Source organism: Phyllostomus discolor, chromosome 4, assembly GCF_004126475.2.
Source record: "Phyllostomus discolor isolate MPI-MPIP mPhyDis1 chromosome 4, mPhyDis1.pri.v3, whole genome shotgun sequence".
Classification (NCBI taxonomy): Eukaryota; Metazoa; Chordata; class Mammalia; order Chiroptera; family Phyllostomidae; genus Phyllostomus; species Phyllostomus discolor.
Genome location: NC_040906.2, coordinates 122,428,608 through 122,572,786, shown reverse-complemented (window position 1 = coordinate 122,572,786; position 144,179 = coordinate 122,428,608). Strand labels below are relative to the sequence as shown.

The 144,179-nt window shown below is 40.3% G+C and overlaps 2 protein-coding genes and 1 long non-coding RNA gene across 9 annotated transcripts; 1 reads left to right on the top strand and 2 right to left on the bottom strand.

Moving 5' to 3' along the window:
• Positions 1 to 8,690: 8,690 nt before the first annotated feature.
• On the bottom strand, positions 8,691 to 38,408 carry TFAP2B (transcription factor AP-2 beta). 6 transcript variants are annotated; one of them, XM_036024224.1, is made up of 10 exons: positions 37,811 to 38,408; positions 34,770 to 34,796; positions 32,991 to 33,449; positions 28,158 to 28,218; positions 20,199 to 20,418; positions 18,461 to 18,579; positions 16,157 to 16,298; positions 12,983 to 13,242; positions 11,870 to 11,930; positions 8,691 to 10,661 (listed from the first exon to the last, which is right to left on the bottom strand). In XM_036024224.1, coding segments are annotated over exons 1-10 (1,431 nt in total). In that variant the 5' UTR covers positions 37,892 to 38,408; the 3' UTR covers positions 8,691 to 10,660. The 6 variants fall into 6 exon arrangements, with proteins under 6 accessions (XP_035880117.1, XP_035880119.1, XP_035880120.1 ...); XM_036024226.1 differs by lacking the exon at positions 11,870 to 11,930 and having other exon boundaries at positions 8,691 to 10,659; positions 37,811 to 38,407; XM_036024227.1 differs by lacking the exon at positions 37,811 to 38,408 and adding an exon at positions 35,010 to 35,979 and having other exon boundaries at positions 8,691 to 11,930.
• A 32,587-nt stretch (positions 38,409 to 70,995) lies between these two features.
• On the top strand, positions 70,996 to 89,277 carry LOC118500209. The gene is made up of 3 exons (XR_004902765.1): positions 70,996 to 71,132; positions 81,822 to 81,826; positions 89,266 to 89,277. It is a non-coding gene; the product is annotated as an uncharacterized LOC118500209 (long non-coding RNA).
• On the bottom strand, positions 80,073 to 139,705 carry TFAP2D (transcription factor AP-2 delta). 2 transcript variants are annotated; one of them, XM_028510920.2, is made up of 8 exons: positions 139,460 to 139,705; positions 137,958 to 138,455; positions 134,449 to 134,509; positions 124,367 to 124,532; positions 124,071 to 124,189; positions 107,765 to 107,906; positions 101,707 to 101,820; positions 80,073 to 82,822 (listed from the first exon to the last, which is right to left on the bottom strand). In XM_028510920.2, exons 1-8 carry the CDS (start codon positions 139,496 to 139,498, stop codon positions 82,603 to 82,605), a joined length of 1,359 nt encoding a protein of 452 aa, XP_028366721.1. In that variant the 5' UTR covers positions 139,499 to 139,705; the 3' UTR covers positions 80,073 to 82,602. The 2 variants fall into 2 exon arrangements, with proteins under 2 accessions (XP_028366721.1, XP_035880116.1); XM_036024223.1 differs by lacking the exon at positions 139,460 to 139,705 and having other exon boundaries at positions 137,958 to 138,506.
• Positions 139,706 to 144,179: the final 4,474 nt, after the last annotated feature.

The window sequence follows — 144,179 nt, the reverse complement described above, 5'->3', positions numbered from 1 at the left end:
GAACAGAGAACTCAAAGAACTTATATGTACAATCCATGGATAGGAACCAAGAAGGGTGGATGCTGGAGGGTTGGGGGTGCAGGGTGGAGGGGGAATAAAGGGGGAAAAATTGGGAAAGCTGTAATAGCATAATCAATAAAATATACTTTAAAAAAGAAAATGATGGAGTTCTTTATTTTATTATCCTGGCCTTCCAATCACAGCTAAGTTGGAGAAATAATTGTCATCCTATTATAATTAATGCCAAAAGTACTTACTGTGCCCTAACTAGTGTGGCTCAGGTAGTTGGGCATTGTCCCACAAAGCAAAAGGTTAGATTCCCAGTGAGGGCACATGCCTAGGTTGTAGATTCAGTCCCCAGTAGGGACACCTACGAGAGGCAACCAATGGATGTTTCTCTCCCTCTCTTTCTCCCTCCCTCCCTCCCTCCTCTCTAAATTAATTAATTAATTAATTAATTATTTTTTTAGAAAGTATTCATTGTGATGGATCTCCTTTTAAAAATACTGTGCTTCAGTCCTATAGCATCAGGAGTTTTTAAGGCCTCCTCTGAAAACCATATAGAAAATATTTGACATTAATACCTAGAATAAAAACTTGAGCTCTTTTGTAAAGGCCTTTTTGAAAGGCCTCTTCTTAAAACTACTGAAAGCCATATAGAAAAATATTTGACACTAATACCTAGAATAAAAACCAAAGCACTAAGCTCTTTTGTAAAGGAAAGAGCACTCTGGAACTGAAGTTTTAATTGCACTTCTTCCAGGAGCTTCATGTGTAAGGTTGAATGAGCCATTCTCTAGCACCTACAAAATGAAGTAGGCAAATTGATGGTGTTAAAAGAGCATTTTCCATACTAACATTCTGTTCTATGTTAAATTCAACATATTGACAATTTCCAAATGCATTCAAGACAGACAAAAAATATCCTGAGGTAAGAATAAGCGAAGCCTCCCCCTAATGCTTTCAACCTTTTTTTACAGATTCCAATATTGAAACCCATTTGAAGTTTGATCTCACCACCACCACCTTCAGATAGGGCCTTTAATGTGTCGCTCTAAGTCTCTCTGCACCAAGGCAGTTCTATCCTGACCAAGTTCTGAAGAATCCTGGAAGATTTTTTACATATATAATACATACTTGCATTTGTAATATACATACTTACTACTTTTTACGAGCGTGGGAAGCCTGTATGGACTTTATTGGTTCCTAGAGACTTTTTCCTGCACAGCTATTGCTCATCTAAATGAAAGAACCATAGCTCAGTTCTCTGCATAAATAAGGCTGTGCAAGGGTAAAACGAAGGGGCTGCTAGGTGGAAGCAACATACAAAAGTGGCTATCGTTACTGTTTAAGTATGTCTCATCATACTTATTTGAGGAGTATAAATCAATGAATAAAAAGGACATATGGAGAGAATGAGAGGACCGGTCAGTCCTAAAGACAGTTATACCTTCAGGCCCATCATCAATGGATCCGACAAGTGTATTTAACTTGACTGTACACTTACAGACCTAACAAAGCCTGAAAAAATTCATGACCACACTTGCCTGTGTAAACTCAAAAAACTATGCTTCTGGGGTGGCATAAACTCCTCTCTATACCCCTGTATATTTCATGGGCCCTTCTCTCATATTAACAAGATTGTGGATATTACCTGCAGGATCCCTAAGCCCTTTTCTACATGCCCTTTGTGGTGAGGTGCTTAAGGATCCAAAAACTTGTCCAAAACCAGTTGGATAGAAAAGGAATTTAACATGCATTTGATCAGCACCACAAATTATATTATTAAACCAACCCAGGGTATGAATGATGGCAGGTCCAAAAGAGAATTAAAATCACCCAAATCTTCCTCATAGCTGAGAAGGACCACAAAGGACCTAACTGATTGTAAGATTAAAAATTACATTTTAAATTTCCCATCTGGAGGCATGTTTGTTTCTTGCTGTGTAAGTTTGCTCCTGAGTTCTTCAATGGTCTGTTTTGAAAGGATGAGACTGACTGAAACAAATGCCTCTATCTTAGGGCTTAAAAAAAATCACTGAAAACAATGTAGGATATAAATGTCTGTGCCCACAGCCAAGATAAAAAATGCAAAGTCTGGGCCACCTTGCCTTTAATTTTCTAACTGCTGTTTTGTAAGGCTGTGTCATGCTTCTCAGTTCAAACACGCTTTGGCTCTTTATTATTCATGGACCTTTTTCTCAGTCAGTGGTGTTGAATAATAAAACAGCCCAGGATCAAATGGGCCAATTCTCCACGCCTGACACCAACTGCTACTGTTCGCTGGGCTCTGCCAAGCGTTGCCTCTGATAATGAGTGGGATTTGGTTAAACAGTAAATTAATGAATAATGAAATATCCAGGTTGATCAGTTAGAGAGCACGCTTGCTTTGCCCTGGGCTAAACGCTCGGGGCAGACATTACTCTCAAACGGCACTTGCCTGGCTGCTGGTCTGGATAACTATTTTACAGCCTATTGCTTGACAGAATGCTGGGGAGGGGGGAATCAGTGGGGGAGAGAAAAAGAAGGACAGAGTTATTAACAGGAAAAAAAGAAAGAAAGAATAACCTAGTTATCACCTTGTAGGTTTCTAAACTGCATATGTAAGAACAAAGTCACAAATATGGTCTAGAGCAGTCCGGATTCCAAAATTTCTAACACATGTTCAACATCAAGGAGAAATGATGAATGAAAACAGTCTTCTGCTTGTGACTATGCACATATGTGATTAAATGTAGGACAATTCAACTGCAAACTCATGTTTCTACATAGATGTTAGAGCGATGACATGTAGGGAAGCCATCAGTCTCCAGCTGACAGGAAAACACTACTCTCAATTTCAAGTTTCATTCTCTGGTTCTTAGACACACGCCTTCTACAGATTCGAGATTAAAAATAGGTCGATTTTTCCAAATCATCATTGCAATTGAGATTCCAAGAGGTAGATATGTAGATACAGACATAGACATAGACATAGACATAGACACAGTTTCATTTGTTCAACTTTAACATCACTGAGAGTTTTAAATTGTCACGTAGTTTCATGCACACACAGTTTGGCTCGTTTAAGAGCAGATGTATATCCTCTACAAGAAGCAAACTTTAGATCATAAAAAAGCCACAGCGAAGTACCATGAGGACAACATATACTAACAAAATACATTATTTCACTCTTGACATTTATTTTGGAGACACATTTCTCTAAATGCTTATCTCTGGACTATCTTCTTTTTTCAGAACTTCAAATGACATCAAGATTGGTGGGTTTCACAGTTTTATACACTGAAACCTGAAATATTTTTCAATAAATTGATTAACGTGTAGTGAGTGTGTGTGTTTGGCAAGTTGTTTGGGTCTCCTTTGATTTTAGTTTGTTCTTAGGTGGAAGAGAGAGAAGAGCCTTCACAAAAGTGGGGGGAGAGTGAGAATGTATTAGGCACCAAATTTAACAGTCCTCACAGCTGGAAGTAAACGCAACAAGGCTGGAGTGAGGTAGACATTATCTTCTGTTCCTGGTATAGAGGTGGCAAATGATAGGAGTCTAAAAAAACTGTCCACAATCTAAAAAGGAAAGGATCAAGATGAAGGCTTCCATGCCCATGATTCCCATCAGGTATTCCCCAGGGACTGCAAAGCAGCAAGGTGGAGTGGCTGTTGTTCCCTCCGTTTCATTGTGCAGGACAGTACCATAGACAAAGTTTTTGCCTCTCCACATTGGTACCCAAATTGTTCTCCCGCAAGAAAAAATAAAACACTCTAATTGTCTTTATTACTTTCAGACATTGGCCACCAAACACAGATGTTCACTATTGAGGATTAAAGGAAGGGGAAAAGGTCACAGGGACCCAGATCAGCTTGATCCTTCTTTGGATTATTTGGCCCCTTTGTCTTGAATGGTCCTTATCTTTGAAGAAGAAAATAATATTTAGATTGAACAGAGAAGTGAATAAATCCCTGTGGGTCCATTTTTGGGGGTAGGGCTCCTGCCTGGGAAACCACCCATTAAAAAAGGGGAACTGTGCTCTGCCTCAAATCTTGGAGATTTCCTATCTTTAAAAATCTTTGGCCAAAATAATTCCATCTTGAAAGCAAGAGTGCTAATATCCAAGAAATGAAAAAATCTTTTCTTCCTTCCTTAACACATAGGACTTTCATGACAAGGAAAATTCAGGAGTAAATGTTATTTGGTTGTGGTGTATTGAGGCACTCCCATATTGTGAGTGTGTGTGTGTGTGTGTGTGTGTGTAAACAGCCCTAAATACAACCCCCACCAAAAAAGTTCTCTCAACTACTTTCCTGGCAGAATAATTTACCTAGAAGGGTAACATGTACACAAAATTCATCCTGGTCCAACGTTGAGACTGATACCAAAATCAGTGCTGGCACTTCTCAGAGTGGGGTACAGGATGAGGGGTGGCTGGCTAATAGGTCACTGAGCTTTGATTTGGTTTTATGCTTGTTTTGTTTGTACTGACTAGGATTTCCCCAACCATTTAGTACCACCCTTCCTGCCCCTTTCCAAGCCTAGAACTCTCAACAGTTCAGCAGAAAAATCCACCTCTGTGTATAAACTATCAAAAATCCAGTTTCCTTGGAATCTTGAATTACAGTCGCACTCACTTTGCCCACTTGAACAGCCACAAGTCTTTACTCTAATTGGGTGTTTCCCAGCTGCCTGCCTCTAATTGCACATCCTGATGCAGAGTTCTGGAGCTTAGAACTAACTGGGCTGACCTGACCCTCCACCTCAGTCTACATATGCGGGCCTGATTTGGGTCCTTTCCACCCCTGAAAGACTCAAGCCCAGTCTGTCAAGCTCCCCGTCCCACATTTCTGTATCCCACTACTCACGTGCCTCCTTTTCTCCGGCCATTTGATAAACGTGCAAGTCAGAACATTTGGCTGTTCCATAGGACAGACTCTGACCTCCCTAAAATATCCTACGCACATATGTCATGATCATGCCCCCCTCCCAGTTAAGTGCATTGGCTAATGACATCTGACAGCCACATCCTTGAAATGCTTGCTAATATCTCCGTGAGCAGGCACGTCCAGCACGTTAACTGGTGGTCGAGTCACAGATGACTGCCAGAGCTGCCCTGCGTGCTGCCTGGGCACGTCACGCTTTGCTAAGTCCACTGGCTATTATGCTGCTTTAATTTTTTTTTTTTTAAAGAACATTTTTATGCAGAGGCCTGTCCTGGCAGCAGGTGCGACCCCTTTTGGGGTTTGGACCCCTCTGGCCAGAGTTACCGCTCCAGAAGGCTGCAGCCTTTGGAAGAGAAGAAAAAGGTGGGGGGAACAAGTAGGGTGGGCAGGAACCAATAGATTTTGAACAAGGAGCAAAAAGTCGCGGCCTGACCTTGCTAGCTTCTGACCAGCGTGGAACGTGCTGAACTTGTGGGACAAAACTGCTCCCTCACTCTCAGCATAAACAGCTTGTCCACATGGCAGTAGTTTGCAACTCTGGGCCTTGACCCCAGAGCTCACAGCAAAAACCCTGTGGGGAGGGCAGGAGGAGCCCCGGGCCCTCTCAACAGCTAGAACGCCCTCCCCGCCCGCCGCCCGGCACCACGGCGCGTGCGCGCGCCCGCGCGCTTTAGGGCGCGAGCACTAGTTGAACCACGCCCTGCAACCGCCAGAACGCTCCGGCTCTCGGGCAGCGGCTTCGCGTAGGTGTGCTCCGCGCCGGCTAGGGCGGCGCACTCGTGGTACGTGCGCTCCCAGACACTGTGCCAGGGTGTGAGTGTCACCGTGCGCAGCCGTCAACGCACTGCGGTCTGTAGCTGCGTTTGGAAAACGTGGGGCAAATGCGATGGGACTGCGCTAACCTGTGACCTGGAGAAAGGGCAAGGAGGGTCTCGAGCGGAGAAAGTGGGCCCGGGGAGACGTTTAACTGACCCCATCCTAAGAAAGCCTTGAGGTTTATGAGGCCTGTTTTTAAAATAGTGGCTGCCAAGGAAATGAAAAAGTTCACCCCAAGGTATGAAGAAAGCATAGTTGCAAGAATGCTGTGTCTGACGAAACACAAATCAACGCGGAGATTGTGATGGGAAATACGGACAACGTGAGTTTGCGATAGAAACAAGGAAACAAAGTCAAGAAGGAAAAATGAGTTTTCCTCTTCGGACTTCGCCCCACCCCCTGGCCTCGCAATTCCTCCCTTCCCCAGGAGCCCACGATTTTCGCGGGGAAGCTGGGGAGGGGTGAGCACTCCCTGTCACTGGTCGGTCCGCCAGGGTCTTCCCTAAGTTAAATGAGACTCATTGGAGTGCGAAGGAATACATGTAAATAAACAACTTGGAAGATTTATTGGAAGGAGCTCAGTTTTATAGGACTGTATTTATAGAGCCAGGGCTGGCTCACTTATAAATAGATTAATGGGAAACTAAAATTAATGGACTTGTGAGCTGAACGTTTAATTTCTGAGGTTTCAACATGACAGACAACCGCCCTCAAAGTCCAAGCTTGGAAGGCAGATTCTGTCAGGGAGTCGAGAGGCCCCTCAAGAAGGTACAGGTCCCTTTGGGCCGGCATTTCTCTGGTGGCTCTAAGCTCAAGTTGCCCGGGGTCCCTAGGAAGAGACCCCACAGGGCTGTTATTTGCAAATGAAGAAAAAGAATGTGGTCTCATAAAGAAATAATAGGGTCTTCTTCCTAGCATTACTTTTAATCAGGGCCCTTAAGCCGCTAATGCTGGCGTGCGGGCTTCTGTACACCCGCTCACCGGAGCCAGGCAGCGGAGGCAGCAACACCTCCTCCAGGGTCACCTAGTGTCCTCGTGCTGGGCCCGTGGTCGGGGTCCATGGCCTAACTGTTCCAGCTGCGGCTCGCTCTTCACGCCCTCCCAGCCTAGTAAGACAGTAACAAAGAGGCCAAGGAGCTGGGACAGGCAGCCCAGGGCCATTTTGTCATCCAAGGCTGTCTCAGGCTTGGCTACCCCTTTCCCATTTTTTCCTTTCAGCCCTTTTCTCCAGTCCCCCCCCCACCCCCACTCCACATTCAGGCCCTTCAGGACCTTGAGTTTTACCTAGAAATGGTGATTGTCTCAGATCCTCTGCTTATCCAGTGGTGGTGGGAAGGGGGCAGTCTGTAAGTTACCTGTGGGATAATAGATGGCAGGTCTATTTCTCCAGAGATAAAACTAACCCTTCTGTACAAAAATTTGCCATAGGACATGGAAATTACTCACCACCGCTCTGTATAATCCCAGTGGTAACCAAACCCTCACTCTCCAAAGGGCAAATGAAAAGGATGCTCAATGTAATACAGTTGAACCAGAGACAAATACTTATGCCTATTTTCTTTTTAGATAAATGGATTGCATACCCTCTTTTTTTTTTTTAGGGGCGGGGGGAAACAAGAGGAAGGGGGAAGAAGGAGGTACACGCGCGACCCTTGAGACACGTGCCCCGCACCCGCGGCCTCCCCCTGGGTCAGGGGGCCGCGGGGCATACCCTCTTAATTACACTTCCCTTCGTTTTCTGTCCTTCTTTCTACTTGCTTTCCTTTTTGGGGAGGTGAGGGGAGTTTTCTTTGATTCAATCACTTGTAGTTCTAGCCATGATATGCGCCCCCTTTTTAATTAATAAGGAAGCCATGAAATGGGAAATCTCACTTAAAGCAAATTACATTGTCCTTTCTGTATTTCCCAACAGGGAAGTCCAATTGGGAATGATTACCTGAAAAACAGAAAATTGATATAGAAAGCATATTATTAAATAACTGTGCATCAACAATATGTTAAATACTCTCAATATGGGGTTATCAAGATTTAACTTTGCTGATTATCCTCAAATGAATATACATAATGCTGTTTCTGCTTTTTATAAACTAGCTAATGTTGATGTTGGAAAGGACCTAAGGAGGCCCACATTTTATAGATAATGACCTTGAGTTACAGAAGGAAAGAATGACTCGTCCAAACTGTGTACATCTGGACAACTTTATTTTCCTAGCCTCAGGGAAGACACCCAAGCCTTGGGATGAAATACAGATTGAGATGTTTGATCACTGCAGCCCATTAACCCAAATGAAAAAAGCTCTGGCTTCTCTAAGTAGCCTCTGAACCTAAGCTGAGAGCCAGCCTCCTAAGACAGCTATGCCTTTCCTCTTCCGGGTCAAGGGAGCTTTTCTTCATTTGTTTATAGAGAGCCTTGCACTGCTGGTGAGGTCAAGGTTGGGTTCAATCCTGAAGTGAGCCAGTTGACTCCTCCAGAATCCAAGGTGTGGAGTGCAGCATCTCTCCTGAACCATCTTCTTTAAGGAACCCTGCTCCAGAATACTGTGCTACTAGCAGCAGGGAGGAGAGCATCATCTCTGGCTTGCATCCAGAGCCCTTTAGTGACTGGGACATGTAACTAAATTTACTTACTGGGAAGTAAATTTGATGCCTCATTTCTCAAAAGGGCAAAATAAAGCGAGTGATAAACATGAGCTTTTATTTTGAATCTGGTGAGAAATAGGAGAGTTTGGAATTTAAAAAAAAATTTTAAAAGTACCTAGTGAAAACAAAAGTGTCCATTCTTCTGAGAAGCAAAATTTATTGTATTTATGATGTAACAAAAACATTGTCTATGTTTCGATGAGGGGGAACAAAAAGAAGAAACTTCTTGGCTATAGTTGTTTTTTCCTGTTTGTAGAATTAAACAATATCCATATATCAAAATTCAAGAAACTGAAGATGAAAACGCAAAAAAACACAATGATCTTTATTTATGTAAATCAGATCAACACTAGACAATAAACCAATTTCTACCCATTACCATAACAGTTTGTCTAAAAGAACAGAAAATTCAGATAGCATTCTATCTAGGGTCAAGCGTTTTTTTTTTTTTTACCACCCATTCACAGAGGTATAGATTCACAGATAAATAATCCCAAACTACTTGCTCGCCATATTTACACATTCCCATTAAATTAAGCATAAATAAATATATACAAACTTAACATGGATACCTTCCAGAGCTCTTCTCCTGAAGAGTCAATAGATTGATATTTCTTGATTGTGTGGCAAAACAATGTTAGTGAACTAGAGACCAACTCAACAGAGGAGTCAATTTTGGCATTTAAAGAATAGTTTTCAGTCTACTTTTAAAAGAAAACAAATTAATTTTTATATTTTTCTTCTGTCTTTTTCCCCCTGACAATTTAACAGGCATTGGCCCAGGAGGGAAAAACACCATTTGGGTTCTTGAGGCAACATTGGATGGTTTAGGTTATTTCCTTTCCATATAATGTACCGTGCATACAGCATATCAGATTTGATGACAAATGCTCTATAAACAGTCTCCATCAGAATGTGTTGCCCTTTTAAGTAAGGCTTTGTACTGCAGGAACAGTGTGTAGGTAACTTCAGGGTTTCAGGGTTTCCATTTGACCAAAATTTTCTTAGGATATGAAATAATTGCTTGAGAGAAAGTGTTTTCCTCAGCCAAAGAAAATAAGAGTCTGGTGTTTGAAAAGCCTCCTAGGTTCTTCATGTGGGGGGTGGAGAAAGCTAAGGATGTGGAACCTGACAGGAGGAGAGAAAATGCAAGATAATTGGGGCAAGGCAGGGGTGGGTACATCCCCAGTTTCCGGGAGAAGTTCAAGATTTCTTTGATATAGAATCCTCACCCAGCAGCATCTTTTTTTGCGGGGTAGAGGAGGGGGAGCTCCCGGTGAGACGCACAGTTCCTGTAGGAAGAGGCAGTGGTGCGCACAGAATGGTCAGAAGACCTGTAGAACCTCCAGAGGAACTTGCAAAGTGGAATGTGTGAGGGCAGCACTGCCACATCCTGACTCCTTTCTATCTTGAGCCATTTTGGTTTGAGACCAGGCATTTGGGAAGGGCATGGGGCTGTCTAAATTATCTAAAAAATGGAGGGTGGAGGGAGAGTGGCAGTTCACCTGCTTGGTTTGAAAACGAAGCTCAAAAAGGCTTGCTTTAAATGTTTCCCTTTATTTAAAAGGCCAACTCTTGAGTTAATCCTGTTTATTGATTTATGGGCCCAAGAAAACCAAATCTTTTAATAACTCAATTGTGAGATAAGCATAGAGGGCCTGGCTAACGAAAACAATGGGGGCAGAGGTGTTACATAAAAGAAGTGAGGGAAGGTGAGGAGCCAGTGGGCTGCCACCACTGGGGTCGTGGTGGGGCGGAGGAGACCGGCACTCAGCTCCACTTCGCTGGATGGGGTGGTGGGGCGCACGAATGAATGGCGAAGGGCCACGGAAGTCGTCGTAGCCAAGTTAAGACCATTTCTATCCCATCACCTGCCTTTAGGAGCCTGAGGATGGAGAGTTTTCGTCCTGGCAAAGCCCCGGGAAGCTTCTGGTTCTCTCGACATTTCTAGGGCACTCGCACTCCTGGAGCAGGCGCCCCGAGGTGGCCGCTGGTAGCAAAGGGCCTGGGCAGCGCTGAGACCCCTCTCTGCCTGCAGCCCTTGGGGCGCCGCCCCATTACCTACTGGAGAATGGGGCTATCTCGGTCGCCTTAGCCCTTAAGATCAGACCGAGAGCAGCAAAGGCCCACGCGGCCCGTGGCCCCTGCAGCGGCTGATTCTATGTCCTCAACACGACTGGGTGCGAGTGGCCCCCACGCTCTCAGGACCTGCACAGTAAGAGCAAGGCGCGTCCATCGCGTCCCTCGCACGTCACACGCGTGGGGCGCGTTGCCCTGCAAGGAAAGGAGATGATGGTTTTCAGTGTGGTTTCTCCTGGCCCTTCGCAATCAGAATACATCTAATGCAAACGGCCAGGCCCTCAGACTAAGGCGCAGGCTTCTGAGCTGGAGAGATGGAGTGTCTACATTCTCCATAACGTCTAGTTCCCGACCTTGGTACTGCAACTCTTCTAGGGCTGAGCCTCCAAAAGGAGCTGGCGGTAAATAGGCAGAAGTGAGACACTAACCTATGCTTTGGCCCTCCTGGTGACCTGAAACCAGCTCACTAACTCCCTCCCTTATAAAATGTCAGCGCAAAGATCTCAACACGTTCCTAAACCAAACCCTCCACACCACCCTCCCCTGCCCGCCCACCAAGCCCAAGACCCATCTGGGTGGCAGAACTGAAAGTCCCAGAGGGTCTTTCCTGTAAGCCTTGTGGAACAGATATCTGGGTCTTTATCTTCAAGGGATGTTGCAAAGGCCCTAACTTATACTTTGTATAAAGAGGTGCGGGTATGGATACTAAATTTAGAGACCTAGCTCACACCCCCCCCCCCCACACACACCTGGGGATTTCCCACTGCTTTTGGGAGGGCAGGGACAATGGGTTCAAGTTCTTATTTCATGATAAGGCTCAGGTGAAGCCCCAGAAAGGAGCAGGGCTGCCAGAAGTGAGAAATATTAAATGCATGAAACTTTACTTACTGGGAACAGTCCCAGTGTATCCAGACAGTAAATTCAAAGCTGAAATACATCTTCTTTCACTTTGCATTATTTTACCATTATATGCCAAAACAAGTGCACGCTGGGGGGTGGGGCGAAATGCCTCATTCATAGAGCATCTTGTAAGGAAGCAATTTTTGCCTAGACATGGAAGCTTGCACCACCCTTCTCCCCATGACCACTCCCAAAGCTGCTCATTTGCCCGCCAAAACAGCAATCGCCAAGGAGCCCGAGGAAATAGAATCCATTTTAATGACAAGGTAATATTGTTAAAATATTGAACTCAAGAACCCTTATTTTTTCTTCCCTAAAATTCATTTTGCAGCTCACCCTGTCCCCCAGAACTTTGTGTGAGGTATCTGTTAGCAAAACTAGACTCAAAGAGCGATCAACTGAGCCACTTTAAATATTATTGGAGCTCTTTAAAGAAGTGCACTGCAGACTGATGTAAACACAGGCTTGATCTTAAAAAGGGATCAGATTTTTTTTTTCTCTGTATTATAGTTTGTGTAGGAAGCCCCAGTCCTCTTTGAAGAAGCTCATAAACCATGCGGGCAAAGCTTTGGAAAACAGAAGAGAATTGAAATGGTACATACCCCTCCGAAGGAATTACATACTAATCAACGTATTCATTTTTTTTTTACTATTATACTCAAAATTGGTAGATGACACAAATATTATAACAAATGCGAGATTCTCTGTATGCTGATGCTGGCAAGGCTGGGAACTAGTAACATTTCTGAAAGGAACTGATGATGAGTCTGAATCAACTTATTGGTCCGGATTCTCCTCAGCTGCGGAAGCCTCTGCCTGGCGGCGCCACCAAAAGCTGCAGCCACCGCCTGCATCTCCGCGGGCCTCCTGCCGCGCCCGCCCTCGCCCTCCCTAAGTATGCGCACAGCCGGCGGGGGGGGGGGGGGGGTGGTAGGGGGAATGCTGGGCACCGGTGAGTTTAAAACGCGGGCGGGCGGGGCGGGACCGAGGCGACTGAAATACACTGCAAAAGGGCTAACCACACTCGCGTTCATCCCGGAAGATTCCCGTGACAGCTTGAGGAGGGGAAGGCAACGTAGAAAAGGGTACTTGGAAGAGGAGTGAGGTGAGGGGAAAGGGCGGGGACTGCGAGACAGTATCCTAAAAAAATATTAAAAATTAAAAAGTTCGTGCGTCTCAGTCAACCAGCTGTCAAAGCACTGACACCAACAGTTCTCCGATTTTCTTCCAATAAGTTAGCGTTTTCTCATGTTTAGTCTTACGTTTATTTTCCAAAGGGGAAAAAAATCATGGTTTTCTTTTATTATCAGTATTACTAAGCTCGAAAGAACCGAAGTGGACAATCCGGACGGTTGTCTCCAAGTGTATCTTGAAATAGACACTGAGAACCGATACTGTTGCTCCGTTGTGCGCCTCAGTTTTTAAGTTACTTAGCTTTTTTTTGTTTTAATTTTGATTGTATGTGTATTCTACCTAATATAATTCTTCCAAAGCCAATCCAATATTTTAAAGCTAAAATTATTTTTTTCTGTTTTCCTTTTGTATTTAAAACATTTTTTTTTCCTTTTAAACATTTTTCATTTCCTGTGTTTCTCCTCCTTGTCGCCAGTTTTACTACCTGGGCCTTCCCCAGACGTGTGCCTGTTAGTGGTGGTGTTGTTCAAGAACATCTTGTCCATGCCTTTGAGCGCCTCGGTGAGATAGTTCTGCAGGGCCGTGAGCGCGGCGCAAATGGCCGGGGCGCCGAAGCCGTGCGTGATGAGGCTGAAGTGCGTGAGGCAGCTCTGGATCCCGGGCTCCAGGATAGGGCTGGGCCTGCTGTTGCCTATGGGCGTCCGGTCCTGAGCCAGCAGATCTGTGAATTCTTTACAAAGTTGCCTGCAGAGGGGTGGGAGAGGAACAGGGGAAAAAAAAAATCACCCTTAGTGTCCTTGTCATTGGCATTAGAAAGGGGAAGCTCACACAAGCCCAGAGGCGCCCGCTCACCGTAGAGCCGAAGAGCGAGGCTAATGTGAGCGATTCCGCTCTGTTTCCTCTGCCAGCGCTCGCCCTTCTAGAGCAGCTGGGGCTGGAAGGAAAGCAAGCGGGGGTGGGGAGATTACGCACCCCTCTCATCCTAAAGTCTAGCAGCCCCTACCCTCCACCTTCCAGTCTTTTTTCCTTCATTCCAGGACCCTATAACCGTGCTTTGGGACATCCGCTAGGCTTTGGCAATTGATTTTGAATATTCAGTAATTTTTTAGCTCTAACCTGGCAATTCATTTAAAAACCCTTTCTCCTCCTCTCCCTTGCCTCTCTTAGTGATCAGGCTCAAAAAGCCTTGAAAGATTTAGGCCCCTCGGCCACAAGCCTGTCCCTAGCACAGAAGCAGATTGCTGGAGCCTTGCATGGCCCAGGGCAAGCAACTGTTTATTGCAGAAGAGAATGCTGATTCCATTCAAAGCAAAAATCTGTTTACCTGCAGTATTTGGGAAGGGAGGCATTCCCCTCCCCCCCTTTTTTCTTTCAAGTGTAGGTGACTGAAAATCTTTGTACAACAGAATTGTTGTCAATATAAAAGGATTCCTACATTGTTTAAATAAAACCTAAAGGTAGATGGTTAAGACACAGGGGAGGGTAGATTTTTATTTGTTTAAGTTTTTTTTTTTTTTCCTCAAGGCACCTACCATTTAGAGGAATCTCCCAGTCTTAGAAATCCTGTGGGCCTAACTATGGATTGGGCTTATTTGAGAAAGTTTTAATATAAGTGGTGGACAGGAGAATTTTAGCCCTGAAGGTACAATGGCTTCACTCTGCCGGCAGTCAGAGGCATGGCATCCCAAAAGCCACAGCCTTTTACCAACTGGCGGGCTCATCCCCTCAGCCTGCCTCCATCAGTGGTGGGTGGTGAGAAAAGAAAAACTACAGAAGTCCAGTCCCAGGCCCCCTTGGAATAACCTGACACCTGGTGACACCTGGCAACACCTGGCCTGGCCAACACGTAACAGGGGCAGGCACCTGGAGGCCAATATGAGTGACCTTCAGGCATCCTTTCCCAGGAGATTACCACCAGGAAGAGGAATGGCTAATTTAGAGAATACCTCCTCCCCCACCCCCAGGTGCAGCAGCTGAACGATTTTTGGTTTTAAGGCTGGTGGGTAAAGAACACGAACAAGCATCCTCTCTCTACCCTCTTTCCACTGGTGTCTCCATTCAAAATGCACACATACATCCTCACACCCAGGAAGAAACTGGTAACAGTTGTGACCTAAAGAGGGCGCTTCTTTAAATCAGAGGTACCTCAGAATCACCTGTGGGGTTCAAATGTACACATCCAGGCCTCCACCGCTACTGATTCCAATTCGGGAGGCTTGGGTCTAGGTTCACAAATAAATATCTTGAAAAAGCTCCCCAGATGATTCTGACACTCACCCCAGGTTAACGAGTGCTGGCCTAAGAGAGCCACAAGGTTTCAAAGGTGAAAGTTACAAGCATTCCTTAGGGAAATGTCATTTGTGGAATTCTGTCATCTAATTTATACAGTTTGGTTTTATCCCGCCCCCCCCCCAAAGTACCTTTACCATTTTATAAGGCACCAATTGGTCCCCCACCACCAGACACCAGGGTAGGGAGCAGGAAGGCAATTTACTGACAAAGATCTATTATATTTCAAGTGTTACATCAGAGGAAAACCTTGTAAAAACAGGATGGGTGCCAGGTTTTGATCGTTGGAAGAGATGGTTAAAGTCTTTCCTTAAGTTTGTACTCATTACCGAAGTGCCAAAAAGGAAATTCTGAACTGGGGAGAACAAATGCTTAGAGTCAAACATTTTAAATCTTCAAAGCCCAAACCAGGGTCTGTAAGCAATTAAAGTTCTGGGACATTAATATTTTTTGACCCTGCGGAAAGGGGCAATCAAATTCCAATCACGTCTCAAAAACATCTGGACAAATTTGAGCAAATGATTTTTCAGCCTTCCATATATTTCTTTAAATTACGCTGTCAACGGAACAAACCGCGTCCTCCAGCACTAAATAAATGAGCGCCGCTGTTTGGGCCGCGCCTGCAAGAGAAACGTGCGGGCGCACGCAGCGCCGCCCACTGCAGGCCTTCGCTGGCCATAAAACACCAACAATATGACACGGAAGCCAAAGACAGGAGTAAATCAAATAAATAGAAAACCCACTGTAAAAGTTCAAATGAGCTCTAGACCTAAATTTAGCCAGAGATTTACTATTTTCCCCTCTGGAGTTGTAGTAAATTTTATGTCTGTGGAAGATGCCAAACTGCAACGTTGGAAAGAGTAATTAGAGCTGCGGGTAGGGATGGGCACACGTGGGTGACATAAAGACACTCGAGCGAGCACACGTGGCTGTGTGGCGGTGACACAGAGAGGTGAAACCCAGGCAGAAATATGCATGTAGATATCCATGGAATAACTTGAATAAGACCCACCTGGAAAAGATCTGCCTGATATCCCCAGGGTTGGAGATGAGAAATCTAAAAAGCCTGAATTCAGTTCGTAAAGCTATCCTCCTCCAGAAACTTGGAAAAGAGGAGGCAGAGACAAACCCACAGCCCACAATCAACTGGCGGGGGGCAGAGGCCGGATGGAGGGAGCTGAGGGGAGGGACAGCGGGCTGAGAGGGAGGGCTTCCTAGCCAGCAATAGACAGGATGCCAACCAATGCTACTTCTACCGCTGATCCCTCTCTCTGCCCAAAAAAGGAGGTCGTCTGCACTGCCCTGCCCTCCACCTTCTCCCAAGCCAGGTGAGTCAGCAGGGTAGAAGTCTGGGATTTTCGACACTCACTTGGTGGCCAGCAGCATATTCTTTCGGGAGTGCAGGTCACTGGGGTCCGTGTGCTGCCGGTTCAAATACTCGGAAACAGCTTTGGCAGGAAACTCTGTTTCGCAGATGTATCCAAAATCCCGAGCTAAGTGAACAGCTTCTCCTGAAAAAATAAAATAAAATAAAAAGCAGCAGAGGTAATAATCAGCACTCAGTCCCTCATCCCTGGGCAGGAGAGCCTCCCTGGTCAATTATTATTTACAGAAGAAACCAACTATTGGGGGTGGGGGGAGCAAAGGTGTGACAAATGCCTGAAATAAAAATGATTCTCAGGCTGTAGTTGAAGTTGATAGAAGAAACTTTGCTCCTGCTTCTCTTTCCACACTCTCCCTGATCATCCTTTCAGCCAAGTCCTAGTCTGACATTTCCTGAGTAGCTTCAGGTCTCCCACACCCAATGCTTTGTCTTAAGGGTAACTGGATGGATATATCCAGGAGCCACCTTAGGAATGCACCTAGACACCAGGCTAGATATTCAAGCCAGATACCACTTTCTTGGTAGCATCTGTTATACCATTTTAAATAAATGTAAAAGTCTTCCTATCTTTTGTATCTTCCTGTAATTGTATTGGAGGAAAATATCTTATTAATAACTAATATATTCAAACATAAATTTGTATGTATAGATGTCTACATATATTAAAGATTATGTGTAAAATGTATATGGAGTGAGTAAATATCATCCCCAATCTCTTTTTAACCAGCAGTGAAATATTTATTTTTCCTTGCCTGTTACCAGCTAGTTAGTTTTCAGGTTTCTTTTCAGAGTTCTCTGTCATCATCCTCCTACTTAAGGACTTTCCTCTGTACAAAGGTGACATGGCAGCGATAGAAAACTTAGATATCTGAGAGATTCCTCAGCTTATGTGGAAGCCTCTCTCATATAAGGCATTATTACCCTTTAAAGCACAGCCTCGGGGATTCCAGGGAAGTTCCCACACATGAGAAAGAAATATGTTGAATTATCCCACAGCTACATTATTTTTAAGGACCATATCTCACTTTAAATCATCATTATGACAGTAACAACAGAAGACTTCAGACATGGTGCTTAGAATAATTCATAAAACTGAAAACTGGCAACAAAATATTGGAATTCCAATCTCCTCCCTTCTCCATCCAAATCTTTGTCTTGGGCTGAGATTACCTTGACTGCTTTTCAAAATGGGGATTGTGATATTACCAATTCCCTGAAGGGTGAAAAGTTAAACCCCCAGGCTGAGAGTCGACTACTAATAAGTGTGGTCTGGTTATTTAGTGACTGTAGCCCCTGGAGAGGAAGTTTGGGCCAGGCAACTTTGCCTCAGAGCTGGCAAAATGCAGTGCCTATACATGTGAAGACTTCATAGTTGCTGCTTAAATATTCTAACATCTCTTCCTCCAAAAACCAGGTCCCCAGAGGAGTGTCATTATATCTCACCCACGAAAACAGAAGGAAAAAACCTACCTGTTAGACTCTAGAGATAATTCTACAACTTCCTCCATTAAGGCTATCTGGCTGTATTTCCTATCTTTTCCCCATCCCACAAATTCAAAAGCAGATCCTCTTGGTCTCGACGGTGCAGGAGGACCTCTTTATTAGATACTATAAATATCATCCCCAATCTCAAAAGGATGAGCAAATCACACTGTTTGTTATAATTATGTCCCTTTAATTGACAACTGATGAATCTACACTGAAGATCATACATGACTCCCTCCATGTTTCTTCACCTCCCGCCCAATCTTCTAGGCATCATGGGCCTTACTAAATTGTATTTCAATAACAATAAGTCCCACTTAATCAATCAGCAAGATATAGGGCTCTGGTAGTGACAGGAGTTTTAAAATAGCCATTAGGGATTATGAACAGTTTCATAAATAGACAATGTGTTTTCCACTACTGATGCAGAGGTAAAATGTGGGGAGGAGAAGTGGTATACAATAGATTGCTGTTTACAGTTACTCTTGCAAGAGTTCAGAGGGTATTTCAGACACTCTGTCCTGTACCTGGCCACAGAAGTGACCCCTGCACTGGCTTGGATGCTGGACCTGAGTACTCTTCACAGCAAAGGGACCTTCACACACTCCTTTGGCCTCCCTACAATTGCTGGCTTCCTCTAAGTAAAAAGACCTTTGAACTTCCCTCACACAGTCACTTGACACCCACTCACAAGGGCACAACAATTGCAATGATTTCCAGTTAATCATGAAATGTGTAAAATGTCAGTCTTCAGCTGACAGTTAAGCTCAGCTGCTTCGTGAAATGGCCACACGTCTTGCTTACCTTCCACCAGGGAGGTGAGTAACGTGACATTTGCTGCTTTGCGCCTGCCCGCGGGTAAATTCAAACCGATTTTTTCTAGCCTTTCTCGCAAAGATCTCCCCCCATTTTTCGATTTGGCTCTGAAATTGCAAGAATTAACATTCTGATTAACCTCCGAGTGTTCCTGAAACAAAGTTTAGGCTTAGCAATCTAAAGCCCAGTGGAGCTTGAAGAGGTTTTAACTTGAGGTTAGCACATTTCCTCCACCCCCCCCCTTCCTTTTGGTTATTTGCTGATAGTTTGCTGAGGTTTGCTTAATTTCTGCAATACAGAGCATTTAAAAAAATGAGTGTTTTCTTTTTTTATCTCATGAGAAAAATGATAGCAGATGGGAATAATTACTGTGTAGGTTGTGGGTCTAGAGAAGGTAGAAGTTGCACGTGCACACACACCAGCTCTTTCCTTGTCACAGAGCCAGTTAGGTGAGCAGTAACTGGGCGAGCACAAACGTGCAGAAAAGAGGAAAGAACTGGGTGGTTCAGAGACTAGAAGGCACTAGCTGAAACAGGTGGGCTTTGCAAGGAAGAGGTCAAGAGTCGCTATAAAAGGGAGTCGGGTTAAAAGGGAAAGGAAGACTGAAACATGAAACTAATGGTGATGGTAATCATAACTGTAAAACTAACACTTTAGGGAGTTTAGTTATGTGATAAGCACTTTATATTATCTCACTTAATCTCATAGCAAGTTTTATGTACACACGCTCAAGGCCCGGGGGTGATTGAAAGAAACTTCCATACTCGGGGGCTCAAAGGACTCACTTGAAAACTGAACCCAAGTGGAGCACAGCTACAGGAAGCAAAGTGAGAAAAGCCTGTGGATCACACTCTTACTTCCTCCCAAGGCTCTCCCTTGGCAAAGGTGCTAAGGTAGGGCAAAAACACAAGAAAAGAACCAGTGACTGGGACCTCTCTTTCTGTACCGTTTCCAGAGCCACTTTTAGGATAGAAAGGGACTTTCAATACCTGAAATAGGCTACCTAGAAAAGTCCATCTCATACAATGTCACCTTCATATCAGGGGCACTAACAAAGAGTTCAGGAGTTGGCAGGGACTTTTGGGGAAGCTTTAAATTCTAAGATAAAAGCCATCGCCTCCTCCATTTTCCACAAGTAGTTTATGGACTGTCTTCCTCCAATATAGGGGAGCATCTTAATGGTCCCAAGGAATAACAATTAATACTTCTAAAGTGATATTGTTTTTATTGGCGACAGTATTGCTGAAGAAAGGAGGTCGCAAATCTGGAACAGTGTTTTCCAGACTGTGGAGTGCAGTGCATTGGTGGATTGTGACCAGCTTAGCCGCCAACTACAATTTAATAAAATAGATTAATCAGAGTACACTGCAAAGGGTTACTCCGTGAAACTTCGGTTCTAGATAAGTGTGTGTAGCTTCTCAGTCACTCAGGAGAGATTGCCCTGGAAGAGTCCTAAGGATAGGAGAGAGCTGCAGGCTGGACCCAGACACCGGAAAGGGGAAGGTTCCCACTGCTGCACACCGGAGGGTGAGGCAGAGAGCACGTGCGCGGCGCGGGCCTGCGGCCGGGTTTGCGCGCTGGGCCGGGAGCGCGCGGCAGCGGCGACTCCCCGTGCGCCCTGCGCCGGGGGCCGCCCAGTTGCTAGGCAACCGCGTCCCGCTTCCAGGCGGTTTCTGCGCCAGCCCTCTTCTACCACCCCGTAAAAACTAGTTTGGGGGAGCTTTACCTTCTGAGGACGCCGCCGAGGAGAGACGCATTGAGGCATTCAGGGGGCGAAAGCCGTCTTTGAACTTCCCCCACCGTTACTTTGTACTTTGAAGTTGAACTGAGCAGAGACAGACGGCCAGGGACTGAGCAAAACACCTCGCCGGTGTTGACGGACATGCCTCCCAGGAAGCCATCTTTATTCATCATCAGAGAAGTCACAGATTTGGGAGGAACTGGAACTAGAGAGAGAAAAAAAATGCCATAAAGGTGACCGGTTTCGACTCCGGTGACCGGCTGACAGAATGTGTCGGTGCGTGAGCAGGGACGAGGCCACAGGACCGGCGCTAAGTGGGACGCTGGAGGAGGAAGTGTTTGTTCCAGTGGTGCTGCGGTGCGTTCAGAGCACTGTGTGCAAATGGAAAAGCCGTTACTCTTCTGGAAATTTACCCCATGTGTGTGGAGACATCTGAGTGTCGCTTCCCACGCCCTGATCGAGACACAAATCAATAAAACATGCAACCAGAGTTTGGATTGTGCTCTGAAACCAGGCAAATCCTATTCCATAACATGCTGACTGTGTGACCTTAGACATCTCACCGAACCTCTCTGAATCTTGGTTTCCTCATCAGTCGCCTGAGGGTAACCACATATGGTGGTGAAACCTGAAGGTGATTATCACTATGAATGATAGAAAATGGTAATGCCAAGGATCTTTATGGGAGCCCCTCCCTCTTTTCCCGTTGGAGAGGATCATCGCTGGAGCGGATCAGGAGGGTAGGCCCATCGCATGCTGTGCCCAAGAACAGCCGAGTAATAATAGAGTAATAATACCGTTAGGAGGGAAGGCTGGCCCCAAAAGGGCTGCTCGTTCCTCTAAAGTGGATCTCAGTCTTGCCTACATCATAACAACAGATTCATTTAGAAATGAGCCCAAATGCTTCTCTCCAGTGAAAGCAATTCTGCAGTGACATGAATTTTGTTTACAAATTAACATAAAGCAAAGCACCGGCTGGTGATTGTTTGGAGCAGTTATGATTTACAACAGGTGCCCTGATCAATCAACCAATCACTCTAATTCATATGAGCTGCAGTCTTGCCTTGCCCCAGTTGTTTCATTTCGGCAAGTAATTGATAACAAACCGCACTCAAGGTATGTTTTATGCAGAAGTTAATAAGAGCTGACAGCTGGTTGCCACTGCTACCCAGGCACACTCAGTCTCTCCAGCCTGTATTTCTGTTTAATTGTTTCAGTGTCATCTGTACCTCAGGAAGAGGCGGGGCTCAGGAGAACCAGAAGACCGGGAATGAGGAACAGTGAATGGTCAATCTCCCAGTGCCCTGGCGACTCTCGCTCCCTTGGACTTCTACACTGCTATACCCCACTTTCTTTCTGCAGGCTCTACAAGCTACTGGGCAGTCAACTTTCCCTCCTGACTTGCCCTGCACTTTAGCTTCTTCCACTGGGTTATGAAGCCTCCAGATATTGAAACAGTCCAGGGGATTTAGTGAAACATGCATCTGGCATGAAAAAGGAGGCTTCCATCCCCCCTCTTTTTTTCTTTTTTTAAAAAAATATTTTATTTATTTATTTTTAGAGAGGGAAGGGAAGGAGATAGAGAGAGAGAAACATCAATGTGTGGTTGCTGGGAGTCATGGCCTGCAACCTAGGCATGTACCCTGACTGGGAATTGAACCTGTGACACTTTGGTTCGCAGCCCACACTCAATCCACTGAGCTATGCCAGCTAGGGCCCCACTCTTAATAAAGACTCCATCTCACCCTGTAATCCTGGTTGTGGAAAGAGATGCTCTTTTGGCCATCTGGAGCCTAGAACTCTATATGTCAAACAAGTTGTATAATTTCCCTTGTATAGAACAAACGAGCCAACACAATATTTTTGTAACAGCTTATTCTCTACCACAGATTCCAGACCTCCACGATTGTTTAGAGACTCCTAAAAGCCAGTTAGGCCCCAAATCTTTCAGATATTATTAACTGTACTGAGCATTTTACAAAGACGTGGAAAAGGGCTTTTCTAGGATGGTAGGTATGCAAACTGCAGCATTCCCTTTTGCTATTCCTTAGCAGATGTTTTCAGATTTCTGGCTCTGTCCTTGGAAACCAAGATCTTGTTCCAGGGCAGATGAATGACACTAGGTAACAGAGTGGATCTTGCCCACGACATGGTGGTGGTGGTGAAGTTACACAGGGGCTTCCTTCCTACCCCCTCCCCTTATCATATTCGCATCAGTGACGTTGCTTCTCATATGAGTGGACCAATGAAAAATTGAAGTGTGAGTGTTAATCAAATTTGAGCAAACTATGGAGTTAAAGTCACTTTATAGACAGTGTTTGGGGTGGGAACATCTATAATTTAATTCTTTTTAACAGCATCCACATCTGTTTTAATCTATCTCATTGCTCACAGCAGTTCTGATGTCCATATTTCAGATTCATATTTGAGCACTATAAACAATTTATGGTCATGGGAACTGACATTAGATAGCATTGGAACACTGTTCTCCAAAATATAGATGGCCCTTTGTATTTTCAACAAGGTATGAACTATAGGAATAAAGTATATAAAAATCTCATATTTGAACTCAGCAACATTTTTACATTCAAATACTAATATTTTAACAGAAAAAAACCCCACTAAGCTAAAAGCAGTAAATTTAGTTCCTAGTTCCCAGATAACTGAATACCTCCTGAGGATTGGAATTTTATCTGCTTCTCAAAGTCCCAGATGCCAAATCTCTTCAAAAAGCCAGGCCTTTAGAGACACTTTATAACCTGCCCTCTAATTTCACTATTGCTAATTTTCTGATTTATCTGGCAAGAGCTATTTCCTTTGGGGAATGTATATTGCTCCTTCCTGTGGGCTGTACCTTCCTTTCTGCATATACATCATCACCTAAATATCACCAATCCAGTTCGCTTCTGTCAACACACTGCTGTCTGGGGGGGGGGGGGGGGGCTGTTTTTTTTTTTTTTCATCCCCAGACAACTATTTGAACAGACATGCTTCAGATGTTTCCATTTTTTAATTTAAGCATCAATCATATTCCTATCCTCTATTTCCTCATCCTCAGGTTATAATCCTCTTTTCCACCCTGACCTTAGCACTGGTCACCTAGACTAGAGCCCAACACATTTCCTGTCCCAACTTTCCTTTAAGTCCATCGTGGCACTGTTATCATCTACCTTCCCCTCCACTCTCACATCTGTTTAGCTCAGCTGATTAACCCTATATTTTATTCTTGGTCTTTCCCCTTCTGCTTTCCTCCAGTTTATCAATAAACCCAGAAAGCAACAAGGCCTGGTTGATTTGTTAGTAATTATGAGCACACTGTTCCTGCTCACGGAACCCAGAGATGACTAAGATAGGTTTAAAGCGACAGCAGGAAATGGTAAGGAAATGGAGCATAGCAAAACTCAGCGTGAAGCTTTCAGTTCTTTACATGTTTACAATTTTCTGTGCATACATTAAAACTGTTTTTTTTTTTTTTACCCTCTTCAGTTCTCAGTTGGGTAGCAGAGCTAACTTCTGGATGGAACACCCTCAATACTTGCACTCCTCCTCCATTTTCCCTTGCATTTTGGGGGGGAGAGAAGAAAAAGGTTTAAAAACTAATCAAATATTTCATTACAGTGACTGGAGTTTTATTTAAGGAAGACAAGAAAAACTGCTTAGATAAAATATAATTTGTTAATGGAGTACATAGAGCCAAAGTGTTAATAGACTAGCTCTTAATCTGTATTCTTTAAACTTAAGTATGAAATTGTAGCTTTGAGATCTTTGTGTCTGCCTGGAAACATATCCTCTGTGAATCTGATCTGCTGGTGGGAGAAAAGAGGAGAAATAGATTCAAGGGTTAAGTCCTTCAGAAAAGTATATGGACTTAAGTATATAAACTATACCAGGAATCTTCCAGGAGGTTGAGTATTGCTTGAAATAATTACTTCTCACCAGCAAAGCACACCTTTCCCTATACTTGCATTGTGTCTCATCTACCTGAGGGTTAAATTATATATATATATATATATATATATATATATATATATATATATATATAAATAATCTCAAGTGTATAAATGTAAATTCTGAAATCCTGGAAAGAAAAATAAAAGGATTCCCACAAAGAAAGCTGGAACATAAAAAAGCTACAAACATCCACTGTTGGCAACCTTTAGGGGTCAAGTCTAAGAGGCTGGAAACTGAGTTTGGTCCCATCACTTACTTGACATGTGGGTCCTTGAGAAAGTCATTTTTCTGCTCTCTGTCTGGGTTTCCACACTGGGGGTAGTGCGGGAAGTGGGGGAGGGGTAAAGAAGAGTGTATAACCTTCCTAGCTTGGAAATTCTATGGACTCTGATTACTGCCTGGGTGACTGGAATGTACCTCAGAGTTCCTACTTGAATACTTAGTGGATCCAAGTCAGCTCTGGAAAGCCAAACCTCTTTCTCTGAGAGGAAAGTCATATCCTCTCAGAGGTGCTGACAGATTCTCAGTACTTTTTTACCTTTTAAGTCAGAAGGAAGAATTCCAAAAGAATCCACCGTAATTGAAATTGACAATTTTCTTATTCTCCCCCACCCCAGAGAAAGTCCACACCAATTAATGTGTGTGTGGGGGGGGGGCGGGGCCAGAACTAACAGGGAAAAAACTGGGAGACAGCGGAGGCTGAGCTGAGTCTAACCAAACAGGATATCCCTAAGACCAATGAAAATGCCCCACAGTCACAGCATTTGAACTTGGACTCCAGACACTCTGGCCTTTCCAAGAAATCCCAGGGTGTGTGTGTTTCTGCCTAAGGTGTCAAACCAATTGCATATTGGCCTCTTATTGCACTAAAAACTTTTTCATAAAGCCTAAGTGAGCCTTTTTTAAAAAGTTAGACTGTAGGATGTTGGCAGTGGTCATGGTATTAGCTGGGCACCATCCTGCCTGCCCCCTCCCTGAGACGGCCCAGATTCCTAATCTTAACGGAACTGAGAGTTAAGAATGATTTTTTAATGTCTCGTTGGATTTTTAGACTGCTAATGTACCGAATCCTTCTCATTATTACTTTATTGATTGCTCATTGACCAGCCCCCTTCAAATCGTATTAACCACCCTCTGCCGGTTTAGATTAGGAGAGTTTAAAAAGCACCTTTCATTATTCCCCCCAGTCCTGCCATGGAGTTGAGACTCTGAGATTTGGCAGCTTAATGGGATCTCTAATGGGGCAGCTAAGAGGAGAGGGGCCACGGTCCCTGCCGATTGCATTAATAGCTCAAAGGGGGCCAATACAGAAAATTAGCCGTAAACGAGCTCTGGAGATCCTCAAATGAAAGAGCCATTTATCACGCTGGCTACCTTCACTCTACTCGTTTGCTCTCTCTACTGGGAACAACTCATTTCCTCTTAACTAAATTACTTCAGAAATGTCAGCTAAGCCCAGATAGCAAACATAACAAGGGACCTACCCTACAATCCATGGTGTGATATCCACACAGGTGAAAAATTGTACTGGTTAAATTTTAGAAGGGGGTGCTTCCATAATAGAGAGAGAGAGAGAGAGAGAGAGAGAGAGAGACAGAGAGAAAGAGAAAGAGATGGATCCTTTATGCCTAAATTTCTAAATTGTCTGGCCTCATAAGTACAAACAGAGACACCAAAACCTGGGCCAGTGGGGAACTTTTATTAACATGTTAGAATTTTAAAAATCTCTTTAAAAGCCCATTGGAAAATAAATTAAGCAACTGAGTCCCCTGCCAGTTGTTGAAATGTAGAATATTTTGTTGAGAAAACTCTCTTACATTCTCTTTTATGACATTAAACTTTTGGAAACATCCCTCATAAACGTGGAGGGAGGAGCAAAGTTGGGAGACCAGAGAGCAGAGAAGGAGTTAATGAACCCATAACATTATTTTAAGTGGTTCACAGTGATTTAGAAAAATAAAACAACCACTTGTTCTTATTTAGCCCATGGCTCTCTAAAGATAAAAATAAGATATCAGGGTCTTTTCCTCATGTAATAAAGCAAATCCCTAAAATATTAAGTAATAGAGTTGACCTCACACTTCATATTCATGCCATCCCCCTTAAATCAATAAAATGACAGGAGTGCCACTTATATGTGTAAGTTGCACATTAAAAAAAAAGTCTGGGGGCCATACAAAGTAACACATTTCAAAACAAAACTAAATAACTTTAGTCAATATTCCCCTTTTCTTATTCCTGAGCATACCCTTATACATAAATAGTCACATTCTGCTGACAAACACACACAAGCCCTGAAAGGAAAGCATCACACATCCAGGATTATTTTCAGCTCCCTTTGGTTAGGCAGGCTAAATTCTGAATATTTTTATGGGCCTGGCTATTAATAACATTTCTGATTGGTCATCGGTTGGGCATGCCCACTGCTAGTCCAAATGTTACTTCTAGGATACAGACCCCTAAGCTAAGGAGTTCTAGCTTTTCATGAAAATGGAAGGGGAACTAAAACAAAAGAAGAAACAAAAATAGCCAATGGAGTATTGCATCCCAGCCCTACCCCACCATTCCCTCATCAACCAGCAATTAGCCAAAAGAGGAGACCCCAGAGAATATGGTGAAAGTGAGCTATCAGCACAGCTGTGAATCTAAGCGCGGAGACACCCAAGCAAACCCAAAAGCTGTCACTAAAGACTGAACCCATACTATCTAAAGAAGAGAGGGAGAGATGTTTGAAGCAACGCTTAAATACTTTTGCCCCAAACCTTACTATTCTTCAGATGTTATATTCCAAAGCCAAATGGTACCATTTTAAGTACAGCTTCTACCACCCACCTCCCACCTCTCAGAGCTACTTTCTCTGCCTTTGTAAAAGAAGAAAATTTAGAATGTCTCTCCCTTTCTGGAATCCTTACTTCACAACCCTCCTACTATACCAGCTTGACTCTAGATTATTTTCTAAAATATCTTTTCATTATTTTTGTGAAAGCCATGCGGCTCCAATGAATCATAAATGACTGAAGCTAGGGACCAAACATGAGGACAGGTCTTCTCCAGCATGGATAAGAAAGGGTTACCGTAGTTAAAACTGTATCTCCAAACACCAGTTCTTGTGATAATTAAAGATTGCTCTGTTTACAAATTCAAGCTCCTAAATTTGTGGCATGTGAGTGACATTCAGGCTTTTCGACAGCCACACTAATCGCCAGGCATTCTCTCAGTGACTGTCAGAGAAGAGGGGGGAAAAATTAAGCAGCTGCAATACGCCCGAAATGAGTTATTGTAATTACATTTAATTAGTTTAATTAGTTAATTATTTTGCTTACAGCTGTACAAGAGACTGCAAACATTTGTTAATATCACATGCCCTTTAACAGTATGGGGTGATTCCACAGTCACACTAAATCATGAACGCATATGTAGGAAGATTTAGAAATGTGCATAGGCTGTCTCAGCTTCTCAGGATGCGCATATTTAGCAACACATTTGGCACAATTAAAAAAATAAGAAACAAGTCATGAAACACAGAGTACTGGGAACAAAATTACCACCAAAAAATCAAGCACAAAAACAAGGAGAAAAGGAGTTATCTCAATGACATAAGGTTTAGTTCAGCCAACCCCAGTTATCAATGAAATAATTACAGTACATTTTGAAAGCAGTGTTTCCCAGCTAGTTCCATCCATGATGGTAGTTCAGTTACTTAAGGTAGTGTGTTGAATTGCTGCCAAATGTGCCATCAGAAAAAAAAAACCACAGCAGCAGTCTCTGTCCTTCTGTGTCTCTCACCCGGGTTTTCTACCTGTGCTCTTCCCTCCTCCCTCCCCACTTCCTTCTTCCCTACATGCCCTTTCACCTGGACAGCCGCTGTTCTGTAATTATGAACAAACATTTGTATCTTATAAAATAATAAAGTCCCCCCAAAGTGAAAACTCATCACAAGGACATGAATGCACAGGAGAACTTCATTTACTTTGGGGAGGGAATAATCCGTACCTTTTTTTATCACAGACTGGTCCAATAGATTCATGCCGCTGTTATTGGCATCTTCAACTGACTGCGAATATAAAAACATCACTATTCAAATTGACTGGATATTAAAGAATCACACACATAAATCATGTCATTCCAAACTGGAGTTTCTGTTATTTCCATTTATATTAATTCACAAAGGGAGGTTTTATTATTATCATTATTATCTCCAAATAGACACATAGATGAAATTCACCCAAATTATACATTCTTCCAATGGAAGAAGAGGAAAAAGGAAACTGTGAGAGACTTCTGGGATGTAATATTGGTTGAGTTATTATATTAAACTGATATTACATAGACATATAAACTTTTATATTATTTGCTTTTATGGATTATGAAAATTTGGCAACAGCTGAAAATATTTCACCCATATTAGTAAGGGCATTTTCAGTTTATTCTATCCCAGTGTATCTTAACTCTAGAGTCATTTTACCAATACATAATAGTTTACGTTATGGGATTTTAATTAAAGTCTGAGCAGCATCGGAATGAACTGCAAACAGCAGCACATAGGAAACAACGTTTGCAAGGCGCCAGGACACACACCCACTGAGTCCATACACATCCCTGTGCGCTATGAACTCTGTGCTGTAGACAGCCCCTAGGAGGAGCCTGCACAATCTGCTTCCCCTCCCAACCCTGCTGCGGCTGCTTCCCAGCAAGAAGCACACCTGTTTGGAAGGCAGTAACTAGAGACACAGACACATACAGAGGCCCCGATGCTCCCAGTCAGCAACTAGGTAATGGCAAGAGCATTCATCTTCTACACCAGTTTCATCCCTCCCAAGGAAAGTTTGCACCCTGGGTGTTGGCAGCACTTCTGAGGGAAGTAACTGTTGGAATGAGTCTCTTACTGTCTGGCTTGCATACCGCCCCCACCAAAGCAGTGGGTTCCCTTCCCTATCCTCCCCCCTCAATGAAAATAAACGATAGTTTCTTTTCTGAAAATGTACAGCTGCTTTCCTTGATCCCCAGAAATCTAAAGTTGGACCAATTTGTCACCCACTCTACAGAGAAGTAAAAAGCAAAGGGCTTGAGAACGAGGTGGTGTTTTCTCAGCACCTCCCATCTAGTCATGCTGTGCCCCCAGGCAAGGTGTGTGCTCCTCAAAAGGGAGAGACTGTCTCCCCCAAACAAGCAGCATATTAGAAACGAGATGATCTAATCACGGAGGGTGCATGCTCATTTGTTTCTCTTGGTTTTTAATGGTCATCTTCTTTTCTCAGAAAGGTGAAGAAAATTATTATTCTCAGTAAGGACCATTTTCCATTGTTGCGACATGCCATGCAAATCTTAATAGTGAAAAGCCTTTTAAAAATAACTTTATGTAACTTGTTTGAAACACCTCAGGAGTCCCCACCATGCCACGCGCGCGCGCACAAGATTCACAACTATCTATGCTCACGTGTCTGCACTGGCAACATTGTCCACGCAGGACAGAAACACTCGCCTGTGTCTGTGGGAGGGCAGACCCACGATCTCACAGGCCTGGATCACTGTGCCCCCACACCTCACCCTCACGTCCGTACGTAAATATGTATATACGCCTCATCAGCGACCGTGGGGTAGTTGTGGTAGTTAATGAGAAGGCTCTTGTCTGATTTTCTATCTAATTACGGCCGCCTGCTGGGTTTTTGTACAGGATATTCACGCAGCATGCTGGCGCTTAATCGTCACGGGGAGGATCGTAAAGATTTAATTAGGACTGCATGCGGAAGCGCAGAAAAACAACTCAGACTCGTAATTACTAGACTTCTTTAGTTAAAAGTGATACCGGGGGTTGCTTTAAGATACTAGGGTATGTTTGAGTGTGTGTGTGTGTGTGTGTGTGTGTGTGTGTGTGTGAGAGAGAGAGAGAGAGAGAGAGAGAGAGAGAGAGCGAGAGCGCGAGCGTTGGGAGGTTTGACTTAACATCCCTATGTTGTTTATACTCATGGGTGGTAGAGGTGATGAGAGGTTAGAGAGCAAAGATCGGAAGAAGAAAAGAGATGCTCCTGGTAGCTAAACAAACTCCAAACTAGGTGTCATCTCAGGCCCTCTTCCTTTCTCATGCTGTTTGCCTGAGTTTTCAACACTGTTCCTCCCCCACCCCCCTCACACACACACAACACACACACACACCACACACGCACACAATGGGTTGAAATGTAGCATACCCAGGAACACAAACAGTGATTGCTAGTTTAATAGCCCCTGTGAGTAAATTGAAATAGAAATTGACAGGGTTTTATAGTTTCACTTAAAAAATATTAGTAGCATTTGGCTAATTAGCTCTCCTTTCTCTCATGGTTGGCGCAGTGGCCATGCGTTTTGTGTGTGTGCGTCTGGGGTCATACAACAGCCCTGCCCCAAAGTGAGTACTCAAGGCTGCGAGGCCCACCGCTGGGCAGCACCTTTGGGATCAGTGTGATCGGTGGAGGCTGGGGTGGAGGTCTGGGACTCACACTAGGCCCTTGAGATGGAACAAGTGACTAAGGTCTAGGCTCAAGCACTCTCTGGTTCCTTCTAAAAAGCCCCTAGCTGCCAACCCATTCTGTAGCTGCAGGGAAGGATGAAACCGCCACCAGTGAGTGTAACTTTGGCCCCAGAGCTCCACACCCTGAAGTCCGAAGTGGAACCTCTGGATTCGGGGGTCTGGTCCTACATATATCTTCTCTCCCCTGTCTTCCTTTGTCACCTGCCCTGTGTTAAGTCAAGCACACTTCAGCAAGATCATCCATGTCTGGGAAAGGTGAGAGGTTGTCTACCCTTGACCCTTTGCATTGGAGGCCTCCCTACTTCACTGGATGACCGGCTGAGGTGCTTCTAGGGAATGAACGGGGCAGAAGTGTGGTGGGGAGGAGAACGTTCGTGGCCTGGGCCTGCAGCTACTCTCTGTTCAGCTCTCTCCACCTCTGCCGCAGGGTTTCAGGGCAGCAACACCTCAGCTCGGCATGGCACACCTCTTCCACAGGGGTGTTCTCCCAAATGCACAGACCTGGCCCTGCTTTTCTCTCACCCTTTCCATTTGGCCAAGCACTCAAAACTCTTCACAACTATGCAGTTAAAGATCCAAAATCAAATAAATTCATTTCCTTTTTGGAGGGAATTCCTATGCTGGGTCACCTGAGCCCCCGCCCCCACCCCTGGGCCAGAGGGTGGGGGTGACAGCCAGTGTTAGCACTGCCAACAGCAATAGTGATGGGCTGATCCACTTTCATTATCTAGCACTTTGAACCTTGCTCAGGAAGGTTAATTTAAAAACTACCCCGAGACACGCATTACTCCAATGCATTGAAAAATCCACAACTATTAAATATTTCCTTTCCCATATAATATTCTGAAAGGAGCAATATCTTTAGACAGGGACAGCCAAGCTTGGTTAAGTCAACAAAACTATCATTCTTATTACTTTAAGTAAATTCAGCCACAAATTGGGTGATACTGCCATTTTTGGAAATAATAAATAACTGGATTTCTTTTAAAACAATAAACCATGACAGGCTATGCATAGACAGCATTGGATCCTACCACCACATTTTACTGTTCAAAATACATTTTTCCATCAAAGTAGAGAAGAAGGACTTGCGCACCCTTCTCCCTTTTCCATTTTTGTTTTCCTTTGCTTCAGATGTATGTCTAAAATGATGCATAATGTATACAACTATGCCAATGAAACCAAAGTGTCAATTAAATACTTTCCAACCATATTTATCTTTCCTGGAGACTATTTAAACTAAGGAGCAAAAGGAGACCTGCTCAGAATCACCCAGACAGGTTTTAGAAATCATTTCTTTGATGTTTCTTTGTTTAGTTTAATCAAGTATTCTCAACCAAATCAGGCTCCATTGTGTAGGTTGCAGATGGGATAGTGTGTGGGTAGGGGGAGCATTTTGAGCCTTTTGTTTTAAGAAATAAACACGTGATGCCTTTCAATTGGGACGGCGGCATTGAGGAGAGGAGAGTATTAATGCAGGGAGGGTACTGAAGAGGGGTGTGGAGAATATTGTTCCATGGTTATTTAATGGACCAAAAGGTGAAAAAAATCTCTCAAATGGTAGTTATCCCCATAGACGCCCAAACAGAATTATGTCTTTGTGGGTCTCTCCCCACAAATATTCCATTTATCAGGTGATGACTCTGGAACTCAGTTATCTTGGAAAGGGGTTCTGCAGCTTATGGGGTTAGCTGCAGAAGTGGGTATTCGGAGTGATACATGACTTGGACAAATGTGGCACATGTGTGTATTCCAATGTGCACTGTCATGCTTAACAAAGTCTTTGCAAATCCAGGAGGAAGCTCCGGAGCCTGCAGGGGACCCTGTGCCTCCATGCAGCAGCCCCAGCCCTTAGGCAGCGGTCCTTCACTGTCCAAGTCGTCTGGCCAGGCCCACTCTGGGACGCGTTTGGGGGGAGGAGTGCGGTGCATTGGGGAGGGTGCCCAGCTTGCTCACACAAAGCGCAAGAGAATAGGAAGGAGCCAGTAGCTAAGGCAAGGCAAAAACATCTACCCTTAATTCTGATGATTCTAAATTATCAAACGACACACATATATTTTCTCCTTCATGATTTCATTTCTAATGGCTCTACCTTTCATAACTGGACCCCCAGAAATCGCCAGCATAGAGCCACCGCGTTCGTACTCACATAAACAGTTGTATATGCATGTCTAGAGGGTCCTGTTCTAAAGATGGAAACGACCTCCTGCAGAGCAGACAGAGCTGCCCCACCCCCGCTGCCCCTCCCTCCCGGAGCATTCGCTATTTATTTACTGTCTTTTCGTTTGTTTGTTTGTTTGTTTGGTGGTGGTGGTTACCTGTACGTCTTCCATTCCTGGATGCCCAAGACCGTGCAGCGAGAGGCTGTCACCCATGCCCGCGTCCAGGCCGTGGTGCGCAGAATGCAGCAGCACGTCCGGCCGGCGGACCGAGTGGTAGTCCCTTCGGGGGTCGAGGCCGGAGAGCTGGGGCAAGGCGGCCCGAGGCTGGGGCAGGAGAGAACCGGCTTCGGAACCCACTTCTTGCCTCTGCCGTTGTCCCCAGGGATGCTGCTGGGGCTGGTGCAGTGGGTTCAGGGAGTAGGGGTCGTTGACGTGGGAGTAGGGGTCCTGGCTCTGGTGGTAAGGGAGCGGCTGGTAGGGGGGCGGGAAGTAGGGCGGCTGGAAGTCTGACGACGGCGTGTGGGACAGCGGCGGGGCGCTCGAGTAAGGTCCTTGGGACACCGAGCCCAGCTGGGAGAGCCTCGAGCTGTGGCTCGGGACGCCATCGTGCCGGTCCTGGGAGCGGAGAGAAGGAGCGAGAGAGAAAGAGAGAGAGAGCGCGAAAGAGAGAGAGAGAGGGAGGGGGAGAGAGAGAGAGAGAGAGAGAGAGAGAGGAGAGAGAAGAGAGAGAGAGAGAGAGGAGAGAGAGAGAGAGAGAGAGAGGAGAGAGAGGGGAGAGAGAGAGAGAGAGAGAGGAGAGAGAGAGAGAGAGGAAAAAAAAAAACACAAGCGACAAATGGAGAAGCCTGGCTCCTGTACGTTCTTCCCGGGGACAGGGGAAGCGAGAATCTGAAACTTATACTGCCAAGTTGACTCAGAGGGCAAATGATTTTAGCAATTCCAAACGCAAGGCTTTGGGGAGGGAAATGGGGAGAATCACCCACATAACCGACATCTGAGCCTTCAGTTAAGAGTGCAAAGCCAGCAAAAAGGGTGAGGGGGAAATAACTGTATGGAGGGACATTCTCAATTCCTTAATTAAAAATGTAGTAATCTCACATATAGAACTTGCTCTTCTGAGGGTTTTAAACAATTTTTTATAACTCTGCCATCGTTCCAAAGTATAACACAGAAAACTTCACACTCTCTGCTGTGCTGCTCCCCCAGTTCAACGTCAACTTCTGCCCTCACCAGAAAGAAACCCAGTGGGCTGCCCAGGAGCTCCCTGCACAAGCCGGTAATTCCAGGAGCTCCCAGTCACCCCTCCCTCCCCAGGAGGAATTAATTTAAATAGTGTTTGATTGAAATGGATCTCATTTGAAATCATCTCCTAAACCCCCGTTAAGTCAAATTGTGGTTTTAAGGAGTTATTTCTAAGGTTGCTTTTCTATATCTAATGCGATTAACTCTCCAGGGTATGTTAATGAAGGACCCGAGGTTGCAAGGGGGTGAAAAAGCCCAGACAAGTTACTGCTGGTCCTGTCTGGAGTGGTAAACTGAGTGAAAAAATGAGGGGGATCCGAGTGTGTGTGTGTGAGAGAGAGAGGGGGGTGTTTAAGTTTCTCCCTCTTCTCTGTGGAAATGACAAGGTAAAGTCTTCATGGTTCTTTTTGGAGAAAGAGACACCTGAATTTCCAAACTGCAATAGCAAATAAAAAGTTTTCTGTTTGGCCTCCCCTCTCCCCAGCTGACTCAAGGAGCTCAGACGGAGAACACACAATGCAGAGAAAAGCAGCTGCAGCCTCGTCCAATTATGGTGCTAAATTACCAAGCCAAAGGCGCTCAGAGGAAGACAGAGACGGAGAGAGTGAGGCACGCACACAGAGACAGAGAGACAGAGAGAGACAGTGAGAGGAGGGAGCATGCAATTCTGGTACAACGTGAATCCAAACTCACCATGGATGAATAGGTGTGGACTAACATCTGGAAAAAAAAGCCTGGTTACTGCTCAAAATCAAACAATGATTAAAAAAAAAAATCAAGGAGTCCAGCAGAGAAACGAGCTGGACACAGAAGCAGAGCTTGAGGTGTTTCCAGGACAAGCCATCAAAAAAAAAAAAAAAAAAAATCCCCCCCACCCCCGAACAAGATTGGCGCTGCCTATCACACAGACGGAGCTGTTCATCGGTCCCTTACTGTCTTTTTGGCCTTTTTTTTCTTCTGCCGCTCTCCGGGGCTCCAGAAGCAGTCCTCTTCCACCCGAAGCTGGGCTCAGACTGCTCGGGCGCCCCTTCCTCCCTCCGCTTGCCTACACCGCCTCATAATAATTGATATTCATGACTATTAATATTACACGAGTACTTTAAAGGGAGAATGGAGGACAAATGGAGCGTGAAGCAGCAGCGAGCGCAGAGCTCCCCTACTATTGTAAATGACGTTCATTCAGTGGAGAATTACTAGATGTAATCAGACGAGGGGGCTGGCAAAGGCAGACTGGGGAAAAAGTTTAGCAGGAAAGAGGCAGAACTTCAATTAACTGAGCTGGGGACACGCGTAAAGCAGCCTCTGCTTCCTTGGACAGGGCAGTGAGGGAGAGCATCGCTGGGGGCTTGTATAAAACGTGTTCCCGGAGAGGGACTTTCCTAATGGGAAGAATTGATCGCCCTAGGTGCTTTGTGTGCAGATTACAAGAACAAAATAAAAAGGCGTTGCCTCATTTTTTGCAGGGGAGAGGAAAGTAAACCCGTGGCCCCCAACCCGTTGTTGTTTACAGTGGCTTTTGCAGACCTTCGCTGAGTGTTAGCGAATATGCTTATTTACGAAAGGACAGAGGCGAGGTTGAGGGTTTTCGCCCCTTGTACAGCCTTCCCCTCTTTCATGCTCACACAGTTTGTGATTTTTACCTCAATTTAAAATGTATGCAATCAATCTTCAGGTACACTAAACTTATCCTTTCCAGGCAAAGCCAGGGGCAACAGAAAACCTTTTCGGATATTTCAGGAACCCGTTCAACTGGCTTGACTGCCGTTTCTGTTAAAGTTCAACCTTCCTCCCGACTTAAATAGGCTCCTTCCACCAGGCTGCTGGTTTTCCTATATTTTTGAGCAGAAAATTGAGGCAGCTGGAAATAACTGCACCATTCTGTCTCTCTGTGTCTCTCTCCCCTCTCCCTCCCCCTTTATTCACTGCCCCTCTTCCACTCCACCCCTTCCTTTTCCTCTCACCCTCCCTTCTTTCTTCTCTCCCTCCTTTCTCACTTCGGCAGTTTACTTTTCATAATCAGCGAGCGAGTTACATCCTGCTTACTTTTCAGGACGCACTGATACCTCTCTATGTGCGCCCCAAGCTGTCTACACCGTCGCATCATCCCCGCCAGTGTCTTGCCCACTTCGGCCGCTCACATTTTTTTTTTTTTAACGCTATTTCTAGTGTCTTCGACTTTGCCATCATCCCGTCTGTTAGAGAAAGAAAAGGAGGCCGAACCGAAACAAACACGAGCCGGAGGCGCGGCTCCGCGTTACAGTCACTACATAACCACAAAGAGGAAAGAAAGAAAGGGAAACTCCAAGCATCAGTCGCAGAAAGACCCATCTCTCTCTGTCTCTGTCTCTCTGTCTCTGTCTCTCCCCTTCCCCCCTCCCTCCGGAAAATTGGGATTCAGGGCAGAGCTGGGGGGCCCTGGGCGCTGATGCTGCCTGTGGACGCAGCGAGCGAACCCCTCCATCCCCGCAGGAACCGGCCCGCGGCGTCGGTCGGAGCTCGAGACCGCTTCCGTGCGCGGCCTGTTCCCAGTGTCCGCAGGGCAGCTCGGGGCCGGGCTTTTGCGAGTTACCCCGGAGCGAAGGGGTCGCGTTTCCCCCACTGGTTAGGGGAGCCTCTGTGCGTCCCACCGCGACTGTTTCGTCCTACCAAGCACAGCCCTTGCCCGCCGTCCGGGAGGTTTGCTTCCCCTTCTCCCTTTTTCTCCAACGCTCCCTCTTTGCAGTCTCCATTGCCTGCTCTCCAGCTCCGACCTTCCCCTTCCCTAACTCCTCTTTGCCTTTCTCCAGGCTTTTTTTTTGCCCCCTCCCTCGACGTCTCCTCGGAGTGGTCGCTTACCCCTTTCCCCTTGCACCTAATTTGGGGCCTCCGAATCCATGCTGCTCCGGAGCGAGGCTCCGCGGGCCGCCGGCAGCCGTTCCTCCCCATCCTGCCGCGCGCCCCTCGCCCCGCGCCCCGCAACACTACCCGCCCGGCCTGGGAGCCGCCCCGCGGTGCCGGCGCTCGGCTGCCCGGACCGACGGGCTTCGCGGGCGCGGCCCGGTCCCTCCAGCTTTAGGCGCCTCGGGCTGCGGGCAATTTCTCCGGCGGAGGGAGAGTTTCTCCTGGAGAACCGTGTGCGCAGAACAAGGGCAGCACATTTCGCTAAAAGTGCCCAAACACGGGGTGGTTTGGACGCTCTGACCCTCAGAGAAGCAAAACCCAAGAAAAGAGAAAAAAATTGTGGCTGCTCCTTGGCTTGTGCTCTACCGACATCCCTCTATCTACCACCCTCTTTTTAATTTTCCGTCCTCTACTTGGATCCGTTCGTTATCGATTTCAGGAATTTTATTGAAAATAAAAATTAAAAGCCCGAGTCTGTTACCAATGAGGCTTGAAAACTTAATTTTCTCCCACACTCAAAACGAGGAGAGCCTCTGCCTTCAGCACTCTCTCTTTTCTCTGCCCACCTTCCTCACCGGAGTCCATGGGGGGGGAGGGTGCGAGGAAGAGAGAGGAAAAATTAAAGAAATAAAAGAGAAATCTTCTAAGTTAGAGTAGTCAGACTGCAACCTCAAAGTGCTTTTTCAGAATAGTAAAGTCTCCCCAAACCAGTTTTTCTAAAAGTTAGAGAAAGCTGAGAAAACCGACCGGAAATCTGCGAGTAAATAGCTTAAAAATATATATCAGTTGGGGTGTCAAGAAGCTCAAATTCTCTATCTGCAAAACTCTAAGATGCATCTGGGGTGTCGGCTCACCTCATAGATATCTTCGTACTTGACATTCTCCACGAGCTTCCAGAGCATGATGGCAGCCTGGTCTCTAGGAGGTGAGTGCATTCATGTGAGGAGCAGATGTCTGGCTTCTCAGGACTCTGCTGTCTGTAATGATCCATCTATAATTGGAAATGGGGGATACACACCAAATCCGACGCTCCTCTCCCATCGCAACTTATATCTGTTGTCTCAAACAATAGGCTGCAGAAGTAAGCCTCAGCAGAGAGAAAAACATTATTACACACACAGGAGTTAGATGCAACCCACAGACATATATATTATAAAAATCATAAACACGTATTTACACCCAGAGACCCACATTTAGTTATATAAGCACCCTTGGGTCACACAGTCTACAGACTCTGAACATGCATTTAAAGGAGGGATGGTTGTTCCATGTGATTGATACAAATATACACATTTAAAAACCTCTTTATTGAAAATGATGAATCATTGTAGCCATTAACTGGAGTCTTTAAAATTCACAATGAGAAATGAGGGGGCCAACAGTCTCCCATTTTCTATCTAGATTTTAAAAGGGAGACCAATTATTGAGATTTTAAAGCAGAGACTCCTGTTCTTGTGTGTTCAGCAGAAGGGTATTTTGAAAGCTGGATTTAGGGGTTTTAAGGGTGATCTCTCTGTGTTGATGGTTACACAACTTTTTTTTTTCAACTGCACCTCTGTCACTATAGAACAAAAAGCCAGTTCATTTCTAATATTGCTGGCCATTTGTCCAACATATGGGGTAACTTAAATGCTGTACGGACACCCCAGTCTGCACTGTTTGTCATTTTAGGGGTTGTTGGTATGTATTTTCAACAGATTCCACATGCTGTTTTTTCTTGGATGGAGTCTCCATTTTATGAAGACTTTTTCTCCTTTTTTTTCAGATGTTGGGAGAACATGGGCACACACACACACAGGTCTGCACAACGAGTGAGTTTGGAGCCTTCTTTGCAGAGACAGAGCACGTTTCATATTTACATCTGTTGTCTATAACTAACTTTTAAGTGGTTTTAATTATGGAGAGTCGAGAAATGGTCACCTAAACCTTTGGAAGGTTTGAGCAGAATGTTCTTTAAAAGCAGAGTGAAAAATATTTAGGGTTTTGTGGGGTTTTATTTGTTTGTTTTGAGTGTATTTTTTCATAGTGTGATTTATGTGTGTATACATATATATACACACATACACACACACTCACACAAATATATATACACACACATATATATGCACATGCACACACAGCGTAAACAACGACAAGGACAAAGTTAACCAAACCTTAAAAATGGGCTCCCTTTAAGGCACAATGTTTTTGGATTTCATCACTTGGTGAATATTCACCTCATTCCCCTTTTTCCCACCCCCTCTTTCTTTTTTTCTATTCCCTTTCAGGGCACTGAAGGATCTCCACAGCCAGAAGGGAAGTCCAGTGGAAGATCTCTGCCTCTAGGGCAGAAAATAAATGACAGGAGGGAATGAGGAGGGACGGAGCAATTTGGGGTGGAAGTTATTAAACCTGATAAGAGTGAATCTGCAAAGGATGATTGTCTGTAAATCCCAGGATTGCTGAGCGCTGCTGCGCACGCAGGGACTGACACTCTTTGGGGAGAGGACTCCGGACAACTGCGGTGGACACTGACTTGATAAAAGCTGACCAGACGCTTCAGATGCAGAATGAACAAGTCGTCAGATTTTTAACTTAATTTTTAAATGATAGGTGAAATCAAAGGAACACAAAGAAGGTGCTTCAAAAGGAACTTTAGACATAAATCCTACCTTAATTTCCAGTTTTAATTTTTATGCTTTGCCTTTCCTGTTCTCCTTCCTTTCTTTCTTTCCCTCATCCATCCTTCCTTCCTTCCTTCCTTCCTTCCTTCCTCCCTCTACTTTAAATATTAACACCTTAAATTATATAAGAACTATACAGATTTTTCCACTAGGAGCATGAGCAAAAATTTCTTCTTTGCTCTCAGAGCTGGTTTGGACATAGAAAGACATTTTTTCCTAATTTTATTGTGTGACGGAACTTGAAACAGTTCCCTTTCCACACTTTTCAGAACTAAAATAAGTCGTAGATCATTACTTTGCAAAATAAAGATTATAGACTTGGAAATTCAGATTCTCTAGACACAATTTTATTAATGGGAATAATTGTCTTCTCCCTTTCAAATCAATATCTCCATTATCTTTTTTAAATCTAAAGATCATTCTTACCCAAAATAAATTAAGATTTTACCAAATGCTTTTAACAGATTTTCCATTTATTTTTGGTGTATCATTGGGCTAAAATAGATAAATTCTAAAGCTTAAACCAAGAAACCCTGAGAGATATTAATACTTTATACATAAAACAACTTAAAATATATTGGTATAACTACTTTATAGTTTTATATGTGTATAATTTAAAATTTGCATATGAATTTTATCTCATGCCGATAGTGGGTATTTTTTAAAAAAGAAAGGTCTTGAAATACTTGGTTAAAATTTATAAAAATTCTTTACGAAAGCTGGAAACTAACCAATCTGGTTTTATTAAGAATAAAGCGTAAATTGAAAAATACATACATACATATAAAGAAACAGCCAAAGAAGTATATAACAATAATTAAAGCCGAATCAATTTTTCAACGTGGGCATTATTCAAAAAATCTTCGAAATTGCAAGGGAAATCTTTCCCAGGGACGTCTTCTCTGTCATTGAACGGGCAACAGCGCCCTCTGTCGGAATTCTGTGTAAGCAACTCCAGCACAGCCGCCAGACTTCTTTTTCAGCGATTTCTTCTGGTCCTTGAAAACCTGTTAATGCTAAGGGCATTTAAGTTGAATTCTTCATATTTATCACTTTTAGAAACAATTGTCTCAGCATCTAAAAAGTTCAAACAAGTTAAGAATTGTACAAATAAAAGTTCAATCTCTACTGAGAAAAATTTCCTAACTTGAGCCTAGTTTTCTTGCCCTTAATTATCTGCATTTCGCTTTAACCTCCAGTCAGGTAATGTAAGAAAAGATTCCCGTAGGGACTCACTAAAGCCAAAAGCATAGGCACAACAAACTCTGGTTTCAAAGGGAAGTTAAGCGACTAAAATATGCATTTTCATCACCATTTCGTTTTTTCGTGTTGTCTTGCCTTGTGCCAGTATGCCACCCGTTCCTCCTCCTCCACCAGGTCACGCACACGCTCACCCAGGTCGAAGCGTACTAGATAATTATATTCGTATTTTCCTTTTTCACTTATATTTACGCCCGTTTATAATAGTAGACCAGGCAGTTAATAATACCTTTCGTTTCTCTGCCTCAGATAGAGGAGATATTTTACGATAAATGTAGGAGCTACTGATGGAAAGCGAATGCACTTAGCATGGAGCCCTCTGCTGGCGGATTCTGGAGTAGGTTAATAACTTGAAAAAAAAGTTACCAAAAAATACAATATGATTACAGTCAATCAAGCTCAACTATTAGCACTGCCATGTCTTATTTCTTCTTCCTTCTAAAAATCTAATTTTGAATTATCTAAATTTCTCAGACTTCCTTTATGTATCCCCAACCCTGGTGTCTGTGATTTAAAGCTTCATAAACTATCTTTCTCTGTGGCTGCCTAATGCACTGCCTTTTATTTTACACGTTGAACAGTTCACCAGGGTTTCCCTTTTTATCTTCCCCAAATACAAAAATAATAGAATAGCAAAAGACAACACTTAGAATTATTGTGTCAAGGCCCTTGACCCTTCTCGTTCTCAGGGATGGGGCAGCTGCTTAACAGCACGAACTGCAGTGTACTGAGCTCGGGAATGGGAATGATTGTGAGAATTTGTTAAAACAACACTTGTGAGGAATATTTGATACTGTCACTTTGTACAACAATTTAATTTCTCAACATTAACTTAAAACACTGTAGATGGGTGTCAACAAAGTGAAGATTTCATCAGCCAGGGACTTGCTAAGCTCCTGGTTGGCAAGTGGAGATCAGAATCCTGATGGAGGTCTTCCTCCTCTGTCCTCAGAACTACCCCCACAGCTGTCTTCCTTCCTTCCCCATTCTGAAATTAAAAAGACAGTATTTCAGACTATTAAATTTTTCCAGAGTTTTTTTGTCTTGGATTTATAAATAAGCAAAGGTAGAGAGAAAGGCAGACTGACTTATTTTGATGTACCCAGATAGTAACCCCACCTCTTACCTATCAGGAACATTATTGTCCACTGAGTTGACTCGTCAGACATGACAAAGACAAATACCATATGATCTCACCTATAAGTGGAACCTAATCAACAAAATAAAAAAGCAAGCAAAACAGAACCAGAGACATTGAAATAAGGAACACATTGACAGGAACCAGAGGGGAGGGGAGAGGGATAATGGAGGAAAGAAGGGGAAGGGTTGTCAAGGAACACGTGTAAAGGCCCATGGGCAAAGCCAAAGGGGGATGGGATCAAGGGTCGGAGGTGGGGGTAGGTGGAAAGGGGGGCAGGGGAAAGTGGTGGCTAGAAAATGAAGACAACTGTACTTGAACAACAATAAAAAGGAAATAAAATTAAATTAAACTAAAAAAATGACAGCTTTCGTTGTGACAACCTGACTCTATTTTTCTCCCCTGTTTCTAGCTCAAGGTTTCTCATGATCCTGTTTTTGGGGGATCTTGATTATAGGTTTTATCATCAATTTGGAAAAAGTATTGTTGAATGTGTGAAACTACAACTTAAGTACCTGTTCTTGGATTTATAGGGCTACCACAGAGGTTTTAGTGATCTGGGTTTGAGGAAACAAAATAGCAGGGATTAATGTTTGCATTAACAGTGTTTAAAAAGTTAAACAAGGATGGAATTAGCTCTAGATTGACCCTTCATGATTATACAGATGGAGGCCAATATTACAAGGAAAATAACATTTCTTACTTTAATCAATGATTTTGTAAAGCTGAAATCAAGTGGAGGTCAGAATCCCAATTGCGAGAGTGAAAATCATTGGGATTGTGGAAATTCCTCCTTTCTCTTGGACTTTGGAGGAACAGGAGTAATTTTATTACATATTTCTGGTCTTCTGAAGTCCTTAGGCTTTTCTGTTTAATTGCGGAGTATAAAGTTACCAAGAGGACAGTTTTTAAATTCCTGTTTCCTGGAGAAAAAGCAGTAAGAAGTGGAAGATTGGGGGGTTGGAGTAAATGATGCAAATAGCCATAGCACAACTGTTTCCAACACCAGTGGGAATTTACCATACAGAATGTGAGAGGTGTACTTCTTTCCTGGCATGACTAATGCAGGTGGACAGGTATTTCCAGCATTGTGGACATTTCCCATGTTATTGCTTTAAGAAGGAGCAGTCTCAAAGGGTGAGAACACTAAAGACTCTGGCTTCAAAATGCAACCAATAGACCAATACATATCTGTGAGGAAAAATTTGCAAATAAAGATGTAGAGCAGAAATATAACCTTTAAAGCATGAATAAACACATACAATGTGCAACATCAGAGCTGAAGTATCTCTTAAGTACAAGGGACATTTAGAAGGAATTAGCATTACATTGGAACTACTTCCTAAAGCTCACATTTGTGAATTTTGATAAAAATATAGAATAGTATTCATTTTATGATCATTTTCATTTCTTTAATGTAAGACGATTCCTTCACTTGCCAGCTAAGTTATCTTGGGCAAGTCTTTTGGCCTTTCCAGGACTCCTTTTTTTTTTAATCTATAAAATGAGATTAATTTTATATCACTGGGTGATATCCAAGTATTTTTTCTTAGAAATGGACTTCATGAGATTTACGAAAGCATCAAAGAGAAATTAATGAAAAAATTTAAATGGAAGTATTCCTTTATAATCATGTTGTCACAAAAATCTCATCTTTGAAGGGGCAGTTTCAGAGAACTGACCTGATCTCTTGGTAAATGCTGATCACATGCATACACAAAAAGTTCTTAGGAACACCATCTTAGAAGAAAGCAAACAAAGAAAAGATATGAATACATCTTGGGGGAAGAGGATGTCACTGCGATAGAACCTAACAGACACTTTGAAAGAGATCAAGCATCTAAGTCTAGAAGAATGACATCCTCATGCAGTGAACGAGTTGCAGTTTGGATCTTGAAATTATGGTCAGTAACCTTTGATTAAGTATGTGAAAGGGAAGCAATGTCTACTAGCAGAGGCTGGAAAACATTTCATTTTCAGAAAAAGAGGGGAAATGGGAGTGGCTACAATGAGGAATCATGCTATTGTTTCTCCCGCAAAACAACAGTGTGAGTTGTAAATGTCCTGCACCCTGGAAGGGAAGGAGGTCCCTATGAACCAACATGATTCAGGAAGAACAGATTATTCCCTGTTCTCCTTTTCTTTTGGTATAGCTTTATGAGACAGGGGACAAATGTCCCTGCAGATCACAGAGACATTTCAGAAATTTCCCACTGGTTCCCCCATCTGAGTTGAGTGATGGTGTTTGGGGGCAGCCTGCCTTTTGCTAAGGACATGAGACTGGGGTGCAACAGATGTGTGTGAATTCCACATCTGCCACTTACTCCCCTGGATATTTGAAAATTATTGAACATCTCTGAGCCTCAATTTCCTTACATGAAGCATTTGAAACATATTTTCATACATGAGATTCATTCATTGTATGGAACATGTACATAGCAACAACCATGGCATGGGCATGGCCGTGCTGAGGAGATAATACGTATAAAATACTGTCATCACCTCCCGCAGAGGGAAACCTCTCCGTGAATTGAATCTACTGTTACCATCATAAATTTACAACTATTTGAATAATTCTCCCCCAAAAGTTGACTGATAAATAAAAACAATTTGAGGCAATAGCTTTAATAGGTAGTTTGCCATGGAACTTTGTTCTTAGCCTTATTCTTTCTAATATTTTAAAAGAACTGGTGACTTGGCAGAAGAATTAGAAGACATGTTCATTATTTTGTATGTGCTAAACATGGTAGGGGACAGTCAGTATACTGGATTACAGAATGAGGATTCAAACATATTTTGACAGGCTAATTCTCTGGAACAAATCCCCAAAGCTATAATTGAACAAGGATAAAAGCAACACAAACATAAGTGTAAAAGGGAGGATCGGAGACTGACAGAAAAAGACACTAAAATGTCTCCAGCTCGCCACTGCTCAGCGCTCTCACTGTTTCTGGGATACAGTATTCACAGCAGCATTGCACTGTGATAGACACAGATAGTGAGTGGAATCCCCGGTTGCATTAGCAAGGATTATATGTTCAAATTTAGAGAAGTTGCGCTCCCACCGTCCTGTCAGCTGGACAAACTGGATTTCTGACGTTGTGTTCAGTTGAGGTGGTCTGCTTTAGGACTGTCCCCAGCAAAACAAACATCTCTCAAAGGAAGCAACAGGGTTAAAGAAACTCTGTAAGCCATGTCAAGGGAGGAAAGGTTGAGGAAACTGGGATTGTCATTCTGCAACACAGAAAACTTGGGGATGTGAACTCTGTCTTGTAATATTTGGGTTGATTTGGGGGAAGAGAGAGTAGAGAAAAAAATAACATTTGTTTTATTCATTGCTATATTGTTAGCACAAAACAATGTGGCTGACCCAAATTTGCTGAAAGCACTTTAGGTGAAAAAAATTCTCTTTCCCTCTAAAGACATAGGATAAAGGTCAACAAAGATATTGCTAAGAGGCCAATTTAACTCAGTGTGAGGAAAAAATTCTAGAAATTTGAAGGACTGGATAGGGCAACTTTGATTGTAGTGAACTGTCAGTTCCTGCAAGACCCTAGCAGTGCTTGGACCACCTCTGTCGGGTGGAGGAACACTGCGCAGGAAGTCCTTCGCAGCACCAAGATACTGTGATTCCACATGACAGGCTCAGCACTGTGAGTTTAGCAGATTAATAATTGTAAAGGACTGGCATTGAGATGTATATATGCAAGATCCCATGATTTCCATGTGGGTATGAGGTATGTCCAGAAAATGTTCAGCCATTGTTAATATAACAAGAACCGTTTGCAGGACATTGATGTAATGATGTACCCTGGCAGACAAGGAGAGCGGACTGAATGCACAGGTGTGAACAATGATGACTTCACTGTACCAGTCAGTGGGGGCTGTAGACACCACTGAGTGAGCACATGTAATAATGTGTGACTGTCACATTCAAAATGACTGAGTGCATAGAGCAACAAATCTGCACCAAATATTGCATTAACCTTGAACATACCTTCATGGAAACTATTCAGATGATTCAGAAGGCTTTCAGGAACAGTGCAATGAGTGCAGCACAAATGCAAATGTGGCACAAATGCTTCAAAGATGGTTGAGAATCTGTTGAAAGTGATCCATGTTATGGAAGGCCTGCAATAAGCAGAACACCTGAGAATTTTGAACATGTACAGGCTGCAATCAACAAAGATCAGCGACTGACATTGTGAGAACTAGAAGTTGATCTGGGGATTCCAAAAACTACTGTGTCTGAGATTTGGACTTAGGATCTTAGCATGAAACATGTTATGGCAAAATTCATTCCATGGCTGCTGCTATCAGAGCAGAAAGAACATTGTGTTGAAGTTGCTAAAGACTTGATTTAAACAGCTACAAATGAACCAGATTTCCTCAAGAAAGTTATAACTGGAGATGAATGGTGGGTGTAAGACTATAATCTGGAAATGAAGGCCCAATTATCCTAATGGAAATTGCCTGGGTCACCATGCCCAAGGAAGGCGTGGCAAAGTCACAATGAGATCAAGACCACGTAATTATGTTGTTTTTTTTTTTTTTAATTGGGAAGGTGTTGTCCATCACGAGTATGCCCGGCCAGGCCTAACAATTAATAAGGAGCACTACTCAGTGTTCTTCCTCACTTGAGAGATGCAATACAATGAAAATAGCCACAGCTATAGACAACTGGTGATTGGCAGCTTCATCATGACAACACACCTGTATCACGTCTCACGCAGAGATTTTTGGCAAAACATCAAATCACCCAGGTGACTCAGCCCCCCTACAGCCCAGATTTGGTGACCTGCTACTTCTGGCTTTTCCCAAAACTAAAATCACCTTTGAAAAAGAAGAGATTTCAGACTGTTGATGAGATTCAGAAAAATACCACAGAGCAGCTGATGGTGACTGGGAAAACTGTGTGAGGTCCCAACATGCCTACTTGGAAGGGGCCAGAGGCGTCATTGTCCTATGTACAATGTTTCTTGTATCTTGTATCTTCAATAAATGTCTCTAGTTTTCATATTACATGGCTGGGTACTTTCTGGATGGTATTAGCTGATTGGGCAAATGTTCATTTACTGAGCCCATGTCTTTATGTACTGCATATGTTATCTGATTTCTATTAGTAGAAATAACATCAGACAGTAATTACATACTCAATAGCCTTATTGGTCTGTCAGTTTCTGATTGTTTTGCTTCTGTCATTATCACTTTTTCCCATATTTAATAGGATTTCTGTGGGTGGCTTTATAGAGTGAAAAAAGGACATTTATTTATTTAGGGTATGGATGAAGGGCCATTTAGGCTTTCATTTGCAATTATTTTTGAGGGACAGTTGTTTGATTCATAGAAGAAATAAATCCTTTGCTGAAGATTTATCCAATGATTGCAATGCAAGCCAGACTCCCTTTGAGCAAGTTTTAAAAATCTTTAAGCTATTAGTAAGAGCTTTGTCACTCTAAACAATGTACACTAACTTTTGTTTCTGGGTGTTTTATGTAAACAGTGTTTTTGCTCTGTATACTACAGTAATACTGTGTCACTGTGTCTCACCAAAAGGTATATGACATAATTTTAAAACAAAAACAACATAATCTTTGGGCAATTTAATAAGAACACAACTAGTGGAAGAGCAATTCTTTCTAAATCTTTTGTTAATTGCAGAGAAATATAAAGATTCTTTCGAAAACTTTCACTATTATTTATAAAGTATGAAGTATGTTCTTTTCTTGCTGTATTGTAAAATATTTTTATTAACTCTACTATCATGATCTAAACAAAGTGAAAAAAGATTTTCAGACCCAACTAAACATAGGCAGTCAGTTTTAATCGTCTTTCTCCTACCAGCTTCCTTCAAAAGTTTGGTCAATACATTAAATGTGGAGTTTTCAGCATGAAAACTATGGGAAAGTTCCAAGGAATTGAAATAAGAACTTGAGTCGGGTCATGTTTATAGCTTCTAAAGCCATCTGATGCTTTAGTGGGGCTCATTCTTTCAATAAACACTTATTAAGGGCCTATTTTTTGCAATGCATTATGTAGACATAAAGATATATCAGAGAAGTAGATTTCTTGGAAAGATTTTACTGTCTTAGTAAAGGAAATGAAATATTGTAGGATGAGAAGAGTTGGTGATCTTGACTGTGAAACTAGATTAAAGGGCATTTTAGTTTCTAAGTGAAAATGTTAAGGAACTTATCACATTCTGTCTAGTGTTTTGATATCCTAATACTAACAGATTTTACTTTTTTGCTTAAGCAACTTTGTTTTAGTTAAAGATCATGATTAGTGTTAGTGTATGAAACACATAGGTGTGTGGAGGGGGAAGGGCCTGTTTGTTCTCTATCAGGCTCTAAGATCCCAAACTTAAAAAAATTAAATTTATTGAGGTGATATTTGTTAATAACATTATACAAGTTTCAAGTGTACAATTCTAAAATGCGTAAGCCCTGACTTGTGTGGCTCAGTTGCTTGAGCATCCTTCTGCAAAGCCAGAGGCATTGTGTGCTTGCCACCTCAAGTCTAGTCTTCCTTTGTCACCATATATTTGGTGACATCTTTAGCATCTTTATCCTTCCCCCCTCCCCTTTCCTTCTGGTAGATATCATATTGTTGTCTGTTTCTGAGGCGCTTTTGTTTTGTTCACGTACTTCTTGCATTCAGTTTTACATCCCACATTTGACTGAAATCATATGGTTCTTAGCCTTTTCTGTCTGACTTATTTCACTTAGCTTATATTTTCAAGGTTAGTCCATTTTGTGGCAAATGGCAGTATTTCATCCTTTCTTATGGCTGAGTAGCATTCCATTGTATATATGTCCACATCTTCTTTATCCATGTTTTGGCCACTGTAAATAATGCTGCAAAGAACGTAGGGCTACATAGATCTTCAGTAATAAATGTTTTCAAATATTTTTGGTAGACACCCAGAAGAGGGATTGCTGGGTCATGTGGTAGCTCCATTCTTTTTCCTTTTTTTTCTTTTGAGGAACCTCCATACTGTTTTCCATAGTGGCTATACCAATATACATTCCCACATACAGAGCATGAGGGCTCTTTTTTTCTTTATATCCTCTCCAACACTTGTGATTTCTTCAGACTTTTCATTTCTTCCATGTTCTGCCAGTGGTGGCTTTGTGCCATAAAGGTCTCACCCTAAGCATTTCCAGGTCTTGATTTATTCAGTCATCAGTGAAAGCCTGTCTTCAAGACCATATCTCTTACCATCTTTGTAGCTCTTGGCCCTAGGATAACAAAGAGCATTCAGTTGTGAATTGATGAGGAGGTTTGTCTTGGCCTGGACACCAATGTCCTATCTGGCCTTGGTTGGTCTTTTACCTCCCTATGTCTCAAAATCCAGGATCAGGATTGTATGACTGAGTGTGCCCGTGTGTTGAATGACAACTCATGGGAAGAGCTGGATGAGGCAGCAAGTAGTCAGCTACTTAGGGATGCTAAAAAGGATCTGTTTCAGAGCCTATAGCTTTACCTAGCAGAAACTTTTCTGATTGTCACAACTCTGTAATGCAAGTCTGACCATGCTTCATTCTTAACCTGGTATCTTGGGGCCATGATGTTATTATTGATGTTATTTTTGCAAATATGTTTCATTTTAGTTCTAGTTATGGGGACAGCACAAAAAATGAGTGACACAATTTTAGACCATGGATGATGTTGGCTGCACAGGGACCTCTTGACTAAGTGACCCCAAAGGAACAAATGACATGGGCTGCAAGAGAGACCAGAGATCTAAGGCCTTCTAAGTCATATTAGGCGTGAAGGGAAGCAGGGTATCAGCTTTAGCCTTTTGAAATCAGGGTGTTTTAAAATTTTTCTCCAAACATTATTTGTTTCCACCTAACTTTTTTTTTTTTGTCTGCAAAAGAAGAAGGGAGCCATTACTTTTGGAATGATTCTTACACAGTGTGGGACAAAAGTGGGTTTACAGTTGTGAGCACACAAAACACAGAGTTTATTTTTGTGTTATTATTTATTAATTATTGTATTATTTTCCATATGAACAGCTGTAAACCTACTTTTGCCCCACCTTATATTAATATATGCCAGCATGACTGACTTATGTTTGAGAATAAACAAAGTTGTTCTCATGTGAAAGGTCATGTTACAGGAACTTTGACCAGATTAAGATGTTTGGACATAACTGGACAGAAAGACACAGAGGATAGCCACCATTAACTTTGCACTTTCTGTTACATTTATTTTCTTTAGATTAATTAGATTCTACCTGTTTTGATAACTAACAATAATAATGCTTTAATTTCTATTATGAGCTCTTCTTAAAATCTCTTCACTGTTATTAAAGCATAGCTTCCCTTTTTTAGTAACCTAGTGTTATTAAATAATAGTTGCCACCTATTGAAACCCTACCCTGTTCCATGCCCAAAGCTAAGCCTATTAAGCATTTTAGCTCACTTAATTTAATCTTCAAAAGGTTTATGCCCAGTGCCAAAAGACAAATACAATATGATCTCACCTATAAGTGGAACCTAATCAGCAAAACAAACAAGCAAGCAAAATATAACCAGAGACATAGAAAAAAAGAACAAACTGACAGTAACCAGAGGGAGGGGGGGGATACCAGGGAAAAGAAGGGAAGGGCCTTTAAGGAATGTGTATAAAGGACACATGGACAAAGAGGGGTAGGATCAAGGGTGGGAGGTGAGGATGGCTGGGGTGGGGGACTGATTGGAAGAAAATGGAGACAACTGTATTTGAACAACAATTTTAAAAATATGGGGAAAAAGGGTTTATGATAAAGGTATTATTCCTCCAGGTTTTTAGATGAGAAAACCACGGCCCAAAGAAATCAAGCAACTTTCCCAAATTGTCATGGACCAATAAATAACAGAAATAGAATCTGAGCCTGACTCTGATTTTAAAGTTATTCCCTTAGCTTTATAGCCATTTTATGAGTGTTCATCAAGGTCCAGAGTGAGCTCCCCACCACCGCCCCACCCCGTGGGCCAGGGGTTTGGACAATGACAAAACTAAATCACTTGTAGTACAGTCAGAAAAAAGAAATGAAGAAAAACAGGAAGATTAAAAAGAAATCAAATGGAGAAATGGAAAGAAAAATGAAGGAGAGAAAATGGGCACAAAGGGAAGAAAATAGATACGACATGTGGTAGGCTGTTGACTTTCTGTCTATGCAGTGGTCCTCAACCCAAGGATAATCTTGATCTGCAGAAGGCATTTAGAAATTTCTGGAGACATTTTTAAATGGTCACAATTTGCGGTGTGGGGGATGATACTGGCATCTAGTAGGTAGAAACCAGGAATGCTGCTAAACATTAAACAATGAATAGGTCAGCTCCTTCAATAAATGATTATCAAAATAGTAATGGTGCTGAGGTTGAGAAACCCCAGTCTAAGGTTTGATGGTTCAACTATTAAGATGGGACATTTGGAATCACTTTGTAATTTTCAAAGAGATTTTAAATCATAATCCTCAAAGAAGCCTAGGGTACACAAAACGGAGAAGTTTTAGTATTGTTAATTTTTTTCCTACAAGGTTTGAGAGGAAAAAAATAATTGTGTAATATAATTTTAGAATGATACATTTTATATTTTATATAAATTTAAAATATATATTATTCAATATAAACTGCAATTCAACTAAATTCAGTCAACTCTAAGAAAGCAGAATGGGTCGGACAATCACTTCTGATTGCTCTGTGTGAAGACTTTAGAAGGCCAGTGTTAGAACGGGGAGAACATAGGTCCTCTTCTGCCAAGCCCATCACTTTACAGAAGAGGGAGACAGGGTTCAGAAAGGTGAGGTGACTTGCCCAAATCATATGTGGGGCAGGACAAAACCGCAGTTCTTCTACCATCTAATTCTTAGATCTTTCCTCCCACCAAGTTTGCTTCTGCAACTCACTTCTACCTCTTACCATGGAAATACTTTAAGCATCTTTCTCTTTAATTCCTCAGGTCTGTTTGTTAAAAGCATCCAAGAACACAAGTATATTGTCTGACACACAAATATTAATACTTACAGACTCTCTTAAAAATTTTGTGATGACCCCTGGCCAGGTAGCTCACTTGGTTACAGCATCATCCTCATACACAAAGGTTGCTGCTTTGATCCCCAGTCAGGACACATATAAGAATCAACAAATAAATGCATAAATAAGTGGAATGACAAATCAATGTTCCTCTCCCTCCCTCCCTCTCTCTCCCTCTCTCTCCCTCTCTCTTTCTCTCTCTCTCTCTCCCTGCCTTCCTCTCTCTAAAATCAATCAGTAAAATAATTTTTGAAGTTCTGTGATGAGTGATAAAACATTTGCTCTTTCTTCCAGGAAGAGAAAAACAATAATAATTTGTCAATAATAATTTGTCTGTCAAAAGCAATACTGCATTTGACAGAACCAGATTGTACTTCTGCTATGACGGTAGTTTGTGAACTTTTATAACTTACAGTACCTAAGAAAAAACACAACTAATTCACCATTTCTCTTCCTTTGATGCAGTTTTCTTATCATTGTAACTTATCTGTGGGAGAATGAAGCTCAACAATTAGAATCAAATACATAAATAAAACACGCATTAATACACAAACATTTTTAAGAAGCCTGTTACTTGTTTTCAGCACCTTCAGAAATGATAGCAATGCTAACACTTAATAGCTGCTTCTCTGTGCTAGGCAAAGTTCTAAGCATATTTGTTGTATGTGTTATCTCGTGTACTGCACTAGTCCACTGTACAATCTGGAGATGAAAGGAATTGAGGTAGGATTCCTTTGACTTTTGGGAAAATGCATATGAGGCTAAACACATTTATATATGGAAATACCTGACCCAATCTCAAAGGAAAATGGATATGAGGGAAAGCCAGTACTAGTCAGAATATGATTTTATTCAGAGAGGGCTTCTGAAAGGTGGGTGTACAGCTAAAACTTAAGGGAAGCAGAGGAGAAAGAAAAATACAAAGAAAGACACAGAAGAATTGTGTTTCAAGCATTGTGAAAATATAATGAACCGCCCTCCCAATTGCAACTGGAAAATCATGTTAATGATATTAAAAGGTACATTTGACTGGTAGATATTTTCCCATGGTTATATTTGAAAATGGCATTCTAAAGCTAATAAAATAACTCAAGATAAACTGGATTCAACTTGACCTTCCTGAACTTGGTACATGAAGCTTTTGTGTGGTAGCCAGAGAGAAGCCTACCAGTGCTAGGAGGGGCTCTGAGCAGAGGGACTGGGGATTTTTCTTGATATTTAAATCAAAGAAATTTTCTTTCCAGGATGATAAGGAGTAAGTTCATACCTCCAAGTACATCTAAAAGTTTGTTTCTTCATCCAGCCAATAATCTCACTCAGGGGAGGAAAAGAAAAAAGAATTATTCAATTTCCTGGTGACAGAAATGTGCTAGAAATGTTGGGTAAATTGGCTCACTGATGTACTAAAAATATTTTTGTGCAAAGGTATAATTCACTCAAATATTATACAGAGTGAGTTGACTAAAAAAAGCAGCAAAAATACCATCTTTGTTTTACTAAGAGTATTTAATTACTTTAAAACAATGTTTTAGAGAAACTATAACAAAATACAAAAGCCTAGGTATGAAATTTCATTATGTGTTTCATTAAAAATATGTTAAGAAATACTCTACTAATTTACCACAATAATTTTGAGGGGTGCTACTTCTTGTTAAACAAATATAGAGAGGCCTGCTTATTATCTTTGTTATATAGGAAAATGGGTCAGAAAGAAGGTTAAGGGAGAACCCTGGGTCCATGCAGTGAGTGAGAGGCATCTCTTGTGTCACTAGGGAGTAGACTATTCTGTTCTGAAAGTAACTTCTGCTCTGTTTTTCACTTACTGATTTATGTTTGCTTTTATGTCTTTGATTTTTGCCAGTGGTTCTCATTTGCCCCTTTCCTTTTTTAAAGATTACATTAATTGATGTAATCTTCAAAAGGGAGATATATGTTGAAAACTTTTGACACTCCTTGTCCACAGGATTTGAATTTAGGAATAAATTATATTAAAATCATATTTAAAAAGTTCTGTATCAAGGGGATTTGGAATTAAAATCAGACATTCCAGACTAATCCCTGATACAAAGTGAAATAAATTAAAATGAGTGAACTATGGTAAAGGAAGATAAAAAACAAATGCTGATAAAGAAAACATGTTTCTTTTCATTGTTTTGTCGCTTGGATTTCATGAGGAATGAAACCTCATATGGCTCTGAGAATTTACATTTTGGCATTGGCTGCTGTTAGACACTGGAAAAAATACAGCTTTCATTCTCTACACAAATAATTGCAATATTATACTTTGGACAGTCATGGGAAAGGAGAAAGAAAATTCATTTTAATACATACATATTTTTTATTTGAGTGAAGAAGCCTAAATCACGGTATTCATTTGGTATTGACTCAAAAAAACATAAAGAGAAATATTGTTCTCTCTTCAAATTGTGTGACATTAAATAGGGACTAAATTTTTCCCTTAACTTTGCAGATTCTGGGTCTACATATTTATATAAAAAAGAATAAGGAATAGTGACATAATTATGTATCTAACATAATTGGTTAGTTCCAAAGGGTAGAGGAAGTTATAGAAGCTTAGAGATCCAGATGTGATCATGAGCAAAAAAAAAATAATATCCTTCATATTCTCTTTTGAGCACTCACCTTTCTTTCGTAAACTATCTAGATTTTAAACAAATAAGGTGGATGACCTCAGTACTTGTAACATAAATGTACATGGTTAATCTTGCAATAAAAACAGATAGATGAGGAAACATGGAAGTCATTTTTAATGGTTTTATCATATTACAAGTAATAAAATAACTAAATTAGACTCAGGTTAGGCATTTTTGGTGGGAATAGCATAGAGATTGTACATTCTCCCATTCTCATGTCAGAAGGCAATCAATGCCAATCTTTGTAAAATTGTTCTTTTTGAAAAATAATATTTATTTTATTTTTATTTATCTTATTTTTATTTATTTTTGGAGCCAGGGGAAAGGAAGGAGAAGGGGGAGGGGGTATCAATGTGTGGTTGTCTCTCACAAGCCCCCTATGGGGATGTAGCCTGCAACCCAGGCATGTGCCCTAACTAGGAAGTGAACCAGTAACCCTTTGGTTCACAGTCCATGCTCAATCCACTGAACTACACCAGCCAGGCTAAAACTGTTCTATATTAAAGTAGATTAAAGAGATATACCAACTGAATGCAATGAATAATCTGATATTTTCTTTTATTATAAAAGAGGTCATTGGTATAATTGGCAAAACCTTAATGTATAAGGTTATACATTATAAATACTGTTCTCTTGGGACTTCCAGCCAAGATGGAGGCATAGGTGGATGCACCGTACCTCCACGCACAACCGAGATTGCCACACCAACAATTTAAAGGCAGAATAACACCCAGAACTGACAGAATTTATCTGAGTAGAAGTCAGATAGCCAAGAAGGTGAAGTAAACCTGTTCTTCCAGACCAGTAGAAGGGGTGGAGATGAGCAGCCAGGCGCGCTCCAGGGTGGAGAGCAGAGAGAGTTGGGCAGACAAGGCAACCGGGGGCGTAATAGGCATCTGGGGCGTGCAAGATCGCAGCGGGTGGACCCTGAGTATGCAAACAGCAGCTGGCAGACCCAGTGAGGTGGCGATTGTGGTGCAGGGCAGAGCATGCAACCCAGGATCTCCATGAGGTCCCATGGAGAACAGAGCTACCACTATTGTTCCCTCCCAACCCCGCCCCCACATACAATGTCACAATCTAGCGACTGGGGTGCCCAGTCCTGGTGAACACCTAAGGCTCTGCCCCTCACTGTAACAGGCACAACCAGACCAAAAAAAAAAAAAAAAAAAAAAGAAAAAGAAAAAGAAAGAGAGAGAGAGAGAGGGCTCAAACAGAAGAACAAATCAATGCCCCAGGACTCATCTTTTTGAGCGACTGAGAGATAGCCAATCTATCAGATGCATAGTTCAAAACACTGGTGATCAGAAAGCTCACAGAATTGGTTGATTTTGGGCACAGATTAGATGAACAAATGCAGGTTACCATAAAAGAAATTAAGGAAAATGCACAGGGAAGCAATAGTGATGGGAAGGAAACTGGGACTCAAAACAATAGAGTGGACCAGAAGGAAGAAAGAAACAACCAAACAGGAAAGAATGGAGAAATAAAAATTTTAAAAATGAGGAGAAGCTTAGGAACCTCCAGGACATCTTTAAACGTTCCAACATCCGAATTATAGGGGTACCAGAAGGGGAAGAGGAAGAGCAACAGATTGAAAATGTATTTGAACAAATAATAAAGGAGAACTTCCCCATTCTGGCAAAGGAAATAGACTTCCAGGAAGTCCAGGAAGCTCAGAGAGTCCCAAAGAAGTTGGACCCAAGAAGAAACACACCAAGGCACATCATAATTACATTAGCCAAGGTAAAAATGAAGGAGAGAATCCTAGAAGCAGCAAGAGATAAGGGGACAGTAACCTACAAAGGAGTTCCCATCAGACTGTCAGCTGATTTCTCAAAAGAGACCTTACAGGCAAGAAGGGGCTGGAAAGAAGTATTCCAAGTCATGAAAGGCAAGGACCTATATCCCAGATTACTCTATCCAGCAAAGCTTTCATTTGGAATGGAAGGGCAGATAAAGTGCTTCTCAGATAAGGTCAAGTTAAGGAGTTCATCATCACCAAGCCCTTATTTTATGAAATGTTAAAGGGACTTATCTAAGAAAAGAAGATAAAGAAAAAACATGTATAGTAAAAGGACAGCAAACTCTCAATTATTAACAACCACACCTAAAACAAAACCAAAAGAAACTAAGCAAACAACTAGAACAGGAACAGAACCACAGAAAGGGAGATCACATGGAGGGTTAGCAACAGGGGAGTGGGAGGAGGAGAGAGGGGGAAAGGTACAAAGAATAAGTAGCATAGATGGTAGGTTGAAAATAGATAGGGGGAGGGTAAGAATAGTATGAGAAATGTAGAAGCTAAAGAACTTATAAGTATGACACATAAACATGAACTAAAGGGGGGGATATGGGTGCAAGAGGGTGTACAGGGTGGAGGGGAGTGAAGGGGGGAAATGGGACAACTACAACAGCATAATCAATAAAATATATAAAAGGAAAAAAAATAGTGTTCTCTTAATACCAAGTATTCCTGGTTTTGAAAACTGCATTGTGGTTATATAGGAGAACAGCTTTGCATTTAGGAAACACAGACTGATGTGTTTCAGATAAAGCAGCACTATGTCTGCAATTTATTCTCAAATGGACGTATATAAAGCAAGTGAGGTAGAATGTTAATACGTGGAGTATTTGAGTGAGTCTATCTCCATTAACACACACTGCGGCAATCTCTAAAGCTGGAGAAAAGGCTCAGTTTTGGCAGCAGGTTTGTGTTGTAATTTCTTGTGTAATCCTGGGAAATATGCTTTGACATCTTGTTCTTTTCTTTTTCTTTTTTTAAAATTGACATCTTGTTCTTTACCTACTTCAACTATTGCTTTCAATATTTTTCACTTTGTTCTGTTTCTATTTGTAAAGACTTTATATTCAGACTTTCAAATGCAGTTGCTTTGTAGCCTTAGTGAGCTCAGTTTTATAGATCTTGCTGGAAGCCTGTCTTTCTCAGGCGCTGCTGGTCATATAGGCCATGTGGCCAGTGAACCCTAAGTGCAGTGTAGTGTGCAACTTCAGGAAGGGTGCTCAAAGAGAGCAGATGCAGCTGGGAAGGGTGCATTTAGAGATTTTTAAAGTCTGTTCTCTGTTCCTCTTGCCTGCATTGAAGGTATGATGGCATCATCTTGGACCACGGATTGAGTCTTAAAGGGGAAAGCAGGGCTTGGATGGAAAGAGCCTGAGCCATTGATCACTGGAGTCATTACATCAGCGCTAGGCTGCCTACCTCTGGATTTCTTTTATATATGAGAGAAATAAACTTTTATCTCACTTAAGCCATGTATACTTTGGATTTTCAGTTAAACCTTTTCCTAACCAAGTCACAACATTACTTTTAGATGCTCAACAACACAGTTTCTTCAGATAGTTACTATATTAAAGAATCCAACCTACATTAAGTAGATTTGCCACCAATCTTTCCAATTTGGCATGACTTATGGCTATATGACTAAAGACTAAGATATTCTTTTTTAGCTTGATAGAGGAAGGTTGAGTCAAAACTTTTACTTCACCCTTTGGATCTTCCCAAATAGGTACAGGTGGAAGACCAGAGGTGCAGTGATGATGGTTTTCTTCTGGGACACAGGAGTACGTGGGTTTTTTTCCCTTCTCTCAAGACTTCAGAATATTACTGGGTCTGGGAAGGGAAGGCGTCTGATCATTGGGAGAGGCTGAAAATGTCAGGACATGTTTATTCTTCAGAGAAACTTACCATGGAATCAGCATCCAGCACGGCCCCTCCTACAACCGCGCTGTCAGCATCTGTGCTTCACGCTCAAGGATTTGACTGGCTCCCTGCTGCTTCGAATCCTCTTCTGGACTTTAAGACCTCTCAACCTTTATTTGGTTGATTGTTTTTCTTGATCTTATCAGGCCATTCTCATCATTGTACATCAGTCTCATTATTCCAATTCCCGTCTCTTGACTTTTCTTACTTTCTAATTTTAATATTACCTAAGATTCAGTCCAAGTTCCACCTTCTCCTGGCGTCATGCTCCAGTTAGTTGATCTCATCAATTTCTCCACTTGCAGTTAGAGTCATCAACATACGTTTAGGAATTAGTCATCATTCTTTCTTTCTTGACATAGCCATCTCCTTGGGCAAGAGGAACACTTCCTTGAGGGTAGACAACCTGGCTTATCCCTCAGTAGATCCCGTAGGTGGCTCTTACATTCTTTTGTGTACATAGCTTTTTGTATCCATGCTATCTTATTAATCTCAAAACATCTTAATGAAGTGGGTAAATAGTCTTTTAAAAACAATAAAATAAGAGGAAGGACAGCTGTAAGTCTAGGAAAAGTAAAATGTTTAACAGAGAATAAATTGGAGAATAAGGATTAGAGTCCAAGTCTTTTATTTCCTACCTCATTCTCTTCCATTACATAACACAAGTTAGAATGTAGGCACTATGAGGGCAGGGACATTAGTTTTTGTTTTTGTTTTTGTTTTTTTTTTAATTTGTGAATGCATCCTCAGTGTCTAGAAGAATGCCTGGAGCATAGTAGGTCCTCAGTAAACATTTACTGATGAACTGAATGGTAACTTTTGAGCCTAGACTATAATTTGCCTCTTTATTAACAAGGACCATAGACATATAGCTGAGAAGTTTAGTGTATTTGACTGTGGGGAGCAAATAAAATTATAAGGCATATTTATAACAAAGCAAAATAGGCCCAAAATAAAGATATGTGAGACACCTATTTCTTTCACGTTCTTACTTAACTAATAAAACAAGCCTTCAGAAATAGGTTACTAAAATTGCTCTTTCTTGTGTTTGTGAAAAAAAGCCTATGCTTTTAAAATATTTAAATTTGAAGCGATTATTTATAAAAAAGAGAATTGGTCATTTATTCTGAGATGTGAAGAATCTTCTCTAAATTGTGACTTTATTACTATATAAATTTGAACATTCACATGACAGGTTTGCTTGAAGTATGGAAAACTGAAAATGGGGGACTAGATTTTTTACCCATCAACCTTCTACAAATATTATACCTATATTAGTCATTCTTCATTATTGATAGATGAAAATATTTATAAGAGTAAAAATTTATGCAGGTATTTTTTTAAAAAATAGAGATATCATATGCAGCTGAAATGCCCTGATTGGCACCATGAAATCTAACCTAAAGTTAAATGGAAATCCCCTCAAATTTTCCAACTTAGAATTATAAAGGCTTATTATACCAGAGGGTTTATGCATGAAGCATATAATTTTGTGGCTCACAAGTAAAGTGTACTAATGACACCTTCCCATTTGTTATTCACTCGTACAGGTTGGAGCAGCAGACACATGAGGAAAGATCTGAAGAATATCATTTCAATCTTTGGGAGGAACCACATCAAATAGTCAAGGCAAACAAGGAGTATAAACACTCTGTACAGGAAAGACATTATGGACTGGTAAATAAAGTAATCAGGGCTGAAGACATGCTGCAAGGAAACAAAAGACGTCCCTCCTGAAGCCACTGAAACTTCAGGGAGGGCCCTAGAGTTGCCTCTGTGAGACAGAAAAGGCAACTGGAAGACATCTCTGCTGTGGTCTCTGGGCCTCGCACCGCTTCTTCACAATGGCTCATGAGAATAAATTGATTTTCACTTGTTCTATGCATCTGGGACTTGTAGATGCTTATAATAACTAATTAGTTCAAATAGGGTGGGCTGGTCCAGATCTAGGTAAATTATGGGATTGCACCCATAATTTAAGTAAATCATGGGATAGTTAAGGTGTGACTGCTGGAGTTAGAAAACTGTCACCTTCATAGCCACTCTAGTCGTGTACAAAATGTCAGTTAGGTAGGAGAAAGGCTGCATCTAACCAACCTGGATATGGATAGGTGAGGGACAAGAAAGAAGAGCTAGGGAAACCATAGCATGTGGGAAGGAAAGGATGTTTTCTTCTCCCCTTCCAATGCCCCGTGGGAACTCCATTTTCTCCCAGCTGGCCACATTCTCATGGGTCTCCACCGCCTTCTCAGTCAGCCTACTCCCATCTTTCCTTTAGCATGGACTCTCTGGCATTGCTTGAGCTACCGGAGGTAGGTAGGTGTGCTTTTCTATGCATCTTTTTGTCCTCTGGTTTATTTTCTCAGCAGACTGGCCAGAGAGTAGTCCTCGAAACTGGCAGACCTTGCAAAGTCCTGAGATAACCTTATTCTGGATAATTAGTTCACCCAGAGCTGCCTAGTGCTTTCCATGGAGATTTTGCCAGTTTTATAAAGGAGTTATAATTTAATTCTCAATATGTTGCAATAAATTAAGAAATGTGGTTAAAACCAACAATCCTTAGCACACACTCGCACACATCCATACATGCTGCTCTGAAATTCATAGGCATCTTTTAAGCTACACAGACCCCATTTTTACCAAGAAGGGAAAAGGCTAAAAGGAGAGAGAGACACACAGAGAGACAGAGAAAGGGATACTGTGTGGTGTAGGGGAGCGGTGAGGAGTGGTAGGAGCAGAGAAGCAAGTCAGGGAATCTAATCTTCTCAGTCCAGGGGATGCAGCCTTCAGAGCTGTACTGTGCTGCCCCCATGTATGACCTCGGCTCTCTGCTCTAGGGTGGTGGCTTTCAAACTCTCAGGTGCTTTAATGCGGAGAGCACAGCTGACACAAATTCTCAGGCTCCACTCTTAAAATACTGATTCAGCAAATTGGGAGCAAGGCCTGGGAATTTTCCTTTTAAAAAAGACTTCAGAAATTTCAGATTCAGGTGGTTCTGTGAATTTTGTAGAGTGTGTATGTGTGTAACTTCCTTTTGAATAAATGCGATCATACTGGAAATTCAGGGTTATCATGACAAAGGAGAAAAGGACATTTGAATCAAGGAAGGAAAGGGGAAAGCTTTATCTGTCAGATGCCATGAGATCGAATACTCTAACAGGGAGGTGCACTGCAATTATTTTTCTGTTGTGCTTTTTCAGTTGACATATGTGATTTGATTAGATTTAAGATCTGACAAAAGAGGCAGTCTAGACTTCCTCACAAAACTTTCAGAGTTAGGGATATTCAGGAAATGATCTATATTGGGAAAAAACTGAGTGATAAAAATTACAAAGCATTCTGATAATGGTGAGTTCTGGCGTCCAGTTTTGGTGCATCTTGGACAACCCTGTTACGTTCTCTAGGTATTATTATTCTTCTAAAATGAAGGCTGTGGGAAAGATGGTCTTTGGTTCACTAGAAGTGCTGCATTCAGCAAGAAGACTCTGTAGTGGCCTTATGGAGTGAAGCACTGTTGTTAAAAACTGGATAAATGTCAGTTAGTCTATAAGCACCAAGACATCAAGGGACAAAATACTGGCAATGGTTTAATTCAGTACCTACTAGACATCAGGACTGGTGTTTCACACTTTATACATATTTCCCCAACCTTCCCCCAAATCCAGCAAGCTGTGTTTCTTTGCTATCACTTTACAAATGAGGAAAATATGATTCAGGGAAGAGAAGTGGCATAATGTTAGGGCTTAAGAGCAAGGATTTTAGTACCTGGAGTCCTGGGCTTGAATCCTGACTTCTTTACTTCCTAATTCTGTGACTTACATATATGGAAGTTACTCAACACTCTGTGCCTTAGTTTCCTCACTGGTAAATGAGGATTATGAGTGGTACCTCCCTTGTGGGGTTCTTGTACACGGTACATATCATGCAAGTATTTGCTCTAGCAGTTACTGCATGTTTTTGTTAGAGCAGAGATTCAAGCCCAAGTTTCTGTGAATCTGAAACCCATGTGAGTTCCTTGCCCAGTGATTGGAATAACATCGCTGAGCCAGTGTTCAAGCCCAAACGCAACCCCAGTGAGTCAAGAGGCATCATTCAGACATGAAAGCGATGTCAACAGTACCTGGCAAGGGAGGTTCCAACATGTTCCCCAACTAGGACCCATTACATTTTAAGCCATTATATTTCACATAAACCTTCTGCAAACTTCAAATTAAATCCACAATTCAAATAAAATTATGAGGTCAAATATAACACATGTATTCAAAGGAAATCCACACACACACTGTCACCCTCCATAAGCTTGTACTGTCGAAATAAAAATTTTAAAGGTGGATGAGTTAAGGTTCAGAGCAATGCAGTTGTGAACTGTGTGTTGTTATTAATGTTCTCATGGACTTCCCAGTTCCAGAGGCTCACAGTGAGTGGAGAAATACAATAAAGAACTGCAGTGCTGTTTTAAGGTCTTCTTTACCCACTTATTTATTCTTTATTTGACACCAATTTTTCTGTTTTAACCTCAATCTTTTCCCTCTACTGAGCAGCTTCAGTTCATCAATTATCTACACATTGGTTAAAATCAACTCCTTCAATATTCCCTACTTGTAAAATGCTTATGATTTTTAAAGGAACATACTAGTTTTATTTTGTAGGTTTGTTGCAGTTTTAAATTAGTTCTGTAAGTAATCTAATCTAACTGCAGTCTTGTATCTGAATAACATTCTATTACTTATCATCTATAAATCATTATCATAACTATCATCTACTATCTATTATCTATATTAGGAGGTATATTGGCTGGCAGGTGGTAAATAACTAGTGGTTTAATGAGTTACGGAGAGGGCAGCCATTTCTTCCGCCTGCTCTAGCAATCCAGTTGATGGGTGATAACTCTCTCCACCTGCCAGCAGAGGGCAGTAGAATACACTCTCTGGCTTACCAAGGCCTTAGGAGCATCCGCTGATATTTTGAAAAGAGGTACTGTGTTCAGATATATTTAAAGGAGGAGAAATGTGAGGGTTTTTAGTGAAAAAAAAAATAGAGGAAAATGGAGGTTACATTGATTCCTGGTATGAATCAGAATAAAAAATAATTTCTCATTGTAACCTTTTTCTTCAGCAAAATGGTAATTGGTATGTGTCTCAAAAGCATTCATCACTATATAAAACAGTACTTTTTAAGTATCTTTGCTACTTATCTTTTATATTTAAATAATATTTAATCCATATTTTATTTTCTTGTGAAATGGATTTATAGGGCCAGTAAATCTGCCCTTATATTTAATCATTTATTTAGGAAGATAAATCTGTGCCTTAAAGTACTAAATATTACTAAATCTTTAGTAATCAGATACTAAAGATTTAGTAATCAGTACTAAAATATTTAGTAATCAGATAAATCTGTGCTCTATAATTATTAGTTTAATTATTGGACAATCAACAAACATTTTAAAATAACTTTAAATCATTTTTAGGGCAGAGATCCTTTCCCAGAGCCCCGCCTCTACAGATAATTTCTTGCAAAACTTGCTTATTCGTGACATACCAATCAACGTGTTAGGATGTGCAGAAAGTTCTCCCAACCCTCGCCCTTTGATCTCTCTACCTGTTTGATCATGCTTTCAGAGCCTGTCACGCACAGGAACACACCTGTTACCCACATACATCCACACTACCCTGTCCCTCCTTCCACTGTGGTTGGTGATCACCGTCCGTGCCAAGTTTCAGTCAGGAAGATGGAAAGACACTGGAGTGAGAAAGTTTAAAGGTTCCCCCAGAGCACAAGTCCTCTAGGTTTCCCGTTGTCGGAGGCACCCAGCTGCTTCTTAACCATGATAAAGTGGGAACCAGAACTAGAGAAAACAATAGGTAGGAGAGAAAAATGGGCCACGACAGAAGGGATAGGAAGAGTCGGCTGAGCAAAGTCACAAACACGGTATTTTTAAATAGCTGTCCTGAATAAGATTTAAACTCTATATCATCTCAAATATTGTATTAATTCTTATTTATAGGGCTAAGGGACTGGATGCTATTACATCTGTGGTTCATTCCAACTCCCACTTCTTCAAATGTCACCTCTGACCTGAGTGTGTGTCTGAGTGGTGTGACATAACAATCTTTCCACAGCTGTTTCTGCTATCCCAGACACTGTAGGAATTAGAGAGATGAGGTCCCTTCTCTCTGGTGGACTTTATAGTCCAATAGAGCTAAAAAATAAGAGGGGAAATATAATAAAAATCTATGATGTCTCTCCATTTAGCCTTTGTTTATTCATTTGATTAGTACAATATTTATTGATGACCTACTCCGTGTCAGGTACCCCAGTCCCACAGAGACAGGAAATACATCACTAAACAAATGAGCAGGGTAATTTCCAACAGTGTTATAAAAAAAATAAACAGAGTTATACAGTGTGGAGTGAATGGGAAAAGAGTGTGCTCTGATCTCAGCCAACCTTGATTTAGATGGTAGTTTTGGTAGTTCTGAGGACACCGCAGAATGCTTACCAAAGAATGTGGTATGTAAACTTAAGACCCAAAGGACTCATAGGTGTGAGAGGTAAAGAGGAAGGCGGTGGGTGGAGACCATTTCAGTGCGTGCCAGATCTAGATAGTCTGACTTGTCCTCTCAGGTTGTTGAAACAGTTCAGACTCTTCCCAGGAGCTCTGAGTAAATGTGGCGGGTGGTGGGGCTGGAGAGAGGCAAATGGGGCAAAAATAAATAAATCAATCACATTAAAGGGTCCCTATGCCTTGTTAAGGTATTCGGACTTTGTCACAAAAGTGGTGGGAAAAATGAATATTCAAATATTCATTTAAGTGGAATTGCTTAAAGTTTTAAGAAATATTCTCTGGATATGCTTTGGTACAGGGTATGCCATTTTCTGCTCTGTCAACTTTTATTTGGGGATGGTGGGGGGTTTTGTTTGTTTGCTTATTTGTTCGTTTTTGACGAGGAGCCTGTATTAAACACACGTCGTCCAAAAAATACTTTTAATTTCATTTATTTGGTTATCAGTATTTAAGTGAACACTTTATACCAGGCAAGGTTTTGGGTGATGGGGATGTATCAGTAAACAAAACAGATTAAATTTCCCCACACATGGAGGTTCCTTTCAAGGCATAAATTAGAAGAGAATTCCTTAGTGGTTGGTTTCATCAAGAACTGTGAAGAGTCTCAGATTTTACCTTATGGTGAAAGCTAACAAGTTAGCCTGCAATGGTTTCACCAAGGTTGGTGGATGACACAAGGCTCCCAGGTCAGAGACAAAGAAATTTATTATTCAGGGCAATAGCAGTAGCTAGAGTGAAAGCATTTGCCAGTTCCTGTAGTTCCTGGTTTTCACAGGATGGTGTGAAGAGGACCAGATAAAATCTACATATACAGCAGGTTGTGTGAGAAGAGAGGAAACCTGAGCTTATGAAATGTAAGTCTTTTATAAAGGGCAATAAACAATAGGAGGACTAGTCCTTGCTCCAGAAGGAGATGTCCTCTCTGCCCTCCATTGATGGTTTATAATGTAAACATCCTTGAAGAGATAATCCAGACCCAAGTAGCTAGTTCAACAGACACATAGAAATACAAGAGACCCATGGAGAATTGTGTCCTGACAAGTTGGTCTTTGTTATACTCAAAGCATGGGCCACAAAATCATTATATGGCCAAAATGGGGCTGAAACTTTATTTGCTGCTTTTATTAGAAATAGCACTTCTGGGTATATCCCTAGTGGGTCTGCACAGGTGGGCTTTTGTACATAGCTGGCTTCAGTGTATTAGACCCGTGAGTTTGGTCCTGCCTACCGACATGTACTCCCAGTAGCTGGGGGTTTGAAGGTATGATGTACTCCCTTCTATGACTGCTTGATGTCCTTGTCTGTTTATGTTGAACTTATGTAAGCATAAGCATATGTTAAAAGGTAAGAACTAGGTATGAAAAAATAGAGTCAAAATAAATTTCTCCTCAAAAATTAATTTGCAAAATTGTCAATGTTGTAGCTCTTAAGAAATTGTCTCAAAAATTTTGGCCAAAATTGAGGATCCTTTTTGATGGCTATTTCTCAGTGCCTTTAAGGGGTTTTCAATCATTTAAATAATATTTTAATTATTACTTATTACTGTGAACCCTAGTAGTCTAGTTAATTTGAAATTTAATGTTTATCCAAATGCTTTCATAGAACATATATTTAGTTCCTTATGCAATAATTACTATGAATTTTAAAAATGAGAAATGCTATATTTGTCAGACATATAAAAACATCCAATTTTGGGGGTCACATGGTAAAAGAATTTTGAAAATACTCAAGGAGATAAGACTAATGGCTTACTCAGGTAGGCATAAGACTGTTTGGAAAAGAAATCAGAATTGAAAAATTCATTTTGTTAAACCATTGATCTGTTCAAAACAACATTCAATTTCCACACTGATTTTCTTTAAAATCCCTGTCTTCTCTTTTTTTTTGGAAAAAAATGACATGGTAAATATAGCACTTTTACCTCAAGGATTTAAATGGGAGTAGCTTTTTCCTTTTTTTCCTCTAAATGACAATGGGGGTTGGCATTTTATACTGAGGTCATCAGTGTTTATAGTTCTTGATATCACAGGAATACTCATAGTTCTAAAAACTAGCATGTCATGGGCCTGAGGGCCTCAGGCTTGTCTCAGAGTTTTTCTGCTTATTTTGTGCATCCCTTGTGGTGACGACCTCATTCGTGTGAAAACACTAAACTTCACCTGAGCTCTGTGTTCCTGGAAATGAGCATCAGTTAAGAAATCCTTCCACTCTTTTGTGACTGGCTTACTCCGAAGAATCTTTTTCCTATATGACTCAGATGCCTCCTTTCTGACTTTTGACAATGACAGATAGATACATACCTTCCGAAATCCCATTCCTTGTCTCATAAAGGGTGAATCAACTCACTTGTACCCACTGGCTAACCTGAACCAAATAGCTGACTTGATCAAGCTGTACTTAAGCTGCTCTTCTTCCTCCTTGCCCCTGACCTTGAACCCACTCTCATTAGGTCCCAGTGTACACACCCTCCTTAAAAGACCCTCTTAGAATGGCTGAGGCAAAGGAAAGCCATTCCTGAGCTGTCTTGTTACTCCACCCACTCTCCCACACCAGATTCTTTCTAGCTTTGTTTACCTCTCCATATGAAAGAAAAGTCCTCTTCTGCTTAACCTTTGGGACCTCACAGGTCTCACAGTTACATTCTTCCTAATGCAACAGGCCCCTTCCCTTCTTGCAAGGATCCCTTTGAATGGAGTTTACCCTTAATTAAACCCAGATTAGTTTTTATTTAACACATGTTAAGAGTATGTTAACATACTGTTCTTTTCACACTCTGCAAGAAAATCATGGATCTTGTCTATATGGAAAATTAAGTTCAGCTCACAGACAAGTTCAAAACACTTGACTCTGTGTGGTGATGGAGGTTAACCACACGTATTGTGGTGATCATTTCTCAGGACATACAGCTATCCAATCATGTCATATACCTGAAATTAATAGAATGTTAATATATCAAATATCTTGATTAGAAAAATAAAAACATGGCTACTGTTTTCACAAATATTTGAATACATATAAAATGTCAAGTTTACTTTCAAAAGAATCCACACTGAAGATCAAACATGACACAGCTGGTGCCTGAGAATCAGTGGGTTGTGAGATCCACTACCAACAGTCCTCCTTACAGGCAAATAGAAACCTGAGACACTGAAGGGGCAGCTCCATGATGATCTTTGCTTGGCTGTCATCCTTGAGAGCTTCAGCAACCCTTGATTCGAGGAGGAGGGTTATCTTGCTCACCTCTGTGGCTGAGGGTCAGGACGGGTGCTGGGGGCAGGAGAACTATTAGAGCCTCCTCTCAGGATCTTGCCAGTGCTGCTTGTCTACCTGCTCACCAGACTGCCACATGCCTGGTTCCTAAGAAGACTTTTTTAAATTTGCATTTCCCTTTTAGCTAGTGAAGTTGAGAATCTTCCTAATAAGATTTTAACACATTTATTTCCACGTTCCCTAAGTCACCCAACTCTTTCTCAGCTAGAAAGGAGGCTGAAGGAAAAAAAGGAGTGGAATGAGAGGTCTGAAGGTCAGATATTCAGAGCTGTTAGGGACTGAAAACTCCCATTATTTTAATCTGTTGCTGAATTAAAACCCTTTACTGGCTCCCTGTTGCATTTACAATGAAACATAGGATTTTCAGTGGGATCACATGACCTGAAACGTTTCTGCAGCCTCATCTCTACCTCCATCCCTGGCTCACCTTCCCCTGGCTCATTGTATGGCAAGATCTCTGTCACTGACCTCTGATAGTTCCTACAAACTCCAAACTTTCTCCTTCCTCAAGTCTCGGTATATGCTGTTCCTTCATCAGGAATGCTCTTCCCTTTCTCTTTGGATGGTTAAATGCTACTCATTTTTCAGTCATTCTCCATTTTATTAGAGAGCTTTGCCCTATCTTTCTTTCTCTAAATTAAATCTCTGTCATTTTGTCTTTATAACAGACTAATAATTTGTATATTTGTTAATCAATTTAAATAAAATTATACATAAATGAATATTTAATGTGAGCCAGGCATATGTGAAGTATTTTACATGGTTTATCTTCTTTAGTTCTCCCTATATGATTTTTTCTACTTTCCACAAGTTTTTAGAGAGGTTATAGAACTTTCCCAGGGCACACAGTAAGGAGGGTGGCTGAACTCAAATTCTACATGAACCAGTCTGACTCCGGCTGCCCCTTTGCTCCCAAATCTTTCCAAAACTGCCTCCAAAATGACTTGCTCTATGCTAGGCAATCTAGTAAGCAATTTCTATGCACTCACTCAACTAAGCCTCGTAACAATCCTGGAAGGTAATACTATTAGTAGAATCATCCTCATTTTACAGATATGAAAAGTAAGGCGTGGAGAGTAATTTGCCTAAGGTTATACCCAGTTTGAAAGTATATATTTGCATAACTAAGAGACTTCATTTGGAAAGTGACCACACCAAGGCCACCATCCAGGCAACTTGATCCCATTTCTGCTTTAAGTCAGCCTTGTACACAGCCCCCAGTGCTGCTCTCCCCTCTGGCTCCTCGGGTGTCTGTTTTGTTTAGTGCTCCAAATCCAGCACAATGCTAAGGTCAGAGGAGTAAATCAATGTATATTTGTCTTGTGAATGTAAAGATGGTGTTTTCAATCATGGGTGAAAATTTTGTTTGCTCAAATAAAAATATTTTTTATCACCAGAAACTATTGTCCAAAAAGTTACTATTACGTTTTTTTTCTTTTTCATATTAAGCTGTGAGACAGTTTTCCCCCTCTTATCACTCACTGGACCAATGCCTTAGGCAAATATAGGGAGCATTTTCAGCAGACATAGTCAGCTCACTCAGAGCAACCATTTGTTATGTCTTGTAAGTCTAAGGGTTGCTGGGCCTGTTCTGCTGGCCTGAGTTTAGCCCTGCGGTGCTTTATCAGTCTTGCTCGTGCATCTGGTACGAACAGGGTGACATGAGCAGAGGATCAGCAGCATGCTGGCTGGTAACTCATCTCTTTTCCATGAAGTCTCTTCTCCTCCAACAGGCTATCCTAGATTTGTCCTCCTAGCAGAGGAGAAAGAGGGAGAGAGAGAGAGAGAGAGAGAGAGGGAGAGAGGGAGAGAGAGAGAGAGGGAGAGAGGGAGAGAGAGAGAGAATATTTTTTCAAGCCTTTGCTTGCATCGAGTTTGTCGCTTTCCCATTAAGCCCAGAGTTGACGTGCAAGGGAACCACCAAAAGGTGTGGGTATAGGAAGGTGGGAAAATTAGGGCCGTCCATGCAATAAAAAAATACAACTTAAAACAGTATTTACCTAGAAGGACAATCATAAAGTTCACTGCAATCCAATATCTATCAGAAATTGAGCTGAGAGGGACACTCTTCTTAAATTCCTGATGGATAACAGTTTGTTACTCTAAATAGAACCCTGAATTGTTAGGCCGGTAGATGACTAACTGGACTAGTGTTCTGACCAAAAAGAGCCTTGTTTTCACAGTACTGTGTTTCGCTATAATGTCATTTATCCAAGCCGACAGTGTGTTCCTCCTTGATGGATCTGTGGACAGCGAAACAGAACCAGGTGTTAGACCCATGGAGTCAGGCTGGATCTCAGTTCGGCAACCTCAGTGCTTGAGTTATGGCTAAGGAATAGTTCTGAGTCTTGGCTCTGAATTCTTTTTTTATTTACTCTTTAAAATAGATTTTATTTACTTATTTGAGAGGGAAGGGAGGGAGAAAAAGATGAGAACCATCGACTTGTGAGAGAAACATTCATCAGTTGGCTCCCTCTTGCATCTTGACCAGGGACTGAACCTGCAGCCCAACCAGGTGGCCCAACCCGGAATCCTTCACTTTGTCAGAGGGCCCCCAACTGAGCCACACAGTCAGGGTTCTTATTTATTTATTTATCAGTAAGTTTAAATCCTTGAGGGGTACAGCATTACACGGATTTTGTGTCCAATAGCTTTAGCAGGAAGGTTTTTCGGAATATAGCTTCAGCTGTGCCACCGTTTCCATGAGCACAAGTTACCTTTCCCCAGATGACTGCTTTTGTCTGGTTTACCACCAGGAGTCACTGTGTTGTTCTTTGCTTTGTACACAGAAGCACAGCTCTTGCCTAGATGGAATTCAGTTTTATCTCGAGCATAAACACCTTCAATTTTAAGAAGGGCTGTGTGCTCCCTCTGGTTCTGGAGACCCTGTTTAGAGCCCTTAAAATGGCCTTGGACCACCGCCTTCCAGACATACTTGTTGTTGTAGAAATCCTGTTCCTGGCAGGCTCCACAGGCTTCAAGATGGTGAAAAAGCTTTGCTCTGAATTCTAAGATAAAGTTTACTTAGAAAGTCACAGAGGTAGAAGTGAGCTGTGGAAGAAATGGGCTCAGAAAACAAGCCACAGAAGCAAAAGAAGGTCCTTGGAGCTTGAGCACTGCGTCCCCCAATCCTGAAGGTTTTTATCTGGAGGTCTCAGGGAAGGATCCCAATTGAATATTCATAAGCTTTCCAGGTGTGTCTCCTCAGGGTCATGGTCAGCACCAGGTGGTCATTAGTCAATGCATCTGGTAAGCCATGACATTGCTACCATGGCACCTGATGTCAGCCATGGCGTTGCTAGCCATGGCATGGCTTCACCTGGTTTTGCTGTTTTTCCAAGCCTAGAGGTAAAACACAGCTGAAGCCTAGATGTCATCTCCAGGGATTAATTCTTAAGGGAGTGGTCAGGCAAGGGTTTATAGTTTTGCCTGTTGCTAGGCACCCAGGGTGATGCCTACACCTGGCCTATAGTTGCTAATCTGCTCATGCCTATCTGACTGCCTACTACAGATCTATGTCCAATGGCTCTTAATGGGCAGGACATGGTGGCAGGGGGGTGAAATTTGAGCTTCTACAGGACACTTAGCAATGTCCGAAGACATTTTTGGTTGTCACGGCTGGGGGAGGGGTGGAATCATCATCTAGTGGAGGGAGTCTAATACTTTACAAAGCACAGGACATCCCCCCCACAGCAAAGAATTCCCCAGCCAGACTGTCAAAGGTGCTGAGATTAGAAACTCGAATCTGCTGAATGTTGTTCATAGTTCTTTTTCCAAGGACTTTTCCTAACCTAAGTGTCCGAAATAGTTGTATTTCTGCTGAACAATAATTCTGCCTTAGTCTTAGGCACAAACATAAAACTGAATTAATGATCATTCTACCATGGCTACTAGAAAGCTCAGAGTTTGATTTCCTAGCCAGTTGTATACAGCAAACACAACTCTATTTTTTATTAGCTTCATTTGTGGCTCTATTTTACAAATATACCATTAATTTGCCTTTTTATTTCCCAGCTATTTCTAATTTATAGTGTGTTATTATTTGTATACGTTTCTGAAAGCTGCATTAAATCTGATTTTTGAAGACTGTAGGAGCATACATAAATAAATGCATAAAATAAAGTATTTCCAGTCTGTGATGAAGGAGTTAAAAAATAAGTACATAATGAGAATTGCTATATATAGCCACTGGAAAGGAGCATGAGCTCCTAGACCTAAGACTTGAAATTAATATGAATTTTAAAGAAATAAGACCAATGAAAACAAAGGATTGAGTAAAATTTAAAGTTCTACTGCTGAACTTATTTAGCATCTTCTATTATATGTTTGACCTTGTGACTGGCATATAGTGAATTCTAAATAAGTTTTTTGAAAAATAAATGAATGAATGAATAGATTTAATTGGTCTTCATTTGGATGAAGAGTATGAGAAGAATTTATTTTAAAATGTTCTGGGCTGAAGAAAATCTCTTTTGATTAAATATGATTTGTTGCTGATGGTAAGAATTTTAGTTTGACCAATTTACAAAGAAATCTGGAATTTCCAGTTACCGTTACATGTTCTGGGAGTTTAATGTTCACGTAACAATTAAATTCATGCTTCCATACAGGCAGGCAACAGGGGAAAACTTATCTGTAGTATTCTCTGCACATAGGACTGCTTTTTCCTCCATGTTCAGAGGAAGTCATAGACAATCTTCTCCAAAACCCTTTCAATAAAACCATTACAATAGTCTTCTGTCTCACAGCCATTATAATAGCTTTATAACCTCTAGGAGGAAAGACTATAATTTCCAGTGGAATCCTGCCATTCATTAAGAAAACAAAACTTATCTACTATAAAATGGAAGTTAACTAATTAGAGAAAACATTTATGAAGCCAGAAAAGAAATGTAGCTTTCCCATATTCCCTCAACCAGCCTCAGAAAAAAAAAAAAATCCATCTTGACTGTGCTAGTAAATAGGCTTCAAATAGATAATTAGGACAATTAGGAACAATAAGCATTTATACCGATTTCAGTGCTGTTTGAGGATATAATATGGTATACAAAGAATGCTTTTCTGTAGATGAGACAATAAGTTGTCAGTTTTATTTTCCATTACTCTTTTATTTAAATCTTAGTTTTAACAATGTACTTACAGGATTTATGCATTGGGGACTGTGTGATAATGACTTTCTGGGTTAAGACGAGATATTTTGTGCCTATCAATTTTCACTTGGCACTGTGAAGCTGAAGACAGATCTAGTGCTCCCATTAATTTATGATTGTCTCCATTTCTTTTAGGGAATATTACCTTGTAGACCTCAGGTTAGCCCTTGAATTCCATATTCATTTATCCATCCTTCGTTCCTGCCAAGTAGGAATATGTCAGGGCGGCACTGGGCTAGCTGCTGGGAATACAATGATAGGCAAGACACATGGATGCCCTCTTCAAAACCTGGTGATATTTACTTCTAGCAATTCCAACATTTGCAATAATATGAACAGCTAACATCATTTGAGCCCTTACGAAGTCTCAGGCAATGTTTCATGGTTTTACATGGAAAAATTCATTTAATTCTTATAGCAACCTATTGATGTAAATGCCATAATTACCCTCATTTTACTGTTGTGGAAACTGGGGATCATCTGTATTAAACAAATGACTACGTAAATGTCTTTAACCAGTGACACTACTGGGATAAATGATGGTAGAGGAGCACAAAAGAGAGAAAAGCACCCTGGTTTGGAGAATCAGAGAAGGCCTCTGTGGTAAGTAGGATTCTAAAGATGAACTCCCAGATTTCTGACCCGAATCCCTGGGATTCTGTGTATAATGTGATAACACATTTATGATTATGTTACCTCAGGTAACAAAGAAATTTTGCAGATGTGATTATTGTTACTGATATGTTAACTATGAGTTAGTTAATCCAAAGGGAGATCATCTGGGTGGTCTTCCAGATGTGAACCCATTAAAAGCAGAGTATTTTCTCTATCGAATAGCAGAGGAAAAGTCTGAGAGACACTTGCTGGCTTCAATGCATGGTCAGGGGCTTTGAACATGGAGAGGGCAGCGTGATAAAGACCTGAGAGTGCCAGTCACCCTTGGCTGGCAGTCAGCAAGCAAGTGGGAACCTTAGTTCTGCAACCACAAGGAACTAACCTTGCCAGCCACCTGAATGAGTTTGGAAGAGGATTCTTCCCAAGAGGCTTCCGAGAAGAGCTCAGCCTGGTCCTTATCTGGAGTTCAGCTTTATGAGAGTCGAAGCAGAATCCCAGTTAAGCCTGGCTGGACTTGGGGCCTATAGAAATATGCACTAGTATATGGACGCTGATTTAAGTCATTAAGTTTGTGCTAATGTGATGCAGCAACAGAAAACTCATAAGAATTGCACTGAATTGGTGACTTTTAAGATGAGTAGAAGCTGGCTTGGTGAAGGAGATTGGGTAGAACATAATGTTGCTAGCTAAAGGGCTACATAGGCAAAGTCTTAGACCATGGAGAGTGTCAGAAATTCAAAGAAGCTTAGTGTGATTAAACCATGGAGTATGTAAGTGGGGGGAGGAGGGAATGTAATGAAAGAAACTGGGATACAAGGTAAAGCTTGAGGAGACTGAGGGAGAGCAAAACCCAGGTCAGGAAGTCATTAAAAATCCTCTAGAAGAGTTTGACTTTATTTTAAGGGCAATAGCCAGCCATGAAGAATTTTGTGTGAGATCTTCAAACCAGATTCATTTTTTAGAATGATTCTCTGCAGTGTAGAGGATGGAATAAAGAAGAGCAGGCCTGGAGGCAGACAGACCAGGTAGGAGGCTACTGCAATCCTGATTCGATGGTGCCCTGAACTAGGAGAATGACTACCTCATACCATCAATCACTAGGCCCTAAAAGTAATTTATCATGCTACTACGATATTTATTTGTCTGAAACTAGTGATTAACTGTAGGAAGGGGTAGACAGATAGAAAAAGTGTTTGCCAAACCTGCTACAGATAGTACCTAGGACAAAGTCCTTAAATGGACTTAGTTAGATGGTTATTGGTCTTTGCCACAAGAAAAGACATGATAGTTGAAATTATGAGAGAACATGATACTGTCCTGGGAGAAGGTGTGTGGAGAGAAGACAAAAGTTTTCTGTCTTGGACAACTGTATGAGCACATCATAAACAACAAGAAAACTCATGAAGAGGAAGTTGGTTGAGGAAAGGGATTGATTAGGAATCTGTATGTTGATATATGTTCAGTTTGAAGATTGCTGTTTTTCATAAGGAGCTACCTATAGGAAATTGATTATATGGATCTAGAGTGCAGAAGAATATTCTGAAATGAAGATATAGATTTGTAATTCATCAGCATTGGGTTGGGCAAGGCTAACACATAGTAACAAATACAAACTCCTGTACCCCCCCCACCCTAATTCCAGTGGTTTGATATAATAGAAGTTTAGGTCAGAGTCATGTGTACTTCTGTGTGGTCATTTTAGGATCCAGGTACTTTCTATCTTGTGTTTCTGTCATCTCTGAGACAGTGGTTCTTGACTGGGGTGACTTTATCCCCCAGGAGACATTTGGCAATGTCTGGAGACAATTTTGGTTATCACAACTAGGAGAGATGCTGCTGGCAGTGAGTAGACAGAAGCCAAGGACATGCTACACATCTGACAACACACAGGACAGTCCCTCACAATAAGAATTATCTGGCCCAAAATGTCAGTAGCGCCAACATTGAGAACCCTTGTCCCAAGGCCTCATCATTATCTCATGCATCTGGTAGAAGAGAACATAAAATGGAGGCAAGTGTGTGGCTGGATTTTACTGGTAAAATCTGAAAGTGACAAATATCACCTCCTCTCCCCCACTGGAGAAAACTTAATCACATAGCTACAAACAACAGGACATGCTGAGAAATTTAATCTAGGGGTAGCAAACTAATCCAGCCCTTAGCCTATTTTTGTAAATAAAGACTTACTGGAAGAATCATGTCTAGTTTTTTACATATTGTCTAGGGCTACTTTCATGCTTCCAAAGTCATTATAATAGCTATATAACCTCCAGGATGGAAGACTATTCTTTCCGGTGGAATCCTGTCATTCATTAAGAAAGCAAAAATTTACCTACTATAAAATGAAAGTTAACTAATTAGAGAAAACACTTGTAAATCCAGAAAAGAAATGCAGTGGCAGAGTTGAGGAGTTGCAACAGAGACTGTATGTATGGCCTGCAGAGCCTAAATATTTACTATCTGACCCTTGACAGAAAGAGTTTGCCAAACCTGCTATAGATGTGTACCTAGGACAAAGACCCTAAATGGACTTTGTCAGATGGCTATTGATTTTTGCCACAAGAAAAGACATGATAGTTGAAATTATGATAGAAGATGATACTGTCCAGGGAGAATGTGAGTGCTGAGAAGATAAAAGATCCTAATATTTATGCACAGAGTTAGGTTTAGTGACTATAAGAATATCATGACTGGATTTGGAAGGAAGACTAAACATCAACTTAAATATCATCTTAATATATATCCTTCAAATACCTCTTGACATGAAAAAAATAATTAAAGAAACATAATGTTAAAGGAAGAACAACTTTGAAAACTTACATTAGATTTTGACAATAACTCATATATCCATGTTTACTTATTTTAATTTTTTCTGCTTTTATTGGAAATTGCTATTTCAAGTTTTATTAAGTGTCTTGGTTTTTTTTGAATCCTCTTTGATGCAGGTGGAAAGTAGCTAAAATATAGTTTTTTAGTGCAGTATGAATGTCTATCTTCCATTTTGAATATATGAGAACTGGCACTGTATTTTCTATAACCTGACATTATTTCTATATTTGAGCCCCATTTTAAATGTGGCAGAAAGTTAGTCAACTCCATTCAGGGTCTTCTTGGGTTACATCTATGTCCTAGAGTCAAGTGGGGAAGGCTTTATGTAGCTCCAATTTGTGTGGGGGAACATGTGGTCTGAATCCACATCTACTGATGTTGACATTGTAGAGATGTTGGGGCTGGAGGTCTGCGAACTATCCTTCTCATAACCCTTTGCCCCCTGGCTTCTAATCAGGTCTGACAATGGAAGACACTGGGAATTGAAAGGAAGAAGGAAAGGAAAAGGATGCTCCATGTACTACCAGTTCCTGTCAGCACTCCTTGAGCAGAAGGGGAAGGTCACGACTCCAGCCTCTAGCTTCTTCTGCATTCCCAGCCTTAGCCACACTCTACCCCATCAGAGGTACCACCACCAGGTTTGAGCAACAACTGTAGGGAGGAGGATGCTCTCCTCCAACCTCCCAGGTGCAATAACCTCACCTCCTTCCTTTTGTTTTCCCATCTATAGAGTTATAGGGGTGGTCACTCTTTTTTTTCAAATTACTAATATTTGGGTGATTCAGTGTCTCATTTTTGCTCTTCCAGTCTCTTAACACCCATTTAACTTCTCTTCATCAAGTTCTTTCTCTTAGAAATCCATAGGGAGGATGCTGTTCTCCTGACTGGACTCTAATACATGGGAATTCCCATTTGCTCTTTGATTGGCACATGTCTCAGGTATCTCCTGTGTGGCTGGAGTCTAACCTGTGAGCATGCTGCATGTATGTCAGCTGCATAGGTTGCTCCTGGATACATGTGAAATATGCTTTTGCTGCTTCTTTATTTTCTGCTTGAAACCATGTCATCCTGGTCTCTCTATGCCATGCTGAGATAAATTCCTTGGGAGAAACCCCATGCAGCTGTCTGAGAACCACCTGCTTAGACACACAGCATATAGATGTCACTTCTGCCTATTCACTATGCTGGATGTTCTTCCTCCCTGGGCTTTTCTCTGAGAGGAGGACATGGTTCCCTCTGCCCCCAACCTTACCAGGACAGCCCCTTCTCAGGGAGATGCAATGATAGCTAAGCTTTCTTTAATTAATCTCTTATTTTTTCTTTCTTTCCTCTACCTGGGAACCATGGTCTCCTGTGTGTGGTGTGTGTGTGTGTGTGTGTGTGTGTGTGTATGAAGGGAAAATGTCCTGACAGGTACACTTTTGAACTTCAAGTCTTCCTTAGGGCCTAGAATTTTGAAACTGAAAACTTGTACAAAAGTTCAACTCTTGTTGCCTGCATTCCATTAGGTTACATTTCTGCCCTGAGGCAGGCCAAACAAAATGTTAGTTGCCTAAAAGGGAAGAAGGTAAGAATGACCATAAATACTTGGTGCATCTATTAATTTTCAAAATAGCATCCTGCCGAGTGTTTTTAATTCACCCAGAACCATAAAGTCACTTTATTACTGATTTTTGCTTTTCCAGTCCCTGATCACAACTGCTGCCCTTAATTTTCTATCCTCTTCTCTACCCTTCAGGCCCTCCCTGCAGTTCCCTGGACCCTGGTCTGGTTTACGTTGGGACAGCTTGTGCACCTTGTCATCACAGCACTTACCATATGCTAATGTCTGGGATTTTCATAGGAGATTGAGAAATTTGCAAGAAAAATGTTCTGTTCCACTCTGTTTCTCTAGGACAGAGCATGCCATGTAAATGGAGTTCAAAAAACTGAGGAACTGGTATCTAGATAAAAAGAACAGTTTGTCTGTGTGTTACAGGCAATAGCTAACACACATCGCTAACCATGCCCCTGTTCTGCTCTCAGTTTAGATGCATTAACTCTTTGATTCTGACAATAATTTTGTGAGTAGGTATCATTATTACCCTCATTTTACAGAAGGAAAAATGGAAGCATAGAGAGGTTTGGCAATTTGCCCAAGGTCACCCAGAAGGAAATGAAAGAGCTGTGATTGAGGCCCGGGTATTTTAGCTGCAGAGGCTATGTTCTTAGTCAGTAGGCCATGGCACACCTCCTACGTTAACTTGGTTTACAATTTGAAGGGAGATGGCATGCTCATTGTGTAGAATATCCCAATCCATTTTAAAAATTGCACTTGTCTAAAATGCCTTCAAAGAAGCATAAAATGGGAAAAAATATGGCAAAATGAAATTATATTGTTTTACTCATTATTAACGAGAGTAATTCATTAACACATTTACCTTAAAAGCACCAGGTGAAAAACGATCAAATGTTTATCACTGTCACACTAGGGTCAAGATGCTCACAAGTGCTGAAGGGTCAGGTTATGCCCTGGACATTGAAGAGAATATAAATTTAAAAAGAGGGAAAGGAAACAAAGGAACTACAAAGTCAGAAAGAATTGTTCCTATTTTTGAAACATCTGAAAAAAGTGAGCAGGAGAAAAGATGAGGCATCTTTCCAGTGCTCTCTACTTTCCAGAGAAGAAAAAGTAGAATAACAGTTTTCATTTATTTTTCCAGAACCACCAAACTTAAATGGTAATGCTAATGAAATAGCCGTAGGCTCTTAAATTGATTATTGAAACAGCCTTAAAACAGACATTTCTTTTTTAGAAGAATTTGACCTAATCTTTCACATGGTTAAGCATAAAAATTTACATTAATTGTCATTATCAATTATGAATAATTATGAAAGGCACAATTTTCTGAACAAGTAATAATTAATCTGAAAGGCTTTTTCATTGCTTTATTACTCATCATAACACTGAAAATCAGGTAGATTTTTGTGAGTTACCTTCCATTACTATAAAACTATAATACTGATAATGATTATAACTTGACTTTTGTTGAAATTCTGATACATATCTAATTTTCTTTATTGTTCTATATTTAACTATATCTACTTGCCACTAACATGATATAGTGGAAATATTTCCTTATTCAAATAAAAAGAATTATTCATAAATTACCATGGAAGAAGCATGCCAGATTGACGCACGGATTATTGAAAAACAATCAAAAGTAAAAGGTCCTTTGGCCCATTTTGGACAAAGAACATAGACACATTCATTTATTCATTTATTTAAAAAGTGTTGAGTACCTATTATATACAAGGCAAAAGTTGGTATGTTAACAATGTCTATTAGAATATGATAATAAATAATGACTCTAAACATGACCAGTCCATCAATTTGTTTCTGTCCTAATGGCTGGTTAAGTTAAATGGTGGGTGTTGTCCATTTAAGGTTCTTAAGACACCCCAAGTCCTGGCAAATAATATGCATTGTAATTGTTTATAGTTATACTTTTGTTTCCAAGGCTAGTAAATAATAACACCCCATTGAGGTATTAAGAACCCCAACTAGTCACAGCTATGGGTGGAGAAATAAGCTGGTACTATAAGCCAGACCTAATTTTTCATCTGATTATTGGTGAATATTTGACATGGTGTATAACTACATTAAGTACCTAGCAGATATGCATATCAAAAAGCCATATTAAATACATATGCATTGTTAATAATAAAAAGAATGAAAGAAAGTTAATGTGGAAATTTTATTAAGGAAATATTAGTGATCCACATTATTAGTATATAGCTTTCCTACTACTTATGAACTGAAATATTCATCATTTTTCATATGTATAATTTACAATGTGGAAAATTTCATGTAAAATGGAATAATTTATTTTGTGATGAAATTTGGAACTGCAGCAGAATCTCAGCTTTATTCTATTTTATTAAAAAAATTTAAGCTTGAAATAATGGTAAAATTTTAAAAATGGATCTAAACACATGAAATCACAATTCATTTCTTTATTTTAAGCCTTTCTCCTGTGTAATTATAAAACCCCTTTATCATAGAATTCCTTAGTAATGTCTGTTAATTGAATTTAATCTAGAAAATTTAGATTTGTATTGGTTATGGTTCTTTTCTATACAAGACTGAAGACAAAAGTCAAATAATTTTAAGAATTATTGTTAGATAAAAATACTTTCCTTGTGATCTCTACATAAAAAATCTTGAGCAATTTCCTCCCAATTCAAAATAATACCAATACTCCCCATGGGATTATATTATGGAAGACACTTAGCAAAAGTAATTGAAATATGTTAACAAGAGGACAATATTTTCATGTTACACTGTGTTGTGTCCACACATTATTAAAGTATTTTTTCATAGATGATGACTTATATCTTTATTTGCTTAGCAGTTGGAAAAATTAACAGTAGAAAGGCTAGAACAATGTGGTACCAATCAGGTTTATTGAAACTTTCTGGTTTAACTGGTCCTTTCACTCAATTATCCTCTGGCTTTTACAGCCTAGAACCTCTTGTTTTTCATATCTTAATTAAAGAACAATGAAGCTATAAGAACAAGCTAAAAAAAAAAAAAGGAAGCATCATCTTAAAAGCAAAAATCTTCTCTGATTATTGTTTTTTTTTCCTTTTAATTAAACACACACCTGAATGATTCTGTGCTTCTAAAGGTTTAGAACACAGCTATTGGGCAGACAGAAAATGCACAAAGGTAGAAAAAAGAGGGCGTTCATTCAAATCATACAACCATTGGCCACCAGCACTTCAGTGGACCTCCAGTGGTGCCCTGGGCTCCTCTCCTGTCTCTGAGGGGCGGGGCCTCCTGGAAAGATCACTGCTCCTATTCCCAAGCATTTCCAGGCTACACAATCCCACTGCTTCCCATTGGGAGACCAGGTGGCAAAGCTACCTTTTCCTGTATCCATCCTGCCCCAACCCATTAAGTGCAGTCTGTTTCTCCAGCTGTTAGGTTGGGTATATGAGAATGGGTAGAGGAGTTCATTTATTACTTCTCTCTTCAAATATTATGCCGACTCTCTTCTTAGCTATTGGGGAAAAATACAGAAGGACTTAGGGTGGGGTGAGAATAGTCATACACAGAGGGGACAGCATTTTCTGGAATTTTTAAATACCACCAAGGCACTGGTAGTTAAGTGGGCTGGGGGTGGCCAAAATTTTACAATTTCTGTCAATTTACAGGACAAAGATTCATGACTGCCGTTCTGAGCTCCCAAAATATTTATTGATGGATTGATTGCCAGAGTGTTCTAGTTAATGGAAAGAGGCACTCTTGTTACAGGGAATTAAGTCAAGAAAGATTGGAGCTGTTATCTCTGGTGGTGGATTCCAGTTTGGTCATGCTTTCTGATCCCTACCTATGACGCTGGGTAAGAAAGTGCATCAGTCAGGTGTGAAAAAGCATGTGCTGCCTCTCCAAAGTCCGGAAGTGCTTAGAATTGTGATGTGTATAATTCAGAACAATAAATTACGTGCACAAAAGGAGTTTATCATAACATAAAATTAAAAAGTGACAATTTCATCACACAGTTACACTGCTGTTTTCCTTTTTTTCTCTTTTTTTGTGGTTTTGTCCTTTTTTGTTTCATTTTTCATTTCCAGTTTTGTTTTTTATGACGGTTCAGGGGAGGGTCGAGATTTAGTCCACTGAAGATTAATCACCCTCAATGATATATATATTAGAAAAAATATCAGCAGCAAGACTCTCTGGAAATAGATTCTGTTTGATGCAGCTAGTCTGTCTTTTCTGTTTTGCCCTCTTTCACCGCAGCTTCTGAAGTTTTCCGCAGGGGGGCTTTCTCCGAGTTGGCATGTCCTTGGCCAGAATCTGCCGCTCCGCCGTTTTTGTGGGTAGTATGTTTTTCCAAGTAGTTCAGCATTTCACTGAGGACTGTTTGGAAAGTGCTTAGGGCTGCACATATTGCTGGAGTCCCAAAGCCATGAGTGATCAAACTGGAAATGAGAAGTAGTAGGGGAAAAAAGATGAACAACTTGCACTATGATATAGGATAACAAATCCACCATCAATCCACATCAACCAATTCAACAGGCATGTATTATGTTCCTAAGTGGTGCCAGGCACTGTGGAAGGTAGAATACAAGTCAGTGTACTGCTTTGGATGGTAAGAAATTGGGATGTATTTGGAAGAAGGTTGATCCCTTATAGGTCTGACATGCATTAATTATTAACAAATCTGAGTATTTAACACATGACTTGACTCTGGTTCTCCATCTCATTAAGAAAATCAGAAAATACAACTTTCTATGTGTGGGAACCATCTCATTTCAGAGTGATAGCCATGCTTGTATGGACATAGATCATACAAGAAGAAATCAAAATTGGCTGAGCATGCCTGATGGTTGTTTCTGACTTCATCCTTCTTTTCTTCATAGTAATTGAATTTTACCCCAGCAGCGATGTTTGAACATGGGACTAACCCTCCCACCTGCTTAAAGTGAAACTGGGTCCTCTCAAAATAGTTATGCAGCCATGCAGATGAGGATAATCACCCTGGTGTTGGTAACAGAACAAGATGGAAAGAACCCACTCAGCCCCAGTTTCTTTACTGAGAAAAAAATAAAATTCTATCTTATGTAAACCACTCTGTGTTTGGGCTTTAGCAGCATATTAACTAATAACCATAACTAATGAGCAGGTGTAGGTATCATGGCAACTTCAGTACAGGTAGCCCTTCCAACCATGACAAATATCATTTCTAGTTGGGCAAGTAAGTGCAGATTTATTCTTCTTGTGAAAAGAAGTGACCGGCTGGCATAGCTCAGTGGATTGAGCGCGGTCTGGGAACCAAAGTGTCCCAGGTTCGATTCCCAGCCAGGGTACATTCCTGGGTTGCAGGCCATAACCCCCAGCAACCGCACATTGATGTTTCACTCTCTCTCTCTCTCTCTCTCTCTCTCTCTCTCTATCTCCCTTCCTTCCCTCTCTAAAAATAAATATAAATAAAATAAAATATTAAAAAAAAAAAAAAAAAAAGAAAAGAAGTGACCCATATTGTGCCACTGGTCAACTGTTTCTAAAGTACCGCTGCCAGATTGCTCCCCATAATTCATACTTGTAATAACACAGGAAAACATGCTTGACATATATTATGCATATGTTATAGCATATATATAACATGGTATATATAGTTATTATATATACTACATATAATATATAATATACACAATATGTAATATACTATGTATAGTATAACAGTCCATATGCATAGTATATATAGTGTATTAAAAAAACCAAACTATTAACTACTTACAAGTCCTAGGTTGCTATCATTGTTAAGGCTTTAGCAGTTTTTAAATCAGATAGAACTATCCTCCAAAATATGTTAATTAGCTAGTGACCCCTCTTAGAGTATATAACCTTCAGGAACAAAGATAATGAGATTTTCATTGTTTTAAAATGAAACTTTAAAATGGTGGGACTTAGGGACTTTAAAACAATGGGACTTAGGGTCTAATGCAGCCTACTGATATGTCTCAGTAGTGATAACAATAGGATGTACCCAAGGGAATTGTTTATATTAATCCCTTTAGTGGGCTCAGAACATGGCCAGACCTACAGTATATGTTCAATAAATGATAAATATTGTTGGCTGTGGGATTTTAAGGGTGAGGGTAAGATTTTCTGCATATCCCTCATTATACTGCACAGGTTACTAGCATCTTTCATCTGGACATTTTACAAAGCTTGGCCTATGCCTAGATCATAATTCATATACACTAAAAAGGGAAAAAAACCCTTCAGTATCCTGTTATTAAGAAAACAAGAATGAGTACCGCAGGTCCGATTCCCAGTCAGGGCACATGCCTGGGTTGCAGGCCACAGCCCCCAGCAACTGTGCATTGATGTTTTTCTCTCTCTCTCTCCTCCTCCCTTCCCTCTCTAAAAATAAATAAATACATAAATACATAAATAAATAAATAAATCTTTTTTTTTAAAAAGAAAACAAGAATGGTCAGTGTTTGGGCAACTAAGTATATCTAATTTGTAATGTCGGAATATTATCATAGTTCAAGCATACACATATCTTTGCTTCAGTATCTTGCACTGGTGAGCAGCAATGCTGACTTCCACTCCATTTCTACAATGAGATAACTAGAGAGGAGTGTATATGCTTTAGTATCTATCAGGGAGTCTGGACAACAAATGCAATTGACTGGAGAGGTGGAGGAACTAATCATGGCTGTACCCACTAAAAGAACTGAGTGAAGCAATCCACTGATGTGTAGATGTTTGGCTCTGGGTACAAACTACCTCTTTTCTTGTGCTTTATTCCTGTTTTAGGGTTCCTTGTATCATTAGATTTATTTTATTTTCCTCTCTACTTCTACATCCTCTTCGTTGTGACTGCCTTCGTCATCTATAGCTAAATATGCAGAATTTATTTTTACTAGGTTAAATACTACAGTTAATAGCCAATGTGTGAGTTCTGACCACATGGCAGGCCCTGTTCTGAGTGCTTTATTCTGTATGGCCTCATATAACCCTGGCATCAACAGTAAGTGGGTATTATTATCTCCATTTTATAGATGAAGAAACTAATGCTAGAGAAGTTAAATAATTTCCCAGGGAAATCTGATATTCCGTATTTCCTTTGTGTTTATGTTCTTCTTAGGCTGAGGGTGTGTTTTATTCCTTTCCTTTGAAAAATCACAATATGTTGGTACTTTTAGCTTAGTTTCTCTAACTTTGTTCTATAGGCAGATTTGAGGCCCAGAAAAGATGTTAATTCTTCCTGTTCACTTTCCCGTATAAAACCATGGATTTAAAAATCAAGTACAAAATGGATAGGTCTGTATAAATGCTTTAATTCCCCATGTCCAGAAAAGTTGTCACCATAATGAAAGATTCTTAAGCTGGTATCTTTCTTGGCTGATGGCCTTTTTGGCTTCTAAAATATGTATCTGCTCATTAGCAGGTTGCATTGTCATCTCTGCCCTGCATTGAGAACTAGGTGTACCAAGTCTTTGAATTGGCTCCGACCTTAGTCACTTTCTGATTTGTGATTCACTTTCTGAAGTTATGTAACCTTGTAAAATGACAAAGGTATAACTAGAACATCTGCAAAGTTCTTTCTAACTCTAAGCTTCAATTCATCATTATTAATGCTTATCATGCTTTTCTTAAAATGCAGGACATGGACAGAAGGTGATGGAAGTTGGAAGACCACTGAGCTTAACAGAGAAGACAAAAATTGATTGTGGAATATTCAACATAAGAAAAGTAATTACTTGAACTGTTTTCTTTCAACATTAAAAACATTATGTAAATTTTGCCCTGGCTGGTGTGGCTCAGTGGAGTGACAGCCTGTGAACCAAAGGGTCTCTGGTTTGATTCCCAATCAGGGCAAAAGCCTGGGTTGCAGTCTGGGTCGCCAGTGAGAGGTGTAGAAGAGGCAACCACACATCGATGTTTCTCTCCCTTTCTCCTTCCTTTCCTCTCTCTCTAAAAATAAATAAATAAAATCTTTAAAAAAAACATTATGCAAATTTTGTTAGTTTCCTTAATTTAAAGTTACTTGTACAACAAAAAATATGCATGGCACACCACATAGGATGATTCTAAATGCAAAGGATAGCCTCTGTTCTAGCAATTTTCAGTGAAGTTTATGAATTCAAATAACTAAAATGATCTAATATTGTATTAGAATAGCACACAAAAAAGTGTAAAATCACAGGGTGATTAAAAAATTTCTGGGAATATCATGACATTTTGTTAGCCCCAAAACACTGCAGAAAAACAGGTATATATCTCACACTTAGTGACCTACAAAAAGAAAAAGAGGAATAATATAGAATATACAGAAAAACAGAAGAAAAAGAAAACTGACAATGCTGACTTTCAGTGTTAGACAGAAAACAAACAATAGTCAGGTAACCCACTCCAAATCTCCAAAGTCTTTGATAACAAAGATTGGATTTTGACTTTGGACAATATTAGTTTTTAACCACAGAGTTAATATTTAAGTTATACTTGACATTTGCATATATTTTCATAAGATTAACATCAGAGAGCATTTCATAAGCAAATATTACCTGAGTTAAATAGTAGCCATGATGGTTTGAAGTAGGTAGTCAAAATCTATAAGTTCTAAATTCAAATTTATATAAAATTCATCCTCAATGAGACAAATGAAAGAGACAACTGGCAATGTGACATCTTTATGACACATTTTAAACATTTTTGCAGAGCAGTGGCAGAGGATACAAATGTTGTATCTGATTTCCTAACACATTTACATTTCCCAGATCTCTTTTCTTCATCCTTTTTAATCATGTGTTCTATCACTTTATTTTTAAAAGGCTTGTTTCAGGCTTGTGTCCTCTCCATCCTCAAACCTATGATGGTCATTCTTAGTTGGGTACCTTTGTTCCTCATTCCTCTTTTTGCCCAAAGTCCACTCACCCTTCAAAGCTCCTTGGAGGCTCTTGTAAAAAAAGGTGTTAATTTCCTGATCCCTTGATCACAATATTGGAAAATATGTGCTCCTGACAATGTGATGAGAGGACTTAAATAGAATTCTGAGGAGAAAGGAGTAACATTCCTCTAAAAATGTAAAATAGGCAGACAGAAGACAATGGGGAAGAAAATAGACCCATGAAGGTAAGAACTCAGTCACCAAAGTGAGGAAGAGGGAGGGTGGCTTACAGTATAAGTGACCGGCAAAGTTCACCAAATTGTAATGTAAGTGACAAATAAGAAGCTACGTATCTCTAAAAAATTGTGGTTTTGGCTCTCACTGTAAGTTGGTAACCATAGTTATAGTCTAATCTTAAAAAAATATAAAGAGTGTTAAAACAAAGTGAAAACAAACCACAAACGAAAGCAGAAACAAAACAAACAAGGCTGAGGTGCGGCACTAGTCAACCTACACCCTGCGGGAGCTTGTCTGCCGCCAGCATTTGGGTAACAATAACCTGCAGGAGGCAGCAGCCTTCTGGCGAATGGGTGGGGACATCAGTGTGTGGAATCATTTGAGATTACAAAGGCTCAAGTTTCCTTGGTTGCATTTAGCAGTCTCTGAAGTCCAGGTCAGTAGGCTTTGAAGTTTTATTTCAAGAATGAGGAAGAGAAATAATGCAGGAATAGGCCCAAGGCTTGGGGGGGATAGTGCTATGCTTGCATATGAAAGATTAAATGGTAATTAAGATGCTTTGCTTTCTTAAAACTGTCAATAGCATAACTGAGTTGAGACTTTTTAAGTACAGGAATCTCCTATTTTAGGATAAAGAAAACATAAGAATGTGTTTCTAAGACACTGGAGTTAGGTTATGTTTGAAAAACCATGGGCGATGAGACAGGAAGTAGTGAGATGGAATAGAGAAACATGCTTTCATAACCAAAGCAGGGGAAAAGGAGACAGATTTGAGAAACTCTGGGTTTTTAAATTATGTTTACTTAGTCCCTTAACAAATTTCTTGTAATGAGATATTTTTAAACTCAGGCTTATTTGGTTTGAATTTTCATATGGTAATATTTATGCTATTTAGGTATATATAGTTCACTGGATATCTACAAACTCAGAGTCATGTAATCACTCCCATTATCCAAACAGTGTTCTTATGCTTCTTTCCAGAATTCACTCTCCCCAAGCCCCACTACTGAGACTCAGTGCTCTAATTGCTATCCTTAGAGTTTGTACTTTTCCCCATAAATGTCATCTAAATTGAATGATAAAGTCCATAGACTTTTCTGACTCCTTCTTTTCACTTCATGTAATTCCTCTGAGGTTTATCCACATTGCTGTATTTGTCAATAGATTCTTTGCATTGTTTAAAGTGAAGGGATTCATCACAATTTATTCATGGAATTATTACAAATCTGAAGAGTTAACATTTAAAAACATGGAGGTGATCACTGAAAGGTTGCCTAGTTCCATAAGGAACCCAATAAAGTAACTGTACTAATTTTTTTCTATAAAAGTGTTATTAAAGCAGTAACAGTGCAACTTACTCTAGAATTTTAGCAATGCATCTCCCAAATTCTCCCAAAATGCCATGAGATAAGTTGGGGGGTGGGGGTAAGCTAGATGACAGCAGAGTAAGGAAGAGTCACAGCTGGTTGGACAATGAAACACTAAGTGTGGACTTAAGGGCAGTTGTCAACCTTGAAGGACATCTCCAGGGGAGCATTGCAACACTCTCTCATTAATTCCACTCCGCTCAACATGTTAATTGACAATGTGGTTGAAGGCATCATGGATTTGTAACTTAAATGGCTGGCATTAAAATAGAGAGGAAAATTCCTGCATTGGATAGCAGAACCAACGTGCAGAAATACCTTAATGTGGTAAAAAGCTTAGTTGGTGGGCCAAAATCAATGATGTGAAATTTAGGGGAGATTAAGGAAAACACATCCACTTGTAGTACGCTGAGAGAGATCTGAAGAGTAATTCTTAGGAAAAATGTCTTACCAAATTAGTAAGCCTAAACTAAAAAAGCACGGGTCCAAATTTGAGGTTTGGATCCTAGCTAGTCAGGCTTGGTAGCTGTATTTACTTTAAACCATTTTTTTTGTCTCTAACTAGATTCCAGCTCATTGATTTCATTTCCCATTACTAATTTTGCACTGAAGAACAGGAAGGTTCTGACAACTGACTGTGAGCAATATAATCACCTGCTGAGAAAATCTAGGCTGCTGTTGTTTATGGCACCTGATGTTACAGAAAATGTAACTTATATTTAACAGTCATCTTCTTAATTTTATTCATGGTTTTAAAAACTCCTATTTTGCTAGCCCTCCCAATTAACATTCTCTAGAGCATCTTTCTGCAACATAAACCATCTCTTCAAATAGGCTGAGTTCAGGAAGGTAGTAACTATGTGTTTGATCCAGAAGTGAGGCTCTACTTTATGACTTCTCCCGTGACTGTTAGGGCATGTTCACATTTCAGCAATGGAAGGGACACCAGGGGGTAGAAAACCTTTACTGGAAAGACTGTGTGTGTGTGTGCACACCTGTGGACTTACACTGCTTTTGCCTTTTTATGAGGTGGCTTTCTAACCTCTTCTTGACCAATGGACTTGACCTGATTAAGTTTTGATACAGAATTTAACTTTTAAAAGGAAACTATATTGCAACAGTTCAAACTGTATTCTCTATCAGTAGGGTTAAAACGGAAGAAATCGAGACTCAGAAATGAAAAAATAATAGAGGATGAAACAGAGAGACTGCTATTTGAAAGACAATGAATTATAATCTTTCTTTTCTCCTGTGTAGTTTTGCTAATCAGATGTTAGTGACACTCCATCTTTAACATAGTGTTTATACTTATAAACTACAGTCATGTGCCACAAAATGATGTTTCAGTCAATGACAGACAACGTAAGACGGTCCTACACAACCTAGGTTACTGTAAGTACATTCCATAATGTTCACACAATGAGGAAGTCACCTAAGGATGCAGTTCTCAGAAAGTATCCCCATCATGAAAGGGAATATGGCTATACCTGACATTAATGATGAGGACTATCAATAAACTTCCATACAATAAAAATTTCATAAACTTTTCTTCATACCTTGTGATCCTTGGTTAAGGGCGTTTTTTCCTCAGGGCCAAGGCTTTATATATTTATTTTTAAAATCTCAAAACCTTCATTGTTTATTTGAAATGGAAGTTAATCTAGGATTCTGAATGGAAAATCTACCAGAGGCACAAGAGCTATTTTACTTTCCTTAATCTGAGTAAATATGGTTTACCTTTCACTAGCTTTGTTGTAAGCTAGAGAAGAGTTACAAAGCTGTTTAAATATTGTAATAGTCCTTGAGAAATGCCTTATCATTACTGATTTGTCTAAACTAATTTAAATTAAACCACTGAAGCAATTTTCTAAAACATAGCCTAAAGCAAACTTCTGTGGAATCATCCCCTGGATTCTTCCTATCTTGGCAAGAGTAGGGCCTGGGTTCCAGCATATTCTTTCTACCTACTAAGCAAACACTGATTTGATATGTATTGAAAAGAAAAGGAAGGCCTCATTATTCCTCAAAAAACTAAAAATGGACTTGCTGTTTGACCCAGCAATTCCACTGCAGGAATTATACTCTAAGAAACCTGAAATACCAATTCAGAAGAACCTATGCACCCCAATGTTCATAGCAATACAATTTACAATAGCCAAGTGCTAGAAGCAACTTAAGTGCTCATGAGTAAATGAGTGGATTAAAAAAACTTTGGTGCATGTACACGATGGGATACTATGCAGCAGAAAGAAGGAGCTCCTACCATTTCAACAGCAGACAGCATGGATAGAACTGGAGAGCATTATGCTAAGTGAAATAATCCAGGTGGTCAAAAACAAATATCATATGATCTCACCTATAAGTGGAACCTAATTAAAAAAACAAACAAGCAAGCATGCAAAATAGAACCAGATACAGGGAAATAAAGAACAAACTTACAGTGACCCGAGGGGAAGGGGGAGGGGACAATGGGGAAAAAAAGGGGAAGGGACAAAGAACATGCATAAAGTACAAATGGACAAAGAGAATGGGGTGGGGTTGGGGGAGGAATGTGGGAGGGGACAGGGTGGGGGAGAGTAACTGGGGGAAAATGAGGACAACTGGAATTGAACAATAGCTAATAAAAAAAGAAAAGAAAAGAAAAGGAGAAAGCCTCATTAGTATTTGCCACTGAAATCTGGATCACCCAGTTGTGTCTGACAACCCTGGATGGTTTCTTCCTAGCTTTCTTTGATACACAAAATGCTGGAAGTAACAGATACTATAATGCTACAAACTAGAAGACTGAAAATCAAGAGAAAATAGCCAACTACCATCATCATTCAGGTAATCAGAGTAAAAGCAAGTTTCATTTTGTCAAATTTCAAATTTCTACCTTGACAAGCAAACTTCTCTTCCTCCGTTGATTTGATATGTGGCAAGGTTGAAATAGTTTGGGCTATTATTACTATTATTTTGTTATGTTGCATTATTCAAGTGGGTGTTTGCAATCATATATCTTTGATTTTTTTTCCGAATTGCATACAGATGCCACTGTCATCAACTTCAGTTCTTTTTCTTGGCCTTGGGCAGTCATGCAAGCAGCAGGATTTAAAGGGAAGACAAGCTTCTTTTCCTCCTCTGCTGGATTATTCAGCTACTGCAGGTTTAGGTCCAAATATAGCCCCAGGCTCAGTCTATATCCCCACTATTGTCTTGGTGACAGCCAGAAAGTGCCTTCTTGAGCTCATGGGAACAGCTGTGAGGGCAGGAGGCTGGGAAACAGACCCTGGAGAATGTGGGCAAAGGATTGTAGGGTTTCTTTTCAAAACCTTACTTCTTTTCAGAGCTCTGAGGGTAAGGCCCTACATCTCTCTGAAGCAGCACAACCCCTGAATATAGGCCATGGAGAATGACCTCCCCGGGAGGAAAGTAGCTGGGTCCTATCTTCCTAGAACTTGATGATGTCTATCCTTTGTAGCTTAACTGATTGAGGAGATAGAGAAAAAGGGAAACTGGCTGATTGTATTTATCTTCTTATATTATCCCATGGTCCCAAGTGATTTGAAAATGTAGTTTAATTAAGGTGCACATATAAGGTATATAGTTCTTTGGTGGCTAGAAATCACTGAAATTTCCTCATTAGCAAGGCCCTCACAGCACACTTACAAATGTTCTGTGGCTCCTTCATGGTGTGGTTCTCAACCCTAAATATATGGGAACTTAATTAAGAAAATATCAATGTGTGGATCCCACCCCAAAGATCCTGCTTTAATGGGTTGGAGATGGATCCAAAACATCAGTATTTTTAAAACAGTTTAAATGCAGCTGGGAGTTGGAGTGTCCTCTTAGGGCCTAGGAATGACATCAAACTACCATGTCTGCTATCATTTTGGGGAAATGGAGGATGATGAAGTTCTTCAGCATTTCCCCCAAGAACTTCTATAGAACCTGAGACCTAAGGAATGTTAATAAGTATTCTGAGGGAAAATAAGTTTCTGTGATCCAGTTTTGAAAACATGGGACTAAGTATTCCTTCCATTCAAAAGGTGCTGGGAGCCTTTGACATGCTAATGTGCACTGGCATACTTCAAGGGGAGTGTAACAGTCGGGGTTTCTTGTTCCAAGAAATACTTGATCGTGACACACTTTTAAGGCTCATCTCACAGGAGTAGTGCTCTATGAAACACGCTGTGGAGACATGTGTTTGGGACTGCCCTGAGTCTCTGCCAGATTGGGAGATGTGTTGTCCCTCATCCCCCAAAGGTCATGTTCCTCCTGCTCTTCTCAGCCACTAACTCTGAGTTCCCAAAATGGAATTGGTCTGGGGGTTCCATTTTACTTCAATCCAGCTCATTAGAAAAAGAGGTTAAGGATCCAATCACTGCCAACACACTAGGAGAGACCAAAGTCAACCACATCCAAGTCAAGTTTTTGAAGGTAAAGGCATTTTTTTGATATTTGTATCCTGTTTTTTTTTTTTTCACATTGGGGAAAGAGCTTTTGGGGTTACATAATCCATTTCCTTATATTTCTCCCCCTTAGACCATTCATATTTTCTGTAGTATAGGGGAATTGCAACACTAATGTTAGAACTCCCATGTTTTTTGCTAAAAAAAACATTTAACTCCCATGTTTTTTGCTAAAAAAACATTTAACAGTTATTTAAATGTTAACTTTTTAAAATAAATGAGTGGTTAAAACATAAGGAGAAGAAAGGAGATCATATGGAAATATAGCACGAATAAAAATGTAAAGTGCAGCAGTAAATCGGCAATGGGGGAAACATCGCTGGGCTACAGGAGCTTTAGAGATCATCCAGCTTGAATGCATTGATTTACAGAAGAACATGCAGAGGCTGGACTAGCACAGTGACTGCTCTAAATCCACACTTCCAGCTGGTGACCGGGGAAGACTGAGCTAGGCCCCCTGACATCTGTCCTGAGTGTGTCCCAGAGTCTTGTGCCTTCTCCCTTTGACTGGCCCCCAATCCATAGCTCAAAAACCAGAAATTATTTAAATAAAGATTTACCAAAGTTCTTCCCCAAGGTATGCATTCCCCAAAATCAATTATTTGCATGTAATTATTGCAGGCCATGTTTGCAACTTGTTATTAGAAACAGTTGTGCCCTGAAGGGTATGGCTCAGTGGGTTGGGCATTGTCCTAAAAACAGAAAGGTCACTGGTTCAGTTCCCAGTCAGGGCACATGCCTGGGTTTCAGGCCCCTTCCCCAGTTGGGGGCATGCAAAAGGCAACCAGCCAGGTCAATGTGTTACCATCAATGTTTCTCTTCCTCTCCTTCTTTTTCCCTTCCTCTCTGTCCAAAAATAAATAAATAAAAATTTCAAAACTAAACCATTACCTCTGGTTTCTTTTATTTGAGTTACTAACCTCCTACATGCTGAACCTAAAAATCCATAAAAATGTCATCAAATGATCTATGTATGTATCTCCTGCAGCATTTGCTATTGTGAAGTACAATGACTACTGGCAACTGATTTAATTCTTTAACTTCCTACTACCGTCAAGTGAATGCAAGTGATTTAATGTAGATTCATACTAGAAGTGCATTATGGTTCCATTTGTCTGTTAAGGAAGTGAAAACTGCAGCCTGTTTTATTTTTAGTCAATATTGTTGCTAGTGAGTTTTACTTCAAGGGAAGCTCTTTTCTTGTCTGTAAATACAGACTATCCTTGCTTAATTAACTGATGAATAAGACCTGATGAGTATATTTTCTTTTTTTTATACCTGAAAATGGCACTCTTGGAGTTTAAGTTTAAAGTTTGATTTCAACCCTACATAAAGGATCTGAAGGTTGAAAAATACAGGATTCTTTTTTTCTTTAGGCTTAGGATCTCCAATATTCTTAAAGAAAATGAGCTTATATGTCCCCTTGAACAGGGCAGAACATCCTGAAGGAGGCTTAATCATTTTATTTCTCAAATGCTAAGCTTAGCACTGGCTGGTGTGGCTCAGTGGATTGAGTGCCAGCCTGAGAACCAGTGTCCTGGTTCGATTCCCAGTCAGAGCACATGCCTGGGTTGCAGGCCAGATCCCCAGTAAGGGGTGCATGACAGGCAACCACACATTGATGTTTCTCTTCCTCTCTTTCTTCCTCCTTCCCCCCTCTCTAAAAATAATAAAAAAAAAAAGATCTTTTTAAAAAGCCTAAGTTTAGTTGTGTAATTTATTCCATGATGTTTTCTGTGGGGATTAGAGATTTAATTAAAATTTCTTTATTTCTCTTCTGGCACTGAAAAATACTTTTGCAAGGTTGAGAAATTCATCCACTCTGGATTACCTTCCCTGTCACCTTCCCCTCCAAAGTTGGTGGGGGGGAGAGTACGCATACTGTACACTTTCTGGGAAAGACCAAACATGCTCAGGTTCAAGTAAAAAGAAAGATCTCTTCAGCATGTTGCCAAGCACACAGCACTCAGATGACGCTAGTTGAGTTGACTGGAATGCATGACATATGTGAAACACTAAAGGAAATAGGTATGAATGGGCCAGGAAGAGAAACTCAGAGAGACATGAGAGCTGTCCTTAGAAATTGGGAGGAAAACAGGATTGAACTGACTGTAAAGCCTCCAAGGAGGGGGACGTTAGGGAGATGGATGTTGCCTCATTGAAAAAAAAGCATTTCTAATAGAGCTGTCAGACATAGTAGGGATACCCTGGCAAGAGCCATCTATCATTGGAAGTTTTCAAGCCTGGAATGGGTGACAACTTGACAGGGTTGCTGAACAGAAGATTCAAATATTGAAGAACAGTGGGAAATGTAAAGGGGCTTTCAACAGTGAGAATCAATGAAAAAAATTAATCACAAGTGAACAGTTATCTGGGAATGCCTGTACATTTCTTATTTTCAAAGCATTATGGGTGTAGTAGGAGGATCTATTTGTAAGGTGTGATATCAGCATACTTTTTGACTCAAATAGGAGAATTAAGCACATTGATCATTTCACTTCTGCAGCCCATCGCCTTGGGGAATGAATTAGTGGAGGTTTCATCTAAGACCTAACACAGATATCACCATAATCTACATTTATTAACATATATTTATTGGGCATATACTATGTGCTAAGTAGTGTGGATAAAATAAATGGAAGCCTTTCCTGGTTGCTCTAAGTAATTGCCTGAACTCTGATTAATTTTCTATTATAAAATCTGTCTCATTTAAGTCTTTGAATGTAATTATCTTCTACATTAGTATTTCCTAAAGAATGGGGCAATCCTTGCACCACCTCACTTTAGCACATTAAAATATTAGAAACAATAAAATTTCAGGCTCCCAAGGAATTATGGAGAAAGAAAATTTTCTCATTTTTCTATTAGGCTGTTCTCTCTGAACTGAGTATTAAAGATAGTCTAACTTCCTCCAGTTATTCATGTTAACAGATGCCTGACTTCACTCATTGTGATTCTGAGAATATAAGAGGCAAAGAAATAAAAAGTTAAGATGTCCCTAGATCTCAAAGAGAAGAATTCCTAACATTTCAGAAAATTGGGGCTCTGGGTTTCTACCTCAGCTGAATCTGTTCTGCCCGCGGAACCCCAGGCCTACTTACAATCACCAATCCTGGGAATTGCATCTGCAGAGTCTCCCACAGATTTCAGTCAATTGTCTTCCCCCTTCCAGTAGGAGCTGTGGTGTCTGCTGTGTTCTCTACAGCAAGACACTTTTTGTGTGGTACTCAGTAAATTATAAATTGTGAATAAAGCTGCCTCCTGTCATTTTCACCAAAATAGCAGCTTTCCCAGCTGTGAATTGAGAGGAGGGCCACTGCATGCACGGTGTTCCAGAGCTCTCTGATATGTCAGCTACCACAGAAAATAGGAATAGTTATCTGTGCTTTCCAAGACCAGAGCATTCCAGAGCTTTACCTGGATGTTTACAACCTGCTGAAAGTAAGTCATAGTTGTTAAGGTGCAAGATCAGCCACCCTACGAGGTATAATTCAAGTGCTCCGCATTGGGAAGGAGATTTTGACTAAGCAAAATAGTGCCAGAAGATGATGTTACTATTTAGAGTATCCTCTATGCCCATCCAATTATGCTCTCCTTCTTTCTCAGCCAGCACTCAGCAAAAACTGGAAAATCACACTCTGTTATTGGATTGTTTTCAAAGTTAGATGTGATATGATTCCTTTCTAACTAATTTTTCTCTTGAGCTCGTGCTTCTATCAGAATAAAAGTTACCACTCTCAGTAGGAAATTATGAAAGGGGCATGCCCTATGCTAGCATTGTTACCCAGATTATTAGCAGAATAAGTGATGTAGAATCTAATACATTAACATACAAAACTTTCCATAATTCTGTGTCACTTTAAAAATGATTTAGAGTTGTTTTTCTTTCCATAAAAAGGGCTAATAGCCTGGGAATATCCTAGGACCATGGTTCTTAAAGCTGCCTACGTATCAGAATCAACTTCAGATCTGCAACTAATAGGTGCCTGAATGCAGTTGTAGAATGGTTGAGTCAGATCTTTACAAGGGTACTCCAGGTCTTAAGATTTTTAAAAAGCTCCAAGAGAGAGTCCACTGTGAAGCCAGGTTTAAGGGCTACACTTACAAAGTGAGGAGTCTCTTTCAGGGTCAGACAACAAGCTGAATTTTATAGTTCTATTAAAACAATCTATTGAGGCGACTTTTAATAAATGCACAATAAAAACAAAAATGCACACTTTTAAATTCAGTCTACATTAGACTTCATTCTGGATTTTAACTGGAAATGTTTAAACCATGTTTAAACCTTTTGTTTAAAAGGATATACAGTAGTCCCTTGAATAACATCAGGTCCTTGAATAACACTATTTCATTATAGCATTGATGAGATGCCTAACGAACTTAACTCTTGCTTGTACCAATTAGCCTATGGCAAAATGGGTTTCATTATCCACTGTTTCACTTAAAGTTGCAGAACCTATTGGTGACATTCAGATCTTAATGTAATTTAAGACATGCAAAAGAATGAAATTGAACACATCTTATACCGTATATGAAAATTAACTCAAAAGGATCAAAGACCTAAATGTAAGACTTGAAACTATAACACTCTTACAGGAAAACAGTAGGCCAAAAGCTCATGACATTGGATTTGGCAAGAATTTCCTGAATATGACACAGAAAAGACAGGCAACAAAAGTAAAAATAGGCAAATCAAACTATATCAAAAACAACTGTGCATCAAAAAACAAAATCAAAGCCCTGGCTGGCATAGCTCAGTAGATTGAGCGCGGGCTGCGAACCAAAGTGTTGCAGGTTCGATTCCCAGTCAGGGTACATACCTGGGTTGCAGGCCATGACCCCCAGCAACCGCACATTGATGTTTCTCTCTCTCTCTCTCTTTCTCCCTCCCTTCCCTCTCTAGAAATGAATAAATAAAATCTTTTAAAAAAATCAACAGAATAAAAAGGCAAACTACAAACAGGAGAAAATATTTACAAATCACATGTCTAATATGGGGTTAATATCCAGGATACATAAAGAACTAAAAACAATAAAAAGCAAATAAGCAGATTAAAACTGGGCAAAGGATATTCACAGACATTTCTCCAGAGATGACACAGAAATGGCCAAAAAGCACACAAAAAGATGCTTAACATCACTAATCACTAGGGAAATGCAAATCAAAAACATAATGGAATATCTCTTCCAACCAATTAGGACAGCTACTACTAAAATAAAAAACAAGTAAGTAACAAGTGATGGCTAGGATATGGAGGAATTAAATAAAATCCTGGGCAGTGTTAGTGGGAACATAAAATGGTACAGCCACTATGGAAAACAGTATGGCAGATTCTCAGATAGAGTTGCAATATGACATATCATTCTACTTATGGATATATATCCAAAAGAATTGAAAGTAGAATCTTGAAGAGATGTTTTCACATCCGTGTTCATAGCAGCACTATGCACCATAGCCAAGAGGTGGAAGCAAACCAAGTGTCCATTGATGGATGTATGGATAAGCAAAATGTCACATACATATCAATGGAATATTATGCAGTTTTAGAAGAAAGAAAATTTATTTAACATTTACAACACAGATGAACCCTGAGGACATTATACTAAGTGAAATAAACCAATGACAAAAGAAAAAAAAAACAAGTACTGTATGATTCTACTTAATATGAGACATTTAAAAAGTACCCATGTTCATTGAGACAGAAAGTAAAATGGTCACTGCCAGGGGCTGAGAGAATTGAGGAATGGGAAGCTGTTATTTAATGGTTTTAGTTTACATGGTACATTTTATATTATGCATTCTTTTTACCATAATTTTAAAAAGACATAATTTAGGAAATTTGCTATAAAGTGAGTTTGGTTAAGTGATGTCTATCATCATACTGCCTCCCATTGCAAAATCAAAAGATTTCATCTACATAAATAATCTGGAATGTGGTTAAAAATAAATGAAAACTCTGGCAAACATTAAAAAAGAGTATAATAAGTGGGGTTCATAACTTTCTGATAACAAAATGCTCAACATACAAATAACAGCAAAATTTCATAGATCACACTTTTATAAGTAGATTCACCATGTAGTGTTAAATGCTTTAAGTTATGGTTATGTGTTTCATTTTTTAAAAGATTTTATTTATTTACTTTAAAAAGGAGGGGGAAGGAGAGAGAAAGAGAGGGAGAGAAACATCAGTGTGTGGTTGCCTGTCGTGCACCCACTACTGGGGGCCTGGCCTGCAACCCAGGCATGTGTCTGGACTGGGAATTGAACCAGTGACCCTTTGGTTCACAGGCTGGCACTCAATCTATTGAGCCACACCAGCCAGGGCTGGTTATGTGTTTCAAAGGTTGTGATTGAGAATCTGCAGCCACAGATTATCTTGAGAGTTTTACACCTAAAACATAATCTCTCTCTCTCTTTTTTTTAAACTGAGAATTGGAGGAACAATTTACCACATATTTTACTCATCTTTGGGAGACACCAGACTACTCTGTTACCATATTTTGCATGGAGATGTCAATAAGAGCATATGAATCCCATTTGGGAAACATTCAGCTTAAGTTAGAAGCAAAAGTTTTCTTTAGAGTTCTCTGGCATTAAATTGGCAAATGACTAAAGTATCAACACATTAGCAGATTGTGGCTGTACTGAGCAAACAAATGATTTGGCTGTTTATTTCACACTGTAGCTGATATTAGATTTACGCATTTATGCTGTATTTTATTTTGAGCTCACAGTCTGATGAAGGCTACAGCATGTATAATTGGAAATAACCTATAGACATGACATAGAGTTCTAATCTCTTTATTTGAGCAGTAAGTTCCTCCTTAGAATAAATTTATAACTTAAACTTCCTTAAATCCAGAATTGAAGTTGTATAAAAATTAAGTTCTGACTTAAACTTCTGCAAAAATTAGAGATGTTTTTAGTACGTGTACATATAAAAATATGTGTAGAGATATGATAGTGTAGCAATCTATACCTTTTAGCCTGGATCTGCAGTGGAGTAAACAATATAACATTTAAAGGAATGCTTACTTTATATTCATTTTTTTCATTTCAGCTCACTACCACTGTAAAATGGGGGGAGGGTGGTTTATTCCACTTATAGCTAAGGAGAGAAAGGCTTGGAAAGAGTCTATAAGTTACCCCAAACAACCCAGCTCAGATGTGTAAGGGTCTAAATTTGAAAGTGGTTCTATTGACTCCAAAGCCTTTTGCTCTACATGTCTAGGCATTATATTTTCTTCCAGTTTTAAACACTCATCTTCACTAACCCAAATGAGTCATAGGGGAAAAGTCCTGTGAACTATACATTTTGTACATTTTTAGAAGACAAATACTATGTTTAGTCTTCAGAGGTATGTCTGTTACATCCTGAGGAGCCTTGTGATATTATAGAAAATAAAATACTATATTTATACATCTTTGATCCTGAAGATAAAATTCCAAATTATTTAAGTACCCATTCTTTATTATAATGGAGTATTCCCCTCAACAGCATTATAACCATTGAAAAGCATTAAAACATATTTTAAAATTTAATGTTAATGTTCAAAATTTAAACATAATTCTTTCCTTAGCATTTTTAAACTAAATGGTGCTAATTAAAAGACAATAAATATTTTTATATTGGTGAGAAACATCCTATAGACATAGAATTCTGAAGTTTTAAATTGGAATGCACCTGTATAGTTATATGTTCTTTTCTACATTGTATCCAGGGCATAAGTTAACCTGGAAAAAATAATTCTATTCTTTTCCTAATCCTCTCAAAAATAAAATTCAAAATATGCTTTTTATAATATATTCCAAGCCCTTTAACTCTGTTTGTGTGGACTAACTTAAGAACCATTTGCAGTTTTTAGTTGTATAGAAATAATACTCATGGAAAATCAGTCCATAACATCCCATTAATTTTTTTATATCATTTGTTTATTCAGAAATTAAACTAATCAAGATTTTAAAAAACTGTTTAAAGGATTTCAGACTCCTGATCCAAAAGTGTGATTATTTAAAATAATAGTATCTACTTTCAAAGTCATAAATTCTTAATAATCACACAAAGATATTAAATATTCCTATCCAAAATGATCCATGCATTAAATATAATTTTCAACCAAATGTAATTTCAACTCCTTAACAGTTAAGAAGTAGTTACATTTATATAGTCCTAAAATTATTTTGGCCCTTTGAAGGCAATCACAAGGCTGATGTGGCCCCCGGTGAAAATGAGTTTAACACCCTTGTCTTAGATGCTTGGAATTTCAAAAACTTCAGTCAGTCACCATATAAATATATCATATCTCTAAATGGAATTGTGATAGGAATACAAAAATATCTGGGTTAGTAAAGATAGTTTTAACAGTATAAAAAGAGGTTAAACCCATGAGAAAACCAGCCTTACCTGAAATGTGTTAAGTGTCTCTGGATGTCCAGGTCTAGAATTGGAGTGGGTCTGGAGGATCCCAGTGGTGACCTATCTTGGCTCAAGAGGTCTTGGAATTCTTTACAAATTTGTCTAAAATAAAAGATTCAAAGTTGGAGTTGAACTCTTGAAATGGGGCTTTAATTTCATCCCATGGGATTTTGTTAAGGTTTGTTTTCCCATTGACAAGAGGACTAGATAACATTTCATAAATCGAACTGTGAAGTTCCATCCACATCATGCAGATGAGGGGCACAGGGGCAACTTTTCTCTTGGCATAGCAGCATCATAACCCTTTCCAGTGAGTAACAGTTCAGGAGCCTGGATAAAGCCAAGGTTAATTTTAAAGTGAATATTCATCCTCAGGTTAACCTAAGGATAGAGAAAAACCTGTATGAGAGGATCACAGTTCAATTATTAATTATTTTTTAATTAAAATATGATGTTAGATGATATCATATCCATAAAGAACTTTAAATCAAGTCACAGGCATCTTTCAGAGTCATGATTCAAGTAAACTTTGGAAAGTCATTTTTTTCCCAATATTTCATTATAATTCAGACTCTTGTGGACTAAATTTGCATCTTAATATTTGATGTAGATACTACTTATGTGAAGGTCGTCCACCAGCCTCACAGAAATGATCGTCATGCTCCATATAAAGACATTTTTTGCTGCTTTTCTTGTTTTCTATGATTATGATTTCTGATCATTGGCTTCAGTTTTAACTGCCACGTTACCATGTATGCTGTATAATAGTAAAGCCTTTGTCGTACATAGTCCAAACAGTATAATTCTAAAGAAGCAACACATACAGAAACAGTTATAAAAACAACAAAACACTGGATTAATATAGTAGCTAAAGAGTGAAGTAAAGGACTCCTCAGGAATTGCTGAAAAGAATTTATCTTCTAAAGTGAGGCCATTCTATATACAAGGGATAATATGATAGTGATTAGGTTTATTGTCTGAATTTATAATGGGCATTCACAAAAATGTAGTGATGTAGCCTTGATTATAGTTATCAATATAGCCAAGGAAAAGGGTCAATTTATTCCAAGTGAATGTCGTACCATGAACCCAGACACTAATTCTTCTCCAAAGCATTTATGTGATCAACAAATAACTACTGAAAGATGACAAAATTTCTTGAAGCACAAATAAATTATCACTAAGTTAAAATCAGTGGAGTCTTGTTTATTATTAGGTACCTAAAATTTATTGAATTCTTCCAAAGATCATTTGTGATTTTTTCCCTTTTAATTTAATTAATTGGGGTGACACTGGTTAATAAAATTATACAGATTTTGGTGCACAATTCCACAACACATCACCTGTACACTGTATTGTGTGTTCACTACCCCAAGTCAAGTTTCTCTCCATCACTATTTATCCCCCCTGTACTTTTCTCCACTTTTCCCCTCCCCCCTCCCCATGGCAATCTCCACATTGTTGTCAGTGAGTTCCCCCCCACTTTTTTTTTGCTCAATGCATCCATACCTCCCTACACAGCCCCACAACCTTCAACCCACCCTCAACAGATGTCAGCCTGCTCTCTATGTGAGTCTGTCTCTATTTTGTTTGTTAGTTCATTTTGTTCACTAGGTTCCACATATGAGTGAAACCATATTGTACTTGCCTTCTTAAATTTTTAAATGAACAATGAACCTCAGGTTTATTTCCAGTGTTCAAATACTGCTTCATTTCACAGAATTTGCCTTATTCATTTTGAACACAGGTGAAAGAGAATCATGGGGAGAGGAAAACAAACAAACAGGGTAAGTCCTTACCTGCTCTAAAGCAAATGGAATCCTCCATGTTCCCCTGCTAATAATGTCTGAGACACAGCATCTAAATGCATGCTTTTCACATGTGCAAACTTTCACTGAGAATATTTGATCTGAACTCACTTGTTTTGTTCTGAGTTAGACTCAGTTGTCTGACTTTCAAGTATATAACCTATTTTTAGATAAATAGGAACTAAGCTAAGTGTTTGATGGCATCGAATGACAGTATCTGTGGGCATCATTATCTGTTGTGCATTGTGTTATTTTATAATTGGCTATATTATCTTTGCTTTTAGTAAATTACTAACTTAATTTTTAAATATAGATTGATATTATCATATTTCAGACTAGCAAAATGAATTACTCTCTGGAAGGCCATCAATGTGATCCATTAGTACAAAGAAATATTGAAGTTGTTTAAAGATACCTTTTTAAATTTTCTATCAAATTAAAATATATTAAAAACTTAAAATAAAGATTGAAACATTGTTTTAGTTCTTGTGTTATATTAAGGGAATTACTTGGATATTTGAGCAAATTAATATATATGTTAGCACATCAACTTTCCTACTATATAGATAATACGACAAGTTACAATTAACGTTGATGGAGAAATGAGGAAAAAGCAAATTGTGGAAAGATTTACTTTATGCTAAACAATTCCCGTACACCACACATAAAGCTATATCAGGAGAAGTTTCAGAATTCTCAGTCTTTGATATTTGATTCTGCTGCTTAACTCACTGACTTAGGACAGCTTCTAGACTTGAAAACAGATAACAAATCTGTAGATATCCCTTAGGCAATCATCATTACCATTTCATTATGACACAAAGTTATTATTTTTATGCTTAATTTAATTCTTATTTAAAATTTTATTTATGAAACCACAATAAGCAATATTCTTATTTCTTCAGATAAAATGTCACATTATGAATTATGTAACACAAGATGATCTTCGATGAATCATAAATTCTAATTTTATCACTTACGTCATTGTCCTCAAGGACATCATTTTTAGCTGGTCTGAATTTAAAGTTCTGTATTTCTTCCTTTTGATGACTAATGGGAGTGGTAACACTCAATTAAAACTTGGTAACTATTCTCCTTTACCTTTATGTAGATCAGATGTTAATCATATTTAGTTCTAAGTTTAATGAAGATTTTCAAATGTGTTTCTACAAATCAAATAAATGTTGTGTCTGGTACATTTTAGATTTCAAAAATTGCTTATCTATTCTCACAAATAACTATCTAATTACACCAAAGCATTTTGGTTAATCAACAAAGCACTAGCAATATAGAGGAATTGGGAGGCTGACACTTAACCAAGGGACCTTCATACAATGATATACTTGGCAATAAATTAAATGTAACTGAATCTCTTATTCATAGAGATAAGAAGGAAATATGTAAATCAATCTTCTGATACAGATCAGCAATTGGATCTCTCATACAAAGAATTTTGAATGTGGCACATATTTTTGACATAATTATCACAGTCTTGTGAATCAAGGTGAGTTGTGAGAATATAATGAATATTTATGTAGGCTACTTAATTTCACTCTGAGTATTTTAATTGAAAATAGCCAATACTTTACCATTGGAAAATTAGAAACCACTCAGAGTATGTTGGATCTATTGGTGAGTTGCAGAAAAGGCATGTTATTCCTACACATCCCTTACATTATCTACTTATATTAATGACTACTGGTATTGTGTATGTTTGCTATGATGACATAATTTCTGGTTCTTAATTCTTATTTTGCATCATTTCATAAAGAGGTGGGATGAATATAAATAACCAAAAAGATAAAAAATTTGTAAACACTCTCTCCTAATCTCTACGTGTTTATGGCCTATATACTTTGTGTAAAATGAGATCACTGAAGCTAGTGAACTCAATTTTTGATTGATATGTAATGGCCTGCAAATGTTCAGCTATGGGCAGAAGAATCAAAGAAAATTACATGTTCTCACAATATTTTATTAAATCAAAAGTTAAAATATCACCTGATATAATATACTTGAGTTAGATCCCAGGTAAAAGGAAAATACAACTCCCCAGTTGAATTACTACACTAAAAAAAGATGTCTCAGCATAACTTTGACAAGTACAGAAGTATCTCTCTTACTTCCCTCAAGTTCTTGTAATATTTATTTCTGTGAAAACAAACTCTCGGCATCAGTTTGAATACCCTGACTCCAAAACACTTAAACAGAGTGATGGAAGCTCCCAAGAAAATGGACTTGCATGTGGAATGTTAATAGCGGCTACAGTGGTAATGGTCAACAGTTATAAAATCATTCCTGGGAAAAGGAGGGCCAGAAGGATTTCTCTGGTTTAGGAGGTGAAAGACTTAGAATATGCACAATGAAACCACAACCAAGTGATTCTGAGGCAGAGAATATGAAGTGTTTTCTCTTGGGTAATTTGTATTTTGGAATAACCATGTCATTTGGCTATATCACATGGGTACTAATATGGGAAAATCCATATGATCTTGCCAGCTAGAATGATATGATGCTTCGAAAACACCTTGGGGATACTACCTACTTTCTAGAACTGTGTATTTCTCTGGATGTATAACGAGTCTTTACATTCTCCTGAGATTATATCAAGGATTTCAACTAATTAACTACATGTACTTTCAGTTCCTTCTGGAGAAACTAAAGTATGACTGATACAGACCCCTTTGGGAAAGAGTAGAAGCAAAAGAATAGTGAACGCTCTGCCCATCTCCAGAAGATAAACAACACATAAAGTCCAGGTTTAGGTCATTCTATAGTAAGTGTTCAGGAGCTTCCACAGTGCAAATTTTATCTTCAAATTTTAAATCCCAATCTACACCTGCCTTACAATTTTCTTTCTTTAAATCTTGGTCTTCATTCTTCCTGCTATTCCTTTCCCCTTTATCTCTTTGTTTTGTTTTTTTCTCCTCTCCTTTAGCCACTTCCTTTTGTTTTCTTTCTCTTTGGGGCAAGATAAGAGAATGTCTGGTACTCTCAGAAGAGCAATGCATAAATATATGACAAACCCATTTGGTCACAGCCATAAGCAGCACAAACCCCAAATGAAGGACTCGAGTGTCTTGGGCAAACCTATTAGATAGTAGGTATCCCATAAAAACCCTTAAATTTGTAGGAAGACCTACGTTACATTGGAAGTTGGTGGAAGAAGGAATATGTACTTCTGGTTTTATGCATTTTTAGTCAATTTAAGTTCTAGCCAACATCTTGTAAAGTCATTTTTTCATCAGTTTAAAGAAGCAGTGTTTCTAACACTATCTACCTATGCTTTCTCTTTAAAATTTTTTCCCAAGTAAGAAACTAACTTGTAAATAATAATTTAGCCACCTAGGACTATTAGTTCTAAATTATTAATGGTCTATATGTAGCAATAACTTACTTTAATAAAGAGAAGAGAGAAAGAATTAGCTATTACCTGAAAGACTTTCCTCTACAAAATGTGAACATGACTTGCAGCAGTACTTCTGTTCCACTGGGTTTTCACACAGTAAATGGTAGTTCTTTTATTCATTATCAAAGAAATTTCAAGTTGGAAGAAATTTAAAGTCACTTTATGCAAGCTTCCCTTTCCCTATAACATTTTTCTTATTATTTTAATTCACATTTTAATTGGACTTTTTTTCTCCAAGTTTCAGAAGCTTTCTCATATGTTTACCTTTTCCTTTTCAACAATATCACCATAGGAGATGGGGTGATACATGGATTATTTGCTTCGTTATATACCAGATGGGGGCCCTGGTGGCTCTCCTCAGCCCCAGAGGTCTTCCTGCGGCCTTTCATGCACCCAAGTCTTTAACTGTTTCACATCCTCCAAACACTCCTAGTGTTTTAAGATCTTTACCCTCACTTATTAAGGCACAGTGAGTGGCTTACACCAAATTACGTGGGAACCAGAGGCATATTTGCCTGGAATCTACATCTCCTAGACATGTTTTTCTCCTACATATTCCTTCATGTTCTGGAAAGGTTTTCTGAGAACCTTCATCAGTGTGAAAGATAACCCCAGCACGAACCCAGGGCAGTTTGCAAATCTTGCCAGAGGCACCAGAAGGATGTGGAGGGTCCTTGCTTAATGTATCTTGCTGCTGGGATGTCAGAACTTCACCCTCACCCCCACCCCCATTGCTTTAGAGAACTGGTGCTTTCTGACTGTTTCTTTCCTCAAAGAAAATGGAAACACTTAAGATAAAGGCACATAGAGGCTTCTCCATTTGGCTTACTTGGTCGCTAGGATCATCTTTTTTCTTGCCGTCTGTTCTTTCTGTTCCATATGTTGTCTGGCAAGATGTTCTCCTACAGCTTTGGCGGGAAACTCTGTTTCGCAAGTGTAGCCAAAATCTCGAGCCAAGTGTAAAGCCTCCCCTGTTGGCAGACAATGAAAGTCAGTTCCTCAGGAATGACTAAAGTCGATGAGAGTAACACCTTATTTTCAGCCTCATTCCTGGCTGTGGTTAGGTGGATCATTTTTTCTATTCATTCTAAACAATCCAAGGGAAAGGACCTTGCAGGAAGAATTGGGTAGGATGAGGAGAATCTGAGAAACAGAAGCTACTTACCAGGAGGAGTAGGTGGAAAATCGAGGGGAAAACCCAGAACTACAGTCTAGGAGTTTTGACGCCCCTCAAGGCTCTGGCCATTAGACTAGATGCACATCTGAGATTCTACACGTTAATGCCCTTGGAAAGGACTCCATGGGAATGTCATTTTGTTGCTGCTCAGCCTACAGCCTATCCTCAGTATATCTGGAATATTCAGATATTTTTTCCATGCTATTTCTATCAAAATATTGGCAAAGGGTTCAAATAATTTTTTCAAAGAAGTTGGAACACTTCAGAAGTGAGCTGAGTGAATGATACCAATTTCATATTGTCACATTGTTCAATAGAGTATATTGCACAATTATAGTAGTAGCACCATCAGACTTTATGGTAAGCTTCAGTACCTTTTAGAACTAGGCACAATTTTTCTTAACTACATTATAAAATATATGATGTTTCTTAGGTACAATAACTTTATCCTTTCACAATCCTAAACCCAGGTAAAATTTTAAGAAATGGAGTAAAAATGGTTTATTGGTAAAGATCTGGTGATAGGTTTTGACTTGGAAAACAGTATTTTTAAAGGTTAATCAGCCAACTCTTACTCAACCATTAAAAAATTTAAAAGGAAAGTTTTCACTATATATACATATCTCCTACTTTGTTGAAGGTACAGTGCTAGGTAGGAGCAATGGTGATATAAAAGGCACCAACGATCACCCCTGTTTCCTGTTTCTAGAAAGGTGACAATCATACCAATTCTAGTAGCTGCAATAACAACAAACACAAAAACATCTTAGTAGGACTTTATAATTTATATTGCATTGATAGAAGCATTATTTATAATTGGTAAATGTTTATTGACATATGTTGACATTATATATAATAAAAGCTATTACATTACAAATATCAAGTGAGTGTTAGAGATAAAATGTTTCACATAAGTTCAAAGGAGGAGAAGGTGTTAATCAAGAAGAGGTGATCCTGTAGCCACAAGATCAATTAAGTTTTGTCATGAAAAAAATTTAAAAATCAGGTTTGATGACTAAATCATATGATGTTTGTTTGGTGATCAGCCAGATTAACAGTCAAAGATGTAATGGATTTGATCCTACTTTATACTCATAGAATGCTAGAGTAGTGGATGACTTAATGCCAGGAAGAAGTAAAAATGATTAATATTACTAAAGAGGAGGAAAAATTTATAGCTGTACAAAATAAATATACAAAATAGGCTAGTTAATATTCAGGTTGGAAAACACACATTTATAAAAAAAGGACAAAGAAAATTACCAATAATAAAAAAACAGCAAGACAAATTAGGATAATATAGATCTGAGGAACTATAATCTTAAAAGTAATTTCATCTTAAACTATTTTTGGATACCTAGCCTTTCTTACCACTAAAAATCCTAATGGGGATAAAAGGTAAATAAATTCATGAGAAATTTTTTCAAACATTTTAATTATATAAAAGTTCAAACATATAGCAAAGTTGAAAGACTCTGACAGTGAATTCCCATATGTCCACCCTTCGTGTTATACTAAATTTGCTTTATCATGTATCTGTTCATCTTTCTTTACCTCTACTTATCCTTGAATCCATGTTATATCTGATGAATATCAGAGTAACTTATAAACCTCATATATATCTCCCTGAAGACTTCAGCATTATGTATTTAAATAGGTTTAATATTTGTTAATAGTTTTTCTCTTAAAAACTGTACCTCAAAGATTTTCCCTGATGTATATTAAGAAAACAGAACAAGAATATATAAACCCTTTAATGCCAGTTTGTTTGTGTTATTTCTACCTACTGAGTAAATAGGAACTGGTGGGGTCCTTAACCTTGTTTATTTGACAGAAAAGTACATTTATATGCAGATATTAGTTAATATCCTGATTTGAAGTTGTAATGTGTACAAATATTAAGCAAGAGTTAAAGTAGGCTCTTGTATTTATGCAAGTGTGTTTAATTTTTATTTATGTTACCAATAGAAGCTAATATTGTTATTCTTTTTTTTAACCCATTCACTGTGTCTTGAACAACTTGTTTTTTCATTCCTGAAATGTGAGAAGCCCTGTTCTAGCCCTTGGAAGAGTGTAGTTTAATATATAAAGATTACAATGAGGTAAACATATTGGACCAGATAATGTTCGGTGAACTATCCCATCATGATGCTCCTACCCTCTTATTCTATTTCAATGCAGCTGCAGGTCTTCAGTTAAGATTTTTATATTCATGTAGTAGAAAACATCTTTGTTTTTCCTCCATGTTAAATAGTAAGGCAACACAACTAAATAGAAAGGGTGTCTACAATTATTAGTCTGGGTAGTGCTAGTTATTGAAGGGTCACAGTTTTGAACAGAGCTGCAATGCACAAGCAAATTTTCAAAGTGCTCAATACCAGCAGTTTATCACTTTAACCAACTGGGGGGATGTATGCATATTTGGCAAAAAAAAAAATGGCACTGATATTTTTTAAAAGGACATTGTATTGTCATATAGGATGGTCTCTTTGTTGGAAAATGACAACATGGAGATAATTTTAAAAATTTTCAAATTTGAGGTAAAAAGATCTATCAAGTAGTGGCCACAGCACCTGATCAGAGGATAAGCTCATGTGGCCTTGACTCCCAGATATTTTGCAACTAGCACAACAACACCATTCACAGAGTCATCTTTGTACAGCAGGCCATTGTGTATATTGATGTATCTGCATTTTACAATATTCACTCAGAAGTAGATGTTTAAATAACATTTTAACTGAGACCATTAAAGACAGGGTCCAGCAGAAGTAAGTCTTGTTTGAAGGCAGTTGGTAAGGTAATAATATGGGTGTAGTAATATATAGTTTTAATTTGAATATTTCACCTAAAATGTCATGAGGCGTGCTTGAGTGTGATATTGTTATGTTACAGAACTACAACTACATGCTTATAATTTTGCAATAAAAGATTTTGTAATAAAACAGGGACGTTATTGGTGCTGGACCCTGTCTATATATATTTATTTCCTCTACTGTTTGTGTGATAGTGGAAAGTGAAACAGTGTGAACAGGAGGATAGCAGCACGCCTCTTAACTTGGGTGCTAAAACCTGATTTTTGTGGATCTGGCCTACTTCATGCAATGCTCTAACCGTGTGGTCGTTTTAAAAACAGTTTGAATGGAACAGCTGCTATTTACATTTACACTGACAGTCAGATCCTTCCTTCCTTAGTTCTGTTTACTGCTTTCTCCTGATGCAATGTAACATTGTTACTGGATGTATAGCAATGCTACATCAAAAGAAGTGGCAAGTGAAGACACTCTGATACGTAGTTAAAATGTGTACATCATGCCACAAAAGCTTTGTCTGTGAGGACCCAAGAATGAAGAAATGGACCCATGAGTTAGAATACACATTGTATTCAATAATGATGACAAATCTACAGTTAAGTCCTGTACAGCAGTTACCTTAGAGTCAACAGGTTTAAAAACTTGAAATGTCAGGATTCAAAAAGCATATGAATACACTGGAAGGGGACAGGACTGGTTTATGAAAATAGAGATCTGGGAGTGTCTCTGTTTCTACGGTGGGTGGACATGCCCACGTGAACAACAAGCAGGTGCTTGTTCACCTGTGGTGAAAAGTGTGGTCCATGAAGGGCCCGAGCATTTTCCCTTCTGTTCCCACTGCAAGTACAACTGGGCGCTCCCCCGACCCTGTATTTCTGTGTGAGATGAGGTGGGACACCCTGGTTCTTCTTTGTTTTCTGTTTCAGAACAGATTTGAGCTATTCCTTAATTTTGGTGCATTGTGCCACTTGACAAACCAGTCCCCCAGCTCTTCTTTTTTCACACAACTGAACATACTAACTTGGGCAAGTACACCTATTGTGTTTCATGTCATTTCAAGAATGTATTAGAAGTAGGATACACAGATGTTTTTTGGGCTACTAGTACTGCTTGGACAGGAGTGTTCTAAGTGCAAGTCTCGAGGCTCTATATGCCACATGAGTTACCCTCCTATGTCTAAAAAAGTGGAAACCACTAAGGCTATTTAATTTTTCAATAGTAACAGCAGCACTTGATGCCTGGTATGTATTAACTCGCTCAAAAATCTAGCAGAAGTGAAATTATAGAACATAGAAGAACATAAAAAGACAATTTGCTCCCTGGTTTCAGGGCTTTCATATTTCACACTCAAAACAATTTAGGGCCCTGGATGAGTTGCTCAGTTGGTTGGACGGCTGTCCTATACACCAAGAGGTTTGGAGTTCGACCCCAGTCAGGGCACATATGAGAGGCGACCAAGAGATGTTTCTCTTCCTCTCTCACTTTCTCTCTCTCTCTCCTCCTCCCTCCCTCCCTCTGTCTCTAAAATCAATAAGCATATCCTCAGATGAGGATTTAAAAAAAGCAATTTAGGTTTAACTTAGTATTGCTATACCCAATGTTATTAAATAAAAGCATTCATGTGTTAAATTCCAGTCACATATCTATGATTTCAGCCTTAATTACATGTGCAGTGCAAGAACACATTTAAGTCTATCTTTGGGATTATTCCAAAAAGTACCCATTAGAAAGCAAATTTAGAATATTTTCAAACCTGGATATTACATTAAATGGACTGTCTTATTACATGCAGCTACAATAAATCCTAGAGCTGCAGGACAAAGATAATGTATCTGTTACAGGTTTCCCAAACTATTCTGAAGGAAATGTATTCCACAATGCTATATAGCATACAATCTGTGATAGAGACAGGTGCCTTCTTTTGTGGTAGTTTCCCTTGCTTAATGATGATTTTGTTTAAATGCTAAGACTGGTTTTTCAAAGTGATAGTTTTGCTTCCTATTCTATACTCTGCACTTAGCACAGCACCTAATTCATAATAGGTACTCAGTAAACATTTGTTAAATAAAAAACTTTCAATAACAGTCTTGTGAGACACCCTCCCCAAAGCATACAGTGAAAATCTGGAGCAAAAGAGAATTGTTATAAGGGCCAAAATACATAGCCAACCCAGAGAAATAGAGTATATTGTTATATCAGTGGAGACACTTAACACACTATATAGTTGAAGGCAGTGTTTCTCAACCCTTGCTACTTCCATACATAAGACTTTATTTTTTAAAAAGTCTGGGTCCCCTCCCACATCAATTAATCTCTGGAGCCAGGGCATCTGAGAGCCCGCAGTAATCACAAGCCAGTGTTAGGACCACTGCTCTCAGGTGGAGGGAAAGCATTATGCAGGTACTGACTATACATCTTCCCCAAACACAATGATTCTGTGGCTTATACAAAGGGACGGCAGTCCCTGTAGACTTAATATTAAACTGCAAAGGCCTCTGTCTAGGCTCTTGTATGAGAAGTTTGGCTTTATTTGACTGATATAGTATAAACTCTGGAAACAAACCAGAAAATGTGGTGGCAGAAGTGGAGACAGCATTGTTGGGGAAACAAAGCCATTAGTCTACTGAAAAAGTATACTTCTATAGGGAGTTGCCATGTACGAGGAGGGTTGCTTTTCATACTAGTAGGGAAGAGGTGGAATATTAGTGAAGGGTTGAGACAACTGGGTGGACACTGGGAAAAAATAAAATAAAATTGAATCTATAACGTACATCCGACAACAAAACAAGGTCCAGAGGAATCAAAGATTTAAACATAAAAATAGAACCTCAAAGTAATTAGAAGATAACATGTGATAAATCTGTTATAATCTTGGAATAAAAAACGTCTTTTAGGCCCTGGCTGGCGTAGCTCAGTGGATTGAGTGCAGGCTGTGAACCAAAGTGTCGCAGGTTCGATTCCCAGCCAGGGCACATGCCTGGGTTGCAGGCCACGACCCCCAGCAACCGCACATTGATGTTTCTCTCTCTCTCTCTTTCTCCCTCCCTTCCCTCTCTAAAAATGGATAAATAAAATCTTAAAAAGGTCTTTTAAAGTATTATAATAAATACTAAAAGCCATGAAGTAAAATACATGAGAAATATGATTATATTAATGTCAAAAAGTTCTACAGGAAATAGACCTGAACAAATAAGCAAACAAACAAAAAACTCTTAGCAGCAAAGAAACAAACCAAAGCCAGGACCAGAGAAATTTTGCAACTCATTTCAGAGACATACAGGCAACTTTTCTGATGTATAATGAGTACTTATAAATCAATAAGAAAAATATACAAAATTACCCCATAAGCACAAAATAAATGAACATACAGAAAACCTCATAAAATTTTCCTAAGAATTAATCCAACCTCCTTCATAATGTAGGTAGCCTTTTTTCCCAACCAAATCATCAAAGATCAAAATGTTGGTAGTACCCTGCCTGCACAGGGAATACTATCATATCGGTGCCTTTTACCCCCACTGCTGATGGGATTATAAATTTACAACCACAATGGAGAACAATCTTCCTATAATCTTCTAAAATTACAAATGTAAATATCTCTGCACCCTGCAACAGATCTCTACAAATTTATTGAATAGATGTGCTTGAATAATCTGTTGAATTATTTATGTTTAAGTGTGAGGCTACTCATTGTACAGCACTATTTTTAATAGTTGAAGATTGAAAATACCTATATTATATTCAGTAGGGGACTGATTAAATAAATTACAATACACTCAAACAATAGAATTCCATGAGTAATTTAAAGAATGGACAATTTGTAATCACTGAAAAAAACCCACTAATATAAGTGAAAAAAACTCAACATGCAGAAAGCATGTAGAATAATAAACCCAAGCATATACACTATATCTTTGGAAGGATATGGAGAAACCATTGACATTATTTTTTCTTCCCAGAGGGTCACTGAATGATTGAGGAACAAAGAGAAAAGGAGGTATTTCACTACATGCTCTTTTGTAACATTTAATTTTTGTTACCATTTGTATAAATTGTCTATTTAAAATTATATGAATTCAAAAGCAAAATTACACTCTGACCCCATTCTAAGGTTTAATTCTAAACTCAAATATATGTTGTAAATTAAAACATGAGAAATTCCAAAACATCCACTGCCATTCAGGAGTTAGATATCAATAATAATAATTGCAGTCTACAATTTTATTAGAATACCTATGAATTTTGATAAATGTAAATATCAGAAAGAAGCAGAACTGAGTGTTTGAAAGCATATTAGTTGAGGCACAAAGTTTGAAAGATAACAATAGAAAAAAGAAAATGAAATCACGGGTAAAATATTGTAGAGACATGCCTTGAAGTGAGCATTACGATTTACCACAGGGTGTGATGAGCAGAGCAGAGCCAGCGGGGGCGGGACTGAGCCCAGTGGACCTGACCACATTCGTCTTTTTGCCACAGTCACCATGAATAGAAACAGGAATTTAAGGACACTCCAAGCACTAAGACAAAGAATCATACGCGTAGTATCCTATTTCTTCTGCCTCAACCTTTTCCCCCTAAAAATGAAGGGAATCACAGATGCAGCTAATTCTAGGAAGTAAGCATATGATTTAAGGTGTCTTCTAAGAAGGTGTCTATTTGTCCACAATATTGTATGATACAATCTCTGTTTTACTGATTCCAATTATTGAAAATTCTCATAAATACTAGGTTTTAAATATTAAATAAAAATATCTAATTATTATCTAATTACCAATTATCAAAGCAGAGTCTGTCAGATAGAAACTATTCCATGACTTAGAATAAGACATTTACAGATGAGACGATACCTATTAGTCTGAAAAAAAAAAAAAAAGCCATTTTCCGAGACCTTCAAATGAATGACCAACACAGGCTCTATTAGCATCTACTTTATGGAGCCCAGTTCCAGTGGCGACTCAATGCTGGAGCATTTGTGTGCAAAAGGGAACACAAATGCTGGGTCCCCTTCTTATTGGGCTGCTCCAGGTGACTGTCTGACTAAATAAGCACCAGAGTTATTATGAGAAAGAGCCAACTTATTACCCTTTTATATCATGTACACTTTTAGAAAAAAGCTGAAAACCTTAATTCAGGATACTGAATTAAGGGAAGGATACTGTGGGAATGTGATGTCTGGAATGACCAGTGGAAGAGTTATTTTGGGATGACAGTCCTTTCAGACCTGTAATTGCCATGAGTCCCTGAAAGCTAGCCTTAGCTCCTCAGTCCATAATCCCACACTGTAGTACCAATGTAAAGGCAATGAGACTACTAGTTTCCTCCTCAATGCCATGAGAAGAATAACTAATGCTGAGCATGCCTTGTGCATGTTTTGCCATAAATACTTGGCAAAAGGATGCCATGGGTTAATCACATATCAAGCAAGTCTGATATACCTCCACTTGCTATTACCTCTCCTATAGGAAAGTTCTTTTTCCCTTGTTTCCTGGAAGTGCAATTGCATAGGCTCCATATTAAAGAAAAAGGGGAAGTAGCACCAAGTGATAGCATTCCTTTCTCCCACCTTTGTTTGGTTTGGTTGGTCTGGAAAGAAAAGGGATTGTAGTGTAATCTTGTAACTGACTGCCTGACTGACTACATGGACATCCTATCAAAAGTACAAGAGACACTATTGCTCATTATTCCAGAGAAGCAGTATGAACCAAGATGAAATGTCACCCTAACTCTGGGTGGTTAAGTGGTGGCAGAGAGTTCATCGGGATTTTAAATAAAAACGTGAACTAGAGGATGTAAGTAAGCTCAAGAAACTTGCCCAGGATTCCTAATTAGCAGGAAGGGCCAATCCACAGTGAAAAACAGGGTCACAGATTTCTTTCTAACCCACAGTTATACCTTTTTAAAATGCAGAGTAGTTCAGCTATGCAACTTTGGCATAATGCAAATGGCATTATGCAAAAATGCCATGGCAAAAATGCAAATTTGAGTAGAATATACATGGTGATGCTGCAAACCAGAAGATCTGGGTTCTTATCCTTGCTGCTCCTAATTTTTTTAAAATCCTTACCCAAGGACATGTTTATAGATTTTAGAGAGAGAGAAAGGGAGTGAAAAGAGAGAAAAGAAAACATCAATGTGAGAGAAACATTGATTGTTTACCTTTTGTACACATCTTGATGAGTGACCAAACCTGAAATCTAGGCACGTGCCCCAAGTGGGAATCAAACTGCAAATTTCAGTTTGTGGGTTGATGCTCAACCAACTGAATCACATTGACCAGGCTCCCAATTTTATGGTCCTTTGCAGAACACTTAATCTCATTGTATCTTAGTTTACTCAAGAATAATGGTAACTAAAACTTATCAAGAAGCAAGTTAGAGCTGGGTACCATGTTAATTGCTTTACAAACATTCTGATTTTACTATCTCAACAACCTTATAAACAGGGTACTGTTATTAACACCACTTTATAGATAAAGACTCTGATGCTCACAGAGGTTGTATGCATTTCCCTATAGCACATTACTAGCAAGTAGTGGAAGTAAGTTCAAACAAGGTTCTTTGACTCAAGAAGCTCACTGTTAACTGCTATGACCTAGTGGCTATGGACTACTCAATATTTCATTTGCCTCCAAAGCTAAAGTTTTATGATTCTGAATAAATCCTGTTATTAAATAGTGTTGTTTAGAAAAAAAGAAGGTGGGAGACAGGTATGCACCTTTATTATATGCTTCTGTGCCACTTGTTAAGGCAGAGATAGGTACTGGACTACTGGATTGTCAAAGATTTGTCCTTTCCTTACATACTTTAGAGTTGCTGCCCAGCTGGAGACTAGATTTTCTAGTATACCCATGGGACTAGTTCTTATGAAATGTGAACAGCAGTAATGTGGGTCACTTCCTGGTCAAGTGGGTAAGAGCTGTGCACTTTCACCCTCATCTCTTTCCTTAACATGAGCTGAAGGAATACGGCCTAGAGGAGGGCAGGGCTCCAGATGTAAGGACTCCAGGTCTCTGAATGAGACTGTGAAAGGAAAGAAGGCCTTCTATGAGGGGCATCACATCAGAGTGTGATAAGTGAGAAATAAGCTTCTGTTGAGTTAAGAGACTGAAAATTTGGGAATTTGCTGTTATAACAGCTCACATTATTCTAACCATTACAGAGATTATAATTCTTATTACAAGTTAAGAAAATGAAGCTCAGTCAGGATAAGTAAATAGCTCAAAGTCAGACAGACTTTCAAAAATGGTATTATTGGGTTGCGGAGGGTTACTAGGCTGAGGGATAATAAATTTTGCGAGTGGTACAAGTAGCTTACCTGAGGTAAGAAGTGTCAGGTAGAATCTGGGAGCTTACACTTTTGAAACTACAGAAGGAAGCAACACTGACAAAGGGTCCAAACTTGAAAAGAGTGAATGGGGATCATACATGATATTTGTAAACAGTCCATTCTTTGGCTGATGTATATTTCACCCTTCACTGCTCCACACTGTTCTTTAAAAATGTATATAAACAGAATTTAATGACATGTCATGGCAAATGGCAAGCCAAGGCATTTGTGTTTAAGGACTTAAACTGGACTTTCAGAACTCCCGATGTTGCCTGAGGATGTTGTATGAGCCTGTGCAAATTCAGCAGCACTGCCCCAGGAATGCACCTCACTCTCAAGTGAATAACCCCCCACCCCCATTCCACAACACTCTCCAAATGAGGTGGGCAGAAATTACTACATAATTGACTCCTTCAACTTTGCAAACATTATTCTGGAATAAAATATAGGGTGGAAGTGAAAGAACTTGCCAATTCATAAGTAATAAAAAATATAGCAAGAGTATTAGAACTAGAAGAATAATATTGGTCAAATTCTTTGAATGTTTTCTAGAGACAGAACTTTCTCCACTCTGAAAGAGTGTAGGGCTATCCTCAAATCTCAGGCAGATCAGTGCATTGGGTTAAGCAACTTTAACCCACTGTATTTTCCAGGGAGTGACATCTGATGTTGCAAATACAACATCTGAATCTCTCAGGTGCTGTAAATACAAGAATGGATAGAGAAGTCATAGCAATGTGACAAACAAGAAGAAATGAAAAGAACTGCAGGTTTACAATAAAGTGGGGGTATAAGAAATGGCATTAACCATTAAGTATATATTTAAAACTTGTTAAATGAAGACATATGGATTAAAAGGTGGTATAATTTAGTATTACATTCAGGAGACCCTAGGTTCAAATACTCATATCTAATTTCTAGGTCAAATATATCTATGTTACAAAAACAAAAATATTCCCCATTGTAAATAGGGGCCTTAATTTTCAGGTGAAATAAAGTACAGTCAGACTTAAATTCTTCATCCCATTGGTTACCAGGTGCAATGATATTTGTAACAGAAATGTTGGAAATTATTTAAGTATATTATAAATTGACACTAAGTAGCCCTCTCTTATAAATCTCTAAGGTGACCCCTAAAATAATGATTCAAAAATGTTGATTTGAGAATAATTCTAGGAGGGAACTATTAGTTGAGTGACTCCGTTCAAAAGAAATACAGGGGTGGTGAATGCACATACATACATATAATATATAATACATCATCTGAAACCTATATAATTTTATTAACCAATGTCACCCTAATAAATTCAATAAAAATTAAAAATTAATATAATTCCAAATAAATCTGCAAATGACATTATTTCCTATTTTAATTTTCCCACTTATGTTTGAATAAAACTGTGATTTACTCCAAACAAAAAAGAGAAATACAGGGGAAAATAGTATAAAATAATAAAAAACAAAATGAAAACCCAAGGCAAGCATGGAAATATAAGACTATTATGATGAAATTACTGTTATGTTTGTGACAGGGGTAGGTTTTGAAAAACATTTGCTCATTTGCTAATTTTAATTCCTGTCATAAGGTACCTTACTGTCCAATGATCGGATCTTCACAAAGGTTAAAGCTTCTCTGCATGGAGAGCTGGAGTAGTTCTCACACACTAGTCTTTCTATGGGATTCCTATAAAAATTGCAACAATGGCAAAGATGCATTCAATTCTTCTTCAGAAAAGGGCAGAGACAAATACTATAAAGTTACAGATGGTTGACCTTCATGAGATTTATTTCTTAGTCTGGTCTATGAGGAGAAAGCCAATCAGATAACATCTATCTTGTGCTCAATTACTGTACAGAATGAGGAGGGAAGTGTGATTAAATCCCAGCAATGTATTGGGCCATCACATTGTTTGAGAAAGAACTAATCTAGTCATGGCTAGACCACTCTATAAAAGTTTCTTCTTTTAAAATAGATTTTATTTATTTTTTAAAGAGAGAGGAAGAGAGGGAGAAAGAGAGAGAAATACCATCTGCCTCTCGCATGTCCCCAACTGAGGAACTGGCCTGCAACCCAGGCATGTGCCTTGACTGGGAATCAAACCAGTGACCTTTCAGTTTTCAGGCTGATGCTTAACCCACTGAGCCATACTAGCCAGGGCTAAAAGTTTCAATCAAAGTTTTAAGAGACATTTAAGAAAAGGTAATTGTGATCAAAATGATATGGTGATTAAAATGCATATATGAGTTGATGTAGAAAATCCAGGAGAAAAGAGGGAGATATCAAATTTTAAAATGGTGGAAAAAATAAGTAATCTTTCCTACAAAAACATAGATTTGTAAGAAAGCTGATGGACCATTTTTGATGACTAGAAATCTAGTTTTAGAATTTCTAAAAAAATTTAACCTAAAATGTTGCTGCCTTTTGCAAAAATTTTGATTGAGGAGGAAAAGTATTACACCAAAATATTGGGGTAAAATATTACCCCAATACCCCTTTAATTCAAAGTCTTATATTCACACCAATTGATAGACATGGTGAAGTTTTAATTTACTACTGAAAACTATACAAGCAAAACAAATCTGAAATAACTGAATCAGACCCACGTTAGCACAGAAAGAATCAAAGTAATAAAAGTGCTGAAGAAAAACATCAACTGTTTCAATATCCCAAGAGGTTGATAAATAAGAGTTGGGTCATCATTATTTTGTTTACATCTGGCACCCCCTACAGGACTCCAAGGACTCTGAGCCTATTGCAGCATGTGGCACCTTGTCGTCACCACTAACCCACCTGAAATGTGGGAATATAAATAAATAGAAGAGTCCTAAACAATGAAGCTGCTCTTCTTGTCATCTGGGGTTACAATGAAGGTTATTTTGATTTAGGTGGAATGTCCCTGTTCTTCATATATTAAGTTCTCCTCATGTTCTAAGAAAACTTGTAGTTTTTTTAAACTGTGGGTCATGACCCATGACTCAACAGAGACTCTTGAAATAAATTTAGTGGGTATACAATCAGCATTTTAAAAGAATGAAAAAATATAGAATAGAATAAAAGTATCAGAAAACATAGCAGAGTCATGAAACAAAATGTGTGTGTGTGTGTGTGTGTGTGTGTGTGTAAGACAGCATGTGTTTGAGGATCATAATGTAATATGTGGGTAGCTGAGGGGTGGAAAAGATCCCTTTTCCCCTAAATCTTTTTTCCTCAGTTCTGTCAAAGTGCCTGAAATTCAACTCTAAAAGATATATTTTTCTGCATCATGAATATTTTGGGGATGTCAAGAACATCTGATTAAGTTGTATTTGGAAAGAATAAAATCTTGAGTTCCATCAGCAAATGCTACTGTGACTCCTCTGCAAGCAGAGGCCAAATGAACAGAACACCAGTGAGGCACTTTGTGATGGAGAGGCAGCTGAAAGAGTAGATGGAAAGAGCACGAGATCATTGTAGGATTTCACATATTTAACCTGCATCTTCCCCGTTAGCATTGATCGATGACTCCCACACAGGGTACTCCAGTGCTTTTGGCTACTATAAAAATCAATAAGAAGAATTGTGAATATATCCTTTTATGATTTTTCAGTTTGTACTGGCCAATACATTCACAGACATGATGGAGAAAAATCTTAAGGCCTTTACTTTTCACATCAGTTACAAATTTCCTAAGAATTCACAGTCAATCCATCCTATGAAGTAGAAAGGTCTCAAAAACCATTTAGATTAATGGCCCTTAAACCTCATTATATATCAGAATCACTGGGGGTGTCTTAAATGCCTGGGCTACACCACCAGAGAATGTTTCAGTTGGTTAAGAGATGGGAGCCAGGCATTTTAAATAAACCTTTCAGTTGATTCTACTGTGGAGTTAGGTGTAAGAACCAACCAAGTTCCACCAACCATATGATTCTTAAATAACACTGATGTTTCTTGTTATATCCTGAACAACTGTTTTGTTCTATTGTTAAATAGCTATAATTTTAATGATGTTTTCACTTAAATTGAGCGGAAATCTGTCTCCTTTTAGAACTGATTATTCGTCATTTTTTTCTACTTTGTCCTTCCCCACCCCCCAGCCTCTCCCCTCCCACTATGGATGGGTGACTGGTCCGCTCCCTCCACCACACGTCAGCTCTCAGTGTTAGCACACACAGCAACTGCAGCACGGCCACAGAAGACAGTAATGGTAATACTTACTACATGTTTGCGGCCAATAATATTAACATTGTAGTTGTTTTCATTACAATTAGGGAAGAAAGCAAAGATAACTGTTAACAGCAAAATCAACAAAGCATTTTTTCAAGACAAGTGTTAAGAATACACTATTTCACAAAGTTGTACAGTAAGTCCTATATATTGATAATTGGGAAAAATGAGACATGTTTGTTTACGTGTTTCACTTACTTTTTACCTCCTATTGCACCTTATACACAAGTGAGTAACCAGTGCAAGAAGAGTGTCACAGGCGTGTTTAAGTGAGTCTTGGCAGAAAGCCTCTTTGTTCATATTTAAAACAATAGTATCCTGAGTTACAGAAGAATTTGTCTTTGACATTCAAAAGCTCCCCCACAAAGTTAAACATGAATCTTTAATAATACTTCTTAAAAGAAGATTGAGCAAGAACATGTAAAGTTTAGTCCTCATAGAAGAAACAAAGGGGAAAAGGTAAATGGAAAAAAATAATTTTTGCAAATAGATTTCCACCACTGTCCCTACCCCACTGGTTAATGTTAGCCTTTCTGTGACTCAGGTTGTCCACCCAAAAAGCCATGGAACCTCACAGCACTTTAGACGTGTACTCGGTTAAAACAATGAGTTTTCAGGCTCAGTATCATGCCCAGACTACTGTGAACTCTTTATATAGGGTTATTGCAGTATTTATTCTGTAGATCATGTTGCACTGAATTATAGTGAGTTAAGTCAAATTAATCTGAGCTCTGAAATAAACAACAATAAAAATGACAATAGTACAGCTGATTTTTGTTGCTGATATTTAGGGTATACTTATTAAAGTACCTAAATGTTCCATTGTTGTATTCTTCCCTGTTATTGCCAGGATCAGTAAATTAAATAATGTTATGAATTATCTGAGCTTTATACAATATTAAATGTAATTAATAATTATTAAAGTTAATTGGAAATTTCAACTGTAAATGTTAACTATCTTGCTTAATAGCATTGACCAGTGATTTCCAACTGGTGTGCAACAAGAATTTTTTAGATAATTTTTAAAACATGTAATACCTGACTATTTACCACTGGCTATTTATTTACTGGCTATTGACCGCTTTTCCCTTAAATTGTCAAATAAGAAAATGATAACAGCTAACACAACAATAGCTGTCTGGTGTGAATGAAGAAAAATTATACACATTTTTGTCAGATTGGCAAATATATATATATATATATATATATATATTTGATATGCCACAGAGATTTTAAAAAGATTGTATTTATTTATTTTTAGAGAGAAGAAAAGGGAGGGAGAGAGGGAGAGAAACATTGATGTGAGAGAGAACATTGATCAGTTACCTCTCCCACATGCCCTGACCGGGGACAAAACCTGTAGCCCAGGCAGGTGCCCTGACCAGGAATTGAGCGAGTGACCATTCACTATGTGGGACAACACCTGACCACCTGAGCTACACCTGTAAGGGCTATATTGCAGAATTTTAGTAATTCGTTTATGTGTGCTGTGAGATGAAAAAGGTTGAATATTGCTGGTATAGACACAAATTAAACAGTATATTCAACCAATCCTGAGTTTCAAAGAATTGCTAACCCTCCATGGTTACTTTGCAGAGCTGAAAAGACATACCTTCAACTAAGGAAGTGAGGAGGGTAACATTGGCTGCTTTCCGTCTTCCTGCTGGCAAGTTCAGGCCAAGCCGATCTAGCTTCTCTCTCAGGCAGCGGCCCCCATTCTTGGACTTTGCTCTGTCCCAAAACAAATAAAACAACTGTTTTGGCAGTTGACACTCTGAGGAAAAAGGTGAGAAGTCTTGATCATTTGGGGAATTCAGTGTCTGACAACAGATGTAAGGGCTGAGGGCTGGGGAGTGTGGTATCAGTGCAGTTAGGAGACCGCAGGGCCAGAAATCAACATCGTCTTACCTCCTCAAAATGCCTCCCAAGAGTGAAGCATTGAGGCATTCGGGTGGTGAGAGGCGCCTCTTCACTTCAGCAATGGTTACTTTGTATTTGGAAGTAGAACTGAGAAGGGACAAACGGCCAGGGACAGAGCAAAACAAGTCTGTGGGGTTGACCACACAGGTACCACCTTTGGAGGAAAAAGTACATTATATATTAATCACAGTGAGAGATGAGAACTGCATGAAAGACAGTGAATATCAAGGCACTCCTCAGGATTTGGAGATGCATGGCACACTTTCCTTACACCTACGTCAACTGAATCATCTCAAAAAGCTACTCTGAAGATGCCATTTCAAATAACACTCAACATTTTGTCTTTCAAATATCACACAGGAAATGTTTATAATAGATTGTTCTAATTTTTTTGGTGAAATTAGCATCTTGTGGAGTGTTGGCTAACCCATCAGTGTTAATTTTGACATCATCCACACCAAGAAACATTTCAATTAACTAAAAGCCCCAAACTCCCCCCAGATAACCAAGCAAAGGGTGGGTATTATTTTTCCATGGCTGTGTGTATACCTGTGTGTGCACACATGCACACACATGTGGATTTTTTATCCATGATTTAATATATAAACAACATTTTTTAAAGCTCTTCTGAAATGTTTGAGAGCCACCATCACCTTTCCTGCATACTTCTACCAAGTACAGGCGGCAGAGTTAATCACCAGGCACCAGTGAGAATCATTTGCCCACTGCCAGAAACTTCCAACCCATGTGGGTGGATGATAGGTCACGTCCTTCTACCATATGTCAGCCCTCCGGATCAGCACACTGAGTCAAACACAACATGTGACTGAGAATATAGTAACAGTAACCCATTAAATGTTAGAGACCAATTATTACTATTAGGGAGCAAAGCAAAGATAATTGATAACAACAAAATCACCAAAGCAGTTTTTCTCCTGGAGCAGAAATGTTCTGTCTTGGAGAACATCCAGAACGTCCTCCAGGAACAACAGAGTGCATTCCCGAACCCTAGACAGCTGAAGTGGACTTGAGGACCCATGATGATCATCGTTGAGGAGTGTTCCCTGCTGCTCAGTCTTCCTTTACTGCAAAATTCCTGAACCAATGTGCACATTGCTAACATAGTGGCTGTGTGGCCGGGGATCCAAGGCTGCTGCTCTCAGCACCTTCCCCCCATCCCAAACCACGGAGAAGTCTGAGGGAAGAACTTTTGAGTTTCAGTGACAAGGTGAAATTCAAAGTTTGCTTTTCTGAGCATACATTTGGCTTCTTCAGTTTTGGGCTATCTTAAGACCCAGCTCCAGGAAAGGACAAAGTTCTATGAAGAAAAAGAAAAGAAAAAGTAGGTGGAAGAGGAAAAATGGTCAAGGGAGTGTTGTCCAAAATTTTTTTACTCAAAGGGTGATTCTCAACTGGCATCTCCTAGGAGCTTGTTAGAAATGCAGAATGTCAGGTCCAATGTCTGGGGACATCCTGAGTCAGAATGCTCATGTGAAAGCCCCTTGGGTGGTTCCTGTGTGCATTAAAGTTTGAGATGCACTGGTCTAGGACTCACTGACCTCCCACATAACTCCTGCCATCTTTTGCTAAGCAACTCAGATGGACTGTTATGTTCGAAGTATCTGTGGTATTCAGATTCTGGGCACAGTGGCTAAGGATCGTGGGAGGATATTGCAAAAAGGCAAAGGGGTCCTGGACCTGGGTGGACCCCAGGCTGACATGGACCTACTCTTAAAGTGTTTCTACCTATCCATGTACTTTCTAGAATTCTTCCTGGCTGTCTTTCAGTCATCTGAATTTCTCCTGAAGGTGCTGGGACCAACATCTTTCTCCTTAAGCATTCTAAGGCTTGTGGTCAGCTTGCATGTCCCTCAAAGACAGAACAGAGGACATAGAGAACATCAGAGGAGCTAGCCCCCTCCAGGCTAGAAAATGGGTTCTGTACACTTGGCTAAATTGCCAATACTAGTGCCTGGAAACCTGTCCTCAGTTAAAATCTGAGAGGCCATAATCTCAATTGTGAAGCTGAAATCCCTTTTTTTGTGTAAAATTTGTGGCATACACCATGGGAAACCATGCAAATGGCTTCCTCAGGAGATAGACATACAAATGCACCTGTCCATCCCTACCTGGCATTCTCAGAGATGATTTAAAAGAAAAAAATAATACAATAGCCCCCCTTATGCACAGGGGATATGTTCCAAGATGCTAGTGAAATTATGAAATCTTATACACTGAACCTCATATACACTATGTTTTTTCCTATATATGCACACACTTACCACTTCTCCTTGGCATATCTGAGTCTCCTGCATCACTACTCTTGGCCTTTGGGGCTGTTATTAAGAAAATGAGGGTTACTTGAACACAAGCACTGTGATATAGTAACAGTTGATCTGATAACCCAGATGACTTCTAAGTGACTAACAGGCAGATAGCCTACAGAGCTTGGGTACACTGGACAACAGGGCGATTCACTTCCAGGGCAGGACTGAGTGGGATGGCACAACATTTCATCACACTGCTCAGAATGCCATATAATTTAAAATTTATGAACTGTTTGTTTCTGGAATTTTCCATTTAACGTTTTTAGACTGTAGTAGACTTTGGGTAATTGAAAGTAAAATCTTGGATAAGGGGGGAGTACAACAATAATAACAGTTTTCCAAGATTTCTAGGCTCAAAGACATGATTATACTTTGTTTATACATGTTTATACATTTTGTACCTAGAGCATTTGAAAAATAAACCCATGACTTCTCAAAAGTTGAGATGAACATGAAAATAAGCCAAATATCAGTGAATCTGGGTTTTAGTGTCATATTGTAAGAATAATGAACCTGAAAACTTTGGAATTTAGGTCACTGTGAGGTCATCTAAAGCAAACGTATTAAAACAAAGAAATAATAATGTCTAGAATCAAGTCACACAGGTGAAAATGGGCCTCCACCAATGCTCATTATGAATCATAAGCAAATGTACATTCTTACATAAAGCCCCTTGTCTTGCACACTAGCCAGTGCACAACTGGGGGCACAAGGAATCTCACCTAATGGGTCTCAAGTTTACTCTGAGTGAGAGGAGGCTTGTGCATGTGTTGTTTTCCTGATTGCTAAGGGAAAGGACACAGTTATAGACCTTTCTTATCTTTACCGATCTACAGTAGGTTAAGAACTTAATTTAGAAAAATGCAGAATATTACATTTTTTTCATAAAAAGAATGAAATCAAGCTTTTCCCAGTTGGAGGAAGCACCCTCTGGCAAAGGGAGACCTGCATGCTAAAAACCAGATGCTCCCAGGGAAGTCACTGGTGTGCTACCCAACTAAGTGCTAACTCTCTGGGCCTCAGTTCTTTCTCTCCTGAGTCTGGGTTGGGCTTCTGGCTTATGCTCCAACGCATTTATTAGGTAAGTTACACGGGTTGCACGTTAAGAGTATGCTTTATGCACACACAAATTGCCTGGAGGATTTATTTTGTATTCATATTAGCCATCAACTCTAGAGTCTTTTATTTTTTTATGTCACTGCATCTTTAAAGGGAATTTCTGTTGCTTTGATACTTGGCATTGCTGCAGCCTTAGGGAACTCGCTTGTCCTGGCTAAAGATTTGGCAACTTGTAAAGTTTACAGCAGCATGAGGAACCTGATTTTTTCTTCCCAATGTTTTTTTTCCTTTCTTCTTTTTAGGAAGGAATTAAAAAGTAAAAGGTCAACATAAGGAGAGTTTTGCATTTGGAATGAAGGTTCTAGGGAGGTGGGAATTCTTTAAGGAGATCCAGAATACTAATGGCAATGATGACATTTCAAAGAAGGAAAGTCATGAAAGTCAACCATCCCGAGCCATTTACAGTGTTAATTCCCAGTGCTACTAGTAGAAAGTCCTCATGGTGTCTGTGCTGTATGTCAGCTCTTACTGACATTAGCAATACTCATTCTAAATCCAGCACTCCAGTTAGGGGTGTCTCTGGTGCCACAGCCAGGTCCTCACACAAAACTTCTCTAGAGTACATCCCTTTTCCATTCACAGTGCACAGAAGCAATACTTCCACGAAGGTCATTATTTTTAAAATTGAAACCTGGAGATAGGGCTTTCTATTTCTAGTAATGCTGCAAAGTTAGATGGGTAGCTATAGTAACAGCATAAGAAATCAGGGACTATCCACTCAAGGTCACTTGTCTAGGACATGGCAATCATAAAAGGGATTAACTTTGCCATTGCTATAGGAAAAAGTCAGCCAAGGACTTACTGAGTGTTTGACAAAACCATGCACAGAATATATAGATGCAGATCCTCCAGCTGCCAGAAGCTGGGGTTTGGGGCTGCGCCCTTTTTGGCTTGGCTGGAAATTTCTGGCCCTGTGTCTAGAGGCCACGGAGAGGAAAGTGGACTGGGTTGCAAGTAATAAGCCGACCAACTAACTATCCATTCGACTCTAGGCGAGTAGCTCTGGAACTCAGTCTGCTCATCTGAAAAACGGGAATGCTCACAGCTGCTCTGCTTATTTTCCCAGCTAGTGAGGAGGTGCAACAGGAAATGGATGCATACGTGCTCAGCACCTGGAGGAAAAGCCACCCAACCCCACAATTGTGTTGATCAGTCACTGTGTGCGAGCCTTGGAGAATGACGATACCCCACCCACCTTCCGTGCCGCTCCCGGATGGAGAGCCAAATGCTAAGGCCTGGACTCGTCTTTTCTTTTCCCATCCCAAGCAATTAGGGCAGAGGAAACAGCTACGGTGGATCTCCAAGGAACCGCGGCTCCTCTCCTGGCGCCCTCAAAGCTGCCTCTAAGCCGCGCGCTGGGTGCTTCCCCAGTCGGAGAACAGAGAGGCCCCTCGAGTTCTCCAAGTGTGATCAGCACTTCCTGGCGGGCTTCCGGGAGCGGGGCCTGTGCGCGCAGCCTCTCCAAAGCCACAGCACCGCCCCGCAAGCCGCCGCTTCAGTGTTGACATAATTAGACGAAATCTTGAGAGCAAAATAAATGTTCTGTTCGCCTTACAGCCAAACAGATGTTTACAATTCAAATGAAAGAAATACAAACGGCAGGGATTTTTTTTCCTCCCCTTCTTCATCTCCAGTGATCGCTCTTTTTTTTTTTTTTTTCTGACACATTAAAAATGTGTAAGCGATTACAGGAGTTTCCTGTCCCAGTTTGTTCTGCGGGTGCATTTCTTCGAGGTAAGCGTTTAAACAGGGTGGGGTAAGAACAGTCTCGGCAGCTTCCCCTCTAGCCTCTTGCCCTTCTCAATCCCAATTCCTCCACGTAATCCCCTACCCCCACGGCAGCAGATACTAATTGTAATAAAAAAACAAAGGGATGCGGGTTTAATTGTAATCAAATAGGCCTCGGATGCCGTTTGAGCAGCGAATTGCTCTGTTGGGGGGAGGATATACCAGGTGTAACTGGATTACCAGGTCTGAAAGCGCTCCTCTCCGAGGGCAGGTTCCAGGCAGAACAAAAGAAGGGATGTCTGCAAGCACAGACCTACCGGTTTAATGTGGCAGTGGGTGTGTAATAGTGTGTGCGTGTGTGTGTTCTGGGTGGGGGGGAATTAGTCCCCATTTTCCAACGCAGAGTGCTTTGACTTTTGGTGATTTTCAAAGCAAAAAGGAAATTAGAGAGAAGGCAGTAGCTATGGAAAAGCAGCTTCCCCATTCCCGCAAAATAGATTTGCAACAAACCATACATCTAGATCTTTTGGTATATGAATTTTAGACTTCATGTAAAAGTGATTGAATTGTGCAACTGCAGCACCTGTATTTGCAGACTAATGAAACAGGTAAGGCTCCAGGTATATTTCTGGCTTTATTTTCACAATGAATAAGCCATAGAAATTCGTTTTGGGTATTCAAGTAAAGAGAGATCCTAGGGGCTCAGACAAAAAAAGAAGAGGCACAAATCCTTTCACCCTCCTCCAATCTTACTCCTTCCAGAAACTGCTGAAAGACCCAAAGGCACTCACTAGCTCTCTCCAAAGCTCAGGGATCTGGAGAAATGCTCAGAAGCGGAGGAAAACACATCCTCCTTCCAAAGCAGCCTGTGGGCAGCCGTGAAAGCTGCGGAAGGGAAAAGCAGTCAGAGCCATCCACTCTGCTATTGGCAGACCGGGCGATTGGTTCTATGCTCCGTTTCACCGGAGCATTTTTTAAAAAATTAAATCAGATCTGACAATGTTTGTACCAAAGCGTAAATGCCTCCGCCTTGGCGTGCCAGTCACCTCTAAGCGATCTGACAAACTCCAGCTCTCTGAAAACGTGTAGAGTTCACATTGTATTAATTCCCCAAAAATGTTTTGATTCAAAGTAGTTTGTATTTTGTGTAGCCACGGGCAATCCGGAAAGCGCTCCAGCCTGCCCGTGGCCGGGTCCGCTCCCTCTCTGCGTGGCCCAGAGGCTATGGAGGTATTTAAGCTTCTGAAATTAGCCTGGGGCTGCAAGGCAGAGTGATCACAAAGCGAAACAAGGGAGCTTCCCCTCTTCACTTTTTTCATTTCCCCCTTTCTTCCTTTTTTTTTTTTTTTGAGTTTGTCGTCCCGATTTCACAAAAAAAGACCAGGGCCAAAATGTCACTTTCTGCCCAAATATGGAAAAACTGGTTTTCTCATTTCACCTGCATCCTGTTCTGAAGGCCACAGCTCCCTGCCCAATTGAACCCCTGCCCCTCCGATTCTAGTCTGGATCCACGCATTATTAGCTTCATCATCATCATCCTCTCCTCGTCATCATCAACATTGTGCTCCTCCTATTGTATTCTCAGAGTGAGAAATGAAAGGGGCCAGCGCCTGACAAAGGGGAGGGTGTCATAAGGGAGTCTCAGAAGATTCCTGGGGATAAGAAGAGTGGGGTTTTCCTTTCTTTTTTTCTTTTTCTTTTTTTTAGTGATTAAAAACACAGACGACTTCTGTAAATAGAAGCCTCATTTCTTCAAGAGATGCCTTTTGAAACCCAGTATCTGAATATTCAACGAAGGCAAAGCTCCACTCTGTACGTACAACATTAATATGATCTCTGCAGAATTTGCTACTCAGAAATATTAACATATCAAAGCCCACGCCGGAGGCGAGAGAAGCTATCGATACCCGAGCACAGGGTAAAGTAAAGATTATTGGTTCTGATGGTTGGAGTGGCGGAGCTGCAGGCAAAATCGCGCACACCATTAACCGAGAGTGAGCGCGCGGGGAGCTGCACCTCAGAGGCGGTGGCAAATATTTTATCTAGGTGGTAATTACCTCGCTGCTGCCCCCACACTCGCTCTTTCTTCGGCTAGTGGGCCTTCATTACAGGCAAAACAACGTAACTGCCACTTACCAAAGAGAGTCGGGGAAGTGGTGTTTTGATCTTTGCGTTTAGAAGTGGCCAAATTTAAAAAACCGGAACTCCCCCAACACACACACACCACGGCAAACTAGGACAGTCTCTCCCTGGGGAATTTATGCAGGGCATTTAGGAATCTATCTTTCTTCAGGGGTCTTTGGAAATGAAATCTATTTTTTTCTCCAACAATAAATTCTGGAAGTCATTAGAAATGTAAGTTTATCCAAGACCTTAGCAGAAGGAAAATGGTGAAAAGTTGTGGTTTTCAAAAAATTATTTTTCTTGTGGAGAGATACCTGTAAAGCATGGATTAGAAGAGAGACACTCCCACCTAAGCTGGCACACAAGCTGGTGATGCCACAGAGAGTGGGAGTTCAGGTCTTCGAGATTTCTGCAGAACAAAGGTAACTAGAGCTATCAATAGTAAGAATCCTATGCACTATTGGGACAATAGAGAGAAGAGGCTTCCTTAGCCTTTCTTCAAAAACTGGGAGTCCTGAGATGAGGAACTGGGCGTCCTCTGGCAGGATATATACCACCTTTTAATGCGAGACTTCCTTGATGTCCTTGCTATCCATTTGCAAATTGTCATGAACATTGATCGTTTAGAGTAAACAAGTCAGCACACGCTGATCTCTGGGGCTATTACCGAGTTAATTGGCTTATCTTTAAGACTCACAGAAAAGGAATAAACTCAGCAGTTATAATCTAAATTCCTTCACAGGGTGGGGTTCAGTCAAACAATACAGACAAAACCCCCAAGTTACCTCCCTGTTTCTCTTTAGAGCCACGCTAGTCACAAGATCAATATTTGATTTAAAACAACAGATTCGGCGCAGAATTTAATTAAATTCTTTTTTTGTGTGTGAAGTGAGTTGGCACCGAATGTTACAAGAACAATAAAACATCACCTAAGGAAGACCATTTCTGGTTCTGATAAGACTTTCTACTTGTAGTTACCCAAGAGAGTTGGGATTTTTGGAAAATGGTGTTAACAAGGGAGTTCCTTAGGATCTCCCTGAAAATTCAACTGATTACACAGCCACCTCGCATTCAGCTCCCACCTTTGGCCTTTAATAATTCCCACCCTCTTTCAGCTATTGTACGATATGACGCAATTTAAAAGCAATTGAGGTGATCAAGTGCGGGGCTGAACTCAAACACCGCAGTAGCGCCAGTGGGACTCTGGGAGGAGCCGGCTCCCGGCGCTAATTAGTGGCGCTGTCCTTCAGCACCACTGACACCTTCGTGCATTCAGAGTGCTTGGCCTCACCTTCAGTGTGACCACCCCGACTGACCCAGACCAGCACTTCTTATTTGACCCCCTTTTTACTCTGTAATTTTAACCCCTCCCCGCAACAGGGCGTATATTTTATTTCAATTTTCGCTAGTCTTGGGCCTATTTCATGTCATGTCAGTGTGGCTGAGTATTGGCCTGGCTGACAAGCTTAATATTGCTCATTACAAAAAAAAATCTTTGTGGAGCAACACTAGCAGTTTTTTTTAAGAAAGTAGTTTTCAAATACCCATGGGGTAAGACAACAGAATTAAATATCTATTTTTTATTTAATGGAAGTTTCAAATATCCACTATGATAATAGTCAAGTTTCAAAAGGAAAGCACTCTTTGTTTTCTTTTCCCCTCAGTTTAAATGGAGTTTCACAGTGGACATAGGGTTGCCAAACCTGGAGTTTAAACATGAAAGAATCCAATGCTCTTTATCAATGCATTTCTTTCTTTGGAATCTTTACAAGAGCTTTGAAAGAAATGGAGAGGGACTGAAGCACATTTATTTGGTGCCATCAGAAGACTCAGTCTTTAGTGGTTCAGTTACTAAAGACAACTGCAGCCCTGGAGCTGGAATTAGTCCTGGTGAATAGGCCACATCTTATTAATTCGTATGAAGTTGGGATAACAGCTGGTCTCCTTTGCCTTGTGTGCTCCTCGGGTTACTCAGCTTGCTAGGAAAATATGCTTCAGAGGCTCTGGGTACAGTTAAGTGGGAAGCAAGCAAAATCTGCACTGCCTTGAGGCCCTTAAAATGTCATAGTTCAAAACCTTTTGTCAAAATGGAACATCTGAGACACAGCTCCCTTCAGTGTCTGAGCCAAAATCAACAGCTCTCTACTCTTGCCCCCCACCCCCACCTTCCAATTCCATGGCTAACTCTGGATTCAGATGTTTTCTTCAACAGATGGGAACAAGAAAGCTTTATCCAGTACAGTTAACACCACCTCCCCCTACCACCCTCCCTCAAAGAAATGTTCAGGACACTTAGAAAAATAAGGGCAGCTACAATGTTGGTGTTTCATTAGCCTTCCCTGCAGCCTCAATGAATCTAGCCTTTCACAAAATCCTTTAAAGCCTTAAGCTAACACCATCACCTCAAATACCCAGGATGTGGCTGGCACATTTAGGACTAAAAAAGACCAGAAATTCTGCTCCATGATGAGGAAAGGGGCTGTGAGAAAGATTTTCTTTTTGTCTTGAACTTTGATTTTGTCACTGTTCTCTGAGAAACTGCCAATCTCTTCCATCATAGGACTTTTGGGCACAGGCTAAGTTCAAGCCTCAGTGCAGAAAAAGGAGGCTTTTAAATGTGGGTATGCTGACATGAGACAAGAGTAATTGACCAAGAATGATTGTTTTCTTAATCATCAGACAAGATGTATGATGTTTAAAAGAACCACCAGATCTTCAAAATGAAGTAATAGATAAGAAAAGAATGTTTAGTTTTAACAGGTTGTTACTTACCTCTTCTTATCACTCCACCTTGGCCATTGAGAACAAGTCCACACTGGGCTTCCACGGAGCCCTTAATAAAAGAACCATAAATGGAATCACTCAAATTGATACTAATAGCTATGCCCACATGAGTCAAGTCTTTCAGTCTGTCTCAGCCCTGAACCTTATATCCCCAAAGCCCCATAGTAGACACTTGAAAGCAACCATTGAGCTGAAGCAAGTTTGGCAGCATGCATAGTTTTAAGGGGGAAAATGGCCAGAAAACCACAATCTATAAGAGTTGTACAAATCTCAAAGTATGCATTTGACAACACCATAAAATATTACACTTCAAAGGCGTTAGTGCCTTTCATCTTGGCATAGGTGAATGGGAAACCCTTTGAGTTCCCATCAAGACACCTAGGACATAAACAGTTTCCACAGCAGTTTCTGCATGAAACAAATTACACCAAATGTGTCAAGTTTGGCACTGCAGGTTTCTTGGGAGCTCAGAGGAGCCATTTCAAGTGGAAGATTCAAGTTATCTCATGAATGTTCTGCTTTACCCCAGTTTAAGGTGCATCCTGTAATGCTACCCAAAATGGGTCCTACAGAGGAAACACCTTCAGGTTCACTCACTCTAGATCTTTGGGATCCTAATGGATTGAGAGATCATTTGAAGTGGGAAGAAGGTAAGGGTTTGCTGATTTTTGATTAAGAAAAATAAAATTTTCTCTCTCTGTGTCTTTTTTTTCCTGAGTCGAAATGTGTTAAAGGCTCATTTTCCTTTACAAACAAACGAGGTATTGGACATGAAAGAGGCCTTGAAGGGTGTTAACCTACCCAACAGCCCGTGAAGAGTTAAGTAAATGCGGAGAGAGTCGGTGCATAATAAAAACCCACTTTACAAAACAACCTTTACAGCCCTGGCTCCCTCTCGCTTCCCCATTTTCACCATATTGAGGCAGGCCTGTAAGAGCCCCCTTTTCAACGACTCACGAGCTCTTTCTTATTTTAACTGTTCTGCCTTAAAGTGATTATCAAATCAATATGAAAAAAAAAACTTGGAGACTAAGCATAAATTAAAGCAGTGATGGGAAAAGGTGTGACAGTTTCCTTTGTTGGCCATAGCAAATCTTTTTAGGGGACTCAAAGATGGAACTGAAGCCACAAGACTGTTTGCATCTGTTAGGCAGACTTAGACCGCCCTCCAAACCATTGGACTTTCACTTAAAATTCTGTGCAGGGAAAAGTATATTTACATTTGTTGCATTTGAAATGAGGCATATGCTGATGAATGTTTTAAAAAGGAAGAAATAAAAGGAGAGAGACGGGTTTCTCCCACACATCCCCCTCCCATTTCTCATTTTAAAAGTACCTATGACTTTTCTCTCTTTCTTTTTCATTCTGCTGCCTGAGTCCAGGAGGAATGAAAGAAAATAACTCTCAGATTTACAACTTCCTTCATATGTACACATATATAAAATTATATATATATAGATATGCCTATAGACATAGATACATAAATAGATGGTATACAATACGCCTCAGTTTCTTCTAGTATCTTGGAGTGTTACTCTTAGCATGAATATTCCTCAGTATGAGTAATAAATAGGAAAAAAGATAGAAATATTAAAAAAAACACAAACAGGGAAAAAAGGGCTTCAAAATCATCGGAAATGTAGAAGGCAAAAGGCTGCAAAGCTCTTCGATGGAATGAACCATTTCCCATCCATTCTCTGGCGCATCGTTTAGATATTTATTTTTGTGGAAAAAAACAAACCTTGGACTTTTCACTTAACAAACTTTCCCCCCTTGTAAGTAAAACATGTTGTTTGGTCGGATGACATTGCATAAATGACCAGTTGAATGGCATTAAGTCGAAAATTGGATAAACTACGGTGTTCTTTTGCATGGGATTCGCTCTTTGTCTGGTGCTTGCAAATGTTCTAATCCCCTCTTTTGAAAAATGCCCGGCTTTGTGCCTAGCACAGAAAAAAAATTTGTACAGATACAAAAAAATCAGCAGCAGACGTGGCTATTAAAAGGGGTAAATAGGTTTTAGTTGAGCTAAGCATTGAATAGCAGATTTTTCCTCCTTGAGACATAAGGGGATCCTTGTGAAAAATGTAAAAATGCCCTGAGCATAGAAAATGATTTTGTGAATATAAATGTAGAAAGTCAAGGTTTATGGAGCCAAATCTTTTTTCTTGTGTGCCGATCTTGCGGCTATGGCTCTTTGTTGTGACTGTAAGGGCTTTCACTTCAATTTTAAAATGATCCCTTGCTTGGAGGTAAATGAGGGGAAAAGATTTTCTGTGCGCAACAAGGGATCTCTAGTGTCTCCAACTTGTGCTCTCCAAGTATCTCGCCTTTCCTTGTGGCGACTGTGGAGGCGGCCAGCTTTGTGCCAACTGAAAAATAGGGACTCACAGGTAGAACTAGTTGCATTTTCAGCCAAACGAAGTTGCAAATTCACATCTTTCTGTTTTGGACATTTGTGGGCTTATTTGTTTGAAATGAAGCTGTGACAATATGCTTACATAATTATAGATTCTATTGTTGCAAATAATATGAGAAAATGCATTAAGAAAGTAGGAGATACCAAACTGAGTGGTGACCTCCACAGTATCTGAATTCCTCCCTCTCTCCCTTCCTCTTTTTCCTTTTTGTTTTCTCTCTTTCTTTCCTCCTTTCTCCCTGTTTATTTTCTCTCCCCCTCTCTCCCTCTTTATTTCTTCATTTCCTTCTTCTTCAGGAGTTGCATCTTACACAAAAGTTAATGGGTTGAAGAAGAAAAAATAAAGTTTTAACTCAACTGGCTGGTGAGATTGGACACTCTCAGGCACAGGGAATTAGGCTCAACACTGGTGCGGTGCCTTGTGCCGATCCTTTCACTGGGGTGCATTTTTGAAGATTTCACGTGCGATTCTTTGCTCTCCACTTCAATCTAGTATCTCTGGTGAAACTTACGCTAGAGCTCAGGGTCCCAACCATGTCCCCAAAACAAACCAGCCCTCCCAATTCCTAATAGCCTCCCTACAGCTCAATCTGGGACAATCGCCTGAGACACACGGGTAGACCCGGCAAAGCGCCAGATTGAGGGTGCGATTGGTCATCAACTTATCGGGTCTTGCTCTGAGTCCAGTTGTCTCAACCCCAACCTCCTTGATCTCCCCCACCCTACCGCTTCCTGGACGGAAATGTGGATTCACCTAAGACTTCCTTGCAGACCCACCCAAAGCGGGAAACTGCAGCTAGCCGGACTTCGGAGCGTCCAGGTGAAATGCCTTGATCCAATGAGAGGGACCGAATGGCACACGCCTCCTCTAATTGTTTTGATAACTTCCCATAAGTGGGGTGTGTGTGTGTGTGTGTGTGTGTGTGTGAGCGAGTGAGAGAGAGAGAGAGAGAGAGAGAGAGAGAGGGAGAGAGAGAGAGAGGCTTGGAGAGTCGGCTTACAGTCAGAGAATTAACGGAACGGGAGGGGGAGGGCGAATAGGGGAGGGCTCAGACAAATTCACTGCATGCTTATTTACCTGCAAGTCGTCTGCTCCAGCGGCGGCCAGCCCCAGGCTGGGCCCTGGCAGGAGTCTTTGATCTGGGTGCATTCCATACTGAGAGCCATGACTCATGAGGGACAGGTCGTGGCGGCGGTAGGCATCGAGGCAGCCCAGTTCCCGCCTCTGCTCGTCCAGGCAGGACGACTTGAGCGCCCGCGCATTGTGCAGGTTAATAAAGTCTGTGGGCTCCCCGTGGTGGATCTGCTGGTAGTACTGTTGCGAGTGGTGGAGCGAGTTCAGAGAGTAGGCGTCAGGGGTGACGGCTGGGTGGCTGTGCTGAAACTCGTAATGGAAGGACTGGTGGTGGAGCGGGGTGTACTGGTGGTTAGTGGAGAAGTAGGGGGACGCGAACTCGGTGCCGGTGGTGGAGTAAGTTAAAGGAGAGGAGGAGGAATAGGCGACAGTGGAATTGGCTACGGACTCCAGACAGCCAAGCTGCATCAAACGGTAGCTGTTTGATCCGTCGTGACGTATCTGGAAGGAAGAGGGGGAAAAGGGAGAGCAGAAAAACTTGAGGTTTGTCATTGTGCAACCAAGACGCTGCTTTCCCGGAGCCAGGGGCTTTCTCTGGCTCTCCGAGGAGAGTGAGCGCGCAGGGCTCGGACCAAGCCTCAGCCAGGGCTCAGCGCCTTTGCCAGACAGCCTTTTCGAGCAGGCGGACTGGGGGTGGGCGGCCTCGTCCTCACAGTCGAGAGCGGAAAAAAAAAATCCCCCACCCTATATAGGTGCGGGTGACACCACACACACACACACACACACACGTGCACACACACACATCCTGCCCAACTTGCGCAGGGAGCTGGGCTTTGGGAGCCAGGTTCGCGACTGTCTCCGGGGCCGCGGGGAGCAGAAGGCGCGAGTCCACACACGCAGGGCGCCTCGCCACTCCAGCCAGATACCAACCCAGATATCCGCGGCTGTGAGGCCGAAATGTTTTTCCAGAGCTGTTCAAAATCATTGTCCATGTATTTTCAAAATCCAGTCTGTGCAAATCATGCAACTTGTTCATTTCCTTAACCATTTGGGGCAAGGAATCCGACCCCCACTTTCTGCTTCACTTTCCTAGAATAAGTCCATTCCAAAAGAGGTGCGTGGTTCCCCACCCCCCTTGTCCACCTACCGCCGCCCCCCCCCCATCGATCTCTTTACTTTGCCTTTCTGAGTATCTTTTTCCTATCTCTATCTTTCTCCTGGCCACCTCCTCCCTTTCTTTTTTCTTAGGACTATGTTTCCCCCTCATTATGGCAAATGTTTTTTAACGTGGCAGAGTTGCCCTTCCTGGCGACAGATGTCATAACGAACTTTTCTCCCTTTCCTTCCTTAACTTCTCCCGAAAGCCAGATCATAATTAAACGTAACGGTCCAATATAGATTAGAGACAGAGGAAGCTGCCACCGCCGCCGCTGCCACCGCCGCAGCCGCCACACACACACACACACGCGCGCGCTCAAAAAAAAAAAAAAAAAAAGTAATAATACCTCGGCATCGTGGACTAGTCCCGGAAAGGTAGTTGACATGTTGGGTTTCTCCGAAAGCTTACGATGCAGTTTCCCCCTCCAAAAAAAGAATCGGGAAAAAAAATCCAAACTTCTTGTATTTTCCAATTTTTTTTTAAGGAAAAAAAATAGTCTATAGATAGAGATCTAAATTGCAGTGGCTTTGCCCGGATCAGCTAGCTCCTTGCCTCTACCCACTTAAAAACCTGTAGGAACAAAATTTTCCCTCTGCACAAAAGCAGCTCCCTGGAACAGATTTTGTACTTGCTGAGTATTTCTTTGGCTGATGTCGTAGGTCCCTTGGTAATATAGAAGTTTTGAAAATTAAGCATCAGCACTGAGAACTGGGAGGACAATAGGCAGAAGAGATTTATCCCAGGAGACAAGGAATAAATATTGTATCTTCGCCTAATAAGGAACTGGAGGTTCTTTCAACATTTTTATCCATTTTTTCCAACCTTTATCATGCTTTTCTATACCGACTGAGGTGGGGACTCTTCTCTGCAGAGAGAATTTGCACACATTTTATTGTGAAGATAAAGATCTAGCCCCAATGTGTGTGTATTAGAAATAGAAATATATATTAATTAAAGCTTACTTTTACATAAGTAAGTGTTCATTCCTATTGGTTCCAATCCCTGCATGCTGAAAGCTGCTTTTTGCAACAAGCACCCAAATCAATTTCATTCAATTTGGGGTGTCTGCCTTTACCCAACTGGAAACAATACTGCTTCTTCCATATTTACATCGAATTTGGGTTCTTTTCCCTCTTTTGGGAGGCAACACCCGGCGGTGGCTTACACCTTCTGCAGCTTTTAAAATAAATAACCATGATGGATAGTCCCAAGTTTCCATTATACAGAAATGGTGTAACTGGCAATATATTTAAGAAAAAAAACCACAAGAGAATAAAGATGCATGACAAGATTCTACATTTAGGTAAAATGTTGTCTTTCAATCCCCAACTCAACCCACTTTCCCAGCCTTTTGTTTTTCCCTTCCCTTTTGGAAACCGTGTTGGATAGGGGGTGGGGTAGACCATTTAGCAGTGGCACCAGGTATTTGAACACCATTGCCCTCAAATAGCCCTTAAATGTTTGAAAGTTATATTTTACAAAGAGAAGGCAGGAAGGAAGGGAGCGCACACCTTTCTCTAGTTCTTCTGGGGGTTTCTCAACTTACAAGCAGTATTCCAGCTTCATTCAAAATTTGGCTTTCCCACACCAAGTGGTCTAGCTCCTGGAGAGGGTATCAGTGGCTACATGCCGGCAATACTGAGGCTCTGAAAGCTCCTCTTTCCAAGCCTGTCAGCCTCACAAGGACCCTCTGGCCCTGGAGAGTCATCTCAAAGATAGAAGGGTAATTTAGTCTTAATTGCCATTTCATTTGGTTAGCTTTTAAGTGTTTAAGCTGAGAAGGTATCTTAATAATAAGCCGCAGGCAAACAGGCATGTGGCTTTTTTTTTTTTTTTTTGGTTGGGGTTTGGGAGGGTTTATTAGGATCTGCTCATGCAGGGTAACTGGGGCTGTCACTCAGTACTCTTTGCTTTATATAAATGGACAAAGGCGCACGACAAAAATTGAAATGCACTGTCTGAAATGGAGACCCATGATGCTTCAGCCCTGCACAAGGCTCAGCAGCCAACACTTGCTCCCTTTTCCAAGGTGTGCAAGCACCCCCCAACTTCTTGAAATTCCTAATTTTGGTCTAAGGGAGTCAGAAGACTGAGAGCCCAATGAAAATGAAAAGAAAAAGTGCCCACTTTGATATTTAAGTAGGAGGGGTAAGATGAGTGCTGTTGGCACTAGGGGCAATATCCCAAAATGCTTGCAGCGAAGTCTTTTGTTTGCCAGGACTGGGTGAGGCCTCTATATTCTACCCACAGACGTAATAAATAATCCTCCGTGGGAGTGCCCATGACCTTACTCTAGGAACTCCCACCCCTGCAAAGAAACAACCTTCCCCCCAGAATAATGTGTAAGGCCCTCAGGTTATCTTGGGAATTGCCAGTTGTGCTTTTTTTTTTTTTATGATATTCCCAGTTAGTCCAACTCAAATAGAAAAGGATGGCTCCTTCTCAGACAAGCTGCAAACCCCTCCCTCAACTCCCCTGCTGTCAGGTACATCTTCATTGAAGGTGAAGGGACCATCTTTCCTGGGCTTAGGTCCAGGAGGCAGATGAAAATCCTCTCCCCTGGGAACAACCAGGAGACTCAGGAAGTCATGGCTACCTGCTGTGCCTGCTGTCCCAGCACATTTGCCCTGTGTGTCTGTCCCTGTCCAGGGGAAGATCTTCACATAACCCAGAGCTTCTGATACTCTCGGTAATGATCTCTGGCTGGAGCTGAGTACAGCCTCAGAATGACCTCTGGATGTCTCATCTATCTGAATACTTCAGGAGAGAACCATTCTACTCTTTAGCTCCCCCCACAGCTTTCTGAGTGACTCCTCGGTACCAAGATAAAAGGCATCCAGGGCTTCATTTACTGTGCTTCTTGAACCCCTGTGGAATTAGAGAAAATTAAATATGATGAAGAATAAGAAAAAAAAAACTTGTTTTCAGAGAAGATGAAGCAGAACAGATAAAGGGCGTCTTTTTAAATTTAGGGAACTACTTTGTCAGGGCACCACGTCTCCTTTTGGGAAAGCTCTTCTGCTTACACCCTGGTGTCCCGGCTTCCCACACCAGCGTCTGAACTGTAAGGAAACTCCATTTGGCCAACTGCTTCCTCTCACCTCACCCCCTCCACCCCTCAAAAAAGCTGCATGTCCCTGAAAGAAAAGTTGGGGAAATCATCTGTGCCATATGCACAGACTGGTCAGCGCTCCCTTCCATCTGCTCTAGGGTTGCTTAGCGCGCCCCTTCTCTAAAGGGGCGCGCTAAGCAGGTGTATGGCTTGGTGTCTGTGTGTGTGTGTGATGTGCGTGCACGCAGGATTTGTCTGACAGTCCCCCCACCATCTTCCCTGCCCATTTAATTAATAGTCCTGAGCAATTAATAAGTGACATCCTGCTTGACCCAAAAGCTAATTTCTCTTTCTCTCCTTTGCCCCTTTCCCAGAGAGCAATTGGCCACACATTCTCCAGCGGGCTCGTAATTGAATTAACTGGCCTTGGCGAGTTGGAGACTGGTGACAATCGCCTGGGGCTCCCTCCCTCGGGAAACCAGAGTGAGCATCCTAGCCTAAGCCCCAGGCCAGTCTGGCTCCTGCCCATTTGACAGAGCTCAAAAAAGCGAGGGAGCGATCCTGCTAGCCCCGCACCCTAGAAGCTGGAGAGGGTCTCCCTTAGACCCCAGAGCTTCTGTTCTGCCTTCTGATTCCATACTCCACACTCCAGGAGGGATTGTTCTACTGCAGTTGCTTTAGGAATCTGCAGGCCAATATTTGTATTTATCATTATTGTTTTGGGTAGGATCCAGAGCTAGAGAAGAGAGTTTCTGAATTGTTTTCTATGATTCAAATGCGGGTGTGGGAAGTTCAGGTGTCTTGAGCTTTTAGGCTGATATCATACAAATGCCAGGTTTTATCCAATCTAATTTTCAATGAAAGGGTCTGTCACCCATTGTGTGTTTGAGGTGGGGGGACAATTACCAGCAAACAAGTGCCGATCCCTAGTTTTGTATTTCTCTTCTTTCTCCTTTTTCCTGCTTGGAATTTTATTTGCCTAGTAAAATAAATTTAATTGTTTTTATGTAGCCTGAAAAGACATTGCCTACAAACCTTCTTGCATAAGGCTAAGTGAAGTAATTAAGGATTGTACTTATTTGGGCATTTTCAACCAAAAATATTTCCTTAAGACATATTCATATACATGAACCAGCCAGAACGCCCTCCTTCTTCTTCTTTCTTTCCTTCCTTCCTTCTTCCCTCCCTCCCATTTTTCCTTCCTATCTTCCTTCCCTTTTAGAGGGAGGTAGAGATAAGTTTGAATCCATTAAACTTATGCCTTAAGAGAGCACATGTGTATATTGTCTAAGAGGGAAATATAGTGTGCTCTGCTTCAGTGAGACATGGAGTTTCCTAACCTGGACATGTGTTTGCACAATAGGAGGCAACTTTCATGGATGCTTGAGGGGAGAACAGTAGAATTCTGAAGATCCAAAATAGTCTGCAGAAGTTCTTTCCACAAAGTAAAACAAGAAGTAGAGATCTGAATATCAATACTTATCCTTAAAGCTCCCAAGCTTCTGTCCTCCCTGTGCTTATTTGGGATGCCTGGGGAGAGCAAAGGTACCTTTAGAGAATTCCAAGAAAGCCAACAACTGATGTTTCCTCTCTTAATGGTGTTCTGGTTCTATCTACCCCCTGGCACCCTTCCACCACTTTGTGAATCTACTGGTCTCTGGGGCCTCCCCAAGAGCCAACCAAAGTCCTCTCCCAAGGGGCCGGAATCTCACAGTCACCCAGGATTCTAATGACCTGGAAAGATCCTCTTATCCAAGAACCTACTCTGCTGTGCTTCTTCTAACTTCTTCCAGTTACTGCTGTTTAGGGTGGGTGGGTAGGGATGATCCTCCCGGCAGTGGAAAGGCAAATATGTCGGGTCCATTACACAGCACCCCAATCCCTGGTTCATTCATTTTTACTCATTAGGCAAGGTGGTGAGAGAAGAGCGCATCAGATGCCAGGAACATTTTGAGCAGGAGCCAGGAATCTAAAATTGACCCAGTTAAAAGAACCACATTTGAAGAGAAAAGGC

Coding starts and splice junctions, on each gene's coding strand:
- TFAP2D (XM_036024223.1), bottom strand. CDS start 138,506: ATGACAAACCTCAAGTTTTTCTGCTCTCCCTTTTCCCCCTCTTCCTTC. Junction 134,510..137,957: donor CTGGAGCAGACGACTTGCAG/GTAAATAAGCAT, acceptor TCTTTTATTAAG/GGCTCCGTGGAAGCCCAGTG. Junction 124,533..134,448: donor AGGTGGAGTGATAAGAAGAG/GTAAGTAACAAC, acceptor TTTCCTCCAAAG/GTGGTACCTGTGTGGTCAAC.
- TFAP2B (XM_036024224.1), bottom strand. CDS start 37,891: ATGCACTCACCTCCTAGAGACCAGGCTGCCATCATGCTCTGGAAGCTC. Junction 16,299..18,460: donor ACTCACCTCCCTGGTGGAAG/GTAAGCAAGACG, acceptor TTATTTTTTCAG/GAGAAGCTGTTCACTTAGCT. Junction 11,931..12,982: donor CACGTCTGGGGAAGGCCCAG/GTAGTAAAACTG, acceptor TGTTTTCCAAAG/CTTTGCCCGCATGGTTTATG.